The 121,896-nt window shown below is 35.6% G+C and overlaps 12 protein-coding genes across 17 annotated transcripts; 4 read left to right on the top strand and 8 right to left on the bottom strand.

Annotated features, from left to right (window-relative positions):
- The first annotated feature begins 2,506 nt into the window (after positions 1–2,506).
- On the top strand, positions 2,507–6,464 carry LOC117787243. The gene is made up of 6 exons (XM_034625724.1): positions 2,507–2,875; positions 3,526–4,133; positions 5,059–5,272; positions 5,421–5,748; positions 5,816–5,940; positions 6,016–6,464. Exons 1-6 carry the CDS (start codon positions 2,635–2,637, stop codon positions 6,165–6,167), a joined length of 1,668 nt encoding a protein of 555 aa, XP_034481615.1. The 5' UTR covers positions 2,507–2,634; the 3' UTR covers positions 6,168–6,464.
- Positions 6,465–7,971: 1,507 nt separating this feature from the next.
- On the top strand, positions 7,972–10,265 carry LOC117793369 (protein NipSnap). The gene is made up of 6 exons (XM_034633676.1): positions 7,972–8,097; positions 8,572–8,668; positions 8,768–8,947; positions 9,286–9,579; positions 9,646–9,788; positions 9,858–10,265. Exons 2-6 carry the CDS (start codon positions 8,610–8,612, stop codon positions 10,004–10,006), a joined length of 825 nt encoding a protein of 274 aa, XP_034489567.1. The 5' UTR covers positions 7,972–8,097; positions 8,572–8,609; the 3' UTR covers positions 10,007–10,265.
- Positions 10,266–10,663: 398 nt separating this feature from the next.
- LOC117793367 (zinc finger RNA-binding protein) lies at positions 10,664–12,187 on the bottom strand. The gene has a single exon (XM_034633675.1). It carries the CDS (start codon positions 12,044–12,046, stop codon positions 10,889–10,891), a length of 1,158 nt encoding a protein of 385 aa, XP_034489566.1. The 5' UTR covers positions 12,047–12,187; the 3' UTR covers positions 10,664–10,888.
- Positions 12,188–12,629: 442 nt separating this feature from the next.
- On the bottom strand, positions 12,630–13,784 carry LOC117792526 (60S ribosomal protein L30). The gene is made up of 4 exons (XM_034632707.1): positions 13,713–13,784; positions 13,592–13,637; positions 13,370–13,515; positions 12,630–12,866 (listed from the first exon to the last, which is right to left on the bottom strand). Exons 2-4 carry the CDS (start codon positions 13,610–13,612, stop codon positions 12,698–12,700), a joined length of 336 nt encoding a protein of 111 aa, XP_034488598.1. The 5' UTR covers positions 13,613–13,637; positions 13,713–13,784; the 3' UTR covers positions 12,630–12,697.
- Positions 13,785–14,421: 637 nt separating this feature from the next.
- LOC117793765 (UPF0488 protein CG14286) lies at positions 14,422–15,457 on the top strand. The gene is made up of 3 exons (XM_034634154.1): positions 14,422–14,668; positions 14,738–14,872; positions 15,095–15,457. The coding sequence occupies exons 1-3, from the start codon at positions 14,497–14,499 to the stop codon at positions 15,397–15,399; spliced, it is 612 nt and encodes a 203-aa protein (XP_034490045.1). The 5' UTR covers positions 14,422–14,496; the 3' UTR covers positions 15,400–15,457.
- On the bottom strand, positions 15,456–16,580 carry LOC117793766 (small ubiquitin-related modifier 3-like). The gene is made up of 3 exons (XM_034634156.1): positions 16,427–16,580; positions 15,826–15,942; positions 15,456–15,762 (listed from the first exon to the last, which is right to left on the bottom strand). Exons 1-3 carry the CDS (start codon positions 16,442–16,444, stop codon positions 15,607–15,609), a joined length of 291 nt encoding a protein of 96 aa, XP_034490047.1. The 5' UTR covers positions 16,445–16,580; the 3' UTR covers positions 15,456–15,606.
- Positions 16,581–21,898: 5,318 nt separating this feature from the next.
- LOC117793350 (protein Tob1) lies at positions 21,899–39,861 on the bottom strand. 5 transcript variants are annotated; one of them, XM_034633652.1, is made up of 5 exons: positions 39,572–39,861; positions 27,946–28,900; positions 27,227–27,403; positions 26,707–27,137; positions 21,899–23,174 (listed from the first exon to the last, which is right to left on the bottom strand). In XM_034633652.1, the coding sequence occupies exons 2-5, from the start codon at positions 28,096–28,098 to the stop codon at positions 22,331–22,333; spliced, it is 1,605 nt and encodes a 534-aa protein (XP_034489543.1). In that variant the 5' UTR covers positions 28,099–28,900; positions 39,572–39,861; the 3' UTR covers positions 21,899–22,330. The 5 variants fall into 5 exon arrangements, with proteins under 5 accessions (XP_034489543.1, XP_034489542.1, XP_034489546.1 ...); XM_034633651.1 differs by having other exon boundaries at positions 39,461–39,860; XM_034633655.1 differs by having other exon boundaries at positions 21,899–23,171; positions 39,461–39,860.
- LOC117793349 lies at positions 28,984–32,314 on the top strand. Its single transcript, XM_034633650.1, has 9 exons — positions 28,984–29,374; positions 30,114–30,218; positions 30,275–30,418; positions 30,475–30,586; positions 30,642–30,775; positions 30,831–30,971; positions 31,030–31,242; positions 31,303–31,809; positions 31,875–32,314. Exons 1-9 carry the CDS (start codon positions 29,174–29,176, stop codon positions 32,241–32,243), a joined length of 1,926 nt encoding a protein of 641 aa, XP_034489541.1. The 5' UTR covers positions 28,984–29,173; the 3' UTR covers positions 32,244–32,314.
- A 1,675-nt stretch (positions 39,862–41,536) lies between the features above and the next one.
- On the bottom strand, positions 41,537–43,633 carry LOC117786372. The gene is made up of 2 exons (XM_034624588.1): positions 43,416–43,633; positions 41,537–42,965 (listed from the first exon to the last, which is right to left on the bottom strand). The coding sequence occupies exons 1-2, from the start codon at positions 43,631–43,633 to the stop codon at positions 41,537–41,539; spliced, it is 1,647 nt and encodes a 548-aa protein (XP_034480479.1).
- An 8-nt stretch (positions 43,634–43,641) lies between these two features.
- Positions 43,642–61,611, bottom strand: LOC117793347 (bromodomain-containing protein DDB_G0280777). 2 transcript variants are annotated; one of them, XM_034633648.1, is made up of 3 exons: positions 48,840–48,918; positions 45,187–48,760; positions 43,642–43,709 (listed from the first exon to the last, which is right to left on the bottom strand). In XM_034633648.1, the coding sequence occupies exon 2, from the start codon at positions 48,617–48,619 to the stop codon at positions 45,188–45,190; it is 3,432 nt and encodes a 1,143-aa protein (XP_034489539.1). In that variant the 5' UTR covers positions 48,620–48,760; positions 48,840–48,918; the 3' UTR covers positions 43,642–43,709; position 45,187. The 2 variants fall into 2 exon arrangements, with proteins under 2 accessions (XP_034489539.1, XP_034489540.1); XM_034633649.1 differs by lacking the exon at positions 43,642–43,709 and adding an exon at positions 61,195–61,611 and having other exon boundaries at positions 45,186–48,760.
- On the bottom strand, positions 57,525–89,983 carry LOC117786347 (fork head domain transcription factor slp1). The gene is made up of 2 exons (XM_034624551.1): positions 89,413–89,983; positions 57,525–57,661 (listed from the first exon to the last, which is right to left on the bottom strand). Exons 1-2 carry the CDS (start codon positions 89,981–89,983, stop codon positions 57,525–57,527), a joined length of 708 nt encoding a protein of 235 aa, XP_034480442.1.
- Positions 89,984–95,118: 5,135 nt separating this feature from the next.
- On the bottom strand, positions 95,119–105,805 carry LOC117786303. Its single transcript, XM_034624491.1, has 5 exons — positions 105,697–105,805; positions 100,022–100,161; positions 99,370–99,832; positions 96,137–99,087; positions 95,119–96,102 (listed from the first exon to the last, which is right to left on the bottom strand). Exons 1-4 carry the CDS (start codon positions 105,803–105,805, stop codon positions 96,209–96,211), a joined length of 3,591 nt encoding a protein of 1,196 aa, XP_034480382.1. The 3' UTR covers positions 95,119–96,102; positions 96,137–96,208.
- Between the last annotated feature and the right edge of the window lie 16,091 nt (positions 105,806–121,896).

The following is a 121,896-nucleotide window of genomic DNA, read 5'->3' as shown; positions in this document are numbered from 1 at the left end:
AATAAAGAACAAGCAAAATGACGATGATGATGATGATTATGATGAGTGGAAAGGGAACCAAGGGAAGGAACTTAGGGAAATGGGAAATACGAAATGATGGGGAATGGGTACTTGGGTAAATAAAAGAAAGCGCCACAAAAGACGTGACAGTCTGCAACTGGGAGTCAGTTGCTAATGCTCTTGTACCGTACCTTACTCCTGTAAAGGCCAACTTCATCATTATATCCACCATGATAATCACAATAAACATGATGATGACTGCAATAATAATGATTGTAGCGAGAGAGTTTCATAAAATGAAAATTTTTGCCATGGAGCTCATTTGACTTTTATTGCCGCTCAGTGTGTGCAAGTTTGCGAGTGTATGTGTGTATGTGTGTGTGTGTGTTATGATAAAATCCAGCTTGTTGTCCTTTAAGTGCAATTAGAATACGCAAAGGCTTTAAGCCTTCCGTTCGCATTGTTTTCATTGCATAGGAGTAAAGTAAATAGTTTCTCGGGTCAGCTTTAAATTCATCTTCTTTGGCTTCTTCTTCTTCTTTATGATGTGTTTTTTTTTTTTTGTTTCTTGCCATCATTTTGATTTGGCAAAAATCAAATGTCAACAAGGACGAAACAAAAGGGATGCGTTAAAATAACACAAAAACAGAAATCAAAATGAAACAAGCAAACGACACAGAAAACAAAAAAAAGGGCATCAGATGAGAAGATGATGAAAGAAACAAAAACAATAACAAGAAGAGGAAGAGAAAGAACAACAACAACTGCACTAATATAATATTTATTACGGTGATTATGTCGTGAGCCAAGGGCAAACAGCAACGCCCACCACAGCCCAAAACTCCCCACTCTCTGCCATCTCTCTCTCTCTCTCAATCACCACACCACACACAAACGCACCAAAGTCAGTGGCAAAGTGGAAATCAGTGTTGACAAGTTTTAAAAAGCAAAAATAGCTTTTCTTGGCGTGTTAAAATTTAAAAAAGAGCTAAATTTTCAAAAATAAAAGATATATAATCTGTTAGAGCTGATGCTAATTTCATGTTCTTTTATACATTTTTTTTTTTCAACAATTTTAGATATAATATAAAATATATTCAATCTATGAGGTCAAAATAGTTTCATGAAGTACAGTAGACTTAATCAGTAGTCGACAAAACGGCAGTGTTACCTTATTATTCAAATCAGCCTACTATATCTTTAAGTAATCCCTTAAAAATCAAACAGAATCTGATAGCACACTATTTGTGCGAAACAAAAATGTAATGTTTGTAATAGTTACAAATTTCCAGATCACATAACTTTTGATCAAAATTACCTTTTTAAATGCCGCCATCAATTGTGCAAATTTATGAACTCCCTTAAAATGCACATACATATAATTTCGATAGGATTAATCCCAAAACACATTAAAAATAATGATATAACTTGTGCTGCTCGATGTTTTCAAGATTTTCCAGCAATTGGACTATTAAAAAAGCCACATTTGACGGGAATAATGATGTTGTGCAACACTGGTGGAAATACAAAAAAAAGTGAGGTTTGGTAGAGCAAGGGAGAGCGGTAAAGAAATGTAATAAGCAAGTATATTGAGCGCAGAGAGTGTGGGGAGCACATAAACTATGATGGATAAAGACAAAGATGAAGACAAAACTCAAGATGAAGCGCTGGCTCAACATGAAATCACAGGAGTGGAAGAGACGGGAAGATGGGCTAAGGGAGGAAAGTAAAAGACAGCAAAGTTAGCAAAAGGCTAGATTATCGCCGCAGGAATCAACTTTAATTTCTTTTATTCAGCTGTATTACGCCAATAAAAGCTCGTTTTTAAATGGACTTTCTTGAATTTCGGACCAAGTTTCGAGTGTAGCTGAAGTAACTCTACTTGTATTCCTTCTCTTCTGCCTTTGTCTATGTCGTTTGTCCGTCTGTCTAGCACATTGTCATGTATTTTCTATAGCTATAAATTGACAATGTCCGGCAGTTCCAGAAAGTGGTTCACAATTTGTTGTTGTCAAGTGTCTGTCAAATATTGTTTGCTCTTGGCACCCAATTCCAAGGGAATTGATTAATATTTTAATATTTCATTTGATGTGAAATGTGTGGCACAACCTTACCTAACCTAGCTTTACCTAGCACAACGTATCGTAGCCTAACCTAACCTAACCTAACCTAACCTAACCTAACCTAACCTAACCTAACCTAACCTAACCTAACCTAACCTAACCTAACCTAACCTAACCTAACCTAACCTAACCTAACCTAACCTAACCTAACCTATCCTAACCTAACCTAACCTAACCTAACCTAACCTAATATAATCTAACCTAACCTTATTAATCTAAAACTAAACCCTATAAATATCATGTATATCTTAACTTAACCGTACCCAACTTTTGGACTGTAAAAATATAAAATAAACCTTATAAATATCAAGTATATTTTATTTTTTTATATTTTCTAGTTGATCTAAAAGTCAACTGCAATCAAATTAAGACCAGCAATCGAATCTATTGCAAATGCTGGTCGAATACTGCCTGGGAAAAATCAAAGGCAGTTCAGTTTATGGAATAAAATGAAGATTTCGGATTACCATACCAGACCAGAGTATCAAAGTCACGTCATCCCGTGCAAAGGATGAGGCGTTCAAGAGTTAATAGCGCATCATTAGCATCAGCATCAATCGCGGCCCACACGCTCTCACAGCTCCGTCATCATCCAGAGACTACGCAGAGCCTGAGACTGAGCCCCAGACGGAGCGAAACTTATTTGCAGAGTCGGAGACACACGCTGGGACAGAGACAGAGTCTGAGTCTCAATCTCATTCGATTGCTTGCCGTTGTCGCTGTGATAGCAACACCGTGTCGTTGTGCGTTGGGTAAGTAAATGACAATTACTACGAGCGCTAGATGGCGCCATTGCTGTTTTTTTTCCGTTTCGCAATTTGGAAAATAGTTTTTTTGCATAACTTTTAAGTATGAGATCGAGCTGAAACTGTTTGTCTTCATAGATACTATGGTAGGGTATATATATACTCAATTTCAGAACAAATAATAACATAAAAACATCTCCAAGTTGTTCCTAACCTTTAGTCCTACTAATAATATCTGAATTTTACTCTTGTGTCATTAAAAAATTAACGTATTGGAATGAATATTTTTTAATGACTTCTAAATTAGTGCCGTAATTTTTTCCTAAATTCAACTTTAGTATAATTTGTCTGAATCAAGTTTTAGCTGGTATTTCTATGACTAATAAAAATATGCTTTAATTTTCCACTATGAAATTGATAGGTATTCAAAGAATAAATCTAAAAATTCTAAAAATAAATCAAATTCTGTTGATTTCAATAAAATTTAGCTTTTGCACAATTGAAATGTGAGTAAAAAAGCGGACGTAGTCTGTTTATTCATTCAGTGTGAATTTATTTGAAAATGATTCCTAGAACAAATTGTTATGAGGGAGAAACTTCCTCGCTCTCTTTCTTTGACTCTCTGTCTCAATTCAACTCAACTGAACTTCCTTCAGGCACAACAACGACAACATCAACGTCTGTGAGCATCCAGAATAATAATAACAAGAACAATACGGAAAGTAATTTCTATTTTGATGAGAATAATACGACAAAAACAATAACGTTCATTCCTGGTGCGGACACGGTAGCCACAATTCCGGACATTGGCCAAATGCCAGATGCTGAGACATTGCCAACGACGACGATAACAATTCGATCCCATGTTGGACAGATTGGAGGACAACAGACAACGGGACGACCATTGATGAGAACCGAAACTATTGGAATTATCAATAATAGTACAACACTTAAAAGTTATAGCACTGGTTCAATTGATTTATTGGCCACATCGGCGGCAGCAACAACGACCAAAAGTGCCCGCAGTACCGTTAAACAACCCAACGACTCGACAAGGTCGCGAAATCATTGGACCTTTGGCGGGGCCGTCGATGCCGAGCGTTCACGCACCTTTCGCAGCAAATACCATCATGAGAACCACTATGGACCCTTCTTTGAGGAGCCATCGAATCTAATTGATCCCGGCAAGACATTGGTAGCCGCCGTACATCTCTTCACGGAAGCCGTGCTCAATTGTCGTGTCGGCATGCTGAAGGATAAAACCGTAAGTTTTCAAAATCGGATACGCTCTTATCTAATAAGACTTTTATTTATTTTATTTATAAACATTTTCCATTAATAACCTTTTGTTCGTTTGAAATCTTATTAATATTTATTTCCATCAGGGACTGTAATCATTATAAGTTTTATTATAAAAATCAAGAAATAATCATTATTCTATGAGTTTTATTATTTTACTTATGATTACTTTTGAGCAAAAAAATAAAAGTCAGGAATAATCACTATTTTTCAACAAAAAAAAAATAAAACTCATAGAATAATGATCATTTCTTGAGATTCATTTTTTTTAATCAAAAATTTAAATTATAATAAGGGTTTATTTTGACCAACCAACTTGAGATTTATTTTTTTATTCAAAATAATAAAACTCAAGAAATAATCATTATGCTATAAGTTTTATTTTTTTTTTTTTTTTTGCTCATAAATAATGATTATTTCTGAGTTTTATTTTTTCGCTCAAAAATAATGATAATTTCATGAGTAAAATAATAAAAACCATAAATCTTAAGATCATGGTGACATTGCGTAGATTACCCTTAAAGAAAAATGAATGATTTTTTCATTTGAATAACACAAAATAATCATTATTTACTGTCCCTGATTTTAATTTGTAAATTGTCAGAGGAAGAGTACAAATTCCATCAAAATCTTTGCAATATCCTTAGGCATTTTAACCGTTAAGTTTTATTATTAATTTTTTTTTATTTATTTTATTAATCTTTTCATTTGAAAATTTTTGTAAATGTTTTTTTTAATGTTTTCTTATATAAAAAAAATCACTTTTATCGGGTACTTTTAGTGTGCGTTAAATGAATAGATTCCTATCCGAATTCTTATATAAAAAAAATCACTTTTATCGGGTACTTTTAGTGTGCGTTAAATAAATAGATTCCTATCCGAATTTCTAGGTGATGTGGGTCAGACGCACCACCGAGAAGGTATCCCTTTTAACCGTCGGTAATGTCACGTATAGCGGTGATCCACGGATTCGTGTTAAATTTCAATATCCCAACAATTGGCGTCTGCTGATTAATCCGACCCAAAGGGAAGATGCTGGCATCTATATGTGTCAGGTTTCAACGCATCCTCCGCGGGTATTTACCACTAATCTCACCATATTAGGTAAGTCACGACAAAAATTATATTTCGAATAAATATTAGAAAGAACATGAGAGATGGAAAAGCTATTTAACCACAAGTTTAACTAAATGATAAACTTAAGCTGGCAATTTTAAAACTTCTCCCTTCCATCGTTTCTTCCTTCCTTCAGAGCCACCTTTAAGAATAATTGATGAGCACGAACGTGATGTCGGTGATCGGTATTACAAGTCTGGCAGCACTGTCGATTTACAATGCCAAATCTCTCGGAATTTCTTTCAAAAGGAACACTACAACATCTTCAAAACTACCGAATCGGGTAGCACTAGCACTAAACTGAATGATACGGAAAGCGGGCTGAATCTGAATTTAATCAGCGATGCTAATCAAACACATACAACAACATTTTCCAGCCAGGAGCTAGAGAAATACTTTAGTAACTTTATTACCTGGGCCAAGGACGAGGAGCCGCTTCAAGCACTGACCAATAGACGTTTTAGGTAGCGTATTGTTTGTTTTTAATACTATTCTATACTTATACAAATTTTACGGATTGTTTTTTGTTAGCGTATCCGATAAATGGCTTACTAGCCGCATTTCTATTCCCGATGCCAAACTCTCAGATAGCGGAAATTATTCATGTTCACTTGGTAGACTCTTTACGGTTATTGTGCAAGTTCAAGTACTTACAGGTAATGTTCTAAAAAAAAATATATCTTTACGTGTACATGTCAATCGATAAATATCGATAATTATTTGTATTTCAGGGGAACTACCGGCTGCTGTTCAACACAATTTGGCTCGTAGATCTGTCAGCTGTTTGCTTTTATCCTGGAGTCTCTTCATCATTGTGATTTGCTTTTACATTCTTAAGAATCATTCATCGCAGTTTCATTATATCAAAGTGTTGAGTGCTTGATAAGGAATTGCTATCCATAAAAATACATATATAACTTTCTAATTAAATGTCATTCCACGCTGTGTAACTGCGCAAACAGTTCAACATTGTCCAACAGATCAGATATTCGTATACATAAATCTATTAAAGAAAAAAAAAAACAAGAAAAACATATACATATATACATAGGATTTTCTATATCAATTTACACGACTTACATTCACATTCTTCCTAATAAAGTCTTGATTAAAGTCGCATATTATTTAATTATTTAGTAATTCAGTATATCAGTTAAAGTACAAGTACTCCAAAAACAAAGAAAAAAAAACAAATGAACTTGCCCAACTTTCTTATATACATACCATACGTTACTCTATTATAAACAAAAAGAGAAAATATTTAAAAAATTTGTATAAAAATAAGAAAAAGAATGGAACAAAAATGAATTAGAATTTGTTATTTGGAACTGTTCTAAATTCCACCTTTAAATTCTACAATTTCGGAATGTTTTTGAAATTAAAACAATTGCATTCCGGATGTTGGAAACTTGGAACAGCTCCGATTATATTTAATTTGTAGTGTAAGTAACAGTTAAACTATTACTTACATGAGGTTATTTTTGAACATTTAATTGTGTGGTTTGGCCAATTAGTATGTTTGTAAATATTGTAAAATGTCAGACGTTAAGGTGTTACCTTTTCGAAGAATGTGTAAGCCTATGTACTTTACATAATCCTAACATTTTAATCCACATTCCACTAGCCCAATTGTATTTACAACATATTATTATTATTATTGTATAGTTAAACAATTTAAAATTGATTTATATACATCACTTAGTTAATGGTAATCACTACTCGGGTGCATTAAATGTACTTTTTGGCATCCCCCCAAACAAGAATATTGTTAAATTACGATAATTGTGAATTGTCATGATTGTCGTCATGCTATATTACAAGTAAATCAAAATACATACTTTCAAATATAAGAACCATCCAAATTGTTTTACTTTGTCAATAAAATACTTTAGTTAATGAAATATGCAACAGCCTCTTGCTATCCTGAAATCATAAATATCCAAAAGTTTTTGTTTTGCAACTTTTGTGGTCTCCACTTTTTGTAGGTTGGTACGTTGTTGCTTGGACTAACTTTCAAGCGAGCGTACATTGGCGGCGTCCTGATGATTCCCAATAAATGCGCTGCGTACATTCTTTAGTGCTAGGGTGCGAGGAACGATTCATAGTGCGGAACAGAACTATTGTAGTGATTTAGCGGATGATTGGGATCGATGCCGCAATATACTTTATTAATTTTAAAATATTAAATAAATTAAACCCATTTCTAAAATGTCTGATTGATTGAATTCCTATAAAAAAAAAATGGTTATAGTTTTCATTGAACTTAATTTATTGGAATAATAACATTCGAACTAAGAAATTTTATTTATAACAGATCAAGCAAATTCTGCATACCAAACTCAACTGCTACTTAAAGGTTGCAAGCTTACTGTTGATTCTATCGACCGACCGCCACAATCTGTGAACCGTTTGGATCTAAAAATGGTCTTAGCGCGCAACTTAAATATAAAATTCTAATTTTAAACAATTATATTATTTTGCATTACGATTATAATTTGTATAACCATTTAAATTTTAAATGAGATAAAAGAGAGAAGATCATATAAATAAATGAATTTGCATTTATTTATACTAATTAGTATAAATTTCACTTGATCTGAATATGGAAACGGAACTTTTTCGGCAACCAATGCAGCCACATCTGGGAGCCAAGGCTGCCACATCGTGTGGCTCACTCTGATAATATTATCGATACAATTGATACAACTCTAATATAAACATATACATAACAACATTAACAATTAATATAAATAGCAAATAAATAAATATATACACTTTGGACCATTTTGATAAAAGACTGCAACGCATTAAAGGTGGGTAGAAAAAGAGGTCAACGCAGAGAGCGGTCAAACGGAGTATTCAATTTGTTGTTGTTTTTGCAACGCGCTATGTATAATGATAAGATTTAATATGTACAATATAATATATATATTGACATATTTGCATAGGTACATAATCCGTTGAGTTCAGCAAAACAAAATAATGATAATTCGAAAAAATAAAAACGTGAAGAAAAGATCAGTATAGTTGTGGGTGGAGTGTAAATTTAAAATATATATGTACAAATGTAGGAACATATGTATATGTTTTTGTGTACTTATATAGAGGATTATTTATCGATGGGGAGCAAAAGATTGTTATTCCGTCTGACTCTGACTTCACCTTGACTAAAGTACACACTCGGGCAATGCAAAATACACGCACACACACATGCAGCCGGTGATAACAGTAGCAAAAAAAACAAAAAAATTAACAACAAAAAATAACATGCAATTGATTTCCCACAGTTTTCATCCCACAAGCATCGTCAATCGTCAGTGTGAAAATGTTGAACCTACGTAACATTTGGTCTTTGGGCAATAATACCGGTCTAATCGCTATCAGGTAAACGAAGAATTCCATATCCAATCTCCAAGTGTGATAAGCACTTTTCATAATAATTGATATGGATTTTTAATTAATTTGAGTACTATCCCTCCGCAGATCCCTCTCAACGACAGCCAGCTGCAGGGAATCGGACTCATGGTTCTCCAAGTTGCTGGTGCGCAAGATCGAACCCACGAAGGAATCGCACAGTCGCATGCTGAGCGATAAGGAAATCATATATGCTCTGCACACGCATAATGTACGACCCGATTCCATGGGCGAATATCTGAATAACTAGTGAGTTTCCAGATGAATACCGTCCTTACACCCGTTACTCATAGAGCACAAGGATAATGCTATCAAGTATATAACGCTCAATCTCTTCAAGACTGTCAACACTTTGAAAAACACAATTTTTGAGTTAAAACAGCCTTTTCAATGATGAGAATTTACTTTTATTATTGCCAATCAACTTATTAAATTTAATCTACTTAGATCGCTTGAACATTAGGATAGCTAAGACTGTTTTAAGTTTGTATTTTTAATATTGTAGGAGTTTCAAGTATTTAAATTAAGTAACAGGTATCTAAAGCGTTTGTCTTATATTTACAATTCCAACTCTTTTTGTCTTACAGCAAAAATACTGTTGCTTTGATCAAGGAGAAAAAGTCGGGCTTGTCTTGCAACCTGGTTGCATCATGGACGGTGCAAGTTGGCGACATGGATCAGTGTCTGCATTTATGGAAGTACACGGGTGGCTTTGAAAAGATCGATCAGGCCAAAGAGGATCTATGGAATGATCCCGAGTATTTGAAGCTTATGAATCAACGTTCCAAATTTCTGCGATCACGTCACCTGCAATATCTGTTGGCCTTCAGCTATTGGCCACAAATCGAGAGTCGATCTGGCAAAAATATCTACGAAATGCGGTACGAACATTTAAACAAAAAAAAACAATAGATAACTTTATAATAAATTTAAATAATTGTTTATAGGTCGTACCGTCTAACACCTGGCACTATGATTGAATGGGGCAACAACTGGGCGCGTGCCATCAATTTCCGCAAGCATAACAACGAGGCTTTTGCCGGATTCTTCTCACAGATTGGCAGGCTCTATAATGTGCATCATATTTGGTGTAAGCTTCAACCCAAAAATATTGTAGTTCCTTAACAAGTTCATCATTTAATTAATGTTATCCTTGTAGGTTACAAATCGCTGCAGGATCGCAAGGAGACCAGAGAGGCTGCTTGGCGTTCGCCTGGCTGGGATGAGTGTGTGGCATACACTGTGCCCCTGATAAGAGAGATGCATTGTCGTGTCTTGGCTCCCACTGAGTTCTCGCCCTCACAGTAAACCAACCCAAAACTATGTACATGGAACTGTAGAACGGATCTGTGGCTAAACAACTTCTTTTTTTTTTCTTTTCGATTTCAAATGTTGCCCCGAAACATATGAGAGCCCCTACCACACCCAATTTTGTCCCTTTCAAAACTTTGTAAATAATGCCAGCATTTCAAAGATGCTTTTAAGCTACATGTAATATCGTAAGATAAAAGTGCATTTTTTTCTAAAGCTGTACATGTTTTGTTAAAAACAAGAAGTGAAATCAAACATAAAAAATTATAAATAATGCATATGTTAATGTTATTAAATACGAAAATAAAAATCGTAAATGAATTGCAATACGCAACTTTTCTTTCGTAAAATTTAGCTTTTTTAAAAGTTCAATCGCGGATAAATTTGCAGAATTATAATGATGATCATTATATTTCTATATCTTAAAAAACTATTAGACTCCGTGTTTTAATGATAAACTTTGTGAAGATATCGAATATTATTTAAAATTTATAAAAACAAAACATTTTTATACAGGTGTCTTTCACATATCTAGAGAGATTTTGATGGAAATTTCATTTGAAAAGATATTTTATACATATTATAGACTTGCGTATATCTTTAAGAAAATATATATTAAATTTCAACAAAATTAATAACTATTTGCATATTTTATACAGTAAATTAATTTAAAATCTAATTTAGAAAGAGGAACATCGACAGTTTATAGAATATTAGGAAACGCCTGATAAACAATAACATAATACTTCTTTTTGGAACTTCTTCCCAATTGAATTTGTATTGGAGACAGTAACTACATACATTTTTGGTTAATGTCAGCACATTTAAATAGTAGCTAATTGTATATTAATAGTTAATTATATAGTAGTCTAAGTTAATTTAATTTTTCTGAAAGTTTGTTGCTTTGCTTTCGTTCTGCATTCGTAGAATCTTCTGATGCTTCTTGCCCTGCAGATGCTGTTGCAAGATGGATATGTGATTCATGGCCTTGTTGCACAACTTGCAGTAATACGATCCCGATGGAGTGCGATACATAACGTAATCAGCATTATTGTCCACCGACATTGCTGACTCCACATTTGGAGTTTGAGTTGGAGTGGAAGTGGGAGTGGAAGTTGGAATTGGAATGGAATTGGTGGCGTCATCCTCATGGATGTTATGCTTAAGTAGATTCTTCTGATGCTTGATGCCATCCAAATGCATTTTGATCTGCGATGCGGATGTGACGCTAATTCCGCAGATTTTGCAGCTGAGACTATCATCGACAGCAGCTAAGGATGCGGAGAATGTGACTTCTCCTGCTCCTACCGCAGCTGCCTCCGACTGTTGGCCATTGCTGCCCAGCACCTCGATGGCCATCGGCCTGCTGCCACTTGTTGTTGTTGTTATTGGCTTGAGGAACAGCCCGCCAATGCCAAAGCGTCCGTCGTCGACAACAGTTGGCTCCGCCTTGGTGCCAGTTCTCACCCACTTGCCAGCCGCATCATAATACCCCGCTCCGGATGGCTTTAATCCCTTCTGTACGACCAACAGATGCTTGCGTCCATTATAATGCTGTCGAGCATGAGTCGAGGATGTCAATGCCAAATCGCAAACATCACAGTGGAATGCATTTGGTCCAGTTGGACCCTGTTTTAATAGCCGTTTGATTGGCGGCGTCTGTAGGCCAACATCGGTGTAGTTTTTGGCCAACCAGGCGCTTATATGACGATCGTGCGACTTGGACTCATAATGATCCTTGGCACTTTTCATCGAGGTCATCTGTGTCCTGCACAATTCACACGACAGGGGCAGTATCAGTTTGTTCAGCTCATCGGGATAGCTTTCATCGCGTCCTTGAAATATGACCAAATTGGGCATTTCCCCATTGGCGGGGGATTCATCTTCTGCATTCAATTTGCGTTTCAGTTTTCGCTGTGATGCAACTGCAGGAATTGTTTGTGCAACAAATTCCACCGTTTGCTGCCCATTGAGAAAATTGCGATTCCCACCCACGATTCCCAATGACGTTGATGGTGCAGCATTAATTTCATTCATTGGCCGTAATTTTTATTGCTGTTGTTCAGGTAACCACCTGGATACTCGGAGCTTATTATTCGACTGACAAAATGTGCAACGAAATCTTTGCATCTATTTAAAATATTGCTAGTGATGTGCACAATTCGACCGATTTCACTGTGCGCAGACTCCGAATGCAATCGCTATCAACCCATCCCTAAAGTTATGCACACTGAAACAAATCATTGCCACTTCCTAGTTAATCCTTATTGAATTAGCGAACCTATTGAAGTCGAGCTTAAATTTGTATATAAAAATTACTTTAACGCATGTCTTTTTATTGAACATATTAGTGCAAATAAAAATCGTCTTTTACTAGATTTTAAAAAAGTTGTGCTTATGAAAAAGCTTCAAATTATAATTGAAATTAATTTCAAATTTTTCTTTTGGCATTAAATAATTATAATGAAATCTCAATTGCTTTCAAGCCACTACATAGTTTATATCCTTTTTTTCCTGAGTTGTCCCCATTATTACCAAGTTAAATTAACTGGCAACAAACACACACTTTTTTAAACTGAAAAAAAGGCAAATTACAAAAAACAAATAACTCATTGCAACATACAATTATACAGAGCTTTTTTTTATTTAAAAATTGTTTGCAGTTTTCAAAAAAAAAAATGTACTCATTTAATTGTCGGGCAGAGAACGAATGATGTCCGAATCTCCAGGATCGGTAATGGACATCGTGCACACACGGAAGTACTTGCCGCAAGCGGTGCCCAACTCAATGTTGGTGCCACTGTAGTGCTGGACCTCAGTTTTGGCCAACATGGCGTAGTACTCAATCTCGGATTTCCTGTAATTGTAGAAATAAATTAATTAATTGTTGTTCCGAAATCGTCACAGCATCTTCGCTATATTTAACATATAACTTCAGAAAGAGTCTCTAGTAATGAAAATCGTCATGGCGATCGGAATTACAAAATATCATCATGAAAATAAAAAATTAAGTGTTGAAATTCAAGAAATAGATTTCCTTACCACAAGTATCCAGATTTTTTGCGAGTGTCGTTACTGGAACCATTTGGAGCCAGAGCGAGATAACTCGAGTTTGCACTCACTCGCTCGCTCTCTCTCTCTGGCTGGTGCTGCTTGAGATTTATACTACTCCATAGTTTCCATCAATACTATTTGATTGGAATCATATTTCTCAGTCAGCATTAAGCAAGACTCCATATGGTTCCAACAACAACAACAACAGCTACTTATCACTTGGATATAATGGAAATCTACTTCTCTGTAGTATTTAACACATTTCATTTGCTTTTCCAGAATACCAGACCAGCGTCGTGTTCTCACCTCAGGGCTGGCGTGTTGCTGGCAATGAGCACCAGTTTGGCCTTGCCTTGACGCAGGGTCTTCAGAGTCTGCTTGTAACCCAGGCAGTATTTGCCGGATTTCATCACCAGCGCCAGACGAGCATTGGTGCTCTCCAAAGCCTTTTTCTGCAAAACCACAAAAAACGCAACACCGAATGAGGTTAAGTCGAGTTTAGAAACTTTATAATTAGTTTGTATTTACCTGTTTCTTTACGGCAACCATATTGAACGTTTAAGCCACAAAACTTCTATAAAAAATAAATATTAAAGCACAATACTTTAGTTTATTCGTTCAAGTTGAGATCAAAATAAAACACACCCACCTCAGTCGGCTGACGGAATCAAAAAGAAAGAGCAGACCATGAAACGGAAGCACGCTGATATTACCAGGGTTGCCTGCATTGAAATTGCCATACAGCAGTCGTACGATTAAATGCATGACAGAGCTGCATTTGCTTATCGATTAGTAATCAGCAATTCCATGATATTTCTTTAAAAATTCTTAATAACCGATTACATAATGTTATCAGCTTATATGAATATCTTTTATTTACATACTTAAGCTCTATGAACTTTTACCAACATTTATCGAACGTAAATATGTAGAAAAGAATGCGTCCAAAAGTAGTAAAAAAAGAAATGTACTTTGTATTAATTGTATACAACCATAGTAACTAAAAATATATATATTTAAACACTGACTAAATTAATGACATAATATAATCGACTATCGAATAAAATTATCGTCATACAAATTGCGGCGCAAAGTAGCTAAAAATACTAGCCGCACTCAAAATTAAAAATTTAGTAAATGCAAATTTCTAAATACAATAACTTTGCAATAAATTAATAATTTGATGAAAATTTAAAATTTGAAAATAGATAAAATTAAGGAAAACATTTTAAAAATCGACAAAATTCTAACAAAATATGTAAAAAATTTTGTTGGGTGCATTTGCAATTTGATTAAAATGGGACATGCTGCCAGACTGGGACATTTTTGCAGGTTGGCAGCCTTCCACACCAGTGCTGCAGCCATATGATTTTTGTGTTTTTGTGTATGAAACTATTTTATTTAGATTAATCGCACATGCAGCGCAAATAAACATGCAACGAAGAAAGACTCCAAAATCTGTAAATAAACCACCACCAATACAGGCAATACCCAAGAAGACTGCATTCGATGGAGACAACGACATTCAGTTTGAGCTGGAACTTTGTTGGTGTGTTCAACAATTGCAGACCGCGTTGGACAGCGGCAAGTTAAACCAAAAAATTGGTAGGACTAAACAATGAATTAAAATTGATACATAATGCTAAAATAAATATATCACATTTGTATATACAGCCGAGGATACAGCCAAGAACTTGAAAACTTTGACAAGCCACACTGCACCTCTGATCAAAAAGCGGCAGGTTATGAAGCTGGCATTGGGCGATTACCGCTCGAAAATGCAACAGGAGGAAAAGAAAATGCTACTAGGTAAGAGTACAACTGATCCTGCAGGAGGCCTCAGCATAATGTGAGCCTGTCATGGAGGACATGCACGCCACATGTGTATTCCCTACACGACACAACAAATACAACTTCATTTGCTGTTGCTTCTTTTTTATCTCCTTCTAATCTGTGTGTTCCATGCGTATCCGTCTCATTTCGTGCTGCAGGCAGTAAATCAATTCATTAACTTGATTCTTTTCGTTTCAGCTTCCAAACAAATTAAATTCACACCAGCTGCGGATATGAATAAAAAATCGAGTTTTGTTAAGAAATCGGCCCTACTGACATCCGGTAATGATTTTCGCTTCAACTTTGCTGAGCCATCAAATAATAACGAAACAGATACAACGTCAGCAGTTGCTTCATCAGATTCTCAACCTATAGAATCAAAGGCATCTTCGACTCTGAGCAGCAATCTTTTAGCCGGCAATGGAACCCAGTTCAAGTTCAACTTTACAATTGATGATGCACCCGATGATATTAATATAGCAGGCTTAGCATTAAATAGTTAATAGAAAAAGTTTGCAATTCAAAAACAAACATAAATAATGAATTACAATGCAATAAGTACTTGCTTTTAGTTTTATTTTATACTTTTTGCTTAAATACGATTGGTTTTTTTTTTGTACAATTCAAGTAATGATAATGTACACTTGAAAATATATTTCGACGATTGCGTCTTCTATAATGTGTTTATAAGACTAAATGAAATATTTGTCTCACAATTGTACTTTTAATTCCCTAGCTTGACCGCCAGTTTGCTGTTGATATACTTCAATCGTATCGCCTTCTTCCATTTCCAGGGAGGTGGGTGTATCATTCTCATTGATGGGTTGTCCATCAAATCGGAATCGCACCACTTGCATAGAAAGGCCCTATAAATCAATATATGTTAACGGAAATTACCTTAGGAACATTGGTTCAAATAATAAACTTACAGCGCGATCACAGTATGCATTCATTAGCTTACGAAGTGGAGTGTGTTTCTTGATTTTGAATTGGACGACAGCATTATCCTGACCCAACACCTTCAAGTTGATATGCTCTGTTTCAGTCTGTGCAATGAAAAAAACATAAACAATATTATTTACAACTGATTATAACCAAAAAAAACCAAACTACACTTTATTAAAACGTCGGGACTATAGAAAATAAATATAGAAAGCCCTATAGATTAAAAAAAATGTTTTACCATTAAGTAAACCGTTCCCAAAAGTTAAAACAAATAAAGATTTTATTTAATTTAGTTAAAGCACTGTAAAAATGGACAAAAAATTCAATTTTAACCAATCTTATATATATATCCCTGACACTGGGTGTAAAAATTATTTTTTTTTATAGTAAAATTTCATTGTTAAGAAACAAGTTTCATTATTTTATTCATTTGCGAGCGTGCTTGTTTTTGTATCTGTGCGTGCGTCCGTGCGTGTGTGTGTGCGTGTATCTACACACAGTCAGCCGGCATTATTTTGCACTCTGTTCGCAAATAATAAGTATTCTACAAAACACAATACGAACTAAATGTTTTTTGGCACTTACCTTTTTTTCCTCCGACATATTAAATTAATTTTAAGTAATTTGTTTACAACTAGATTGTAAAAATCAAGAATGGAACTAATTATTACAACACTAGAGTTGTCGCACTATTGCCAAAATAGCTATTTTATTTTAGCTTGTTCTGGCTATATTCAGAGTTAGTTTGCTAGAAAAATTTCAAGATTGCTATTAGCTGGAAGTCTGGCAATTTAAATATATTTTCAGCTTAGTTTTGCTATTTAAATTTTTGGTAAGACTGTGCAAAAGGTCCACAAAAACAAATTTAGATGGTTTCTAGGCAGAAAAAGCTATTGTTCATTCCAAAACTTGCCAGAACTGGTGAGAAGACTGTCATCCGATTAAAAAGCTGCCACCCTGCAGAATTTACCGATCTGGCAATGTGAACCATTTTGGGAACGTACAAATTGGTAATAAAAAATTATTCCACCCAGTTTTGGCGAGGGGTGACGAACTTCAAACCTTCATTAAAATCTTTACCTTAATTTTATGTAATTTCGAATTTTAAATTTTCTTAAAATTGTTATTTAATTATAAAGTTATGTCATGTTGATATTTGCATCACCCAAATTTAAATTTATCGACTTGGCGCCAGCTCAATCAGTTCCCACTAAAAACTTGCCAGCACTGGTGTGGAAGGTGGCAGCCTGGTCCTTGGCCCTTGGGCTGCCACCCTGCAAGATTTTCCGTTCTGGCAGGTCGTACCATTTTAGCTTAAATGTCAAAAAGGTACTTGGAGAAAAACCGTTTTTTTAAACATTTTTTTTATGAGAAGTTATAAATTTAATTCTTTTAAGAATATCAAAAAATCTACAAAAACTCAAACAAATATTCTGCAAAAATTTTCGAAATACTAGTTTTAATAATAAATGTGTTTATCCCATCGAAAATGCCAAAATTGTTTGTGTATTTTTGAATAATACGATAATCTTTATTTCTATTAAAGGTAATATGAAAAATACTCAATATGGAAGTTATTACTTTTCTATACATAATACATACATATATGTATATCTATACATATATATCAATCTGTATTTTACATTTACAATATTAACTCTATGCTTATGTACACACAATTTGCTGTTGTTGTTTTCTATACTTTTGAATTGATTGATTATATTTATGTACTAATAATAATATGCATGCATACATACATACATCCGAACATTTCTTACTTTAAATTCAATGAATGTAGTGTATGTATGTGTGTACGCACCAATATTAATATATATATTTTTATTGTATTCATTGATATGCATTTATTTAATTATTAATTGTTACATACATATGTATGGAAGTTAAAAAAAAAACCATATTGATCATAAATATATAGAGCTGCATATATATGTATGTGTGTATACATATGTGCGTATGTATCTGAATGTGGCAAATATATAACATATGTATGATACTCTTTGAAATTTTAGCAGATTTTCGTTAGCTTTAAAGGACTAGAATACATACATATGGAAACTGTCAACGCTTATTAGATGGGAATTCCCTTTAGTGTCAAAAATTGCAATTCGAAATGATTTCACACTTAAATTAAATTAAACTAGAAATTGTTGTAGATGAACATCCTCAACCAGATTATCACACAGATCCACAAAAAACAACATATTGGGAATATAATACTTACACAATATGAATACATACATATTTTCACATTCAGTACATATTCACATATATATATATGTATGTATATATTATTCCTATGTTGTTTTTTTATCATTCTTTTTTTTTCGCATTTTTGAAAAGGACTTAAAACTTTGGGCCACATACGCAGATACATACATACATGTATGTATGTACTAAGTATAGTTAGTTGTAATGCACATTTAGATGTTTGAAAAAGCTTAGCAATTCAATTGAAGTTATTCTAAAAATATACAAAAATTACAATCATAAATGAATTGTTATCTAACTACTTAAACAATTACGTTTCACATACATATATAGATACATTCAAAATGTTGACTACACATATAAGGGATCTCAGATATATATGTTATATATACAGCACACACATACACACATATAAATATATTCGAGATGTAAAACAAATCAAACTGTCATCGTAGAATAATTAAGTTATCGGATAATACTTCGATATATACTTGAGAAAAGTATATATATATATATGTATGTATGCAGAATGTATACATATAGATATAAATTTATATATATATATAAGTATGTATTTGTAGAATCCGATTACCCGTACTAACTAGAGATGAGCAATTTTATGTGTCTTGTATAAAGTTTAGATTTACTATTTATCGTTTAACTTTAGAAATTCTTATGTACTCGTTTTATCGTAATAATATATATGCTTTGTTGTTGTTGTTATATTGTATATGTACATAACTTATTGTTGTTGTTGTTGTTGGTAGGTAGGCGGTATTAACCATGGGTTTTCTTTGGTTACATAGTTTTCATTATTAATTAATAATTATTTTTTTTCCCATTTTTTAGTTATCATTATTCTATTTTTTTTTGTGTGTGTTTTTTCTGTGGGTCTAACGTACATGCATATTATTTTTAGCTGTACTATGTACATTTAGTGGGTAGAACTTATAGTGGGGCATACAGAGGCATTTTTATTACTCGTTTCTCCATTTCTCAATCTATCATTTCATCGTCTCTCCTCCTCCAATAACATTATAATCTGTACAGAGTGGCATTATTCGCCTGACTGTCTTACATTGGTATCACAATTGGAGAATGCCTATCAAGCAATCGGTTCATATTTTTCTTTTGCTTTTTTTTCCCCCCATAATATATATATACTTAGTTAGTATGTATACTAACAACGCCGCACAATTCTCAATTCTCAATTAATCATACAAAAAAAGTTGTTTACTTGTTACTGGAACTGGAACTGGTACTGGAACGGGAACTGGTGGCAAAAAGTGTTTTTTCATCTTATTTATTTTGTTGAAATTTTTATGTATGTATATACTTATATAAAACTGACTTATCTAAATGAACTAAACGACACATTGAGAATCCAGTATAAGTAGTATATATATATGGAGGCATACATGTTTTTTTTTGTTTTATATATATATTCATACATATATATATATAAAAGTACAAAATTGTTTGTTTTGTTTGCTGTGTTTCATTTTTGTTGCTTATGCATTTTAATATTTACTAATATATCTAAAAGATTTCTTGCTTCTTGTGTTCCGTGTTTATATTGTGAATGCATATTTGTATTTTAGTAGGTACTTTTGTCCCACTGTGATCAACAACTGTACCCAAAAATCAATTTCGCTGACTGTGCTTACGAATACGGTACACTTTGAACTGCGATACGCCTTAAGAGTACCATGTACCGTACCATTATTTTTATTTGTTTAGCAGTACGGTACAATTTAAACTTTGGTACGCCTTAAGTGTACCGTGTACCGTATAATTACGGTTAAATCATTTTCATTGAATTTGATCACAGTAGTTTGAAGCTTTTTTAAGGTACTTAAATGTTTCTTTAAATTTCCATTTCAGTGGTAAGTTTAGATACACACACCACACCACATTGCATGTATGTTATGTATGTGTATGTGTAGGTACATATTCGAATACATTTTCAATATAATAACTCTTGAAATTATTCTTAGGATTTTGCAAAATGCAAAAAAAAAAAAAAAAAAAACTAAACATGAAAATATGAAAAGATTAAGCAAAAATTAATAGAGCACACACACATTCATATATTAATGTTATTATTATATTTACGTATATATATTTGCTATATATACTTAACATTTTTGCTATTTTGAAGGAATTGCTGACCGTAGTTATAATGTGATAATCTTAATGTAAGGAATATGTCTGTCGATCTTTTCATTTCGTTTGATCTCTTGAGGGACATTTAAAATTTTTTAAAATAATAAAAATGAAAGTCTTTTTAATCATATTTACAATGGTTCACATATATATATATATATATATTTATGTATATATATTTATTATAAATAAAAATGCTTATTTTGTTGATTTTTAGTTTTAGTTTTCTTTTTTTTTTTTTGATTTTTGTTGAAAATTAAAGTAAACATTTATATAGCACAAGGTATTTCACGTAAGCCCGTATAAAAAGTATAAAATTGTTTTTACTTTATTTGTTTGTTTATAAAAATTACAAATGTTCATATAAAAATAGATATACGTACACATATAAAAAAAAATGAAGTCAAATTGTAATACACACACATATTAGCACACAAAAAATATTATATGAATTATATTATTAACTTCTTCGGCACGCCGAAGTTTGCATACCCTTTAAAACAAAACAAAAAATACCAAATAAATCAAAAACTATGATAACATAAATACATTTGGAAATTAATTACGAAAACTAACCCGGTGTTTTTATTTTTATCTGTTTATTTTAAATTGGAGTTTCTAATTATATTCAAGGGTGTATCGGGCTTATCGGACGGGACCTTCTTTGTGTTTTTATATATATTTCCTCGTATAGAACTGTAACTGCGCCTAACAACTGTTAACTATTATTACATTGCTATTAGTTCGAATTTGAAAATGATTACACTATACTATATATTTAGACTTCTAACTATATTCCATACTGATCAGATCCAAGGGTATGCAAATCAATCCAATGTCATTTTTGTGGTACATTTCAGTGTTCAGTGTTTTGTTTGATATCAAAAAGAACTTATCTCTTAAGTTAGAACTAATTAAAAAACTTAATGTCAGGGATTATCTAATTTTGGATTGTTTTTTCCTCTATCTCTTAATATCTTTACCTTTTTTTTCAATAATATATATGTATAACAATTTTGAAAAACAATTAATTTAGAAATTCTAAAAAGTTATCCGTTCAACTTTTATATACTATAAATTTATTTTAATCTTGTTTTTGTCTTTATCTTTCTTCCAATTTTTTGTATGCATGTATGTATGTATTTATGCATGTATGTGTATGCCTAGGGCTACATATACATACATAGATAAACCACGTATATATCTAAATATGTACAATCCGTTAAATTTAAAGCGTTTATTTTATGTGTTTGTCTTCTGTTTTTTTTTTTTTTTTTTTTTGGTAAAGAACTGTATATATGTATACAACATATCTGTATATATACATACATACACATATAGATAGAGATAACAAAATAAATATGCATGCATACACATGTACATATACACATACATAGATATACATATATATCGTTCATTTTCTTCAAGATTTTCATAGCTTCAAAAACATGATTTTTTGAAAGAAAAAAAAAACAAAAAAATCCAAAGATTCCTTTATTTTTCTTCAAAGTGGTCTTGAAGTGAATGATCGATATGTACATATAAAGTATATAATGTAGTATATATTTGGTATATATATACCATGCATTCATTTTACAAATACTAACGTTTTTTTTTTTTTTTGTTGTTCTTATATTCTTTTTTTTTTGTGGTATATTTCTGTTGCTTGTTATTGCTGATTTTGTTTTTAGTTTGTTTTCATTGCTGTTGTCGATTGTTTGTTTGTTGGTTTTTGTTGTAGTTAATACATGAGTACGCTATTAAAAATGGCTACAGTTTACAGTTAGCTACATCTGTTTTGCGCTTCATTACATTCGCAGCTTTCGGCACTGTTCAAAACGTTCGCTCGATCGTTCTTCTGTTTGCTCTCTTTCTTGCTCTCTCTCTCTGTAAGTGTGTGTGTGTGGCAGCTGCGCGCGCTCTCTTCTGACTTAACGGAATTTGCTTTTGCACCAAATATTGAACTCTTTGATTTAATTTAAGTGATGCTTAAGCACGATGCTTTCTCATTTACTCTTGAGTTTTGTGTGTGGGAGCAAGGGGAGGGGAACTGTTGATGTTGCCGTTGTTGTTGCTGTTGTTTTTAATTAGCGTCTAATTGGCAACGAGCAGCTGCTGATAAGTCGAACCGCTGCCATAAAACGAGCTGAGACCATCGATAAGCTTATTATTGCTGGCAGCTGCAGTAGCCGAGTCCTGTTGTTGATTGTTAGCAGCTGTTGTTGCTGCTGTTGCTGCGGCAGCAGCTGTTGTTGCTGTTGCAGTTGCAGTTGCTGCTGTTGTTGCTGCTGCGGTTGCAGCTGCAGTGGAGCTGACAGCGGAACCGGCACCGGAGTTGGAACTAGCTGGCACTGGAGTCTCGGCAACAGCAGCTGTCACCGCATTTATTGCACTGACAACAACGCCAGCGGTGGGCGTGGCAATTGGACTGCTATCAGCTGATGATTCGCCTGGATTAATCGACTCCTCATTGATATTCACCATGCTGCATTCCGTGTCCAAGCCAAAGCAACTCTCACTGCTATTTGCATGCTCCAACTGCTGTTGTTGTTGTTGCCCATTTGTAAAATAACATGGCTCCAGATAAGTACTAAAGGTATTGCTGCCACCAGCAATCAAACCCAAATTGCCAGCATCCGCATTAAAATGCGGCTCATAGAGATTACGCTGTCCATTGTATTGTGGATACAGTCCCATTGCCATGTTGGGATAATAAAATGGATCAGCTCCATTATTGCCAGTCGATGCATTGCTTTGATTGCCCGCCGCGCCCAAGGCCAGCGGATTGGGAGAGAGTGAGCGAGCTGGCGACACGGCATCGAGGCCACCAAATGCAGCAGCTGCTGCTGCAGATCCATGTCCATGATGCAACTGCTGTTGCATCGCACGCTGCTTGATATAATTGGAGAACTCAGTGGGCGACATGCGATACGAACTGCTGTAGAAATAAAAAAAAACATTAAGAGTTATTCGAGCTATTTATTTGTAATTCGAGGATACAAGTCTTAACCCAATTTAAATTGGTAACCAAGGATTAAAGCGGTATTCGAAACTAGTTTACATCACCACATCGAAATGTACATATATCGAGTATACGCAAAACACTATTTTTACAAGTGTAACGGGGAAAGTATAAAAAAATGAACAGTGATGGAAAAAAATTGAGTTTCCCAATTTAAATGGCGAATGAATTTATAGACCAAATAATGATAAAATTGACATTCTAGAAGGAAATCGGTTCAGTTTTGACAAGGTTATGTCTGTTTGAAGTTCTGAAAAAGTGTCAACGGGGCAGTATGAAGAAAATGGACAGTGACCGAAAGCATGGAAAAAATAGACAGTGTGGGCAAAAAAATTATATTTTCAAATTTTGATGCAGAATCAAATTAAAGGTCAAAAGAAGATAAAAATGACATTCCGCAAGGAAATCGGTTCAGTTTTGACAAAGTTATGTCTGTTTGAAGTTTCGAAAGTGTCAACGGGAAAGTATGAAGAACATGGACAGTGACCGAAAGCATGAAAAAAATAGACAGTGGGGTCAAAAAAAGTGACTTTTCAAATTTCAATGCAGAATGAAATTAGACGTCAAAAGAAGATCAAAATGACATTCCGCAAGGAAATCGGTTCAGTTTTGACAAAGTTATGTCTGTTTGAAGTTTTGAAAAAGGGTCAACGGGAAAGTATGAAGAAAATGGACAGTGGCCGAAAGCATGGAAAAAAATAGACAGTGAGGGCAAAAAATTAAGTTTCAAGATTTTGGTACAGAATCAAATTAGAGGTCAAAAGAAGATAAAAATGACATTCCGGAATGAAATCGGTTCAGTTTTGACAAAGTTATGTCTGTTTGAAGTTTCGAAAGTGTCAACGGGGCTGTATGAAGAAAATGGACAGTGACCGAAAGCATGGAAAAAATAGAGTGAGGTCAAAAAAATTAGCTTTTAAAATTTTAATGCAGAATGAAATTAGAGGTCAAAAGATGATAAAAATGACATTCCGGAAGGAAATCGGTTCAGTTTTGACAAAGTTATGTCTGTTTGAAATTTTGAAAAAGGGTCAACGAGGATGTGAAGAAAGTGGACAGTGACCGAAAGCATGAAAAATATAGACAGTGGGGTCAAAAAATTAGCTTTTAAAATTTTAATGCAGAATAAAATTAGAGGTCAAAAGAAGATAAAAATGACATTCCGGAATGAAATCGGTTCAGTTTTGACAAAGTTATGTCTGTTTGAAGTTTCGAAAGTGTCAACGGGGCTGTATGAAGAAAATGGACAGTGACCGAAAGCATGGAAAAAATAGACAGTGAGGTCAAACAAAATTAGCTTTTAAAATTTTAATGCAGAATGAAATTAGAGGTCAAAAGAAGATAAAATGACATTCGGAAGGAAATCGATTTAGTTTTGACAAAGTTATGTCTGTTTGAAGTTTTGAAAAAGGGTCAACAGGAAAGTATGAAGAACATGGACAGTGACCGAAAGCATGAAAAAATAGACAGTGGGGTCAAAAAAATTCAGTTTCAAGATTTTGGTACAGAACCAAATTAGAGGTCAAAAGAAGATAAAAATGACATTCCGGAATGAAATCGGTTCAGTTTTGACAAAGTTATGTCTGTTAGAAGTTTCGAAAGTGTCAACGGGGCAGTATGAAGAAAATGAACAGTGACCGAAAGCATGGAAAAAATAGACAGTGAGGTCAAAAAAATTAGCTTTTAAAATTTTAATGCAGAATGAAATTAGAGGTCAAAAGATGATAAAAATGACATTCCGGAAGGAAATCGGTTCAGTTTTGACAAAGTTATGTCTGTTTGAAATTTTGAAAAAGGGTCAACGAGGATGTGTGAAGAAAGTGGACAGTGACCGAAAGCATAAAAAATATAGACAGTGGGGTCAAAAAAATTAGCTTTTAAAATTTTAATGCAGAATAAAATTAGAGGTCAAAAGAAGATAAAAATGACATTCCGGAATGAAATCGGTTCAGTTTTGACAAAGTTATGTCTGTTTGAAGTTTCGAAAGTGTCAACGGGGCTGTATGAAGAAAATGGACAGTGACCGAAAGCATGGAAAAAATAGACAGTGAGGTCAAAAAAATTAGCTTTTAAAATTTTAATGCAGAATGAAATTAGAGGTCAAAAGAAGATAAAAATGACATTCCGGAAGGAAATCGATTTAGTTTTGACAAAGTTATGTCTGTTTGAAGTTTTGAAAAAGGGTCAACGGGAAAGTATGAAGAACATGGACAGTGACCGAAAGCATGAAAAAAATAGACAGTGGGGTCAAAAAAATTCAGTTTCAAGATTTTGGTACAGAACCAAATTAGAGGTCAAAAGAAGATAAAAATGACATTCCGGAATGAAATCGGTTCAGTTTTGACAAAGTTATGTCTGTTAGAAGTTTCGAAAGTGTCAACGGGGCAGTATGAAGAAAATGAACAGTGACCGAAAGCATGGAAAAAATAGACAGTGAGGTCAAAAAATTAGCTTTTAAAATTTTAATGCAGAATGAAATTAGAGGTCAAAGATGATAAAATGACATTCCGGAAGGAAATCAGTTCAGTTTTGACAAAGTTATGTCTGTTTGAAATTTTGAAAAGGGTCAACGAGGATGTGTGAAGAAAGTGGACAGTGACCGAAAGCATGAAAAATATAGACAGTGGGGTCAAAAAAATTAGCTTTTAAAATTTTAATGCAGAATAAAATTAGAGGTCAAAAGAAGATAAAAATGACATTCCGGAATGAAATCGGTTCAGTTTTGACAAAGTTATGTCTGTTTGAAGTTTCGAAAGTGTCAACGGGGCTGTATGAAGAAAATGGACAGTGACCGAAAGCATGGAAAAAATAGACAGTGAGGTCAAAAAAATTAGCTTTTAAAATTTTAATGCAGAATGAAATTAGAGGTCAAAAGAAGATAAAAATGACATTCCGGAAGGAAATCGATTTAGTTTTGACAAAGTTATGTCTGTTTGAAGTTTTGAAAAAGGGTCAACGGGAAAGTATGAAGAACATGGACAGTGACCGAAAGCATGAAAAAAATAGACAGTGGGGTCAAAAAAATTAACTTTTCAAATTTCAATGCAGAATGAAATTAGACGTCAAAAGAAGATCAAAATGACATTCCGCAAGGAAATCGGTTCAGTTTTGACAAAGTTATGTTTGTTTGAAGTTTTGAAAAAGTGTCAACGGGGAAGTATGAAGAAGATGGACAGTGACCGAAAGCATGGAAAAAATAGACAGAGGGCAAAAAAAATATATTTTAAAATTTTGATGCAGAATCAAATTAGAGGTCAAAAGAAGATAAAAATGACATTCCGAAAGGAAATCGGTTCAGTTTTGACAAAGTTATGTCTAATTGAAGTTTTGAAAAAGTGTCAACGGGGAAGTATGAAGAAAATGGACAGTGACCGAAAGCATGAAAAAAAGGGGCAATGTTGTTGTGATTTCCAGATGAAAAGTATTATTATTTTGGGATTCCCCTTACCTGTTCGTACGCTTGGAGCTTGTCTTCAGTTTGGTGCTACCAAATTTGGTTTGGGCAAATGTGGCCGTTGTGAATGTTAGCGGAGCTTGAGCGGCACGCTGCACAAAGGCGGCGGCTGTAGCGGTGGCAGCCGCATTGTTGTTGCTACCAGCGAGGCTGCCGCCGCTAGAGCCGCTGCCATTGGGATTGGGGCTGCCCTTATATGTTGGCGAACTGGAGGCAGCTGAATGTGGGGATGAACCCGCCGGCGGCAATGATGTTCCTAATGATGGTAATGGCAATGCCTTTGGGCTTAAGCTCAAATTGTTCATGGTCGTGTTGACCGCATCGATGGGACGAAAGCATTGCGCTTCCGGGTTGAACGTTTTTGTTACCTCACGATCCGCCGAATGGCTATCCTCGTGATTCTCATTGTTCTCTGTATAGAGTATCTACAACAACAACAATTTATATATATATTAGTATCTAATGGCTTTCTTTTTTTTTATATATATATATAATATATTATTTATCTACTCACCTTCACTGCTCCCTTTTCGCCAATGCGATAGGACACCTCACCCGGGTCCACCCAAACGGAGAGCTCATTGGGCAGATTCTCAAGTATATCGCTAATGGGAACGCCACTTTCACGTGCTGCACGCGCCAATACCGCATCTATGGGATCTCCAGTTTTCAGACAGCGATACGCCGAACCCTAGAAAATATTTTAAAGTAAAATTAGATTTCCATAATTTTAGTTCATTTTAATACTTAAATTTAAAAAGAAGCTTTAGCATAGTAATAAAATAAAAATTTGTTTTTATTTTTGATTATTAAAATTGGTAATATAACATTTATTTTCAATTTTTTTAAAATAATTTTATAAAAAGAAATTGTATTTTTAATTTATATTGAACTAAAAATTCGAGCTATGATTTTTAAATACAAATTTCAATGTAATTATTGTATTATTAATATTTTTTAGATCAAAATAAGAGTCAAAATTAAAGTGCTTGATTAAAATGTAAAATAAAGTTTATCCCGTTTAACTCTTATTTGCACTGTCTGTCCTTAAGAGCTAGACCTACCACTTTTGGTACAAATAAAAAATAATTAACTGAGAAATTTTTTGCTTACATAATGTATATTGAAGAGCGCAATTTTTTTCAAACGAAAGGATGATTTAGAGCCCGTACTTATTTTTAATTGTTTTTTGATTAATATCCGAATTTGTTTATCGTTATCGCTTTTACTCACCTTGAAGGGTTTTTCGGGGTACCAGTGACCTTGAAATTTATCCCGTAATGCCTTCTCCAATTCCTCGCCAAATATGTTAACTCGACGGCGTGGCAATTTATTATACAGATACGAAATGACAAAGTTTAAAGCAACTTGTATTTCAATATGCATTTTGGCAGCACTCTATTGCTCACTCTCTATCTGCACCTCTCTCTTTCTCTGTCTCTCTCTCTTTCTGTGTCAATCAATTTTCTTGTCCGTACTCCTCCTTCTTTTGGGATAGATCTATTGGGTCCTATGGTAGCGTATTGCCTGTGGTTGAAAGAACGTTTCACTTGGACTTATCATCCGAACTATGATTGATAATTTGGAATACTTCGAGCTAAATCTTGGTTGTTATTTTATTTATTTTTTTTTTGGCTCGTTAACTTTTGTATTTTTTTTTTTTGGTGCTGTTAAGACTTTTTATTTATAAACTATTTGTTTTTATCTATTTTTATTGTTGTTTTTGTTGTTTAGTGTATGTTATGTGTGTGTGTGTGTTATTTGCACGTTGTTATTTGAATATGTTTATTGAACAGTTTCTCAGTGTTGAATGAGAAATGTATTCTTGATTTGACTTAGTGTTCCCCGTTTTGTTGACGTTGTAAGCGTAGTTATCTAGATTCTATATAGATGCATCATTCATCCAATGTAGTAGTATCTGTGTCTCTTCAGGCAATTACAATCCGTAAAGATACATCTTTAATCCTTTGCTAGACGGTAATGGCTTCGTTCTAATCGGTGTTATTTATTTATTGATCTATGTACTCGTAACTGTTTTTTCTAGTTTTGTGTCTTCTTCTTATCTATTTTTTGGTTTTGTCTTTTATCTATTTTTCTATTTTATATTTTTTTTGGCAAATGTTCGTTTTTTATTGGGTTTTCAAACTCAATGCCAAGCAGTGTGTAGCGACGATCATAAGAAAAATACCTGAAAATAAAATAAACAATATTTTTTAATATTATATTAAACATTATTATGCTTACTTATCAAATTCAAAAACGAGGCAATCCCTTTCAAAATATTCAAAAATTCAATACATTGTACACCTTAAACATGTTCACATCGTTACACTAAAAACTAATGTTTCAAAAACTAAAATACTAAAAAACTTAAAAAGTACATATACAAGAAAAGTAAAAAAAAAAAACATAATAAAAGTTCAAAAAAATTTGTTGGTCATTTACACATTAGATACAAATTATGGCTAAACGTTTTCGGGATACAGATCCGCGTAAGCGGGATATGAGATTAAAATTCAAGAGATTGGTACGCGCCGTCATGTTGAACACACAGTGGCTGGATGAAACCGATGAGCAGGGACAGGGCATCTCCATGAATGTGAAGAAGAATGTCGCCTTTCTAGTCAGACAAAAGCGAAAAACTGGCATACTAACAGTGGCAGTGAGTAATCGTCCACTAACAGGGGTACAATCGTGAAAGTTAGTCGGTACGTTCCGAAACAACTATTTCTGTATAAGGTTCGGTTGCAGTATTCTTCTTTCGGTTTCTTAACGGTACAACAAATCAAGTTTGAAACATTTTAAAATGATAAGGTGTCGCTTAATAATAATTATGACATCGAAGTAAATATCTTAATCCATAGGATTTTTAATGCAGAATGAAATAAGATGCCACACCATTATCAAAACGACATTCCGCTTGAAAATCCGTAAAGTTTTGCCAAAGTTATGACAGTTTGAAGTTGGTCGAACCTTTGACTTTGACACTTTGCAAGTCAAAATTTTTGTCCGATTTGACATGAATTTTTACAGAAAAATTAAAGGTCTCAGAATTAAATTTAAAGAGTTAATTTATACTAATTACGATATAAGGAGTCGATTAAAAGTGAAAACTTGAGATTTAAAATTTTCAATTTTCAAAATTCCAAAGGGGGGACCCTTAGCATCGAAACCATGATCTAAAGGAAAATGATTTTTTTTACAAAATTAATTAAATTTGAATGCAGAATGAATTTAGAGGCCAAAACAAGATCAAAATGACATTCCGCTTGAAAATTGGTCCATGTTTGACAAAGCTATGAATGTTTGAAGTTGGTAGAACCTTTGACCTAGCAACTTTACAAGTCAACATTTTTTTTTACCCCTAACGATTTAAAGCACTGTGCTAATATTTTATACAGGAGAAGGCGCTGCTTCGTTCACCTCACTATTTTCGCACCCTTGAGGAACGGAAAAAGCTGTGTCTCATTGTAGCAGGTTTATCATGTTTCAATCGAATACCGCCGGTAAGTGCTTGCCATATCGATATGCTTTCAAAGTAATCGATCGACCGATTTTACAGAAACTTCGAGCTCGATTGGTACCAATTTTAAGATTTTCAACAGTGGGTGCCGATCGTGTGGTTATCAAAGAAAATGATTACCCACTGTTTGTTTATTTTGTGGTTTCCGGCGAAATTGAAATGAAAAAGACTATATACGACAAGGTGAGTCTCTTACTTTTGTAGGCAAGAATTGCTCTGAGTCTTTATCGTTCTTACAGACCACAAAAAAGACCTGTATGATATCGGAGGCTATTGTTGGACCCGGCGATTGGGTCGGGGAGGTGGAGTTGCTGGAAAATTGTCCTAGACTTAACACTTATGTGACAACAAGTGAGTTAAAAGAGAGTTTCAATCAACTTCGGGTAAAAACTGGCAACTTTCGTAGCGACTTGTGAACTTTTGACCATAACCGATGATGATTTCAAAACGGTCCTGCGACCCTATATGAAAAAACAGTGGCTAGATAAGAAGAATGCCTTAAAGTCGTTAAGCTATTTTGATTTATGGACTGACGATCAGGTATTAACTAAAATATGTTTAACGATATATCGATTAATATATTGATTCTTTTTAGATTGTTCGAGCTTGTAATTACTGTCAGCTAACACAGTTTGATCCATTGCAGTTTATTTACTCCGAAAACAGAGGTCACGTGAGCTGTGTTCACTTTATTTTGAGCGGAGAGTGTGTCATACTACAGTGCCTCAAAATGAGAGTAAGTTCATGTACTGCCTGTGTGCTTTTAAGTTGTATCGACTTTAACACTCCTTCAGGTTATGAAAGCGAATGGTAAAACCACTTACGAACTAATCACAGTTGATAATGCTGATCTATTTGAGGTTCCATCAAAATCTGTAAAATCGATGAACAGTTCATTTCAAGTTTTCGGATCGAATCAAATGTTGTCTAATTCGATTTTCAATATCGATGACCTATTGGCCTCCACGGAATCGGACGATGAAGAAACATTGTTGCAGAAAAAAGCGGTATGAACAATTAATTTCTCTCTCATCATATATTTACTCAAAAAATTATGTTCAATTTAGAAACGTAAAATGGGATTGAAAGAAATTGAAGCCGCATGTTTTAAGGGTGCTCTTAAGCTAAAAACAAACAAGGTTGTAAACCCGAGGAAAACCATTTTCCAACGAAGAACGACAATTATTCCGAGACGAAGAACGACAAGTATTTGGAGAACTCGTTCCGTTTCATTTGGAGACGCTGGCACCATGGACGCGGAAGACGAGGATTTTATAGAAGAAGATGAATACGATTATTATGCTGAGGATTACTTTGTGGAAGAAGAAGTCGAAACGGAATCTGAAGAGGAGTCTCAGGAAAATGCCGTATCAAAGCGAACTACTCGAAGTACTTTTGGGTCACGATTAGGTACCCTTAAGCCATCTTTGTTGAGACCGAGCGATGCACCCAGACAATCCCAGGGACAGACAGTACGCATTGAAACTGAAGATTCGGTTCGTGAAAAAAGTATCTCAGATACATCTAGATCAACGAGTGTGGAATCACCCCGAATGTCGTCCCAAGAGTCAATCGTAAGAGAATCATTAAAATTTTTATTTTTTTTTAAGATTAGTGAAAGATTGTTTTACTTTTACAGCCTGTAACTGAAACCCATTTTGTGGATGTGGGCTCCCTCACATATGGCGGCATATTCGGCTTAGGTGAGAAAATTATTCATCGCGTTATAATGGCTCGCACTGTTGTCCAATGCCTTCTATTGCCACGTTATTGGCTAATGGAGGAAGAACAAAATCCCGGCCATATCTGGCAACGTCGTAGATTCTACTTGGAAGGTAGCATTCCCTCCCGGGAAGAGCTCTTTGGTAATTTCCTTAAGACTCGACGCTGGGAGAAATTTAAACGTGATTATGTTCAAAGTACTCTCAATCCAAATAGTGTTAATAGCACACAACCCGAAGATATACCCATCATCTGTCGCATTGTTGAGACCAGAGATGATATATAGTCCATTATTTAATTGTTTTACAAATGTGAACGAAATTCCATGTGTACAATAAAAAATAGTTGAGTAAAACAGATTGCCATTGTTATATCTCAAAGAATAACTTTAGAGCATAAAAGTCCTTTATGGATTATAATTATGGAATATACATTAAAAATTTAATGGAAGGTTAAAGCCGCTAAAATATAGACTTAAGCTAAGATAAAGATAAAAGGGAGTGTTTCCACTAATTGCACGCCTTAGCGAACTTAAACTCTAGTTCAAGAAATTATATAGTTTCAGAATACATACGAGTATAATGTGCGAGAAATCTAAATAGCTTATTGAAAACTCATTATTTCTCATATTGAAATGACTGGCTTGGTTCCCAGCTTATTAGGCACGACTTTTGCCGACACTTGAGCACATATGTACATTATAAATGCATACTCTATATATATATATAGAGTGTAGGTGTGGGTGTATACGTCATTCAGTTGCCAGTTGCTCCCATTGCAGTTGCAGACAAGTGCTCGACACGCCGTGCACCTAAATGTCATCCTTAAATATAGGTTAACATAGAGCACAAAAGAGCACGCATCATATTCGAAACTAGTACAGCGTATAATGGTATCCAAAGCACCCTCTATCTATCTCTATCTCTCTCTCTCCTTCTCTTTCACTCTCTCCCTCTACCTCTCGCACAAAATGCAATCGTAACTGGAGCAGCGAGACGAGCTTTTACGCAGGCAACACAAACAAAGAGCAAATAGCAAAGTCACTTTTGCCTTATGCTCAAAGAGCTGTTGCTGCTGCGTATGCGCGATGACATTTTGACGACTTCAAGTGCTCAGACACACACACACACGCACACAAACACACACACAAACACACACACAAACACACACACACATACACACGGCACTTTTGGTGCACTTGCTTTTATGTATGTTATTGCAAGTGTGTGAAATGCAAGCGTCAAAGCGTTGAAATGCACATAAGAACGTATACATATACATATATTTATATATATATATGTACATATGTATAAAGTACATACACATTTATAAAAGTATATATTTGAGTGTGTGCACATAATATATACATTTATTTTATAAGTATGTGTCTTAGCTTGTATGTATACAAATCCGTGTTGTAGACTCGCTTCGACTGAAGGCCGCAGATTTTAAAGCTCAACCCCATGGGAAGCTATATAACAACTAGACTACCCCAAGGCTCTAATCTATGGGAAACTTAGCTATACACATCTATGTATCTCTATATCTGTACTTCTGAGTATCCATAGAAAACCTGATATATCTATAAGCATTTGTTCTTCTCACTGTACATCTATCTTTATCTGTAATTTTTTACCTACACAACTATCAATTACACTTTCTACATTATCTATACTAGTATAAATATACTAGCATAAATATAATATTTATTTAAGACTTTTTTTTGTTAAAGCTTGTTACGAAATACAAAGTAGATTTATTTATTTAAATATTTAACGTCTACTATGAGCAAATAGTAATTTAAATAAAAATATTGCCTTATTAATACAAACAAAACAAAAATAGTAGAAAAATACTTAAGATATTTACTTTTAGGATTATTTATAAACGATGTGTTTATTAATATTTTTTTTAAATTTATTTAATTGTGTAAAACCTTGCAATCTAATTAAATCACCTTCTTAGAATTAACCTTCAGCAAATAAAATATATTTTTAATTTGTTTCAGCTTAAACTTTAAAGAAATAAAGCTGGAGTATTTATAATTTTGACTATTAATGAATCTATCTAACTATTACAGCCAGGAAATTGCTTTACTTGAGTGGGAAAATTTCTTATGCAAAGATAATACTTATTATTATAAAGTTGCAAGCAAACTTTCTGATAGAATGAATATCCTTCAACTTGAACTGAAGCTTTAAATATTCATATAATTTTCCCATTAATCAATACCAACAACAACCTCAAAGTGAGTCCCAAGCCCAAACCCTATCGAATCTACAGATCTATTATTATAGCACACTGAACCAACAATCGCATTGATAATTCCAGCTTTGACCTTCATCTAACGACGGACACAACCCGCTGTTGACAGGTCTCTCGAGTGATTAGATGCAGCAAGTTATTTTCAGCCCCCAAATTATTTTCCCTTAGCTGACAACTCGAAACAAGCTTCCTCCATTTACACGATAAGGTAGAGTATTATTTATTTATAAGCAACTACACAAGGGAATGCACAATGCATGTACGATTGTGTTTGTGTGTGTGTGTATGAACTTGAAAAAGCTCAGCTCAATTTTCACTTTTATGCATGTACCGTTGTACATTGTACAAACATGTACACATACATGTAAGATGAAGGCAGACACACATCTTGCCCACTGAGTTGCCAGATGCTCGTAATTAAAGAAACCCCTCTGGATAGGCAACATCCGCTGGAGGACGCTGAAGGTTGCTCTTCCATAATTGTTTATTTATATTTGAATATGTACACACTCACTGTGTATACGTGTGTACGTACATAGTGTGTGTGAGTATGTATGTATATGCTTCACAGTTAGGTCAAAGTGCCGTCGTCGTCATACCTTTTAAATCAACCTTTAAAACTGGTGGCCCAGATTTTATTGATTTTTGTTCTGTGCGTTGCAAAGAGCAAATGGCGAAAGAGCCGTTAAAACCATAAGAGAGCGCTCAGTCGAAAGTGTAAAGAGAGCGATAGACAGAGACAGAGAGAGAGCGAGATAGAGCGAGAGAGTGCTAGTCGCAGCTGTTGTTGTTGTGTTTACTTTTATAGCGTGCTTAATGCTGGCTGGAACGTAGCTCATTTTCATACCAAGTTAATGACGATTATCCTGCCATCATCATTATTGTCTTGTGCAACAAATTGTCAAAATGCCGTCCAAGAATACTTCTTTGCAAAGTTATTTATAGAACGGATGCGAGCCCCTCCAATAGGTCACTATAATATAATGCGCGATTATGAGATTGTATTTGGTAATACTTAATATTGTCACTGGGAATTACTTTTTACATTTAATATATCCAATGTACATTTGAGAAATAATGAATCATTTACAAGCTATTGTTTTAAAATACAAACAATATTGTTGAAAGTTTGATGAGAGTTACTTTTAGATTTTTATACATAGTCCAAAGACATTTCTAAATGGAGTTTACTTCTACTTGTTGTTGATGATGATATTAAATTGATATAATCAATAAAGTGTCAATCAGATAAACGCGAGTTACTTGATGCATAAAATACATACAAATATTAAATTGTATGATGTTTTAAATTTTTAAAGATGCTTTCGATCTTAAAAAACAAATCCACAACAATTTTTTTAAAGTGTCCCGATTGTGTTTTTGACTCGTGTTGATGATTTTCATACCTTCTGAGTCATTTCCAGCGATTTCGATTTTCATTTCAAAATTCATGGCTTAATGGGTTTCTGATTTATGGAATATGATAACACTCATATCAGTCGCAATTAAGTCAATTAACAGTGTTATATGTAGTAAAGTTGTTTTTATCTGCATTTTTTTCTTCAATTAATTGACTTTAATTTAATTAAGTTAAGTCGACGATTATGAATCCACTGTGATAATAGGCAGGTAAGGAAGGAAGGCCATTTAAGAGTGTGTATCAACATAATGATACCGATTCCTGAACTGTCTACGGTCAGAACAGCCTTCAATTTGCTTGTTTGTAGATAATTAGAATGTACGTACATATGTACGTAAACGTACAGTTCGTGAAGTACTTATTTTGACAAAGATATGTACATATTTCTACTTTGTTTTTAAACTAATTAACTTTGTTGAACTAACAATGTTAAATGTCGACTATAACAAATTATTATGTTAATAATAAAAGAAAAAACCTTTAAACGATTTCAGTTACTGACTGAAAATATAAAAAGGTAAGTAACTTTAAGGTTTAGGAACCATTAAAAAATAAAGTTTTTTTTGCAAAGTAAATTACGTCAATATATTTATCTGTCAAAACTAATACTTGACTCACTGTAAATGGAAAAACCTTTCAACTTGTTGTTTATCAGTTTGTTGGGATTTTTTCTTTCTTAATAATATATGTTTTTTTCTGTGATTTACATGTTACCAATAATTTAAGTGTATAATCCAGTTCACATGCGACTGTTAGAAAACTGTTATCGTTAATATTATTGTTGTTGTTACATCACACACATTTGTTGTGTGTGAATGTTCGTGTAAGTAAGTTTCACTGCCTGGAAGCGAAATTCCTTTTTGACTGCGACGCCAGCTGAGCGACAGCGACTGCGACGCGACTTTTGTTGTTGTGGAGAGAGGCGGGGGGTGGAGGGGCATGGCAGCAGCTCTCATAATCGAACAAGCATTGAACGATTACATAAATACGAAACAAACTGAGATATACATGCATATGTATGTAGTGCATATTTATGTGTGTAACTTTTCAGCTGATATTCGTTTTTGTTTGCTTGTGACGCCCATAATTAAATTGGCGTTTTTGTTTATTGTATTTGTCCCACGTTGTTATTGTTGTTGTTTTGCTGCATTGTGTTTGCATGCACATATATTTGTATACGTTTGCATATGTATGTATGTTTGTTTTTATGTATATGTATGTATGTATTTTCACTTACAAAAAGAAAACAGAAAAGCGCAAGCCTTTTTTCTATTGCATTGCATAATTCCTTTTAGGTTATTTGACGTTTAGCACATCTTTTAAAACTTAACGACACGAAAAAAAACACACACACACAAACACTCATAGACACTCACACTCACACAGAGGCATGCATATGTAAATGCATAGACACCTTTCAGTGTGTACACATGTACTTAAATATTACAAGATCGCAAAGACACTAAATTATATATCGACTCGATATGTCGACCAGACACAAATTTTCTTTGACAAGTCCAACAACAACGTTGAGCAGCGTTTGCCTCTACTCTCCTCTCATTTCCCATGTCCCACACCAAAAGAGTAAGTACCGAAAACACACAGTACAACGAAAGAGAGTGAGAGCGAAAAAGTCACCCACAATTCGAGTCGCTCTCACGCTCACGTACATAAAACGGCCGTCGGATATTTACGTTTTGTTGTATGAGCTTTAAGTGCTCCTCGCATTTTTGCTCAAGACAATTTGGCAAAACAACACAAAACAGCTGACAGCGTATGCAAGTGTTTGTATCTATGCAGCTATACAGCTGTGTGTGTGATTGTGTGTTATTGTTGTTCTCTTTGGCAAAGAGCTTACAACAAATTTATAACATTTCCATTGCATGCACAATTTGTTATAATTAAAAATGTTTTGCGTTTTGCTCGCACTCAAATTTCTTATCATTTTTAAAATGTTTTGCTTGTTATTGTCAATAACAAAACGCACGCACGAACAGCTGATGTGGTTTTTTTTTACTTTAATTTCCAATGTAAAGCACACAATGAAAATAATTCGTTGCTGCTAATTTGGTCTATTAGCTGCATACAAACAAATACATATATACATAACTACATATGTACAAACGGACGTGCGTGTGTGACAGCAAAACTAAAGCACATGATTTTTTATCTGTGCACACATGAAAATTGAAACAACAAATATACTGTACATATGTATGTATGTACGTACGATATTTAACAAGTGTATGTACACGTTTAGCGACACTCAACTCGCCCACGAATACGATAAATACCAAATGACGCTAATATATAGTACACATACCTGCACACATACATACATACACACATACGTATGTACATACAGACAGGTAGTCACGAAAGTGTTTTGATAAAAATCAAAATACACATAAATATCTACATACATACATATTTATTTGTTTCCTGTTTTGTTTTTAAATAGTTAAATTTTTTGAAAATTATTTTTAAAAATCTATAAAATATACATATATTTTTGTATATGTTCAGAACTCCAAGTAATTGTTTTGACAATATTTTTTTAATACTTTTAAATAATAATAAAAAGAAGTTTTTTTGTTTTTAAATTTGCTAAACTTTTTTATAGTACGCTATGGTAAGCTAAGAAGTAATGAGATCTACTGAGCTTAACTTTTTTTAAATATGGAAAAAATATTAATATATTTTTCTATGGCAAAACAGTTGCTTGACATACTGTATGTCAAAATTGTCGAATAGTAGTACAATATTCGTAGTAGATTATCGAATTCGTATTCAATACATAATAAATATGTATGTTTGTATGAATGTATGTAAGTATGCTGGTGCAAAAACATATGTACTGATATGTACGTATGTATGCATGTATCTATTTACGAAACAGCTCGTTGTGTCTCGTCGCTGCCATCAGCTGAGTGCAGACAATGACGAAATGAGAGCAGGCCAAACAACAGTAAAAGCGTGAGAGTATGAGAGGACGCACTTGTTCTATTGCCATTGTACATTCTGTATGTATGAGTGTACAATGTCTGTCGACGTCAAAAATGCTGCTGCGCACGGGTAACGGAATATGGACAGTGGCTCATGGCTTATTTGACCCACTACTCTAATATTATGCAAATTTAAAATTAATTTATCTTTTAATGGGAAGATTTAAATATTTAATTAAAAAGCAGATTTGTTTTTATTTGTATATATATACATATATATATATAGCTGAATTAAAGCATAAAAACAATATGTAGTTAAAAATGTAGTGGCTCAAATAAGCTGTAACCCACTGTATGTAAAAAAAAAATAAACAGAACTTGAATGATGGAGCATGTCCACGGCCATGCTGTTCGTTTGTGTGTGTGTATATGTGTATGTGTGTTAGTAGGCAGTCGAACAGCTGGGCGAATACACGAACACGAACACGAATGCGAGTACGAATTCAAGCCGAGCTCCACTGCCCTACTGAGCGATAACGAAAACGAAATGGAATCAAATCGGCAAACTTATTGCTGCTGCTTCTGCTGCTGCGACAGGGACAGAGACAGAGACAGGGACATTCGGGCTTGAAACTTTTCGTCGACCCCTATAGATACATATATATCTCAATGCGTTTTGTTATTGTACTAGTTTTCTAGTTATCATACAATGTGTACATACAAAAGCACATATTTATGTACATAATATATGCATTTTGTAATGCACATACAACAACAGAAAAAAAAGGATGAAAAATTATACATTCAACTTTACTATTTTTTAGAATGACTAAACACAGAATATTTTTTAAAAAAGTATTAATTTGCATGTACCAAGCGAATTATTATGTTGATTGACGTGGTAGTCGTTGTTGTTGTTGTTGTTTGTACGATGGGCGAGAGTTGGCGAGTTGTGTAATACGTTTTTAGTTTGATTACAATTACTTTTTGCTATTGTTCCTATGTCTATTTGTTTATTTTCTTATTGCTGTTGTTTATTTTGTTGTTGTTTGGTTTTTGCTTTGTTTTCTTTTCTTTTTTTTTTTGTATTTTCTTGTCCCGTTACTTAATTGCAGCGCGCGCTACCAACGCCGTGAGAAACGTCCGTAGGTCTTGAAATCGTTGTAGTAACTGAAATTAAAATGAATTGGACGCGCGAACGCGAAACTCACTCAGCCAGCAACAAAACAAATACGCGCTCACTCACACACAAACGTTCATACAGGCATAATTGCATTTGACACGATGTGCACACGAAGCTCGTTTTGGATACGAACTAACTTACGAACTTTTACAGTACTCTAAGCTTTTTTGTGTGTCGTTTTTGCGCTCTCACTCCCTTCGTCCCACTCTCTGTTTTTTGTTGCGCTCAGCGTGTGCTTTCTCTCTGACAGCTGTACGATAGTTAAATTTGTTTTATCATCAAAATATAGTGGGTAAGCTTTTATTGTACACACTGACACACACACACCATAACTATATTTAAAGCTTACGACCGTAGTAAAAAAAAGAGCATAGGACAACCCCAACACAAGGAAGGTTTTCGCCTAGTCGAGACGTTGGCATCTTTCGCACCGCCCCCTTTCCAACCTACTCACAATACACATAAAAAAGAGCTCAGAAACGACAGTACATACATAATACACAAAGCTTTATATACATACAAGAATGTCCTGAAAAGGGCAAACATATATACTCACAGACAGATACTGTATATATAGTATTTATAAATACCCCAATATTTTATATGCCAAGTGTAAGAAATGTCTAATAATAATACCCTCATAATTAATACTCTACATATATCTGGGGGGAAGTTTTATTTATTTATTTATTCATACCGTCATATAATAGTAGGTACATACATATAGATACATAGATATATAAGGAATTACATGCATACAAAAATATTTATATGAATTGTTGGCTTCCAAGGAAATATCTAATATGGTACAATAATTTAATGTTTTCTAATCTAGAAAAAAAAAAACAATAATATAGGTGTATATATCACAAATATGTATATAATATTATATTTTTAGCGAAAGCTTTTGAATTTATTCAAAAAGTTAAAAAGGACCTTTATGCTAGAGCTGCCAAATTATCGCAATTAATATCGTACAATTAAGTATATATCGGCTATCTAAATTATCTCGATATATTCCATCCATGATATAGTATATTTAAAACCCCTTTTAATCTGCATTTCCAAACTGAAACGGTAGAAATTATTTCTCTTTATTTGTAAGAAAATTTAGCAGCCCTAATTCATACCCATTGAAAGAAAGATTCCGATTCTACTGACAAAATTTGCACCAAGTGTTATAATATGATAGTTAACGTATAGTTCTATCCGAAACCAAATCGGAAACAAACGCACTTGGACATTTAGGTTTGTCTCTTAGGTTTAGCTTTAAATACACAATGAATAATATGGAGATGTTTCAAGGAGCATGTAATCTTCGACTAGCCGAAGTCTATTATATTTTCTCTTTTCTTTTTTGTCTATACTTTTTATATAGTTAAGGTACTTAAACAAAATAGCATTTCTTTGTTTTTTGTCGTAGGATAAAATACATTTATATATATATATATTTCAGGTATATATATATATATATGTATATATTTAAGCACGTAAATTTACAGTTATTTTCTTTTGTTTTCTCGTTGAGATGCGTGTCAAGCAATTACAATAGTAACAACAACAAGGACAATTGAAGTTAAGAACCAATAACAAACACACGAGAATCATAGTAATTCATAAACATTATTCTCTTTTTCTTTTCTTTTGGACTATTATATGTTATGTAAGTTAGCATGGATGAGCCCAACACCCCAAAACAGTCAACAGTTAAAATTCCAGTAAACCCTACAATTCTACTCGTCATCCATGATGAATTCGTTAATTTTTTAGCGTCGCGTCTCGCCGGAACGTTTCTGCTCTCGACTGCCGCCTCGTTCAATGTACCAATTGTTGTTGCGCTTCTGTTCGTGCCGTTGTCGTGCATGTTCTCGTTGTTGCATCATTCGTTCGTGCCACTCGCCGCTGCCGCTGTCATGGTTATGTCCACGATGCTGCTGCTTGTTCTTCTTCTCGTAACGCTCCTTGGACTTGTCAGCATATTTCTTATAATCACGCTCCTTTGAATCGTACTCGTTACTTTTGGAACGAGTGCGCTCTTTGGAGTGTTCGTCGGAATCGTTCTCATTGCTTTTAGAACGAATGCGCTCTTTGGAGTGTTCCTTAGAATCATTATCGTTGTTTTTTGAACGAGTTCGCTCCTTGGAGTATTCCTTAGAATCGTACTCGTTACATTTGGAACGAGTGTGCTCGTTAGAATGATGCTCCTTACACTTGTTATAATTGGTTTTCGTCTGGTAACGCTCCTTGGAGGAATCTGACCTCTGATTGTATTGAGGGAGACCTTGACGCTTGTCCATCTCGGCATGTGCATGGAAAGCTTTGGGTGTTTCGCTGGCCTGCTCCGGCTGATCATTACCAGCAAGTGTGCCTAGCCGCTCGGTGACCTTTTCAAAATTCTGAAAAGTTTGAGATTGCTGCAGCACATCGTTGACCACATTACCAATCTCATCTGCAAGAGATTCGGCATGCGGTTTGCTTTCCATGCACATGCCAGCGATTTCCACAAATTTGCCATCGGGACACTTATAGGGTCGCTTCAAATCCTGCTTCGTTATATCCACCGGATCCACAGAGTTGCCATTGCCTGGCCAGGCCTTAAATGTTTTCCCTTTGCGTCCTTGTGACTGAGATTGCGATTGGGAGTGCGATTGACCCTGACCACTGAGATAGTTCAATTGCTTGGCCATGATATCAATTTCTGCACGCATTAAATTATTCTGCAGCTCCAAATCAACCAATCTCTGCTCCAACTCCGCACTGGGTTTATTCCCGCCCAGCACTTGCCACTCGGGATTCTTCAGGCGTCCAATGAAGGCCAAAATGGCCAAAGTGGCGCCCACATAGAAGACGGCCGTCAAACCGTTTTGGACTAAAGCTGGCAATCGATAGCGCACAATGGAAGGTGGTTGTTCACTCAACTCGCTGTTGGGACGTGTGAGAGATGCTGCTTTCTCCTGTCCATCTGGGGCATCCTCCAGTTGCTCCATTTCTGCGTTGCGTCGTCGAGTTCGCAATTGCTGATGATTCCGTGGCGTTGACGGCAGCTCGCTGCTCAAATCAAGATTCAATTCGTTGAGTAGACCACGAAACATGGGATTTGGTGTCAGACGTCCTGTGCTCTCACAATCGCTTATTATGGAGATGCCATCCGAGAAGTCCTCCGCCTGGGGATCGGGATCTTCAACGGGCTTGCAGCTGAAATATAGAGAGAAAAAAAAGAATTAGCATTTGAGCACAACATTTTTTATTTTTTATGCTTTAAGCAGAGGGCTTCATAAGAACTTTACTTTATTAACTATTTAACTAACTTGACTGTATAATTAAAGAAATAAACAAACTGATCTCAGAGTTGGTAAGAGCTAGAAGTACAAAATTTGGTATATAAGCTCCATATATCGACGCACTTCATTCAGAATATTTTATGTTACAAAAATTGATTTTCTCGGCATTTTTATTGCGTTTTTGGCGAAAGCACTATTCTGATATAATCTTTAATATGATAATGATATAAATATATATATTTTGTTTAACATTTGCTCATTGAATTTCAATATGCCCTAAAATTTTCATCACAATCGGATAAAAAGTTTGGAAGTTATTCAAGAAACAAGAGAATAAAACAGGGTATCACGTAGTCGAGCATACCGTTCGTTTGCAGGCTCGCTGCTGGACTCCTGCTCCCCGGGAGCTTTTATGCCAATGGATGATTCGTCGCTGGTGCTGTCAAGGATTTCAATGCGTTCAGCTGGTAAAATGGTCCATGATGATGTTGCTGATGTTGTGAAATTCTTTAATGCTTCCTCATTCAATTCCTGCTGCTTTGCTTTGCTGCCGACGTCGCTGCTGCTGCTCTGCTCATCCATGCTGTGTATGTGTGTGTGTGCGTTTGTATGTGTCTGTGTCCGTTGGCTGCTGCGTCTGGGCTGGCGACCTCTTTGTCTGCAAGCAAAAAGAAATGCACATAAATTTCTGTCTCTATTTTCGCAGCGACCTTCGGGGTGTGTGGCGCCTACGCGTAAACACAGTGATGTCAAAAAGTAATGGCGCACAAATATTCTTCCTTGTGAAATTACTAAATAACAAACACTAAATTTTAACTTGACCAGTATACATATGGATATACAGCTGGTCAAGAAAATACTTTAACTTGTTTTAAGAGTGTCATCGACAAGTTTAATAAATAAATAAACATATTAATTTTGTAATGGAAATTGTGTAAATTTTGGATTTTGTCAAAAGACTTTTTGCATGCATTTCTAGCATAAAACACGCTCTTCACTTCTCTTTCCATTCTCATTTTGTTTTACGATGCACTCAGCTGTGCTCACATTTATACACACACACACACACACACATGCACGCTTTATCGTTGTCCCAGGGCCCGAACTGCAGTTTTGCACACACACATTATCTTTGTGAAAAAATCTATTTGTTAGCATGTTTCACCATATTTAGTTCATATTACTTAGCTTTCATATTATTAGAAACAAAAATAAATATATGTACATACATGAATGTTGACGCAAATTCATTCATACACATTCATACATGTATTTGTTTTGAAACCAACACGCACACACTTACCAAGTCAGTTTAAAAACAATGCACATCCGTGTGTGTGAATATTATTATACAGATTTATCAGTTAGTCGCTTGATAAGCAGCAGACCTTGAATCTTTTAGACAATTGTTCTTGTTAATGATAATAACGCTGTCGCTCTGCATTCGCCGCAGAAACAAGTGAACGTCGCAATTTACCAAGAAACACAACGACGGTTCAACCTTTGTGTAGACATACATACATACGTACAAACATAAGAGACCAGGGTGGCAGCCTTGAATCCAAAAACGGTGTGGCAGCCTTGCTTAGCGGATTTAAGCCATTTTCATATTTCGAACAATTTGCAAAATGTATAAAAATTTGTCATTTCTAAAGCTAGATTTTTTTTAAAATTCTAGCAAAAATGTTTTTGGAATTTTGTTGAATTTTCGTATTAAATGACATTATATAAAAATATACAACTTCTTTCACTGAGACACAACGTACTTCCAGCAATCATAAAAAATTTACCTTTACTTTATTTAATTTCGAATTATTATTATCATAAAACTATTAATTTATTGCTTAATAATTGCCAAATGAACTAAATAAAAATTCACATTTGAATTTTGCGCCCGGTAAATTGCTTGGATTTAGCTCATAAGTTCAGTTATCGATAGCTCGATATGATGTGGGTATTTTTTGGTATTTGGGATTTCTGGTCACACTTGTGTTTCATATCGAATGCAAAAATACCAAATATATTGAATTAAAAAAAAATACTGTACAAGAGAGTATGGTCACGCTTAGGCGCCTTAAATATTAAAACTTTAAAGTTAGCGGCAAATGTAAAAAGACGTATTTGTTTTGTCTTACCTTAGAAGGATTTCTCCATAATACGTCGCACCTCGCCCGCCTCGGAGCTGCAATCCCAATCGGATGTGTTGCGCACCAATTGCTGTCGATTGTTGTGTTGCTGTTGCTGTTGTTGCTGTTGCAAGAGACTCCGCGGGGCAGGAGCGACAACAGTGGCATAGGGCTGTCCATTGGCCATGACATAGTTGTGGGTGGTTGTGTGCAGCAATCTTGGCGCCGGAACTGGATGCATACGCTCAGCGGCACGTCTGCTGGGACTTTTGGGCAGACTCAATTGATGCAGACGTTGATGTTGTGGCGTCCAGTAGATTTGACTGGCATGCTGTGTGGAGCGATCCAGTATCAAAGGCGTGGCACGTCCGTGTTGCAGTTGCATTTGCTGTTGCAATAGCAGTTGCTGTTGTTGTTGTTGCTGCTGCTGCAGTTGTTGCTGTTGTTGTTGCTGCTGCTGCTGGGCCATTGCTAGCTCCTCCATGCGCACATATCCTTGTGGCGCGCGCAGCAACTGCGGTTGCATGTACAGACTGCTGTTGTTGTGGTAATCCACAAGCTTGGCCGCCTGCAGAGCACCATCCTCCGTCTGGATGAGCACATATTGATCAGGCACTGTGGCACGCTGTGGCAACTGTGGCAACTGTTGGCTGGACAAATACTGCTCGGAATCATTGGACATGAGACTGTTGCGTTTGTTGACATGCGCATAAATGGGCGACACGTTGTTGGGAGCGCCACCTATGGGCGCAAAGCTCGAACGTGGCAAGCTCTGGACACGCAATGGAACCTGCGGCCTGGCCTGGCTCAACTGTGAGGCAGGTCGCTTATGATTCGTCTCCACGGAGGCATACGAAACGGGTGAGATGTCGGCACAGATAATGTTGCCATTTCCGTTGCCGTTGCCGTTGCCGTTGCCGTTTGTGCCATTGTGCCGCTCGTAGATGGGCTGCATCTTGCTGGCAGCTGGCAACGGTGTGCGATTGATGGATTTACGACAAAACTCCTTGACCTTCTCCAGTATCTCATCGCGTGTCAACAGACCGCCAATGCGACGAGCTGATGATGATGCTGATGCCGATGCTGATGATTCCTTGCGTCTCAGTATCACCGGCGTTTCATTCTCGCTCTCGTAGCCACGACGGATTGTCGCCTGTTTATTGGGCGTCGTGATGAGCTCATCCAGCACGCTCTGGCAACGCGGCGGTGGCTGCTGTGGCAACGGCTGTGCCACCGCTTGTGGCTGCTTCACGGCATTACCATCGAGTATCATCACCTGACGATTGCGTCCACTGATGCCGGAGAATGTATTGCGCTGCAAGGAACCGCGCACAAAGTACGGAGTCACCAACTGATTCGGCTGCAGATGCTCATAAATGTTCTCCTCGCTCTGTGGCACCAGTTGCAACTGTGCCTGCCCCTGCTGCTGCCCCTGTCCCTGCTGCTGTTGCAACACCTTGTGGTACAGCTGTCTATCGGTCACCTCTTTGATGGCCCGCAGTTGCTCCCATTCATTTTGATGATGATTATTCACACCATTTGTCATCATCATCATCTTCTGTGGATTTTGATTTTGCGCCTCGAGCGCTTTTCTCACCGGCGTCGATGTGGCAATGGGATAATTAATCCGCTCATCGCTGGTCAGGCACGAGGATGCCAGGGAACGACGTTGTCCAACGCTCTCCAGCCGACTCGGCTGCGGTCGTTGACTGTTCAATTTGATTTGTTGGCGATCCATGGAGGCGGAGCGATTGAAACGACTCAATTGACCCTCGGGCGAGACGCGTCTTGGTATGAGACTCTGACGTTCGATGCTCCGTTGAAACGGCGTCGCATTCTCCGTGTTGTTGTCCGCCGGATTCAAGGATCTTGCATTGCCACGCAAGGTGCCATTCGTCTCCAAGCTGGCTGACTTTAATGGTCGTCCATTTGGCTGACTTTCGAGCAGAATGCGTCGCATCTCTGCGGTCGTATTGTATTTCCTGTGCTCATCTCCCACGCCATCGCCGTAGACTGTCCGGGGCATGGGGATTGCACCCTTGGGCGTCGTCTTGCGGCGTGTGGCAAACAAGCTGTTGGAGAGACGCTGCAGCACCGAGAGCTTCTTGGTGTTGCTTTTGCGCAAGGCTGCCAGAGATTCGGCCACCTGTTGACGACGCTCCTCGGCCGTTTGATAGCCACTGGAACGTGTCGGTGTGGGCGTGGGCGTGGCCGTGGTCGTCGTCGTCGTTGTGGTCATTGAAGTCGGACTATTGACATCCCTTTTGGGCATCAATGCAAGTCCCTTGCGCTCCAAATACGCCTGAAACTCATCGGAGCTAATGGTGTTGGTAAATGTGCCCATTGATGGATCCCCGGGCAATTGTTGCTCGGAGTTCGGCATTGCTTGAAGATCGTCGGGACTGGGTTGATTCAGTTCGTCGCTGGACTCGCTTTTCGTCAGCGGTCCGTCAATCTCATCTAAATCGTCGTCGGAGCTGATTTGCAGCTTTTTCACCCGTTCATCGAACTTTTTGGCATTTTTGGTCACCTCGGCGGGATTGAAGTAATCACCGTTGGAGTCGGTGCCGGTTCTAATCTTCAGATTTGCCAATTCCGGATAATTTGGTTTCGAGCACTTTTTAAATGTTAATGTCTTGGGTTTGTTAGCCTCTTGATTCTTCGCAATCTTCGCATGCGTTTTCAATTCTTTTGTCGACAGCGAGCTTAAAGTTTGTTGCTGTTGTTGTTGCTGTTGTTGTTGTTTTCTCTTGGGTATTTTGCCGGCAATGTCACGTAATTCCTCAAACTTGAGGCGAGCGAGCACCGTGGGATCGTATACAAAATAGGGATCGGGATTCTTAATATATGTCTTCACATATTTCGATTGTTTAAGTACTTCTTCAGTGGTTATATAGTCATCAGCACCAAGATTCACTTTACTGGCATTCTTCTTTCGTGTATTCACCTCGTTCTTCTGCTGTTCCCGCTCTTTATCCTTGAGCTTCTCTTCTTTTTCCCGTTCTTTCTCCTTTTCGCGTTCACGTTCTCGCAACTGTTGGGTAACCGTTTTACGTACACTCAATGTGGAACGCTTTGTGGGCACCGGAGGTGGCGTCTTCTTATCCTTGCCACCTACATGTCCATTCTTAAAGGGATTCTTTTGATCAACGATCGGCTCTCCAGTTGTAAACTTACGAATCTTCTCATCATTTGGATTAAATGTAACACTCTTTTTCGTTTTTATCACGTCCTTTTCCTGCAAGAGAGTCTTCTCTTGGGGTTCACTTGAATTCTCCGTCTGTGTTTCTTCAAAGGCTTCCACAATCTTCAAAGACTCGTCGTCTATATAATCCGTTATTACTTTACTTTTGGCAATATCTTCGTTGACCTCGTTGGCTTCGTTTAGATAGCCAATTGTTTGGTTGTTCCGTTGTTCGTTGTTGTCAATCGTCTCAGACATGTTTTTCTAAAGCTCAGCTCGGCAACGGGACTGGGGGACAGGGGGGAGTACAAAGGGATTTGGAATGGAAGAAAACTGGAAATCACTTTCGTATATCCGCCCACCATTGAGATTTATTCACTTCCAACCGCACAAAGAAATCTAAAACCATAACAAAAAAAAAAGAAAATGTTTTTTTTAAAAAAAACCACACTTAAGATTAAAGAGAATTTTTACCTACTTTGGAATTATTTTCTCTTTATGCCTCACGTCACGCGTTCAACGCTCGCTTCTTCCATAAATAAAACTTGACAATCGATCTGCAATGATAAAGAAAATTTAAACTTTGCATTCACATTTTCTATTACACATATGTACATATATATGTTATTTTCGTGTTAAGTATTTTGACCAGGTCAACACAGTGTGTGTTCATGCGAAAATTTCCCAATTGCGGGAAAATTTCTTGTTTCGCAATCAATTTGCCAGGCCTTTGAGCCATTTGACCTCAAATAAATATTGGGCTGGCACAGCTGTCGGGGTTTTTGCTCACATATGAGCTACAAATACCCTGTACTCATAAAATTAGGAAAAATATTTTCAATCTACCTGGACTGCTCAACTATCAATCGTACTATAGTTTGTGCGAAGAAAATAAATATATTAAAAAAATATCAGCTAAATTGGAACACAAGTTGAAACAAATTTCTTTTTTCAAGCTTAATTTATGTATAAAATACTTAATTTTTTTAAAATAAAATTAAGAACAATATATCAATATATTCAGGCCTGTTCCGGTTTTCACTTTCGGCAAGATTTGTCGAAAGTGAAAATCTTTAGCCTGTTCTTATATCAATTTGGAAATATTTTGCGTATTGAATTCACTTTGAGTTGGTGAATTTAAGTCCAATAAAATAATAAAATATAATTTCAAAATGTTAAGCCCAAATGCAACGTCAAAAATTACATTTTTTGAAATCCGATGAAATAGGAAGTGAAAACCGGAACAGGCCTGATTAAATATTACTTAGTTGTACTAGCTTTGAATTCTAAACATTTCAGTAACATTATTTACTTAAAAAGGCATCCAGCTAGCTCCCAATTCTAACATTTCGAAAATACATACATATTAAGTTTAATTGTCAGATTTATAGACTGAATATATATATATATATAAAATTGCTTGTATTTAAAATAAATTTCTCTTAATATAGCGTATCTGCTTATGTCGCAATTATTAGAAAAAAATACGTTTTGATTTCCTGCACCTAAATATCAGCTTTAAATTCTTAAAATTTCTAGCTTAGTAGCAATTTTATAAAAAATTAATTTTTTAATATTTTTCTTACTTTTATATTAACTTTATATTCGGAATCTTTTTATAGGGGAAATAGTTAACATAGGTTCCAATTTCAATAAGTTAAATTTCAAACGCATCTCGTTAAATTAACGGTTTTTGATATAACTATGTATTTTTTTTTGATAAAACTATGTATGTAGGTATATTGTAGCCTATGCAAGTTTTGTGTGGTCAACATTTCAGCAAGCTTGCAACAGGGTATCTTGTTGGGCGAACATTGCAGTCAAGCATAGAAATTTGCAAAAGTTTGCAAAATAAAATGAGAACTGTTGCAATATTTGTTGTGCAATAGGGCAATGCTAAGAAATTGATGATCGTTTCTTCCGGCTGTGTCACGCACACACACACACACACACACACACACTTATGTAGGTAAATGTGTGTGTATTTCTATAGTTATGAATTGTGTGCAATTTTTGTTATTTGGGTCATTTGATAACTAATCTTTCGCGCTACCTTTTGTGCGGTAATGAAATGCGCATATGGTTTGCAGAATATCGTATCTAGCTATCTAACTATCTATATATACATATGTGTCTGTAGCTGTAGCTGTCGATGTCTGCTTGTATCTTTGAGTTTAGTTACAAATTGAAATCAATATGTTTCACCCATATTTAGCTGCATTTGCTCAGACAACGCGTACTTGAGGTTTTCAATCTGTGTCACATCGTCAGATTGCCCTCCCTCGGTTTGCTTTTGTGGGCTGCGCAGGGGAGGGATGTCTCAGCAAGGTGGTGCTGTATTTTGCGGTGCGGATGGTGGTGATTTCGTTGATATATATATATTTTGTTTTGCAGCTGTTAACCGGTTAACAACATTTCTAAATGCTTTGCATCCAATTTGCATGCATATGCATCTGACCGACTTTGTATTTCATTTTTTTTTCTTCTACAATATACTTTTTTTTCTTTTTGTTTCATTTTTGTTTTCTAAGTGCGAGTATCTAGTGCACCTTGATATGACTAGCTGCGCATTTAGTGTATGCCTCATGAAATCACCATTCGATTGCAAATGAAAGGCGCAACAATTGCAGTGCATAAACATGCATAAAAAACACTTTTTTTTTGTTGCCGCTGTGCTAATCTGTTGTAAAGCCATATCTACAGTGGAATTTCTTTAAAGAACATTTTATTATTAGCTCCATCAAAGCACATTCTTTTGGCAGTACTACTCTATGAATTTATAAACTGAATCAATCACAAAGAACTTGGAACATCATAAGTTATATTATCATACTATCGACAATACTATCGTTAAAAAATATAGCCGTAGTATAACTACAATATAAGAATTTATAAATAAATATAACGGAAATTATGACATATTTTTTAGTATAAATTTTTGAAAATACAATTTTCACTTTCGATATTAAATATACAATACTATCGTCTAAAAATAACTTTAGTATTTAATATTTGAGGGCATAGAATTTATATGTAATGAGTAATTCAATCTTCTGTTACTAATAAGGAAAAATATTCAGAACTTTAAGACTTTTAAAAATTTAATCTTATTTTTATAATAATATAATAAATAAAATTGAAAATGATTATCTTAAGAGATATTAATTTCGATAGTTTTGTAGTTCTACAAGAATACAACAATCAAACACTCAGATATGGACAGGTGCTTTCAATATTTGCCCTTATACGTGCTTCTACTAGCAAATACAACATTTAACTAATGAAAGTCGAATGAAAACCTTGTGAAATCACATAAAAGTGCCACCCTTGAGTTAATTTTTTTGCCTTATTCGTAGAAATGGTACAAATATTAGCGGGGGGTCATAAAATACACCACCCTAACCACCAGAAATGCAATCCACCCCCGACTTTCACAAACATAACATCCCCCGAAATACCGAATTTATATATATATAAATAAAAATAACCTCACAAGCGTAACAAAAACAATTTGTGGATTAGAAATGCAATTGGAAATGTTCCCTGAATTTTGCTGTTTGCACTTTCTAACTCTGCAATATGGAAAAAAATTTATATATAGTAATATGTAAGGGAGAAATTGCTCACTTTAATAATTAAATTCTTAAAAAAAAGAACATATTGCTTGAGTAGAAAACAAGAAACTAAACGTAATGTTATTATTATAATAATAAATTTATTAATTTCTTAAAATGAATTTATAATTATAATAGAAATATATGTCAGGAAAAAAAATATAGAGACATCAATTTTAAATTCTTTAATTTCTTTTATAAATATTTCCATTTGTTTTTTAATTATTAAAAAACATATTATAGTATGATAAACGTTTTAATAATTGAAAATTGGTTTTTAAGATCTACAGACTTTAACAATTTAAAGAAAATCTTTTTCGTCATAAGAAGTTGAAGTTTTGAATAGTTACAAAAACATTTTTTCATGCATAACAAACAATTTCCTGCATAGTTTTAAAAACATAATTTCCGGAAATATCTTAATTTTATCCTCCCACCAGTTCCAAAGTATTTGGCTTCTCTTTCAACGAACAATAGCTTACATACTTAATGATATCATTTCCTACGCAGAAAACTGCGTAATTTCAAAAATATTCGAAAAAAAATATCATATGGTTTTCGATTATTTTCGAATGGAAATAGTAGAAAGCGCTTTCGGTCTGCTTTATACACAATTGATTGGGCCTTTTGCAATAATTATGAAAATATAAATCCGATTTTGGTTTTCTATTCCCCCCATTTTTTCGGAAGCTTTACTGCATTTTCATTTTGAATTGAAATGATTTAATGTTTTTTTTTTTTTTGTTAAAGATTATCTTTTTAATTTTTTTTTTGGGGCAGAAGATGGCGCCAGAAAGGCCAATGGCTTGGCTGGTTGAAGATTTATGCGACATCATTGCAGATAAGATACACACACACACACACACACACACACACACACACACACATAGATACATGCATGTGTGTATCTTTTAGTCGTTATGCAGTCACGTTTCAGGACAATGGCTCTGCCAAAAAGAAGAGACTAAAGATGACGATGCGAAAGATAAGTTTGTAAAGCCATTTCAAAGCAGACACAACTTATCGATTGCTCTGATAAATAGATCTATATACATGTGTGTGTGTGTGTCTGTGCATTTTTTCAACATATTTTTAAAGCTAATTGTTGTCTATGTTTACGATTAGTTTGTTAACGGCCAAAAACTCCAGCTGCTTTGAATTGTGAAATCATTCAAAATTTTGGAGTAGCTTCTCAGCTTTTTTTTATACTCCTCCCACTGTTTCGACTCTTGTAATGAACGATCCACGTATGTAAACAAAAAACACAAATGTGGAAGTACGAAAGGGGTGCGGGAGGGAAGGGGGAGGGGGAGGGTAAAGAAGGGAATGTGTAAAAACAACAAAACACGCGCCAATAGCAGCCCAACTGATGACTGACATTGACGATAAATGAACAATCGACCTCAATAAAAGGCAAACACATGCCCCAAGACACAACCGTATAAAACGTACAACTGGTAACACACATAAATATCGAGCTATATACGCATATATACTTGGTACAAATCGATAATAACTTCACATATACGTTGATCGTTTGCAAAATTTAAAAACAAAAACCTTGCGTGGGACATTGAGCTGCCCCGTTAAAGCCCAAACCTAGGCATAATGCCAGCCATTTGTAGCTCCCGATCAATAATAATGTGCGCAAATCCCGTTTCGGTCAAGCGATTATGCAGTTAGCTGCAATAGTAGTCGCCAGAGAGATACCCTAGAGCTAATAAGCTTGAAATACATTTATATCTCGAATTTCACAAATATAAAACTCTTTTTGAGATACTATTCGTCAAGTGTACTATATACTGTACTATACTCTGTGTCTGCATAAACTAATAAGTCTCTAGATGCTAAAGTAGTCGAATATGAGATACCCTTTATCTCTTTCTGATTGAATATTCTACTTGAAGCTAGTTCAAATAATAATTATTATTATAATGTAATGTAAAATGCATTGATCGACTAGTCGATTATAAAATATTCTCTTTCCATCTAGGAGATACTTAAAACTAATTTCGATTATAAGATATTCTCCTTCCATCTAGGAGATACTTAAAACTAAATTCGAGTATAAGTTACATAAAAAAAGCAAATGTTACAATGTTTATAGATTTTGATATTTGCAATTTACAGGGTATATTATGGCTATTTATTGTTGATTATAAGATATTCTCTTTTCAACTAGGCGATACTTAACACTAAATTCGAGGATAAAATACATTAAAAGAAAAGAAAATGTTACAATGTTTATAGATTTTGAAATTCGCAATTTACAGGGTATATTGTATTAAGACTATTTATTTTTAAATTAAATAATAATTTACCTACCCAAACTTTTCTCAGACTGTAACAAAGCTATATCTCACAACAATATACCCACATGCAGACACTTAAGTGAAACTGTTAATTTACAGGGTATAATAAGCTGTGTATATACAATCTAATGGCAAGATCGCAAGTCTTCTTTTGCAGCTTTTTTTGCTTTTTGAGAAATTGCTCAAGTGAACTTCAAAACTGGTTTTGTTCCACGTCAACCTCTTACTTCCCCGAAAAGAGAGAGAAGAAGAGAGTGTAAGAAAGAGAGAGAGAGAACTGAACGTGTTGCTGTTGATCCCATAATGTTACCCCGGGGATTAACGATAAGCAAAGGCAAGGCCAGATTTAAACTCAAAGGCAAAAATTAAGCGAAAAAACTATTTGAAAAAGAAAACACTTGGGTAATGAGAGTATCTCTCTGGCTGTGATTAAAACCCGACAACGAATTCGTATTGGAATGAGAATTCAAATTAAAATTCAGATTGGAATTGGAACTGGAATTCAAATTGAAGTTGGCTAACACACACACACACACACAGACACGCACACACACAGAAATCGAGGGTATAATAAAAACGAAGCACTTATTGTCTTCCAATGTGCGTGTGGAGTACGCACTACTCGTGCTGAGATACAAATCTATCTATGTATCTGCAAGTACGTAGTACGCACGCACAACAAATTGCGCAATTGTATCTGTATCTACTGTAGCTCTATATTTCTATCTGAGTCTCTGACTTTTTTTTTGGTTTTATTTGATCTCTCGGTTCACGTAGTAATCATTACTATAAGAGCGCCCAGCCGGCTCAAGTGTTTGTTTTGTTATTTACGAGCATGCGTACGAAATGTTATTCTTAATCATCATCTTCGTCATTATCATTCTCGTCGTCATTGTTTGCTTCTACTGCTTCGTCTTCCTCCTCTTGTTTTTAATGATATGCACATGTCTTTGCAATCTGTGCAATCGGTTTTCAATTGTATCTTTAATTGCTTTAAGGCTCATTTTTCATCTTCGCGATCTTACAGTCTTCTAGGCAACTTCTAATCAAAACACAACTTTAATTTGATTCTTCAATATGGAGTATCTTCTTCTATTTCTTTTATCTGTCTCTGGCTGTAGCATCAAAGTCAGTAACCATAGAACTTATTTACTTCAAATTCATTTCTGATCAAAACCCAATTAACAATTGAATTCTTCTTGTGCTGAGTATTTTCTTCCACGTTTTTTATCTTCACATACACCTTACAATCTTCAAGCTTATTTCCACTTGAGACTAAACTTAAGTTTTTCTTGTATCGAGTACTGAGTGGATTTGTCTTCTTTTTTTTTTTGAATATTACGCATTTGTCTTGATAATCTGTGAATTCTCTCTTTCGTTTACTTTCAATCCTTTAAGCGACCTCTAACTTGGAGGCTCCAATCAAATTCAATTCTACAAACACTCGAGAAGACTTAGTTTTTATCTGTGCAGTCAATAGATTGTCTTGTCAAATGTTTCAAGGCGAATACTTTAAAATTGCGACGTAACAATCTTTGAACTAACTTCTAATAAAAACTCAACTCAAATTCAATTCTTCTAGTTCGTTTACTAAGTACAAAGAAGATTCTTTTATTGCTGCCTTTATCTGTGCCAATGTTTCGATTGTTTGGAATATTTATTTGCTTTCAAATCCAATAATTGGTTACTGCATGCTTGCAATGCCTTTTTTTTAAATTAAAACTCAACTCAAGTACAATTTTTTAAGTATCGAGTACTGAGTTCTAAGCAGTTTTTTTTTTTTTTTGCTTACAAACTTTTCTACTAAATCTTGAGCGCAATGCAAAAATCTTAGCAATTTGTGCATTCATTCAATTGCCTTAAAATCAATAAATATTTTTTACGACCTCTAGCCAAATTCTGATCAAATACAATTCTACAAATATCGAGTACTCTCCATAGAGCAATTACATTGATTAATTATTAAAAGATGACGCCGTCGTTTGGGACATTACAATGTTTGCCCCCGCATATTTGACCCATAAAAGCGCTTTGTATTTGTCATATACAGTGGAGACTCGTCGGCGTCAACTATCGCCCAGACGTAATATGAACATGTAAACAACACGTTTGACTTACAAAAGAAATGCTAGTTATGAATGAATTATCAACATTATTGTTTAGGTAATTCGATTTTTCATTAAGCAACTCATTGAATGCATTCAAGAATGCAATTGGAAATTGTGAATTCAAAATTATTTTGAATGTACGTGTATGTATCCTAAAGATTGATCGGGGGGTAAATACCTTTAAAAATGGTAGATTGACCTTAAAAGTCAGTATGCTAGACAATCCACAAGCAATTGCATTCAATTTAAAACAATTTCAATCAGAGATGATTCTTTAAATTGACTCGCCCAATTTTCGTGGACTAGTCTAATTTTATTATTACGATGGCAAATCTATTCTATTCGCCTCTGATCCCAAATTTAACGACTAGAAATGGAAAAGTTCGAAGTAAAATGTGGAATGCTTTGATTTACAACGCTTAAGTGAGGTTAAATTGACAGTTAAGACGACGTTTATACCTCGATCTGCTGTTCTTCGTGTCGAGATTGGTGTGTAGAATCTCTGTAGATCTTTAGACGGCTCACACTATAATAAGAATCTTAACTTTGTGTAATTTTTAGACTTTTTCTTCCCAAGATGATTATTATTGAGACTGTTAATTTATGTAGTTTCTATGTAGACTTTAATGTATCTATTATATGAGAGACGTCTATATAAAATTATAGGAAATGAAATGTGTAAGGAAATGTGTAGACTTTTTGTAGACCGTAGACTTCATTTCTATATAATAACAACAAAAGGTCTAAGAATTTACACTATATACAAATCTAATAACCACAAATATATTCTCTTTTTTACCTTCGCTAAGGTGGAGTTTGGATTATTAGCTCAAATTTTCAAGACTTTCTGGAAGCTTATTATTATTTGTGTAGACTTTATGTAGACTGTAGATTTCTTTCTGGAAAAGCTGTTAAGCTCATTGGGCTAATATTTTAAAGCTTTTCTCACGCCATTAAGCTTCATTACAAATTGTTTTTAAGTTAGGGAAATATAAATAGTATTCAGTAAATTAAATTCATATGAAAACCACTTTATGCCACAGAAATTTTAATTTAGTTAATTTAGCCTGTGTTTTCTGGATAGTGTGTTTATATCAAACACTTAGTCATATACTAAGTTTTATCGCCTCTAATTGTGACTTTGAGCACTTCGTGACAATGTCAGCGGCGCATTTAAAGCCAAAGACGTCTCAATGATGCTCATGATGACTGTGATGATGATGATGATGATGATGATGTGATAGTGCGGAGTATTGATTGATTTAACTGTCGCACCATAAATGGAGCTTACGTTTTATTATTTTTGATAACTGAACATTAAACTTGGTCACGTCATCGTGCACACACTGTAAGTGTATATATATACATGTGTGTGTGTGTGTGTGTGTGCCACTTGTCTATGAAAATTACTTTTTGTGGTAGTATCTTCGCATGACGTCACTTGTCAATTAACTAACTTGGCTAAGACTGTTTTATGTGTGTGTGTGTGTGTGTGGGAAATGCAAACGCAGTCAAACTTTTTAGATTGTGCAATGCCAAGCTGATAAGTTGAGCTAAGTGTGTGTGTGTGTGTTTGTGTGAGTGTTGTGTGTATTAAATTTCACTTACTGTGCGGTCGCCAACTTTGAAACTATGCAATCAACAGGTGAACCACTAACCCAGCTTTTTATACCCAAGCCCAAAGGCTGCAGGAGAATTATAACTCACTGCCAATTTTTGTATTGTAAAGTATTGTTGATCAGCATCAACATTCAAATTTGTAACGGTACGGTTTCGGTAAATTTTTCCATATTAAAAAAATAACTTAAAATTTCAGTTAGTTTTTCCACATTTCGCTTTTAATTAACTGCTTATATATAGTACTAAGCATAAAACAAGACTTTAAACTTGATTCTGAGATCTTATCAACAATTTTGACTTGTAAAGTTACTAGATTCAAAGTCTGTTCAACTTCAAGCCGTCATAACTTTATCAAAACTCAGCCGATTTTTAAGTTGAATGTCATTTTAATTATGGTTTTATCTTTAAAAATATTATGCATTCCAATTTTATTAATTTTCTAAGAAAAATTTGATAATATATAGCGCAATTTATGACTATTTTAAGTTTTAAAAATATTATGTACACATTGTCATTATAAATGTATAATTCATATTTATTTTGCTACTAAGTATCTTACTGTCAAGCACACACGTTTGTAGCGTGCTCAAAAAATTATTCATAAATAATATGTAGAGCTTAAATGTGAGAGTGCACCCTGTATTACGTAGTGACTGATTGACTCTCCATGTGTGTGTTTGTATCTATGTCTATGGCATGCCGGCTCAAATGATTAAACACTGCTGATTACAGCAGCCGCCCATACAAGCTACAATTACACACAAGTACACTCACACACACACACACTCATACACACGCAAACAAAAGCCACGCCGTGTTACTATTTGATTTTGTAGTAATTTTGTTGTTGTTTTCAACTTATGCAAGATTTCAGAAGTAACAAAAACCTGAACAATGGAGGAATACAAAAAAAAAGCAGCAACACAAAAAAAAAAACCAAAAAACAAAAAAACACAAAAAAAGTTCATGAAAAAAAAAAATGCTGTGTGTGTGACTTTTCCCGGCATATTAGCTTTTTAGTCATAATTATGGTCTGTACACAACAAAAAAACAAAAAAAAAAACATTAAAAAAAAGAGTAAAGTAAATGTGCTTTGTACTCGTATGTGGTATTTAATATAATTTGATATTTTTTAGAGTTACTGAAAGAGGTTTTTCTATGCTCAAGGTCTGCTAATGCTCATATATCATAATTAAATATATATTCCAGATTACAGGCAGAGCACACAGAGAGATTCACCTTGACAGTGTGATAGCGATAACGTAACGTAACGATAACGATAACAAATACCGATAACGATCGTGGCCAAAAAATAAAGGCACACTTAGTACAGCTGTGTTCAACACAAAGCTCGTTTACTTCAAGTTGTATATGAACTTGCCAAAAAGAAGCGGTTGAGTAAGAAGCAGAAGAAGTGAAAGAAGACAGACAGACAGGCTGTCAGACAGTCAGACGGACAGTCAGACGGACAGTCAGACGGACAGTCAGACGGACAGACAGACCGACAGAGACCGTTGAGCGGCGCACCCCTTTCATAAAAGCGAATCAAGTTGCGAGAATCCTTAAGACCTTAAACCGGTATCTTGAGGCACGGCCATCGGATATGGCACACGCAGAAAGCTCTGAGTAATGCATGTAGCATGCAACTAAGTAAATAAGCTACACACACATACATGCATATAGTATGTTACATATACAGTTGAACTTGCCTAAGTGCATTCGTCGGGAGCAAAAAATCAATTTATTGCATGGCAAATTTATTATTCAGTTATAAGAATATCATTAAATCATTTAGGCAAATTATTCCAATTTTAAGACAGGATCTGCCATATCTTTGTCGTAAGAGGTATACAAATTAATCTCGAATTCAATTAAACTGAAATAAGCAAAATCGCTCCTGAATCATTTATTTTAAATTATTTCTTAATAACATGACTTTTATCTGAAATATTTTGATTTCAATTGGAAATGCTAATTCAATATATTTAAAGTTTAACTGTGTAAGTATAATAATGTTTAAAAGTCTGAAAAAAAAGTTTATATCAAGAGGAAATATTTGCATTATTAATTTGTTCTTAATTATTAAATATGGTTGCTATTCTATATGGTTGCTAAGCTTAGTCATAAATATTTTTAATATGGATTAAGTTTTTTGTTTTTATATTGTTTACGTGGTTTTAAATTAATAACTTTTTTTTGCAAATAATATTGACGACTAATTTTGTATATTCGATTTAATTTTTTTTTTTTAGAATTTAACTTTGTTACTGTGGTATTTTCTGTTATATTTAAGTTTTTATTTATAATAATTTTAAAGTTATTATTTAATTTTTTTTAGTTCGAACTTTTTAAGATGTTTGACTGTAGTTGGTTAATTATATATGCAGCTGTTTTGACTGCTTTCCAATGTGTTGATTGCAAAAGATTAAAGCTCTTTTGCTGATAAGATAACAGCCACTGTCTGTGTGTGCCAGTGTGTGAGTGTATGAGTTGTGTGTGTGTAAGAGAGAGAAGCAAAATGTTGTTAGACTTGCAACAAAAAGCAAACTATGAAAAAAAGACATTAAACAAAACGGCGGATGCTTTGGCTCGTTTGGCGTTTTCTTACATCCCCTTTTTTTTGTGTTGTTGTTGTTGCTAATGTTGTAGTTGTTGTGTTGTTATTGTAGCTTTATGCCGTTGTGCACAGTTGGGTTAATATTTCGAACTACAGCAACAACAATAACAACGGCAACAACAAATGTTTAATGCCTCTTTTAGCTGCTACCACCATTTTGTGGCTACACACACATGTAAACGTCGCATATGCATGTATGTATGTATGTATGTATGTTTGTTGTGCGTTTGGCGTTTTTCGGTTGGGTTCATTCACCGGCAACAACAAGCAACAACAACAGCGACAGCGACAACAATCCAATAAGAACAACCAACTTGGTCTCGTTCAAACTCTTGCTTAAGCACAGCCGCTGCTGCGGATGCAACACACACACACACACAGTTACTCACACACACACAAACACATACTTGGGCGCACGTACATGTGCTGTATTATTAATTTGCCGTGTCTTGTCGTCAATTTCTAATAACATTTTGCCATAACTACAAAACAACAATACAAAAAAAAAAAAATGTACTGAAAAAATTGTGAAAAAAAGTACAATTTTGTGTACGAATATTACCGTAACGAAGAGTACGTAGATACAGATACAGTTGCAGGCCAGTTGCAGATACAAAATATAAAAAAAAAACAAACACAGAACAGCAACAAAAACAACAACACAAACACAATCAAACACACGGGCGCGCGTTACGATTTCGATTCATGACTCTTCAACTGTCTCTCGGTCTTAGGTGTGTGTGTGTGTGTGTGTGCGTGTGTGTGTGATGGCAATTACCAAAACAACAACAACTGCAAAGAAAAGCGAGCAGTCACAACACAATAAATACAATCTACGACGCGCACACTAAGCGGTGTACTCAAGTCGAACTACGAGTACTTTTGAGGCAAGGAAATAACACAACAAATCCAACGGGCGCAACCGGGTAACGGGTTACGGAACAAAAAAAAACAAAAACACGTCCGCTCACCACGAAAGTCGCATGTATTTTGAATCTGTCTGTTCCGTTCGCCAACTGCCTGTAGAGCTCACTGTTGCCAACTTAGCTATTTTATAGCTAGCTCTGGCTATTTTCAAAGTTAGCTTGTTAGAAAATTTGAAAATACTTTTAGCCGGAAATGTGGCTATTCGAAATACATTTTCACCTTTGTTTTGCTCTAAATATTTGTTTCTAAAATCATGTAAAAAGTGTCCAGAAAAACACATTTTGATGCTTTTCCGCCAGGAACAGCAATTATTTTACTCTAAAAAGTTAGCAGCACTGATGTGTAGCACTGTCTTACCCCAAAAGGTTGCCACCCAGCAAAAAATTTTGATCTGGCAAGTCGTATAATTTTAGGTAAAATGTCAATAAAAGAAACTTGGAAGCTTGACACTATCAATCACAATTTTATCATCGTAAACAAAATCCACAGGAGGCGTATTTATAATGATAACCTTTTTTTAGTTTACTTTGTAACTAAATTTGTGTAATTGATTATTTTTTTTGTTCAAAATTTAATTTAAATTGTGCTCGTTTTATATCGATGGTATCGAATTATGAGTAACATTCGTTCAATGGTGTTACTGATTTCTCATTTTGCCTTGGCTATGGTGTGTGTCTTTGCTGCAAATAGTTGTTTGAATGATGCAGTAGGTGGCGTGTCTGTGCTGCACGCAGTTGTTGGAGTTTTGTTATAGAGGGCGTGCGCCAGTGCGCTGTGCTGCTTTTGAAATCTTGCAATAGCTGGAGCCAGTTGGGTGTGTGTATTAACTAAGTTGTGAAATTTGAAGTTTAACGGATTTTTGATGCAAATAAGGCAACTAAAGAAGTTGTGGAAAGAGGTTTCTAATACAAAATATATACTACTAAATTTAAATTGAAAATTGTCTATCAGAAACTTACCAAAATAAATAATAAAATAATATTCATTACAGCTGGGTATCGATTAGCTTTAGACTTGATTTTTGCTTTGGTAAATAAGATTAAACATATTATATTTTAGTTAAATTTTAATGTTCGATCTAGAAACGGGTTATATCAATTTCCTGTGAATTGTCCATATTGTGCTGAAAGACCGAAAGCAACTGCAACATTTAATTGAAGCCAATGAAAAATTATGGACAAGCACATTTTCCCACAGATTGCCAAAGCCTTAACGATACTTTTTTCTCAATTTGGTGTTGTTTTTGATGTATTTTTTTTAGTTGTGTGTTGTTTTTGTTTTTGATGGTAATGAGCCTTTAAGTCAAACGTAGAACTGACAGCTACCAATGGCTTAAACGTAGCACAGAAGCTGGAACTAACCACAAATCACAATAACACCATGCCACACCACATGAACAACAACAACAACAGCAACAACAACAACATCGATATTCAGATTCACATCGACAAGAATATGGGAAGACGATGGAACGCATAATCATTATCACTCAAATTGGGGGCCCCCAATGCAATTGTGTGTGTGTGTGTGTGTGTGTGTGTGTGTGTATGAGACGATGGGACCAATTATATATCGAAAAGCCACAGACGAGACCAAACTTCTTGACTCCTGAAAAATTGATCAGCATACGAAGTACAAAGTACGAATATATGTATGTGCATATATATATGCATATGAAGAAGCTAAAGCCAGCATTGAGTTAAACGGTCTACTACCATGAAAATGGGCAGATCCCAACTTTGAAAATCCCAATTCGAGTACCGTAACTTAAGCCCATGAATTAAGCATACACATCAGTCCAAAGCCAAAGAACTTGATGTGATGTTGATGTGAACAAAAGTCCAATGAAGTCCAGCGTTGACCACCAAGTTTTCAACTGATGGGATTCAAATTTCGCACGGTCAAATGAGATGTGTCTTCTGGTGTGAGTGTCTGTGCATGTGTGTGTGTGTGTGTGTGTGTGTGAAGCCTTAAGATTACCTCTGTTTTTAACTTGGATGATAAGTGAGGCACAAGTGAGCCAAGATTAATACGTTGATCATCGATGCATCTAGGATTATCAGCTGCATGTCTAGTCTCAAATTATAGACCATGGTCAAAATGTTGCTGTTTCTTTGACCACAAGTTCACGCAGCTCACATTCAATATCAAATTAAAGAGTTGAAGTTTTCTCTACTAAATTTCCCATTTTGTAAACAACTCTCAAAATACTTCAAAGAGACTAAAAATGCATCTTTCAAAAACATGGTTATTATGGGAAAAAAAATTAATTAAATGATTTCCATATTTTGCAATAATATTATTATTGAAAAATTTGATTTCTAACAAAAGTCATAATTCATGTTAAGAAATTATTTTCTTAATTTTGTTTAAAATTCGTTTCGGCTTTAAATAAGATCTTCCTTTATAAAATTGTCGATAGTTTTTTACCAACTTCGAAATTGTCTGCAAATAAACGTGTCTTTTTTTAAAGGATGTCTTTGAATTCCTAAATACGTCTTTGAATTCCTAAATGCAACTATGGGAATATTCCCACACTTCACCATGATAAATCGATAAATCAACAAACCAATTAATAATGCAATTTCTAACTTTCTAGCCATAAAATGTCTTTACAATCGAACAATTCCTCAAAACCAGCTTGTTTCCCAGCATGAAGACAATTGCTTAGAGTATCTACATGTCGATCATTTATAGCTTTATTCGACTTTGAATAGCTTTGATATTTGCAGAGACATTGATTAGCGATAAATTTCGAGTTTATTGAGTTATTGAAATGCTTTATCGAATTAAAATTATAATTTATTATTATTCGTGTAATTTTTTAAAGTATTAAAATGTTTTGTTGTGCATTCAAATACTAAAATTTTAATATTTACTAAAAAAAATAATTAAAAGATTTTATTACAGCATTTTTGCAAGACGAAATTGAAAAATATAATAAATACATTTAACTTAAGCACATTCATTTTCATGACTTTTTCACTTTATGCAGATAAAATACTAAAAGCAATATGTTTTGAAATTGAATCGTAGAAGTTAATACAGTCAACTATTAATCAGCGTATTCCAATACGGATTTAGGACACTTCAAATATTCATGCTAAATTCGTATAGTTTGATGTGGTTTCTAAGAAATTCACTATTAAATATTAGGTAATATAAAAAAATAATTTATTTTCTAAAATTTATTAAGATTTAAGGTTTAATAGTTGCTTATCATTTAATTTTTAAAAGATTTTCATAAGCTTTGGCAAAATTAAAACATTAAAACATTTTAAAAGGCTCAATATCACACTGAATATAAGTTTTAGCATTTTAGATCAGTGTTTTTTAAAATTAGGATAAAGTAGGCTTTAAAATATTTGTAGAAATCTTTTGGGCTGTGTTTAAAAAAAGCTGAATTTTTTTTAAGAAATTTCTGTAATTTGTCGAATTATGAAATATTTTTAAATATATTAAGAATATGAAAAGTATTAATTTGCTTTTTAGAAAACTCAGTAATCCCTTAAAAACATGTGCAATTCTTACTTAATTCTTCCCTTGCTACAGTTCTAATCATTCATTCATTTATTTCAAGTCCAAGTTAAAGGGCTATAAGTCGTTTAGCTTTTGACTCCACTGCAGGCGTTCTCACCTAGAGCCTTGATCTGTGGATCTGTGGATCTGCGATCCGTGTGGCATGCCACAGACACTCGGCAAATCCAAACTAATTAGCATAAAATTGAAAATACGCTCATTGCATCCCTCCATCTCTTTTCATCTCTCTCCACACCACTCTCTTTCTGTCTTGCGGCTTGTGAGTCAAGTGCAAGTTGCAAGTTGCAAGTTGCATTCGGCTGCCGCTTATTGTGGCAGCAGCGGTGGCAGCTAGGTAGGCGGTACGTTCGGCCAATTTAAAAGGCATGCTGCTTCTGAAACGATGCCAAGCCCAAAGTCAAAGTCAGTCGCAGTCTCAGTCGCAGTTGCAGTTGCAGTCTCAGCGTTTTGATATTGCAACGGCAACGGCAACGGCAGCTTACAACATGCAGCTTGTGCTTCAGTTCCAGCTACACTGAAAAAAAGATCAACTTATAAAATCAAGAACATTCATCTTATATATTTTGTTCTTAAAATAAGACCATTTTCAGATCATATTACTAATAGTAAGAATATTAATCTAAAAAATCGAAGTTCTCAAATAAAAGAATACAAATCTTAAATTGTTATGAAAGTATAAAAATGTTTTATTTCATACGAGGCAAATAGTTGATTCGTGGCGCTCTGGTTAAAGGCGCCGCTTCAGTTGTGAAGCAGTAGGCGGCGGTTCGAGTCCCACACGTAACAAGGTGGTGTGTTTTAAAAATCTCTAGAGATTTTGAAGAGAAATGCTATTGAAAATAAACGTTCGAAATGTAAGTGTTCCTAAAATGTTAAAGATTTAATATTTTCAAACATATGTTTTGCATTTTTATTCTATTTAAAGATATTTTAATTTAATTTAAAGGTATCTTAATTCAATTTAATAAATATTTCATTTTGTTAAATCTCTCAAAATATTATTAAACATTTAAGAGCAGTGATTTCTTTTTTTAGGAACATTGCTTTTTAAGTTGCTTTTGTGTTGCTTTAGCGCCGTTATAAATTTGTAGAACACACCTGTATAATATGACCAAGACAGAATAAAATGTATATAAATAAAAATTAAAACAACAATACAATATAAAAAAATTTAAAATAAATTTTCTTATAATAAGAATGCTTATTCTTTTAATAAGAACTGTTCTGAAATGTTGAAATGTTCTGAAACCAAAATGTCTTCTCTTACTTTAAAAATTTTATGTTTTCGACGCATTTTTTAAAACAAAACTCGAAGTTTTGAGACCAAAATCTTGATTTTGGAACATTTTTTTTTTTGAGTGTACAATTTCAGCTCCAGCTTCAGTTTCAGCTCCAACTCCAGCTCCAGCTGCGCCTTGCCCCGTCTGTTGCAGCTGCGTAGCGAAGCGCGCAACATAAAACAATTACGCCTACACTTGCTTTTTGTTTTTATTATTATGTTTTTTTTTCATTTTTTTTTTTTAGGTTTGCGCTGCAGTTGCAACTGTGGCATGGTGTATGGTGCATGGTGCATGAAAGACGGCGGCGCTACATAGGCGTAAGTGTGTCGTGGTTGATCTCAGTTGATGCCGTGCACGACCTTCCATTTGGGGCGAGTTGCAACGAGGCAATGGCAGCATGTTGCAAGCTCCTCAGCTCAATCGACTTACATATTTGTTGTTGTTGTTGTTGCACTGAAAAAACGGATTCCAGTCGGAAGCTGTAAAGTCGACTCCACAAGCCTTCTGTGGCAAGGCTATGAAACACAATATTCATTAACTTGCAGCGCATTAATGTTGAAGTTTCAACTGCTTTATGCGGCTCCCGATGCTGCCACAGTTGATGCCACAGTCGCTGCATTTGGGAGGCAACAGCTAAGGAGTTGCAGCGAGCTTCAACTTTGAGCGTGCTCTTTGCTGTTGTTGCAACGTTGATCTCTTCTTGTTGTTGCTGTTGTTGTTGTTGCTGTTGTTGCGCCTTCATTTCGTTGCAAGTTCAGTTTTTTGCTTGTTGCATATTGTTTTTGGTTTTTGGCTTTTGTTTTTTTTGCTTTTATGGCTTTTCCATGCATCTGTTTGGTTGTAATAATGCGGCTATTAAACTCTGCAATCACTAACTTGAACCAATCCATTGGTTACCTGAGAAACTCTACACTCCCTCTTTGGCTTTACGACTCTCCGTACAAATGCACATATATATATATATGTGTATATGTGTGTGCTTGTGTGTATTGTTGTTGCTTTTGTCATTTGATGTTGCTGCTGCTGTCAATTTGGCATTACGCAAGGCCATTTGCTGGCAACTGTTGACGAGGACCTCACAAATGGCTGGAATAGAAATGACAGTGGAGAAACTAATTGGTAGAACGGACAGCAATGAGTAGAGAGAGAGAGAGAGAGAGAGAGAGAGCGCAGAGGGTAGAGGGTAGAGGACAGTGGGATACAGTGGTAGAGGCGTGGACAGGACTAAGTAGATACTAATAGAGTACATGATGAAGCAGAATACACGGTTAAGATATTCATAATATTGAATGCAATTTAGTATGTACAATATATCAATTTTTAATACGATATATCGCATTGTCACTTCATACCAATACTCTTTTATAAGGCTAAACTATGCATTTCCATTATGTTTTACAAAATAACAACTTGATTTTTATATTTAAACTAAAAAAATCTAAACTTAATATTTTAGATTATTAAAATAATCTAAAATTAATATTTTAAAGAAATATTATTACTCAATAAGTTAGACTCTTCTGATAAAAAATAATGATTAGTTTTCTAGTTTTTAAGTATAGGTCATAATTAATCTTTGCGTTATAGGTATATCCAAAAATTTTACAATTTAATTGTAATTTTTATAATGAAACTTATAATATAATAATAATATAATGTAACTTATAAAATAATCACTATATTTAAAAGAAAAATTATTACCTAATAAGTTAGATATTTCTGCTAAAAAATAATTATTAGTTTTCTAGTTGTTAATTAATCTTTGTGTTGTAGGTATAACCAAAAATTTTAGAATTTAATTATAATTTTTATATTGTAACTTATAATGATTACAGTTCCGATAAAAGTTATAGTTACAGGTTTTAATAAAATTTTTCGAAAAATATCATATTTTTAACTCTCTCATTTTAGTACTTTAGAGAATATTGGGTATATAATTTAAATTTTGACCAAGTCAGCTTATTTTAAGCCTATTTGTTCAGACTTTAAAAAGCACTAATCCTATCCTAGGATCCTAACTGAGACACATTTTGAGTATGACGTTAAAAAATTGCGCACGAAAATTATTTAAAACTATTTTATTATTTTATTTATTTTACAAGAATTTTTTCTTTATTATTATCTGCTTTTTAAAATTGTTAGCTTAATTTTTGCTTATATCGTAGGACTAATATTTATTTGCAGAAAATTAATCCATTGAGCTGCTTAAAAAATTTAATTGATTAACATAAGTCTTAACGAAATGTCAAAGAAATTGCATAATAATTATTATATTTTAAATTTGTTCAAGACATGAAGACTTAGAATTTTTTTTTTTTAATAAAAAACTTTGTTTCTTATGTTGAAATTAAAGTAAAATTTGATTTCTGCGATGTGAGTGAAAGACAGATGAGTTGAGTGAGATCTGAAGTGATCTGAGAAGTTGAGTAATGAAGAAAGCTAAAGACAACTATCTCTCTGATCCTGCTGGGAAAGTGATGTGCAGTTATCTTACGGCTTATTGAAGCACCAAATAAGAAAGAATCCCATTTTCGGTGGGAATTATTATGGTAACCACCAGAAGGTAAGGGGGAATCCAGGGAGTGGTAAGAAAAGAAATTGTAGTTGGAACTGGAGCTTGTTATTAAGCGCCTTGATTGCGGGTTTCGCATTGCCGTCCACTTTATCTGCATCTGGATAAGCAGGCTGTCACACACACACACACACACACACAACAAATATAACAACATATGCACACACACATAAATACGAGGTTAATTTAAGCAAGTGAGGATCAACCCACTACTAAAATCACCCATAGCATATTAAATTCCATAATTGAACATTTACAATTTTCTTGCGAAACAAAGAAAATTTGATGTAGAAATGAAGCAGCTTCTTATGAGTATTTTTGTGTTACTACTGCAAATTTAATAATAATTTTCAATTTTGTTTTACAAATAATAAATTGTTTTCTCAATAATAAACTATAAATTTGGCATTACCTCTTATGGATAAAAAGATATGAGCAGTAAATCTTTGGTTTGAAATGCAGTGTATCTTTCAATAGACTCTTACAGAAACTGCAATATTTGGCAATGATATATTTATAATTTGTTAAAGTTCATTAGCTTTGGTTTGTCAACGTGTGTGTGAGTGTTGTGTCTTAATGGAAATTTGAATGAATGAAATAGGTTTATACATACATAGACATATGCGTTATGTGGGTTTTACTTGATGAGCGACCTCCTCACCGGTTTGTCACAATATCCACTACTGTGCCTCCTCTGCCCTAAGTCACAACTAATTTTGATTGATTACATGGAGTTAGCTCAGTCCATTGTCCAATTGTCCGATTGGTGGAAGCATTTTCGGGGAGTAGGGTCATCTGGTTTACGAGCAGTCTGTCAACCAAAAGGCCAACGCATTTCTTGACATAGTTATGAGCCGAGTATTTATACCCTGTAATCGTAAAATGCTCGCAGAGGGTAGAATTCATTGTAACAGACATTATATAACAAGAAAATGAGTAATGATGTCACTAATGCATGCGAGTTGCTTTAAAATGGCTATCGGCTATCGATAAGAAATTTCGATTAATAGTAAAAAGTGAATACTTTGTGGAAAAACACTTTAATAAAAGAGTTATAGAAGAATATAAATACTTGTGCTGCAAAACTATCGATATACATATCGATAACATTGTTTGCGTACAACGAGATCGACTCTTCTACTTTATTTACATATCTTTCAGCTTAAAAGAATGTTAAAGTATCGATTACTATATCGATAGCCTAATTAAATCTATGGATCGTTTACTAAATGCATATATTTTACCAAAGAAGACTTGTAGTTAAAATCAATCAAATTTTGTGGTAGGATTATTACTATGTATAAGATATGTAACTTCTCTTATTAATCTCATCTACTTTAAGAACTGAAGTATTATTTAACTTAATTTTTAACTGTTCACAGGGCATGTGCCCGTCGATCATTATAAAAATTGCTAACAGTCTTGGACGAGTTTTTCTGTGACAATAGCAACATCGGCAGCATCGGCAGCTCGGGCTTAGCACTACACTGACTCTAAGCCGATTATGTTGCTCAGTTTGTTGAATCGATTTTGATTCACATTTTGTCTTATTTTTTTTTTGGGTTCCCTCCGGAGGTCGCGACAGATAATTACCACATAAGACCTTTGACACATTTATTTAATATTTCTTTTTTTTTTGTTTTTTTTTTCGCTTTTTTTTTTTTTTGTATAAGGACGCGTCTCGATTTTTTTTGGAGTGGCAGTTGGGTCACTTGATTAGGTCGTTTCGGCTTTTCACACATTTGCCGACAGAATAGACAGATAGACAGAATTCGAGATTAGCTTGGAATTCAGTGACGTTTGTCAACAAAAAATCGGTGATTTTATATTGTTAACTTATCGTTTTTATTTAGGCATTTAAGTTTGTCAATTATAAATGCATGCTGTATTTTTTAAAAATTAAATAAAATTACTTTCGCTTGGATAGATAGTTATATGTCCAACTAATCCAGGTTGTGCTGTAAATTTAAGTGCTACTTAAGTCAAGTTTACTTTCGATTTACTTGGCTTATTTTTATTTAAACGCATTTAAAGCAATTATTTAAAGATTTATCTAACTATATTGCAAAAGATACATTATTATTATTAATTATTTTTCTATGTTATTACATGTCAAATGACACAAGCGTCAACAATCAAAGTCTCAGTTTGCATTTAAGTTTCAGTTTCAGTTCACAGTCTCATTCGCAACTCAATCTCGAGTTTTAAATCTGATTCAGAATCAGAATCAGAATCCAAATCCGAATCAGAATCTCAGTCACAGCACACGCAGTCAAGAGATGAATTTGACATGCGTCTCTGATGATGATTTATTTTCATTTTTGTATTTTTAATTCACTCTGCGCCATTGTCGCTCACATGGACACACGACGACGACGACGACGATGATGATGATAATGACGAGAAGAGAGAAGAGGAGTGGAAAGAGTAGATAAAGTGGACAGTGGACTGAGATCAGGGGACAGGGGACAGGGAATAGGCACACACACACACACACACACGTTCATAATCTTCGATGGCAAAAAGTTAATGATAAAGATGATGACCATCAGAATTGGAATAATGTATGTATGTGGCTTTAACTCTGCCTCGATGGATAGATGGATGGACAGGGCCAAAACTGCCAGCCTGCCAGCCTGCCAGCTTGCCAGCCTGCCTGACTGCCGACCTGACTGTCGGCCTGGTAGATTGTCTGGTTGGTTGGCAGACAGACCAACTAACTAACTGACTGACTGACTGTGCACAGTCTCGACGAGATGAGCTGTCCAAAAGGCTGAGGCCATTTTTATCGAACGCACCAACCATTGTTCAGTTCTAGTTTTCGGGTTTCTTCCTCACATGTTTATACTCTTGCAGAGGGTATAATAATATTTTCACGAAATGTGTTACAATAAATTAATTATTATATAAATATGTCTGATAGATATTCCTTATTCCATTTATTTTTATGACATCTAGTTTTTTAGTTTTAAAGATTCATCAAAACTTGGAACTGGCTGTACATATGTCAAAACCGGACAGATCGGATAACTAAATCATATATGTATGTAGCTTAGGGTGGGTCAATTTTTTTTTTTGCTACAAAGCGGTTATGAAAATTGTAATCTACGATGAATTCTAAAATGAATTCTTGCCCAAGAAACCAAGGGTTTAAAATCTATATCATCCTTCCACTTTTTACGGCGAAGTTATTCGTGTTTTTTGTATGGGAATTAAAAACCCCAGTTTTTTTTAACTTGAACTTTAAGCATAAGCACTTTTTTCAAGTTTCTTAAAATTTTCAATAAAAAAGTTCACTTTGCTTTAATTTTAAAATTCAATTGAAAAGACACCGCCAATTTATTTTTACCTCTTAACTAATCATAAATCTCCCTCTATTTGGGTTTTTTTTGTTTGTTTTAGAGTTAAGTTAAAAAGTCAAGTTAGAATGTATCGTAGATGACGATTTTCATAACCGCTTTGTGCATTTTTTTTAACTCCATACAAATTGACCCACTCTAATGTACTATAGCTATCATACGAACAATCGATTGAAAATGCACCTAAAATATGTAAGTCTTTGTTGTATTTTGATATATCTCAACTGTTCTCACAGATTTTTGCATTTGACATTGTTTTGTAAATCCTAGAGGAATTTTTTAATGCTGTTACAGAAACAATCCGTTGAAAAAGGGTATTTAATTTTTCGGCGTGCTTAATATAACCTATCTTTCTGAGTTTTTTTTTTTTGTATTTTTTTGGTTGACTCCTTGTGGACAACGCCTGTCGCCCTCAGCTTCAGCTACAGATTCAGCTTCAGCTCCAGCTTCAGCTATAGCTCAGAACTTGAGCTTGATCTTGGAGTTGAGTTTAGCTCCTTTAGCCATTAACCTGCTAAATTACGAATGGGGCAAAGTGGATTTAACTTGTCCTCTTCACTCCGCATTGTAGCCCTGATCCTGGCAATGATTGCAGTCAGCAACAAAATTGTTTCAGTCTCTGTCGCCCTTTTGGATCTGTCTGTCTGTCTGTCTGTCCGTCTGTTTGTCGGACAACGCGTCGTCACAAATACGAAGGCAACAAAATCTGAACAGATAATGACCACTGTTCTCGCACTCAACTACAAGATGAGCGGCTGATATGACGATGACGAATGCGACGATTTTGAAGACGTTGCCCGTGCTGCCTCCCGGTACTGCAGCCGTCATGTATCGTCATGGAGAAGGAGAAGCAGACGGACAAGGAAATGGAAATGGAGGTGGAGTAGGAGGTGGAGGCGGTGATGATGTTCAACTCAACCCAGACAAAACAGACAAACAGACAGACATACAGACGGACAGACATTGGTATGGCCGATGATGGTTATGTTGATGTCCGATTGTCCGATGGCCGATTGCCCGGTACAGCCATAGGGTGCTGACCGTACCGGACTCTCGGCTTGTGTCGCTTGCTGTGTCCTGTTATTGGAATAATGAGTTTTTAGTGATGCGCATCGATTTGTCAATTGATGATTTGTTGTTTTCAGTTTTCATTTTGTACACAGAGAGAAAAATTAATCAGACCTTAAATTACATTTATTATGTTACAATACAAATGAAGATATTTAAATCTAAACTCTTTTTCGACTTTAATAATTTCAGTCTTAGTAATTCAGTTTAATTAATTTTAAAATTTGCGGCTTGAAGTTCATGATTTTTTCGTTCCGTGTATTTTCATCTTTTTGTTCTCCTCGCTCACACTCTTTTATCTCTACAAGTGGTTTTCGATTCAGAATTGCGTAAATCATTAATTCCACTTTTGTCATATTGAGAGCTTTACAAAATTTGATTAATTGCATAGTTTGCTACATGGGGAGTGAGAAATTGTCACAATTGTAAATGTCCCTACGTGAGATTCGACAATACTCATCCACGCATCTCAAGTAAATGATAATTGTATCGTTCGTTTCAAAGGACTTGCTGTCAATGATCTGGCTTGTTTCTGATGCCTGTATTATTGATGATACGTTATCGTCCTGGCCGGTTGGTAATTTTTCCTTTTTTTTTCCATCTCTTTTTGGGACTCTCAATTAACGCTCGACATGAGAAATTTATAGACGAGCATCGACGAACAGTCAATTAAGTGTTAAATTCAGAAACATGACCTGCATATGAATGCTCAAATTAAAGAGAGTTTAGCACAGGTCGCTGCATATGAGACGTAAATTCGATAACTTTTATACATATATGTGTTTGGTTCAAAGTGGAGACTTCACTTTTAAAAATGATATATGGAAATAAATGTTTAAGGGTTTGACCAACTTCAAACATTCATAACTTTGTCAAAACTGGACAGTTTTTCAAGCGTAATGTCATTTTGATCATGATTCGGTCTCTTAATTCATAGTGCATTTAAATTTTTTGCATTTAGAAAATTTAATTATTTTTCGACCATCATAGCCATGGTTCCACGTTAATGGTAAGGGTCCCCCCTTTGAAATTTTGAAAATTCAAAATTTTAAATCTCAAGTTTTCACTTATAATCAACTCCTTATAGCGTAATTAGTATAAAACAACACTTTAAATTTGATTCTGTGGCCTTTCATTTTCTTGTAAAAAATCATGTCAAATCGGACAAAAATTTTGACTTGTAAAGTTGCTAGGTCAAAGGTTCGACCAAATTCAAACTCTCATAACTTTGTCAAACCTAGACCGATTTTCAATCGGAATGTCATTTTGAAATTTAATTAATTTTGTAAAAAAAATTATTTTTCTCTAGATCATGGGTTCAATGCTAAGGGTCCCCCCTTTGGAATTTTGAAAATTGAAAATTTTAAATCTCAAGTTTTCACTTTTAATCGACTCCTTATATCGTAATTAGTATAAAACAACACTTTAAATTTGATTATGAGACCTTTCATTTTTCTGTAAAAAATCATGTCAAATCGGACCAAAATTTGGACTTGTAAACTGTCAACTCCAAGGAACAACTTCAAACATTCATAATTTTTTTTAAACTGAACCGATTTTCAAGCGTAATGTCTTTTTGATCATAATTAATTAATTTTGCATTCAAATTTAATTAATTTAGTTTAAAAAAATGTTTTCCTTTGGCTTTTGCTTTTGACCCTTGAGCTTAAAACTTAAAAAATAGACAAGGTAAAAATATTTCATAAATCAGAATTTAGTGGAACTAAATAGATAAGACAATTTATAAATCTATCTGTATTTTCCTTTTCAATACAGTATGACGCCAAGAAATCTGAACAGTTGTGCACTGAGTATGTGCTGAAAGAATTAAAATATAAATACCCGATATGTGTATGTTAAAGGGTAGATTCTTAAACATGCATTTATATGCAGTAAAAGTCGACTTTGCTGATCCATCATTGAGCATATTGTGTAAAAGTGTTTCTTTATTTATTACGCAATAGCAAAACAATCTAAAATATTGAAGCAGCCACTTAAGAAATCAGCAACAATAACTTGCAATGCGGATAAGCATAAATGTTGCACACCCTCTTCTCGTACTCCCCGACCCCAAACAACAAAACCCCCTTTTCTAAAACCATATGTGTATCTTACCCTTTTGTCTTTTCAGTGACTGGTGGAAAAACTTTATATAGCTACCAGTCAGTTCAATCGCCCACTTGCCAAACAGCTTTGTGAATCCGTCCATCCATCCATTCATCCATCCATCCATTTATTCATCTATCTCGAAACGCGACCTGAAACGCTCCGTCCTTATCGTCCGAATTCCAGAGGCATAGAACGAATTAAATGCTTACATCAACAAAAAGGACCACACAAAGCTCGTCCAGCCAATGTCAAAGACTTTCAAAGTGCTCACATTCGTAAGTATTTGCAAATCCAATGAATTTTGCATGCTCTTACGTGATTTTTAAGATATACCATTTTTTAAAATAATTTGCCGAATTCTTCTCATTTTTTTTCTTTTTTAATATAAACTCTGGAGAAGATAATAGTTTACCTAAAAAAATTTAGAAGTTTCAGATGCTGTAAACCTTATGATTATTTTTAGATTTTAATATACTTTTCTAGAACTAAATTACAAAGGAGTTCTCGAAGATAACTTTTTGTTATAATCATGGTAATAGATATTCATAGAATTTCATACCGATCGGTAAATAATTTCAGAAGTTATTTATGAAATTTATAATCAGCAAAGGGTGAATGAAGAAAAGCAACAGTATCTCTTTTTAAAAGTCAAGTTATTTAAGGATTTTTAAATTTAGGAAACCTTTAAGGAATTCTTGGCTCAGTTTCACATTGAAATATTTTTTGGGACAGTGAATTAAACTTAAAAAAAATATTGTGAAATAAAAAAATGTAGGAAACCTTTAAGGATTTCTTGGCTCAGTTTCATATTGAAATAATTTTTGGGACAGTGAATTAGGCTTAAAAAAAATATTGTGAAAAAAAAAAAAATAAAATTTAGGAAACTTTTAAGGATTTCTTGGCTCAGTTTTATATTGAAATAATTTTTGGGACAGTGAAATAGGCTTAAAAAAAATATTGTGAAATAAAAAAAATTTTAAAGTAAAAAGTTGTCTATTTCATCAAATCAATTGTAAATCTTTTTTTGCACTAACGATTTTTATAAAAGATTGAAAAATAAGTATTAAGAACCCAATTAAAGATAGAGTATTGAAATACAAGTATTAAATAAAAATAAAAATATAATACAAAAGAATAGAATGTGTTTTTGGGGATGGGGTTAAGTCTGGGTTTGGTTGGTTTGGTTTTGGTTTTGGAGTCGGACAGATGGACGGACGGATGGCACACTTTGCCCTTGTACACTTTGAGCATACTTATAAGCCGGGGCCAGGTGTGTGAGCCTTAGCGGTTCAAATCGCATTGACGTGTGTGCCAAGAGAGCGTAAAACCTCAAACACGTTGTGTAACTTTCATGCGTTCACAGTTGAACCGGAAACGGAAATCTAATAGACCAAAGCATGCATAAGTGATGAAGCGAGAAAATGTACCCTACTTTCCTCCCGCAAACAAAAAAAACCCTTTTCAAAATGTTTGACCAAAAAGAAAAAAAAAAAAAAAAAATAGCAGCTCGTCGAATCTTATCAGAAGGCTTCAAGTTGTTCGCCCATCACGTTTGCCTTTATTGTTACCACCAACTTCACTTTGTTTTCTCTTGCTCTCTCCCCTTTTTATGTGCAGCATTTTCATTCTGTTGCCCGCGGGGGAAGAGAAGTTTTCCTTTGGAAAAACTTTTACAGCCACAACCTTTGTCCAGCTTTTTGCAGTCGCGTCAAGCGGATGTGTGTGTGTGTGTGTGTGTGTGTGTGTTGAAGGGAAGGGGCAGTAAGGTGGGGTGTGTGTGAGTGTGTGTGGCATGGCCTTGATATTGTGGACACATGTTTTCGGGAAGATTACCTTGTCAATCGGTTCGTTGAACGATTACTTTTCAAATGTTTTCGAAAACTAAAAACCAAAAGCCAGCATCAAGAAGAAACAAACCCCCCCCCTCTTCTACGCCTTCCAGCTTCTTCTTCTTCTCTTCGAAAAAAAAATAAATACAATCTTTGGTTTACCAAAAGCTGTCAGACGTTGCCCCCGAAAAGATTCACAACTTCCTTCCTGCACGGCAAATAGAAAGCAACACACGCACACACACACACACACACACACAACACACACACACATTCGCATATCAACACCAGGCAACACCATCATCAGGGGCATTTCGCAGATGGAGCTGAGCGACAACATTGTTTTATTTCTCATTTCACAGTCAATGCAATAAAATCGCCTAAATATGCTACTCAGAAGGTAAATCGTTTCTTTTGCCTTGCAATAAAAAAAAAAAAAAAAAAAAAAAAAAAAAAAAAATTGGAAAAAAACAGACAGAAAAACGGAAAACAAAATTCGCTTCATCTGCATCGAAAATGCACCCCGCGGTGCAAACATTGGCGCCTTTTGCTAACCCCTTAAGCCAAAACCGTTCGAGTTTAACCGACCAACTGGTTAACGGCCAATACGAAATTGGCTGTAACCTACACCAGCATATTGAACATACAGAAGATTCATGTGGATCCTATCTACAAGTTTCGACTATTCATTTACAGCCGGAACTCCGAAAGGAACTTTAAGCTAGGTTTGAAAATGGAAAGACAAGTTAAAACCAAATTATGTTAAATTTGAAATTTTCTATATAAAGATATTTTGATGACATAAAAAAATCTCTCCATCAATCAAATTTCGCTACAGAAGAATAAAATATTTACAATATGATATAGATAAATTTGTTACAGAAAAGTCTTAATAAAGATGTTAGACTATATTAAGATCGATCTAATTGCCAACATTTTATGTCTAACAAACATTAATAGAGGCGTTCGAAATAATTATAAGATATTTGATAATTTGAGATTTTGTTTACAAATATCGGTTTTAACCTAACTAAGTTTATAAGAACTTCAAACTTATTTTTGCTTTATCATTTCTCTATCTATGTAACAAACTACTCATTTTTTTTTACATAATTTGCAATAGCTTAAATAAGAATAAAAACTATTGTCACAAATATTTATATATTTAGATATTTGTTTATTCATCTATCTTTCTATATATTTATCTTTTATAACACATTTAGTTTCAATTCATTTCTCCCACTTTAAATTAACTAATCTAACTGTTCCTTAACATTTCCATTCCCTTTCTTAAGTTAGCTCATTAAGAATTTCGTTATGCCCAGCTATGTTGCATGTGGCGACATGGTTTATCCAGGACCCAGATCAGATCATTTGACTCGCCGCAGTGCTTCCCGCATTATATCGTTTAAATGAATGTGACGACAGGATGCCAATGATCATGGTCAAGAGAGAGAGAGAGAAAGAGAGAGAAGAGTACTTGCTCCTCTCTGTCATATATATATATGTTATGTGTGTATATTGCGGAAGTCAATTATAAGATATGATATGATGGTAAATGAAATGCAAATACTATGGATATTTTCTGGAGTAATTTGTAAGTTTGTAACAATTTATCGTATACTAATTAAATTGAATGTGATTGTTTCATATCACTTGTCAAAAGTATTGAAAGTTAAGGGTCACAACATTTCTCTGTTGTCGTGTTAATAATTTATTTATTTTAAAACTGACTTTGCGGCATTTTATGGTCTGCATTTACCTTTACTCTCCTATTCTTTCTCACTCTCTCACTCTCTCTCTATCTTGTTATACCTGTTACTTTTGGAGTAAAAGGGTGTATTTTATGTGTAACAATTGCTTCGATTAAATCATGTCCGTCTGTATTGGCACAAAAATTTAAGAGGCAAATTATACAACAGCCAATATCTCCCCCGAACTACAATAAAATTGTCTAATATCTGCACTATAAGAGCTTTAGTTTTCAAATTTGGTATGCAGACTTTTATTATTCCTACAGATCTTAGAGTGTTTTTTTAATTCTTTTCCGCCCCGCAAAAAAAACTCCAAAACACCCAAAGCTCATCAAGTTAAGATATATATATTGATAGTTACGTTTTAAATTTTTAAATAAGAATTTTTGATGTATTTTTTAATAACAATGCGGTGTCAGGAGTAATACTGGATTCTCTTAAACCAAGTACAAAATTTTATAATCAAGCATGATTTTTTTCAGCAATATTTGTAATTTCGGGGTTCTATAAGATTTGTTTTCAGCTGGATCATAAATTGTTGTCTTCTTTGACTTTATAATGTTGAGTTTTTAATATCGTTTAATATTTTATGTACGTGATTTCTTAATTTAACAATAATATCCTGAATAAATATTAAAACAAAATGCGTGCTAAAATCATGGATTTTAAACTTGAATTTTAGAATGATTTTTTTTTTCTTTGTAGAGTTATAAATTCATAGATGCAGTTATAATACAGACGTGTGCGAAATAATAAGAACAGCATATGTGAAAATTTAATTCGACCAAAAAAAATGGACAATTATAGCAAGAAAAAGCAAATATAATATTTGGTAGAATATTAAAAAATATGCCACGCTTTAATAGGATCTATAGACCCCAGATGTGTCAAAATGATTCTAAAAACTGGTGGGGCTTCATTATATTAAATGTACGGACAAAAGTGTATATCCATAAATTGTTAAAACTGACGTAGGAATCGGCGATCCATTTTTTCGCACAGTTAAATTTCAACTTAACACAACAAAGTTGTTATTATAAAGGATAAGGACATATCAGGATAAGCCTGCTTTTTGGATATAAATAGCTTAATATGTGTACTATTCAAATAAAATAAAGACTTATTGTTAAAATATTATTATAGCAATTTTTTGATCGCTTTAAGTTCTTATTATTTCGCACACGTCTGTATGTATATTTAAAGTGACTAACGGGTATCTCATAGTCGGGCAGTCGACTATATAATTTTAAAATTTTTGTTTTGTTTTGTTGTTGTTGCTGTCTCTTTTGCGCTGTACGCCGACAAGTGACCATAACGATATAGACGATTGACAGCTGCGAAGTGGGTGTCCATTGGGTACCTTTTAGCCACGTCCTCTCTATAACCAAATGCCGACAGTTCTTTAGCAGTTGTTGTTGAAGTAACTCTTGCTGTTGTTGTTGTTGTTACTGTTGTTGTTGTAGCTGTTGTCTTTGCTGTTATCCAGTCCGTGCTGTTGTTAAGTTTGTCATATTTTATGGGCCGCTTACGTCCGGCTACAGCAACAGCAACAGCTCCAACTCCCCTCTTCTTCTTCTTCTTCTGCTGCTGCTGGTGCTGCTGTCAACCTACCTTCATCCCTCCCTGCCTTCTTGGACATTTTGGCCCAGACTGTAGGCCCCCTCTGTGGAGTGATATATATGACAGGCGGATTTTGTTTTTAGTGGCATGGGTGACAATCCCTTTAGAAACTTTTATTTATTCACGCATATTGGCAAAATGTGCCCCGTACACGCAATTTGCAGAAGAGAGAAGGGGAGGAACGGAAAGAACGTTAACTGAAGAGTCCGACTAGAAGGACAACAAAAAGACAATGAGACAACAACGACAACGACAACATGAACTGAACCTGCTGTCCAACTGTCCAACTGTCTCTGTCTCCCTTCCTCTTTACCCCTGTCTCACTTTTTCGCTCTGTGTCTGTGCATTTGTTGCCAGTTATTGCATTATTAATTATTGTTAATTAGCCACATGCATTTGTTTTTTTTTTTTTTTTTTTTTTTTTTTGCAGCCTAACAATAAGTTGTGCCTGACTTGGGGAAGGGGGTGTGGAAAAGGGAGGGGCAATGAATTGGTAACCAGCCTCGTTGTCATGACACCTTGAACAACAAATCGACTTGTAATTGTCGCAATTAATAAGGACAAAAATAATAGACAATGGCAAATATACTCGATTGCATACATACGTATTTATTACGCACATGCTGCGGGCACACAATTAAAGTGAACATGGAGGACATGTCCAAGTGTAGAAAACTACATAGTTCACAATTATTTAAGTCTAAATGGATATTGCCGTAGCTTTAGCTTAATACTTTTAAATAAAGTTTAGTCTTATACTTTCCACTTTTTTATTTTCATACTACACATCAAAAATAATCTTTCAAATTCTTGATGATTTTTTTTAAGAGTATATTTGGGTTATTATTTTGGAACATCGACAAATTTGATCTAGCTCAAAGAAATCTTACAGAACACCCTAAATCCGAATATTGCTTGGAAAAATCCTACTTTAATTTAGTATTTTGCACTTGGTTTGATTTTATCTTGAAATTCCGTACACTTTTTATTCTGTGTAGTAAAAAATGGCTTTCCTTAAATTCCCTTTATCTTCTTATTTGTATCTTATTGTTTTCTCATTTACTTTAAGACTGTCATAACTCAAGATTGATTTAGTTTTCAATATGCAGATAATGCTTTGAATTTTTCAACAATTCATTAAGGATCCTTGAATAAAATGAGGCAGCTAATGTTAAAATTAGCAGATCATTAATGGAAACTTGAAGTTTTCTTGCGAACTTTGATTTAGTTTGCAATTAAAGTGACCATGGAGGATACATAAAGGTGTTGCATGGAAGTGTAATTAGATTTTCTGAAAATCATTAACTTAAATGCCTGCGATGTTGTGAGAACTGTGAGAGAGACAAAATAGCTGCAGGGTAAGGCTTTGGCAAGGTAAAACAAAACCGTACTACAGAAGAAAGCGAAAGGAATAAAAGGCAAATGAAGAAAACGCTCAGAGTTGAGATACAGATACAGATACAGCTGCAGATACAGCTACAACTGAAGCTACAGGTAGTTAAAGGCCAAAGATTGGCCTAAGGAACTGGGGGAAGAGCTCAAGAAATTGCCAAATGCGCCAAGAAGTGTGGTAAAAGATGATTTTTGGTTCTCTGCTTTTGGGCAAAGTATCTTGTATCTTGCGGATACACATGTATTTTTGTGGATTTGTGTGTCGAGCGGAGGCGGCGCCAGAGATCGTAACAGTAACAAGGGCAGCGATAAAAAAATATATGAAAATAACCTCAAACCACAATTGCAAAAACGAGCCAAGGCAATCAAATGAGCTTCATTTCTTAAGATTTGCTAAAAGACAAAATCGATATATGTAGAAGACTAAGAAGAAGCGCATAACATCTGGATGACTTTAGAAAAATCTTATCACAATAAAATGTAACTGGGTAAAAAACATGTTGACATTACCTTAAGTGCACTTTACGATTAAGCCAAGTAAAAACAATCAAATTGTGTTGAAATTTTAAGCTCAGCTCGGACTTAATTGCAATTTAAGTTTAATTTGAACGTAAACAGTTTCAACCGCTTTAAATCAAATTGAAAACCATGGCAATGTGATTTGTCAATCATTGCGACAACCTGTGAGATTAAGACGTTAATTTTAACTCAACTGAACTGTGACAACTTCTCACTTTTTCTTTTTCGAATCATGAGCTGGGACTGTAACTTTATAATGTTTCAAAGGGTCGAGAAAAATTGCTAAAATATTTAAATATTTAGATCTACTTAGTGAGTTTCACAATAGTTGTGTTAAGGTTAATTTAAAGCTTTCAAAACTCAAAATCTAGAGGGAAAACACTTAATAAGGAAAAGTATAATCACTACGGACGGCAGTCCGCACTAGTGACGAAAGCAGCACGAAGGGTGCGAAAGGCGACTAGCAATATTTACAGCTAATAAGGAAAACTTGCTATGACTATCAGATTGAGTTATATACTGATTGAAAGTCTTAGTCCTAACTAACAAAATGGCTTACTTAAACTTTTGATAACTCACCTGGTTCATTAGATAAGGGGGTGTACGTGGGAGGGGCAAAAATTTAAATGTTTGCAGCTAATTGTGCCGTTTGGGCCTTTTAGTAAAATTTTTTCTTTTAATTTTTATAAAAAATACGCGTCGATTGATACTAGTTCAAAAGATAATTAATTTTAAAATTTCCAAAATGAAATTAAACGTCAGTTTGTTTGTTTTGTATGATGGGGATTTATTCCTTTTCTAAAATATATAAATGCTTGTCTTACGACTTTTTGAAAAAACCGCTAGTCTAGCGGGAAAACGCTAAATCCCGCTAAAATTTAAGCCCCAACAGCTTCCAAGCCATAGAAGCTGCATGAAAGCGAATAAGTATTTTAAAACTAAATTGTTTAGCTTCATTTTGAAATGAGTAAGCTATTTTGCTGAAGCCGAATTCAAGCTTAAAAAATTTTACACAATTTACTTAGCTCATCTAAAAGCTTTAATCACCTTGCTGCTCTAATTTGAGCCCGAAAACCACAAGTTCTGCCCAAAGCAAAACTATGGATGAGAATTCATTGTATAGTAGTTGTAGACATACGTATGCATATGGATGAGTCTGCTGTCCGAGCATGTCCTCGTTGAGAAGGATATACCTGCTTAGACTTTATTCCTGGCTGGGTCAGCATCTTTATCATATACAAGTAGACACTTACAACAATGTCGGTGATGTACTCTGACTTTTCTCTGTGTGTATGTGTGTGTAAGTGTGTGTATGTGTGTGTTGTAATGTGTGACATGTACGTTGTTCTTAATTGGCTGCATTATTTATGAGAGTCTTGTGGAATGAACTTTGGGGGTCAAGACTGGCATTGACCTAACGGCACAATGGGTAACGGACAAAAAAGGGTTGACATATGGTTACGCATGTATGCCTCTTCAATCACAGCCTCAAGACAGCTCACAGAGCGGTCAGTGGAGGATTCTCAATATTGGATACAGGATACGGAATACAGGATTTCGACAACAACTATTGTACCGCTTGAGTGCATGAAATATTCACGAACTCAATTTAGCATAACGAAATCTTTCTTACTCTTTATTAGCTGGGGGTATATAGTATATTCAGCCGGACATTGATTGCACAGACTGTCGGACGTTTGAGTTATGTGGCTGGCATAGAGAAAACCATTAATTAAATGGCCCTTAATCAAGTGAACTAACGTATTTTTTCCCAATGCCATTTTTCAGCTCATTTCCATCATTTGTCCCCGAATATCGAATAACATTTGTACTCAGTTCATCCCAAGGGTTTCTCTCTCTCTCTCTTTAGGGAATTATGCTTTTGTATATGAATTAATGAAGTAAAACAATGAAATATTGATTTGTTTTTAGGAAAATTTATAGATTTGATGCTTATTGAAATCAAGTGTGCTTGGATGTATGATTGCTTGTGATCATACACATATTTCCGATTAATATGAAATTCTAATCTATTTCTCAAAAAGAACACAATAGTAATTATGATTGTTTCACAATCCTTGAATAAATAAACAGAATTTCCCTCTCGTTGCTTAGAAATATTTTTGTATGTCTGAATTAATAAAAAATGGACTTGTTGGTGTGCATATATTGATGAGTAGCACTGTGAAGCGACTCTATACTCTTAAAGCTGGCCCAGACATCCGGCCCAAAAGAGCTGACCAAACCAAGCGACAAAGAGACGAAGATGGAGACAAGCATGCTATACATATAACTTATATACTGTATTATATAGATTTATATACAAATACATGTGTATTCATATGGTTGTGTATGGCAAAGAAGTCGCGGATCGCGTCCTCGGGAAGGGAAAAAATAAATTACTTTAAACGGTTTCGAATAGCAAATTGCAGATTGTCATTTCAAAAGACATACCTTGCCACACATATCAGTGTCAATGACTAGGGACAGTCCCGGGACAGAGGTGTGCGTCTGTCTCACTCTCTCTATCTCTCTCTCACTCTATGTGTGTGTATGTGAACTTAAAATGACGAATGACCACAAAACAACACACACAAAGGGTTCTGAAATCGGGATCACAGTAAAGCCAGAACGGCAATAATAAAATACAAAAAACAAAACTAAAAAAAAAAAATAAAGAAAAAACTTAAAAACACCAGTTTCGCGGGAATTGAGATTGGGTTGAATTTTTATAATTGAGTTTGAGCAGATTTTGCTCTTTTTTTTTTTTTTTGCTCCGCTTTATTTCTCTTGTTGTTGCTGTTGTTGTATTTAATCTCTTCTTTTGTTCACTCGGTAGTAGTTTGTGGGGATCTGAGTCGTCTCTCTAACATCAGGAAGGAAATTAAAACGAACCGAAATGGAACATGGCACATAAAACTGAGAGGTACTTACATGCATACACTCGCAGAAAAGCGTCAAAAGAAGTCAAAAGAGCGATCTATTGACTTTGATTATAAGAAGAACCTATCTGAATTCTCCACAATAAATTTAATTGGTTTATTTTAAGTTCTGATCGGCTGAATTTAAGCACATTGACATTAGAATAATGCAAGCTTTTTTTAAGTGTGCCTAAAGACTTAAAGAAAAACTTTAGTTTTCAATTAAATTAATTTAGTTTCTAAATACTAAGAACATTCTAATACTTTTAAATAAGGCGTACTTTTTAAGAGCCGAAAATCTAGAATATTTACACAGTTTGTTGCTAAATTGAGTAAAATGCTTTTAATTTTATTGTGTAAATTATTAAAAAAATATAAATGACTTAATCATGTACTAAAACTGAAGCAATATAAATAGCTAAATAGTAAAAAGATGTTAGAAATAGAAGCTTTGTTCTAACTCATAGTTAAGTCAGATGATCCTTAGCTCTAGATAGATTTATGTAAAGTTGAAGAGAATTCTTAGAAACTGAAATTAAGATCTATTTTTTGTTGCCTCCTTTCTCCAAGTGCATGCACATACAAGAGTTAAAGACATAGCGATACTCTACTACTAAACAACCGCTATTGGCTCTGAATTATTGACATCTGTTGCTCAGACGCCAATCTGCAACAGATTACGAGCAACAGTCGCTGCTGCAGCAAGCAGCAGCAGAAGGAGCAGCAGCAACAACAAGCCTGCCGCATGTGGCAAACAGCGGCTCCTCGTCATTATGCATGTTCGAGGCATGTACTCGTACTCGGGAGTGTGCACTGTGCACTTTACCGGGCTAACATTATGGGTATGTAGCCTGGCAATAATAAGTACGAGTGCAGCAGCAACAACAGCAACAACAGCAACAACAGCAACAACGGCAACAACAATTGCAACAACAGCTCCACAGACAAATGCAATTTCGCTGTCCGATCAAGCGATCGATCCCTTCTGTTTATACCCGCTAACCAAAAGGTGTAGAAGTAATAGTGTAATAGCTTTGTAAAAGTTAATGTAACACACAGAATTAAATATTTCTGAATTATAAAATAATTATTAATATATAGATATTCTTAATCAACATCAAGAACAGAATCAATGTTGTCATTGATTTTAAAAAATATTAAATATATTTAAAATTTAATAGTGATCGATTTCAGTGGTTGCAGCGAAAGTCATTGATATTGTCCTTTTTTATTCATAATGTAAATATCTTATATTTGAATCTTATCAATATTATGACTAGTCATGTCTAGTCGAATAGCTACAAAAATGTATATTAAAGCTAGGACTATCAAATGTGCTGATAATGTTAAAAATTATTGAATAATAATATTAAGTAATACTATTAAATAGTCGCATAAAATGCACGGAGATATAGATTATTTTATAAATCAAGAATTATGTTATAGTAAAAAATTTATTTATATTTTAAATTATTACATTTTACGTTTAATTAATTTATTTTTAATAACAATATATGCATTAGGATGCATCGATTTTTTGTCGAAAAAAATGGTTACCTAAATTCATAATCTACTGTCAATTCTACAATGTTTTCACCAGGAAACCATAGTTTTAAATTCCATTCCTTGTCCCGCTTTTTGGGTTAAGAAATGTTGTGTTTTTTGTGCTTGCATGAACGAAAATTATGTTTAATGGACAATTGATCTTTGATTTTGAAAGTTCTGTTCCTAGCACGAGTTTTCATACCAATCTTGACCAGGATCGGACTAAAAATACTAAATTTATAGTAATAATGCATGCAAAAAATTTCAAAAACAAATATATTTTTAAAAAATTGATTTTAGAACTATGGTTTCTTGGTGAAAACAACTTGGAATCGATCGTAGATTACAAATTTGGGTTAGCATTTTTAGTTTTTTTTTTCCCATACAAATCGATGCACTCTAATATATAGAATTCGTTTGGCTGGCGAGTATTTCTCTGTCGAGCATGCTCGGGTGTAGCAGTCTTACTTGTTTTATGCTCGCATGAGGTGCACTATACCAATATGATGATGATGAAGATGATGATGCTGGTGCTGTGCTGTGGTGTGCTGTGGTGCAGTGTGGTGCAGTTGACGTCGTTGTTGCCATCGCCATCGTCATCGTCATCGTCAATCGTCGCAGCCATGTCTCTCAGGTCCAGGCACAGGTTCACCTCTGTTTCTTACTCCTCCCGTCTTCCCCGTCTCCCATCTGCCGTCTCTCTCCCCTCTCCAATGTCCACCATTTCGCTTTTGGTACTAAGCTGTTGCCATAGTATCAAGAGCGTGTAGCAAAAATTCGTGCCGTGACCGCCCCTTTCAATTCTGTATTATCAGATTAGCTCTTTTCATAAGCCATTTGTTGTTGTTACCATTTGTTGTTGTTGTTGTCGTTGTTGTTGTGATGCTATTGACCGCTAGCATTAAGTTACGAGCCAAAGTTGCTAAGCCAAGATGCTCTATGTTGCTTGCTGCTCATAATTATGATTATAACAACAATAATAATGATCATCATCATGATGATGACACTCTGTGTATGGCTTTTTGTCCTCGTCTTTTGGGGCTGGACACATGCGACAGGTGTAGCTAAGAGGCAATGCTAAATCATAAAAGCCAGGCTAAGCCTTTGAATTGGTCATAATTACGCCTAACAGAAGCTTAGCCTCATCCAATATCAGGAGAAGCGAACAGATGAAACTGGTCAACAGCTTATAATAAAATAGAGACAAACTTCTTAAAATCCAGCTTGGTTTTAACCATCAAATTGTAACTCAATGTTAAATTTTAGCTCTCTGATTTCAGTTTTTATTTAATAGTTTTTAAATCTGGGATTGCTTCTAAATTATTTCAATTATGTATCCAATCTGATTAATATTAGTAAGATACTTTTCTAAATACTTTTATACTTTGCTGGCTCTTAAATAGATTTTAAATAATTTTTTTTATAGATACCTTTAAGATTTAAGATTTTCAATACTAAAATCAAAAACTATTTATATTTTTGCGCTCTGTTTTTGTAGATTTATTCAATTTAAAAACAATACAAAGAGAAAGTAATATTAAATTATGTTAAAGACACTTAAATTACTTTTAGATCTATAGTATTAAGTTATATTAGTGTTAGTGACTGTACTTAAAAATGTAATTTGGTTGCAGTTGAACTTGTGATGTGTTGACTTGATTTAAATTGACTTGAATGCACTTAAGTTGAACTTAATTGAAACGCGTTCTACGCCTTAAAAGTAAATAAAGTTGAACTATATATGACGAAAGTTAATTCAAAAGACATTCGTGACATTCGAGACATTTGAATGTGAAATGAATGTTAACGCCACATACATTCAATTGGTTGTTGTGGCCATTTGGCGGCATAAGAAGAAGCATAAGGTTCATGTTGTTGCTGGTGTTGTTGCTGGTGTTGTTGCTGTTGTTGCTGTTGTAGATAATAATTGTGTTGGTGTTGATATTGGTGTTGTTGCTGTTGTCTCTGGTAGTAATTGTTGTGGTTGCTGCTGTGTTGAGGTTGAAGCAGAGGTTGCTGCTGCTGCTGTTGCTGCTGCTGTTGCAATTGCTGCTGTTGCTGATGGTACTGCAGCGATAAGTTGCCCTGATGCTGCTGCTGATGCTGGTAGCGATATGTTGCTGCCGTTGTCATAGCCAATGAGTCCTTAGCCAACGCTGTGGCAGCTGCAGTTGCATGTTGATTGCCCTGCAACATCATTGGATGCTGCTGTTGCTGTTGTTGCTGCTGCTGTTGTGCTGCCTCTGGCATGATGGGAAAGTAGGTGGCATGTGGCTTAAATAACTGTGCATAGAATGCAGCTGCAGCTGCAGTGTTGAGCTGCTGATAAGGATGCATCCCATAACCTTTGACATGTCCCTGCAAAGCTGCCGCTGCCTTTGAGCGTCCGATAAGTGTGTTGCTGTGGTTGTTGCTGCTGCGTCTCAAGCGTCCCGTTGTCTCGCCAATTGTTAAATCCTCCGCATACGGATCCAATGCCCAATAGTGGCCACGTCCTGGATCATCCAAAGCACGTGGAACACGCACAAAACACGGATTCAAACTAAGATTGTGACGTATGGAATTTTGCCAAACACTTTTGTGATTCTGATAATAAGCAAAATTATCAGCTATCCATTTGCAGATGCCACTCAACGTTAGACGCTTCTCTGGACTTCTCCTAATGGCCATCACAATTAGAGCACTGTACGTAAAAGCTGGCTTGGCATCCGACTTGTCATTGTTATTGTTGTTGTTGCCAGAAGTTGATGGATTCGTGGTATTTGTAGTGCCATCATCGGAGGAGGCATCCTCGGAGCTGTTGCACGAATCACTCGGACTCGAGCTGAGATAATACTCATGTCCCTTCTCACGTTTGTCCTTCGAGAGTAACGATCTGATCGAGAAACTTGACTGAAAAACAGGTGATGTATCCATCGTTTTATCGATTTCTAGAACTTTTCTTCAACTTTGATCTGTTCACTTCAAGTGTCTGCAATGAACTGTGACAATTTATTGTTTTGTCTGTCGTATTTATTCTAACCAACCTCATCCAGCTGTGGGGATTACGTATATATCCCGATTTGCGCCATAGATTAGTTTTGGCTGCCCTTCGACTAATTCCATCGTTTTTGGCTAAATGCACAGATCAATGAAATCCAAAGCCGTCGGATTCCATTCAGTGATCCCACAGCACGCACAAGCAATGGGATTAGTCAATCGCTTTTTAAATTGGATTATTTCTACCTGCCCACCCCAGCAGTTACTCCCAACAATCCCTAACCCTATCTAGGCCTGGCTTACATCCATTCCGTTTTCTCAAATCGCGAAATGTTTGTAAATGTTCACGGTTTTTCGTCTTTTGCAATTTTCCATAATTTCAGCTTATGATTCAGGTATTCTTCCCTTTAGATACTTTAAATATCTATACTTTTCCCCAATTTTCGTATTTTTTTAAAGCCTCTTAACTATTGACCTTTCGCTCAATCGATTAAGACACATATAGGTCAAAAGATACTTATATTTTTTATCAACCCATTGAGATATTCCAAAATCGAAATAATATTCTCCGTCAAGAACCGAATACCGAAACGTTTGTACCGGTACGGATGTGGTAAAGTTGCTAGGTCAAAGAATTGTCCAACTTTCAACTGTCATTACTTGATTAAAACTGAATAGATTTTCAAACGGAATGTCGTTTTGATCATGATTTGGCCTCTAAATTCATTCTGTATTCAATTTTTGTTAATTTAGAAAGTTTTATTATTTTTGACCCAGATTCGATTTTGATGCTAAGGGTCCCCCCTTTGAAATTTTGAAAATTCAAAATTTTAAATCTCAAGTTTTCACTTTTAATCAACTCCTTATATCGTAATTAGTATAAAACAACACTTTAAACTTGATTCTGAGACCTTTCATTTTTTTTGTAAAAAATCATGTGAAATTGAACAAAAATTTTGACTTGTAAAGTGGTTAAATCCAAAGTACGACCAACTTCAAACTGTCATAACTTGATCAAAACTGAACCGATTTTCAAGCGAAATGTCATTTTAATCATTACTTAGCATTTTAATTCATTCTGCATTTAAATTTTATGAAATTCATAAAAAAAATATTTTCTTCTAGATTCTACTAGATATTGATATCGATGCTATTTTTGTTTCTGTTTGATTCCCTGCTTTTAAGTGTTCTAAAAATTTATGTTCGATTCGGAAACGAAAAAGGATATATACAGAAAAATGATATATACTTGTATATATAAAAGAATTCCCAGAAAAATCCAGCTGCAAGTGGGTAAAATTAAACATTTCGGATTATAGTTCACATTTCTATCTTGCATAAATGATATCTTACGTATTATTCTACAAGTTTAAGAGAGTTTCTTTACTGTTAAAACAGATACTATCTGTAGATTTTATATCGATTCATATGGAGGATAACTTTCTCGACGAGATATCTACAATGTGTGTATGTCTGTATCTTTAAATCAACGGCTGACTGACTGCAAGGTCCTCGCTAACAAATTAGTTGCAGTTGGCTGGCGTACATTATCAGTATTTTTGGCCCAAACACATCTGCTGTATGCAACCCGTTAGTGTTGTGCTCTGTTCTGTTCTGTTGTGTTGTGTTGTGTTGAGCAAAATACATTGCCGGAACCCGTAAAGAGGCCCAAACCCCAGGGTTGTCACACCTCCCACCATATTCTCCACCCATTTTGCCGGAGGCCGAAACAAAACTTAACAATTGCACGTTAGGGGCTAGACACAGACTGCACTATCCGTGGCATCCAAGGTGTCTACATACACACACATATGTATTCACATATCGGTTATATATTGTACATATATGTACTTACAGCGACCGATATTTACCTGTCGACTCTACTTGGCAATTGTCTGTGCACACTACTTACATATACTTATTATGTAATACACATATCGCACTCGTCGCTTACATGTCCTGAAAGACACATACATACTCTCACACTCACATGCACATTAGCAAAAGTTTGTACTTTCATATACCCTGTACAGTAGCTTGACGGTCACGTATACTGCTAGTGTATCTAGATAAACTCTATTTAAAAAATATCTATTTTTAATATTAGTGGCATCGATCTATTAACGTTCAGAAATATTCAATCAGTTGGAGATCTTTAAGGTCTTAATATATGTGAGGTTATGTTACACAAAGTGAGGCTATGTGTAGTGCGGCTTTTTAATGTAAAATAAAACCGACTGTAAAACTGATTAAGTCCAGCTTAGAGATCTGATTTGAAGACCCACAACGAGCTATCATTCTCACGCAGAAATAAAGTCCGACAACCCGCCTGAGATTAAAGAAAAGTCGTAAAAGTGCAAAGAATTTGGTAGAACGGGGTATTTTAGTTTCTAATAAATGGAACCACTTACAGAAACTTTACAGAAGATGTTAAATAGATTTAAAAAAAAAATTTTTTTTTTATTTTTTACTAATATTTGTAAAAAAAAAAAATTCTCAAATTTCATCTTTAAGAACCACAAAATATATTATTTGTAAGTTTGTTCCTTTTAAATATAGTTATACTACAATCAAGTTTAAATCATTATACAACACTATTTAACAAAATAATACATTTTTTCATAATTTACAGGGTATGTCTGAGGCAAGGCATCAATGCTTTGGCCATTTGCAGTTACAGTTGTTTGTATAGAAAGCGTTGCGAGGAGTCCCATAAAATACCAAACACGCTCATTAGTTTTTGCACTGTGTGAGTGTGTAAATCCGTATGTGTGTGCATACATATATGTGAGAGTGTAGTTTGGTTACTTTTTTGAAGGCATTAAAAAAGTGCAGAATTGCGTTGCTCTATAAAGCAGGCTGTAAACAAAAGCCAAATTGCATTTGGAACAAGATTATCCATGTCATAATGTCATAGCTCTCTGCACTGTACAAAAATATATGGTGATTAAGTTTTTTGTCTCAAGAATTCTACAAATTTTTCAATGTGTGCAAATAAATATCTTAATGTGTGCGAGTATTTTTTAGATCTTTTTTAAAGTTGTCTTCTTAAAAAGCTAAAATATTTAAGGCGAATATTGTTGATTTAGAGAACGGTCTTTTTTTTATCAGTGTAGGCTGATATAATATACAGGTGTACGTGTATAACTGTCGCCACCAACTGTAACTGATCCATACAGATAGATAGAAACATTTGTTTTTTTTTCTGTTTTTTTTTTTGCTTGCGATAAAGTAGCTAATGAAATGCAGTCGACAGCAAGTACAGTATATAACACTATGTGTGTACAAGTGTGGAGAGTGCATATGTGTGCATAGGTCGCCATATGGTGTATGTAAGCTGAGTGTAAGGATATGTAAGCGGCAGAGACGTGCCCTGTATGCGGATACCAAGTTGTTGTCGTTGTTGTTGTTGTTGGTGGTGTTGTTGTCAGTGTTGCTGCGTGTCCTGCAGGCTTAACGATAACATTGTGGCAATTTTATTTGCCCACAATCTGTTGTTATTCGTACGAGGCAAGAGACTTTTGCCAACAGGAAGGAAGAGAACGAATTTCAGCGGAAGGAAACACTAAAATGTTACTTTAAATAAATTGCACTACTCGTAACACCACACACACAGACACACACACACATGTATAAATACAGTGAGGTGTGTGTGTGTGTGTGTGTCTGTGTTATTTTCTCCTAAGGGAGGCCATTGCATTGGCAATGGCGTCGTCCTCGTCGGCCCAGGGGTGACATGGACAACCACAAAAGCCATCCAACACAGAGAGATACCTACTCCTTACATTGTATTGTTATTCTATATAGATACTAAGTCGTATATGTAACCTACCCACATATGAGTATGTATGTCCAATGTTACAACCCATTCGATGCAGTTTATTTATTTGGACACTGACTGACGCCCCCGCTTAGAGGGAGGGAACCAAAAGAAAACCCCGGACAAAATTTACGAGCCCTTTTAATCGATCTAAAATTAAAATCGCATGCCTAGCAACCCCCCTTGTCTAAAATAAAAAAACCCCCTAAAAAACTGCAAATGGCAACTAAAATGCAACCACAATTTTGCATTTCAAGAATGGCATCCTAATAAGCAGGTTTGTATCTAGCCTAGACTATTCTTCAATTATTCAAACAATTTACAACCCGAAAGGCCAAAGGTAAATTTATTTGTTATTTCGTTTATCTAATCTAATTGAGCTCCATTTGATTTATCAGATTGTTATACAATTTTCTAACCAATTTTTAGACCAGTATCCAAAGGGTGCACTGGAAAATACTCCAGAATTGTGTACGACCTATTGAATCTACGGACTTAGATTTATTACATATAAGGTGGTCTATTTAGCGGACGTTTGCTGAAGATTTCATTTCGATTGTTTAATAAACAGATATGATAGCTAAGATATATTTTGCTGTTTACAAACAATTTCTTTGAATGTCAACGCATTTGACGGTTCGAGTGCCACTGGTATCAATCATAACTTAAGGGATCCTATTTCTATTTCCTATAAATATTTCTGCATTAATTTTTTTTTTAATCAACAATAAGCTTAAGAAAACACTCTAAAGGAATTTTTGTACGAAATCTGGTCCCTCTAGCTCTTACATTTTTTGAACTCATTGAAATATTTACGCTGTCTAGACATTTAGAATCTATTCTTTACCTAATGCGATACAAATATTTTGAAAATTCTTTAATATATCTTCTATAGATCTTTCCGTTGATTTTTTCTAAGTGAAAATAGAATATAATGTAATTCACCTAACTATATACTTAAAGCAAGTGAATAATCCACTGCCTGGTTATAAAAAGATCATAAGTTTATATTCTAGCACAATTTTTCCTTGTCGAGGTTTCCTTTCGAACTAAAATATAGTTACTGCAACACCGACTATTGAGTTTATTATACAAAGCTTTGACTGCATTCCTACTAAAATTTTAAAATTTAATGTCAATTGCAATTTTGTGTACATATTTAATACTCACAAGTATTTTTGCCTTACCCACCTTTTAAATCAAAGCACTAGTTACCCCTTTAGCCAAGCAATAAAAAGAAAACAGTTGATTGTTTTTATATTTTTCATGATATTTTTATTGCAAACATATATAGCTTAAATATGAGTTGAAGGTATTTGCCTGGTTACTGCTTCAGAACTATCCCACTATTATATTATACTCTTAAGGATTTTCTCATAAAAGAAAACAGTTAGAATAATAATAATAATAATAAAAAAAAAGTATCAGATCAGATCAATTGTTGAGTTTTGTGAAAGCATTTTGTTTGTTTGTTCGTTGACTCGTAATTCTTTATTAAATATTTAAATACTTTTTTTTATCATACAATATTAGGTTTACGTGAGGGGGACTTAGGGCCTTCTGTAGCAGTACAATTCTTCCACAAAAAAAAAAAAAAAAAAAAAAAAACAAGTATATAGTACACACACACAGATGTGAAGTATACGCTTAGAGGCTAATTGCTTACATAATCGAGTATCACTAACAATATATATCGTTGTTTATCATATATTAGTGCAATTTTATTAATCATTTATTATATCATCATCAATATTAAATATGTATTATTATAATTATAATATTTTTTTTTTATCAATTCTCTACAAAATTTTATGCTTGTACACAAAACAACAGGTTTTTATAAATACAAGTTCAAAAAAAAAAAAGGTTTCTGGGAGGCGGGGCTAGGAGGGGTATTTTCATCGTTATTTATATAAATCGATATATATATCGATACATCTATTTTTTTAAATATATATTTAATGTATATATAAAAAAAAAATGCTAGTTGATCCATCTAATATTTGATATTAGCCTAGTAAAAGTATTGTTATTATTATAATAATTATTATTATTATTTATTATGAGCGCTGCGAATTAGCTGATCGATAAGTTATCGATTTATCGATAAGTTATCGATTTATCGATAAATACTTTTAATGATTATGAGCAATGCTGTAGTCCTAAGTGTTTCTTTTTTTTTCTTCTTCTATTATTTTTAGCCTGATATTGCATGAATGAACTTGTTGTGATTTTCACGACGATCCTTTCTTACTTCCCACTGTTCTCGGTTCCATTCGTTCCATCCGCTCCATCCTTTAATGATAAAATGCCAGCGCCTTGGCATAGTACGAGGTACATGGTCATGATATGCGATCTGGAGATTGCCGCTGATTCTGGCCTCCCTCCTCGCCTCCTCCCGCTGCCTGCATATGCAGATGATGGGAGTGCGTGTGTCCATCATATACGGGTGAACCAGATGCCGAGCCACCAGAGCGTGGTCGTAATCCCATCAAAGTGTTGACACCCACACCAAGATTACCAGCAGCAGCTCCAACCACTGGCGGTGTTATCGAATGCTGGGAATTCGAATCGGAAGATGTGCGTCGGCAGAAGGGACTCAGCGCACTGGCGCCGGCGGCGAGCATGTGGGGCGTCAAGTGTGGGAAGCGCGGCAGACGGGAGAGGCCGGGGAAGAGCAGTGGATTGCCGGCGTGATTGAGCAGCGGATTGAGACGCGGATCGGTGGCAGCAATAAAGGCATTCGCATTTGCATTGGCATCCGCGAAGCCAGCTGGCAACTGGCCATGTCCACCATGTCCATGTCCATGCCCATGTCCATGTCCATGTCCATGTGCAAAACGATGTTGCAGTGCCTCAAAGCAGAGTGGCATGCTCAAGCCGTGAGCATGTGCACCCGCACAGATTCTCGCCAGGATCTCTGCCTGTATTCCCGCCGCACCAAGTGAGGCGCCAGCAGCTGCCACACCACCTGCACCTGCACCACCTGCACCTGGTCCAACTGCTCCACCTGCAGCAAATGCTTTATTATTATTGATATTCATCAATTCCAGCAATGAATCGGGTGGCATTAACATATTATGCTCATCGCTGGTGGAGAGCAGCTTGCGATGCAAGTTGAGATTGGAGCTGTGACGATCGCGACTGCGTTTGGAGGGGAATGCGGCGTTGCAGCCATCGATGTTGCACTTGTGGTGCAGCTTGAGGTGCACGCTTTGGTAGTGGGTCTTCAAGTGGAAGTGATTCTGAAAAATGTCACCGCAGGCGGTGCACTTTAATGGATTCTCCTTATCGATGGGCACCTCTGGTTCCGGTTCCGGTTCCGGCTCTGGTTCCGGTTCTGGTTCCGGCTCTGGTTCCGGTTCTGGTTCCGGTTCCAGCTCCGGCTCGTTAACTGCAGCGTTTATCGATTTCGTTATCGCTTTCAAGTTGCCATTGGCATCGCCGCTTTTCTCAGTCATTATGATGTTGTTGTTGTTCTTGGTAAGACAGTCGGCTGCAGTGCGTCCATAGATGGCATCATCATCGCCCAGCAGCTCCTGCTTGATGCGCAAGTAACGATTCTCATCCGCATCGGCGCCGTAGCTCAAGGCCAGCTCATCCAGCGGCTCCTGCTTGATCATCGATCCTCCAGCTGTGCTCAGTGATAGATCCAAAGTGCCAGTTTGCGTCTGCTCCCGTTCCCCTTCCTGCTCCTGCTCCCGCCCGTGTTCGTGTTCGTTTTCGTGTTCGTGCTCATCGTCCAGCTCCGTTTTGATCAGCGATTTGCCATCGATCGTGTAGGGCGTTAGGGGTGGTGAGGGTATCGCCTTGGTGGATTCACTGGAGGAGCTGTTTAGCACCTCGGCTTCTTTGGCTGCTGCCGCTGTGGTCTCTGTCGCCGTCTCCGTCGCCGTCTCCGTCTGCGTCTCCGTCGCATCCAACTCATCGTTGAGCTTGATCTTCTTGATGGACAAATCGGCGGCAACATCATAATTATCCAATGAATTGTCACAGGAATTCTCATCGGATTGCACTGTACATCTGACTGGATTTTGACTCTTGCGCTTTCTCTTGCTCGCTGGAGTCTGGCCGTGAGCATGCGCCGAATCCGTTAGACTCTGCGAATCCTCATGCTGACCATCATCCACATCCGGACACGGTTCCGGTTCCGGTTCCGTTTTACTCAAGCATGGACTGTGCGGTTGTTGTTGTTGTTCTTTGGTTTGACTGTGACTGTGACTGTGACTGTGACTCAGACTGTGACTGTGACTGTGACTGGAGATGGCCGATGTGGAGCGCTCATCGCTCTCATTGTCATGGTCGAGCATATAATCATCGTGGCATTGTTTATCCTTATCCGGTATACTCTCGAGCTCATCGCCAACAACAACAATGCCATCGCCATCCGGATCGTCATCGTCATCATCGCCATCGGGATCATCATCGTCATCATCATCATCGTCGGGCATACGTATCACCTCGAGTATCTCATCATCGTCATCATCAACATCATCATCCTCCATGTCCTCGCCCGCTTCCAATCTCGCCTTACGTCGCTGTCCCTCAAATCTGCCCAGCATGCCGTTATTATTATCCATATATGAACGTTGCAGATACTCCTGGCCATGCTTCAGCTCCATGCCACCGAGCGCATGATGCCGCAAATCCGGCGGTGGCGTCAACAGCGGAAAACTGCCAAACGCACCCAATCCGGCCATAATACCATTTGGTGCCTGCAACAACAATGGATGCGGCTGCGCACTGCGTCCATCGTGCGGCGAGATCTTGCGTCGCAGATGCGGTGAATGCAACTTGGGATTGGGATTCGCACTGTGGCGATTCCGCGAACGCCGCGAGCTAAACATCATGCTGCAACCGTCCACCGTACACTTGTGCATCTCGCGCAAGTGCACCGCCGAAAAGTGGATCTTGAGGGCGCCCTTGTCGCAGAATGTCTTCAGGCACACATTGCACTGCACCCGCTTCTTCCCGGTCACGGGATTGATGAACTGTGTACCGAGATTAGCGGGCATTGTGCCCCATTGCCGCTTGCTGCCGCCGGGTGAGTGTCCGGATTTGCGACTTGCCCGTAGATTCGAGCCCGTGGCGAGCGCCAGTCGTGTCATGCGCTGTGAATTGCTGGAGGATGAAGCTGCTCCTGCTGCTGTTGTGGAGGAGGATTTGTCGGCGCTCAAGTGACGAGATTTGTTGTTGTCCTCCGGGCATGTGGTTGGCGCTGCTTTCGGTTGATGATGATGATGCGTATGATGATGATATTGGTTATGACTGTGACTGTGAGCGTGACTGTGAGCGTGACTGTGACTGTGATTTATTTGCGTTGGCGAGTGACTCCGACTGTGACTGTGTTCGGTGGCGCCTCCGCTGTTCGCTTGTTGCTGCTGCTGTTGCTGTTGTTGCTGCTGCTGCTGCTGTTGCTGCTGTGATGTTGCTGTTGGTGGCGGTGGCGGCGGCGGTGGTGGCAAGTGATAAGGCAGCGTATGTCCCGCCATTGCCATTGCACTGAAGAACTGATTGCTTTGTGCCGCTGCCGCCGCTGCAGCCGCTGCCGCTGCAACCGCAGCGCTTTTCTCTCCCGGCGTTGTTGCCTCATTGATGCGTCGCCGCGCTTGGGCCAACACGGCCGCCTGTTGCACCGCCTGCTGTTGCAAGTGCACCGCCTGCTGATGATGATTGTGATGCTGCTGCTGATGATGATGTTGCACATAGTCGACGGCGGTGGTGTTGCTGGCATTTGGCGGTGGCGCCGCAAATGCATTGATTTTGCGAAAATCAAATGGTTGCATATTCTGCAAATCGCTCAACGGATTCAATTGCACTGTGCTCATGCTCGTCGTTGTCGCTGCTGGCGGCGTTACTCTATCCCGTTCCCGTTCCCGCTCGGTGGGCGTGGCCGTCGGCGAGGAGGCGGAGGCGGTGGGCGGGTTGCGAAAATAGCTGGCTGACAGTTTTTGATGCAGCTGCGACTGCAAATGCAAAAAGTGCGCGTTCATGCAATGCGAAGGTGATTGAGATTGAGATTGCGACTGAGATTGAGACTGAGACTGAGATTGAGTTGTTGCATGCCGCGTGGATAGCGGCAGCGGCAGCGTTAGCGACAGCGGCAACGGCAACGTCGACGGCGGCGGCGAGCTGCGTCGACTCGGTGTCATAACCATGGAGCTGCTGCCGCTGCTGGGACTGCTCACACGTTGTTGTTGTTGTTGCTGCTCAATCTGTTCCGACTGCGGCAATCGATGGTGCTCATGTCCAAGCGGCAGCGGCAGCGTATATCGATAACCGCTCAGCAGCAAGCCTGAATAATCGGAATAATCGATTGCACTCGTTGTATACTCTATGCTGCGATTACGCGTTGTCTGCTGCGGATGCGAATGCGAATGCGGATGCGAATGTTGATGCGAATGCGAATGCGAATGCTTCTCCTGGCCAATATTCATCAAGAAGAGGAAGAAGCGCGCCTTTTTTTTTTGGGGGTTTTCAAAAAAAAAAAAAAAAACACTACTAGACGTAAGCTATAAGATAGTTGTTGTGACGTTTCGGTAGACTAGATATAGAGTATCTATATATATATATATATTTAGATATATCTATTCAGATATTCAGTTTTGTAATTGCTAATTGATTCGTTGTCCGTGTTTCCAATTGATCTGGATGCTGTAATGATAAAGAAAATAAAGCTAAATTAGAAATGAAAGCACTTTAAATATATTGTTATCAAGATAACGATAAATATAAAATGAAAATAGACAGACTTTTGTGAAACTTAAGAACAACACAGTGCTTTTAAAATTTGTACACTACTCTTTCCATATTGAAACAAAAAAAAAAAAAAATCCATCACAGCCACCAATTTTAAGATACAATATTCTCTTTGATGTTTAACAGTTCCTTTTATTATCATAAATCATTCCAGCTAATTTCATTCAGATCGGTTAAATATAACAGCTTGAATAGCTGTTTAAGTTTTAATAGAATGAGAGTTTAAAACTTCTAGATACATTAAATAAGCATATATTTAAATTAAGTAATTTACAGAATATGCAGAATATATATAAACATGTTAGATAATGACAATTGTGCTGAAGATCGAAAATATTTTTGTAATTTCCTTTACACGCTATTTATAACCAGTGAAATCCAGTACGAGATTTGCAGGGTATATACAAGTAATAAGAACTGAGCTGTTAAACATAACAAGTCAATAAGAAACGCAAAGTTAATTCTAGTCATAGAATCAAATCGAAACCAATAAAGTTTACGGTTTCGGTACCGGTACGTTCCGAAATAACTATTTCGGTAAAAGGTTCTAATTCAGTCTTCTTCTTTCGGTAAGGAGTTGATTAAAAGCAAAAACTTGAGATATATAATGTTGAATTTTCAAAATTTCAAAGGGGGGACCCTTACCATAAAAGTGGAAGAATGGCTATGATGGTCGAAAAAATATAAAAAAAAAATTTAAATGCAAAAAATTTAAATGCAGTATGAATTAAGAGATAGAATCATGACCAAAATGGCAATCCGATTGAAAATCGGGTCAGTTTTCTTTAAGTTATGACAGTTGGAAATTTGTCAACTTTTTGACCTAGCAACTTTACCACAACCGTACCGGTACAAGCGTTTCGGTTTTCAATTCTTAAAAGAGAATTAATATCGGTTACGATTTCAGTTTCGGTACTAAAAATTAAATGGTTCCGATTCCGGTTCCAATGTTATTCCCTGATTCTAGTTTAAGAAGACTTTCTTTCACATGTTGCTAAGTCTGACATACACTTTCGCTATGCAATGCTTACAGGGTATACCAATAATGCTAATAACCGCCTTGTTATGAACTAGACTAACCCCATTATTAATGCCATTAGTAACAAAAATAAATGAATGTTTATCATGGTCAATGCTGTAGGTAAGTTAGGTGAGTTCTCTCTCTCTCTCTCTCTCTCTCTCTCTGTCACCTCCTAACTGCCTCTCTTTCGCACGGCGACTCTCTGATGAGCTGAGAAGCAGTCGCTGTCACTGTTGCTTGTCTCCACGTGAAACATTGTCCACTGGGCCGATGCTCAAGGAGTTCCACCGAAAACGCCTAACGAAGTGGCCAAAAGACCTCCCAGGCGTGTGTGCGTGTGTGTGTGTGTGTAAATATGATTATTGAAAAGAAAAATAAGAATAATGATGTGACAAATTCGGAGTGGACACTTCAACAATTTCGAGAGCGCGTCCAAGATCGGACGTTGGCTTTGCCACACGGCACACGGACACACAGAGTGGACATTTGGTTGCGTTACGAGCGGCGTGACAAGACAATGTACACACACACGCACACACGCACACATATATCCAATACTTATTTGAGTGCCCAGAGCATAAGAAGAGAAAGAGCAAGAGGAAGAGAGCAACGCTCTGACGATCTTCGTGCTTGTCGACCATGGCCACTTCCACTTCAAATTCTCATGTCACATTCTTGTGCGCCGGCACAAGAGTCGATCTCGATGTCTCGATGTCTAGCCAAAGACCGCCATGGTACCAGATCCCCTACCCCTACCCCTATCGCTACCTTCCCCCTTCTTCCCCTATACAACACAAGCAAACTCAGCTCGTGATCGAGATCGCGATCGCGATCGCGTTGTGCGTTGCGCGTTCGCTTCTGACGATCGTCGATCGTTGGATACGCAAATTATGATTGGGATCGGCAGCGTCATCGTCATCGACATCGACATCGACATCGTTGTCGTCGTCGTCAATCGGACAACTCTAAATGGTAAGCTGTATTAGCTGATCATTAAGTAACGATGCGTGAGAAAATTTTGACTAATATTATTTAAATAGATATACGGAATCTCCGACTTAAGCCTGTTTATAGCAGTTGTCGATCTTGTCTATCGTATGCACATTAAAAACGGCTTAAACAGCTTGCGAATTATAGACGTAGACAAGTAGAAAACAGGTAAATACCGCAACACTATTTAAAAAAGGCTGAAAATTAAGTAATTGGTCTCAAAACTAAGAATTATTGTCTGACAAATAAGCCAAAATATAGAGAAAACATGTTGATTTGAAGATGAAGAATAACCGATCTTTTTTTAATATATTAATATATCACTTTAAATTAAGTTATTGGTCTCAAAACTAAGAATTATTGTCTGAGAAATAAGCCAAAAATATAGGGAAAACATATTGATTTGAAGATGAATAATAACCGATCTTTTCTTAATATATTAATATTTCACTTTTGATTTACTCTCAACTTTTTCTAAAAATACTTCAATAAAAATATATGAATTAAATGTTCTTTTGATAAGTATTTAGTCAATTTAGCACTGTCTGTTTTTTTTTTTTTTTTTTTTGTACACTTCTATGTTGATCTTAGTAACTTTAGAAGTTAGTGATCTTAAATTTTGTATGTAACATTCAGAAAATGTATTCATACTGAAAATGTTGTCACTTGGCGTAATAAACTAAAAATATATTATAAAACTAAGGATCAGAGTGTAAAACGAAAAGTGGAATTTATTGCTCATTGACTAAAAGGTGTTAAATTGGTTTGAATTTATATTTTTGTGTAATTAATTCACATTGATTATGATAAAAAGAATAATAATTAATTCTATTGTTGCAAAAAAAGTCTATAAATTGTTAGGTCTAATTTAAAGGGTATTCTACTAGTTAAAAATGCTGCTACAATTGCCATTGCCAAAAGAAAAAAAAAACAACAGAAATCTACACAGAGTTGTCAAGTGCTCACGAATGTCACATTCAGTAAAGTAAATGACTTTGTTATTGACAAACTTCGAGTAAAGAAACATGAACGTGTTATGGATGTGTACAAATACTTAATAAATATATATATATATATACAAGATATGTCATACATATGTATGCAGCTATAAACTCGTATTGTTTCGATTACTACAATTGCCAGTTATCGTTGTTGTTGTTGTTGTGGTTGTTGTTGTTGTCTGTGGGCAGTTTGCATGACATATGTCATCTCGGCAAGTAATTTAAATACTGCACAAATTGTATTTTAATTGCCACCTGTTTGTAATGTTGTTGTTGTCATTGCTATTGCTCTTGTTGTTGCTGTTATTGCAATGACATTTATTTCGATTACACCAAGCTCAGAGCACAGTTTACAGTCCTCAGTTCTCAGTTCTCAGTTCTCAGTTCTCAGTCCCCAGTCTCAAGTCGCAACCAGAACCCAAAGAGATGCTGACCAAGTTTTAATTGCTTTTGGTTAATATTTTTGCTTTATTTCTATCCCACTCTTTTACACGTTCTCTTCTCTCTCTTTCTTCCCCGCTCTAACTGTGTCGATTTTTATTTAAAACTCTTGCCAAACGAGTTCTCAGTTCCTCGTTTATCTCTGTGTATCTATATAATCATATTTATGTAATTATTTCTGTCATTGTCAATACTCGAGCTAAGGTGACATTTTAGTGCTATTATTTTCGATCAACTAGTAATCGTTAACCCTGTATTGACTGCGGGGCTTTGAATGGACTTGAATTTAATTTTAATTTATAGCTAATATATTTAATATTTTTTTTTTTCTTACAAACAAAACTATTTATCATTATTCCTATTAGCAAAAATTTGTAATTTATTTTAATTTAAGATTGAAATATTATTTACAATATTTATCCAGACTTATTAATTTAAAGTTGAATTGGAACAATCTTTAATTGGCGCTCGAATATAATTAATTGAAAAAAAAAAAAAAAAAAAAAAATATTTTGTTAAGGCTTAATACCCTTTCTTCAAAACGCCCTGCAATCTTCTTTCAAATTGTCAATGTCAACATTTTGGCTTTTCCCATGCTGAAACCATTCAAAGCTTCATTCCACAATTAATTAATAATTTGATACAGAGTTTCTTGACGGAATTTTAAATTGCTTTAGGTAAGATGACATATGTTAATCTATTTGATTTTGAATTTGGTTCATTCTAATGAAAGTCCTGCCTTCACTTTCCATGGAAATTCATTAAAATTTCATAATTTTGTGTGACCACAAAATTAAAAAAAAAAAAGAAACCTTCAGCGAATTCGTGAGAGGCAGAAAGAAGAAGCGTTACCATGGCCAAGACACCAATCATCTTTATTGGGCTTTGGAACATATATTCTGTTTTTGTTTTTTTTTTTTTTTGTTTTAACGCATTCCGAAGGCCATAAAGCAGAAGCCATAAATGCGTGTTAAAGTCGACCAACAAAATAATATTATTTTGTTGTTGTTGTTGCTGTTGTTGCTGTTTTTGTTTATTTCATTTTTGTTGGTCGAAATGTCACCCATTAAACGAACCGAAATGTGCCAAGATCCCAAAGATTCCAAAAGATCCCAGAAGCGACAGCGTGTCTGATTCTCACACGCTCTCTCTCTCGCTCTCTCGCTTTGTGTCTTGCTCTGTCTCTCTATTTTGTAAAACTTAATTTATTAAACACATAAAAAGTGTCAACACGGCTTGCTGCATATAAAATATGTTGGTCAAGCCAGCCGACCCAGCTAACGTTTAAGCCACATTGTGGCTGTCGAGAGTCGCAGTGGTTTTGTGTGGCAGAAAGGGGTGAGGTGGGGAGTCGCCACACCGCACCGCATCGCATCGCATCACTTCAGTTTTGATTATGAACGCCTCCGATCGCCTCTGATCGCCTCCGACTGCCGCCGAACAAAGCTTAACAAAGTGATTTCAAAAAAAAAAAAAAAAAAAAAAAAAATTGTATTTTTTTTAATATGCAAATCGCTTTAGGATCGTTGACGGACGCCGCTGTTGCAACCACAACCATAATAATAATAATAATAACAACAACAGAGCGCCAATACAGCGACTGAGCTGGAACTGAGACCATGTGAATGCTCAATGGAAAAGGACACGAACACGAACATGAACATGCTCAGGGAGTTGGAGTTCAAGTCGGAGTTGAAGTTAAAGCTGAACACGGCGACAAAATACATATTCATATACACAATCATATTTTGCCTTAGCTTTGAGTTTCGACTCTGGCGCTACTCGAGTCCTCCTTATCCGGACCCAATGTCTCAGCGGATCAGTTGTGATCTTCCTGAAGGGGACACAACAGCAAGAAGACGACGACAAAATAAAAATATAAAACAGGCACAGCAGGAGTCGAAACATTGTACGCATTGTTCACAGCTTTGTCCAGTCAACTCCTTGGATCACTGATCGCAATTTGGACCTAAAGGTTGTGTAATTGAATCAAGTCTGGATCAACAGATTCGAGTGTCGAAATAAAAGCAGAAGGAACAGTATGAGAGCGGAGTAGAGGGATAGACAGAGATAAAGTGTGATTTTGGCACTATAGTTGAAGTAGATGAATGATGTGTTAGAATGCAAATTATTTGACAGTAAAAGAAATCATTGAGTAGAGCATGATTATAGTAATTATTAACTGTAGTAGTGTGGGAGTAGGTTACTTATTTTAAAACCTTAGAAAGGTTTTCTACAGACGAGAATTGTATTTTTGATTAATGAAAAATATATATTAAAACGGATAAAATCATTGTAGAGATAATAAGAAATTAGTTAAATATTTTTGGAAATGTTTTTCATATATCAGCTATAGATTTTCTGCAGAGAGGATTTTTTATTTGTCCAAAAAGAGAATCATAATTCAATTTATTTTTTTTTACTGATCAGTTTATTTAACATATCTATTTTCTTAATGTTGTCTTTTTAGAATTCTACCAATGTATTGGCTTAATCAAGGCATTGCAATTAACTTTTTCATTTCAAATGTGTCTCAAACTCAAAGCAAACAGAAAATAGAGAAACCAATTTAAAGCCAAGAGCTAAACCTGCTACACATTGTACACGCCCCTTTTGCTTGTGGCATCAACAACTTGACGACAAATTTATGAGTTATGATACGTTCACTCGAAACACTGTCTATACGCAGAGAGACCCTATAGAGACTGAGAGACAAACAGAGAGACAAAACTCGTAAATACTTACGAGCCAATATAAAAAATCATTTGTGTTGAAGGAAGAAGTTCAAAGCGAATGAAACAAAATAAAAACGAGACGAGACGAGACGAACTTAACCTAACTGAACTAAACCGAACTGAACTGAACTGAACAGAAGAGCCATTCTTATTTCATATTTCTTATATCTTCAATCTTATGTCTTATATCTTATATTGTAGCCGGGAGCGAAACAAACGATTGATTGAAGGCAAAATGCGGCGGCTTTGTTCATGTGCTACAACCATCGCATTTAATGAGATTTATATCAGTTTTTAATAGCTTTGTGACTCTATTGTGTTTGCTTTTACCTCTCTTCTTCCCCTCACTTCTTACAATTCTCTCTCTGTCGCTCTTCACTTAAATTAAGCGAATCTCAGACTTATATTAAAAGCCATCAAAATAAGTCTGTTGTAACATTGTCAAAATGTGATCGGCAATCGATTGAAGCATAGATCCACAATGATAACAGATCTATCAAAAATATTTGGCAATCGATACTTACATATAGAGTAAGCTGCATCAACATCGAATTCAACATCTGCAATAAGAAGAAAAAACCAAATTAAGTTAGTTTTCTTATATTAGTTTATTTCTATCCGATTATTATCATTCAATGACAATCGGCTGACCGTGTTTATGGTGAATTCGACACAAATCGAATGCCTCGAAATGGTGTTAATTTAAATCAAATGACAAAATATAATAAACGACCATAAAATTTAATCCGAGTGTTCTCTAAAACGATACGAGAAATGTGCTAAATGCCTCGACAAACATAAGATTCCACGACATCAGTCAACTGAGAATAGCAATTTTTACAAGATGTTGAATTTTGTACACCCTTTATCAAAATCTTGATGAATATTTTATTTTTTTTTTAAATTTTTTGTTATTTCATAACTTTAGTTGAATATAAATTAAATTGATTTTTGTATTTTAGATATTTTAGCCTTTATTGAACCTTTCTCAAAAATTGAAATTTAATTCTTTATTCATTGAATATATACAGGCCTGTTCCGGTTTTCACTTCCACTTTTGGTGAATTTCTAAAAATGTGTTTTCTGACATTGCACTTATTCTAAGTACTTTAAAGATATATTTTTTTTACATTATCAGACCTAAATTCACCAACTCAAGGGGAATTCAATACGCAAAATATTTCCAAAAGGAAATTATAACAGGTTAAAGAATTTCACTTCCGATAATTCTTGCCGAAATTGGAAACCGGAACAGGCCCGATAGATTATTAATTGTGTTTGCCAAACTATAAATTTTGTAGATCTTCTTTCATTTTCAGATGTTTATTAACTATCGTTTTTTCAGTTATTACTTCCAAATTAGTCTCATAATTTTCTATCATAATCTTCTATAGCTATAATCGATATAAAATGAGCATACCCGATAGACAAACTCGAAAACGATTACAAATTCGTAGCTGAGTTGACAGCGTATGACACAAAGTAGAAAATGAAAACCAATCAAACTAGCTAATCAAATATTATTGTCATTAGCACCAAAAATTTAAACGGCTTATTAGCAGTACCATTTAGGTGTTTTTGTCAGTTTTCGGGGCATTGTTGTGTGAATGCATTTCAGCAAGAGTTTGCACGACTATAGCTATACCCTCTAATCAAAGGAAATAAAGTAAGCTCAGACATGCTTGTTATCAGTTTTAATATAATTGGAGATTCAACAAAGTTGATTTGAAGTAAGTAACAGGGTATATTATAGTCATGACTAAATCATATTGATGTATCGTTTTTCTCAACTTTGTTTGCCTTCAAGAACTGGACAGTTAGCAGCTTAAATTCGTTTTTAACTATGCAAATATTGTAACAATCAATTAGCAATATTATCAAATGTGTATTATATTTCTAAATAAGCACATGTCAACTTTGAAGAATCATCATGCATGAAGCTACTGCTCCTAACGGCTTACGAAGACGATGCCAAAATTGCTGACGATCTGTTGATCCCACGACTTTTCTTCGCCGAGGTGTGCTCAAAAAGTATTGGGAGAGAGTAGAGAATGGTAAAAGTCTATTGTTGATTAGACTTAATTTTGACAGATATTACATTTTTTTTTTTTTTTTAAATTTACATTGCCTTTATTATTGAATCTTCTCCAAGGGAGACTAACAATAAGTTTATCAAATCAATCAGATATAACAATTAAACTCTAGAAATTATAATTATTTTTAAAAAAATAATTTATTACAATCAGAGAAGCAATCGAAATATATATTGTCAATAATTTTAAATTCCAGTTATAGCATGTCTTAACGCGACAGATTGTTTAAATTAAATTGAACTACTACAATTTGCAAAAATGTTATGCTTTGTCAGATTTAGCAATACATTTTAATAAACCCCAATTTTTATAAAATTCTTAATTCAAATTCGACAAAAACAATCGAATCTTGCAGAAAAAACTTGTATTTCTATACATTTAATTTCTGGTTAAAACTTGCAGTTACTTCTCAAACCAACCTGCAGTTGAGTACGACATGAAATGGACTTGTCAGTTGATAAGTTAATGGCAATGCGACTGCTTGACAAAATGTCCTGCCGACCATATGCGACTCAACGTTCAACTTGAGCCGGAGTTGAAAGTGCTTTTGCCATTGACGTTGTAATTGAATCAATAATAAAATCAAAAGGTGCCACAGTGCACACTCCCCTCCCCCTCCCCATTGTACCCCTAACAATGGGTGCAAGAGTGTTGCCAACCGTGTCCGTGACGATGACGATGACGATGACGACGATGATGGTGTCGTAGTCGGAGTCGATGTCCGTGTCATCGTTGCTAGCAAACAGAGCTGAAATGAAATGGGTAGAGGCTACACCCTGATTTGGCTATGGAAATGAGAAGGGGTAGGGTAGGGAGCAAGAAGTATGAAGGGGCCGCCTTTTTATCCTGGGCTTCTCTGGGATCTTAGATGGGGCTGAATGATCCAAGTGCCAAGTTAAACAATGACTTCGATAGTCGACGGACTGACTGAATGAATGAATGCATAACTGACTGACTGACTGACTGACTGACGGAGTGACTGACTGACTGACGGACTGACTGACTGACTGACGTACTATGTGTCTGTATAAGTGAGTGTCTCTTTTGCGTTTTAGAATTTGTTATAATGCAAGTGTGTGTGTGTGTGTGTGTGTGTATATATATTTCATTTTTGAACTGTCTCCCTGACAGCCTACGAACATTTTGAGTGACGTACAAAATGATGTCGTGTTGTCGTTGTGTGTCGTGCCACGGGTAACAGCAACAACAACAACAACAGCAACAACAACAACAACAACAAGAGCGACAGCAACGTCCACATATCCACATATCCACCAGGTTGACTTTTTACAGTCCGTACCGCCGGCATTCGTGAGTATAAAAAAAAAAACGACTGAGGGCCCCCGTCCGTCAGTTGTTGGGTCCAACATGGCAGTAGTGACTTTTCGACTTGAATGTGCGCGATTTTTCGAGTGCGCGACGTCAAATCAACTAAACTTCTTTTTCCTCCTCTTTCCTCTGAAATATTACAAAAAAAAAAAAAAAAAAAAAAAAAAAAAAACCGTCGCTTTTTTCGACCTTAACCCTTTGGCGTGCCCCGATTTCAGCTCGAGTTTTGTCAGCCTCGTGACAATTTCTTATTTATCATATTCCATTGCACAGTGGTAAAATACGACAGACGCAAGGGTTAATGAGAGTGTTCAACTCAACTTTCTTTGTCGCTTATTCTTCATTATTGTCATTCGATCTTAACCCTTTGATGGTCTTCGATTTCAATATGAAGTTTCTTGTTTAAGATAAGCGAAAGCGCGGGTTATATGGTAGTGATGTAAAAATATATCGAAATGTCAACAATTCGATTTTCACGGAAGCAATTATCGAGTACTTTAACTCGATGCTTTTTTGACTATCTATCGAGTTGAATAAATCGATTTCCTTGAAAAATCGACAACTCTCAGGAAATTGTTCATCGTAGCCAATTTGTAGAATTGAGTTTGGTCGCCCAATTTTTGTTGAACGACCGTAATGAATAACTTACCAAATTGCCAAAGTTTGAATAAAACATGAAAACGATGCAAGAAAAATAAGATTTCTAATAAATGTGCGCGTGTATTTTGTGATTACAATTGCGTTTTCAAATAAACAATTTTTTTTTTGAATGCTCGATATTTGCAACTCGATCTACTATTTTCCAATATATCGACAACTCAATACTTATTTTTGGCGATTTTCTATTTCGATATAAAACTCTATCTAAAGTTTAGATTTACATCACTAGTATATGGATACAGTGGTAATATATTTGCTTATCGTACTTTCTGTCTCTTCATTGCTTTTCTTATAATTTAAGTATTTAAATAATTCGAAACTTAACCCTTTGGTATGCACCTTTTTTATCCCAAAATTTTCAACTTGAAATTTAGTTAGTTCATAAAAATTAGACTAACTCGTATTCATGATTCAATACTATAAGGAATATTGAATCATGTTCTGATCAATCGCACAGTGGCGCAGAAAGTTAGACACAGGTAAATTGTTATATTTTGAGTATCAACAAAAAGTTCTACTTATCAACATAAGACCTTAAATTAATAATTAATCATAATTTAATTATTAATCATAATTCACTGCACAGTGGTACAAAACAGACAGACACAAGGGTTAAGAAGAACATTCTCCTCAAGTTGTTTGGGCATTATAATCTTTGCTTTTCACGCTCGCAACGAGGCTGACACTGCAACTGAGAACTGAGAACTGAGACTTCAAATTGAGAACTGAGAAATGTGAGCAAAAGTAGGCAGGCAGGAAAAAGGGGGTGAGGAGGGTAGAGGAGAAGGAGGAGGAGGAGGAGCTGGGCTTGAGGACTGTTAGCCGGTTCGCGTTTGCGTTGCGTTTTCTTTGAAAGGCACACGTCATGGCTGTGTCAGTGTTTATGCCGACCGAGCGTCCGACCATGCATTATATATATATGTATATGTACGTAGACAGGCGCTCAGTCAGTCAGAGTCACAGTCACAGTCAGAGTCAGAGTCACCCAGTCAGTCAGTCATTCAGTCAGTCATTCAGTCAGTCAGTCAGTCACAAAAGGAAGCACTTGAAAAAGTGAACACGTTAACGGGGCAAAAATAGTTCGTCGCCTCCTCCAAAATGCCATTCTCCAGACCAGACCAACTTGCCGCCGCTGCGGGGCATGCAACGCGCTGCAAGAGACGAGTTTGGGACGTTGCATTGTGTCGCCCCAAAACACTTGCGAAAGACTCTCGAGTCTGTCAATCCCACAAAAAAAAAAAAAAAAAAAAAAAAAAAAAATCAACCAAATAAATAAATAAATGTTAGTGTAAACAAATAGGGTGGTGAAGCGGCGCAATAAAGTCAAAATCGATGAATGCAAAGTCGTCATGTATAGAAGATAGGTCTCTGACTTCATGTGTCTTGATATATAGAGGTGTTTTGTTGATGGTATTCAATAATATTGATTACTCTTCATATGAGTGCTACTTTGTATAAATGTAACCTGTTTTTACAAGATATTAATAGAAACCAACTGGAAGTCTCCCAAATCTGCATACATTTTGTGATCTGTGGTGTTTTTTAAATATGTTCATATCAGCAAAATTAATTTAAGCCAAATGTATTATGCCCTTTATATCGATCAAATTGTCTATATTTCAAAACATACAAATTTTTTAAATATATTAATATTGTACATTAAAATAAATATCAATTTCATGGCATAAACATATTGTGTGTATTTCCCTAAAGCAAAAATATATGAACACGTGTATAATAATTTTCAATTTCTGATGTTGGGAAACCCCTTTTAGTATACTTTTTAAATACATTCAATTGAACCGTATAATGATGGATCATGTGCTAATATTTTCGGTTTTTCCCCTACTAATTGTCTATATTTGAGTTAGGGTCTGTAGAATTTTTTGAACTATTTTCTGTAAATATTCATGAGATAATAATGAATTTAGGCGCGTAAATTAAATGCGATAGAATTTGATTTTAAATATATCAGATCAAATTGTTTACTAAAGTATTCTTTGATTGCATTGATTGCATTCGATAGTTTCAATTTCACAAAATGATTTAATCATGAATTTCACGGCATAACCAACATAATAATTATGCATAAAAATGCATTTGTTAGATGAATATTATAACGTTTTTAGTATTGATTATTTTTGAATATACCCTGTGATCATTGTGAGTTCAATAAACTCTGCACACTCACACAGTTGCATTCACATGCATTTATTATATATGTATCAATATATTGACCTAAAGCATTTCGATGAGTGATTGGTTATTGCAGCAGCAATCCATTCAGAGATGAATGGATTCAGCTTGGGCCTGACTGTGAATACTTTATGAATACACACACACACACACACACACACACACCGCACCACTCATACTATGTGTTGTTGTTGTAGTTGTTGTCTTATTTTTTATCGGTGTTGGCGATCATGGCGGGTCGGCAATATCAAAACAAAGAGTCCTGCCGTGCCGTCGATAGGATGAGAAAATAAGATAACAACAAATTGCCATGGATATGGGTGTCTGTAATCGTCAGATTGGGTAACATTTGCTCGTAAAAGTATCACCGTGAATCGACAACAACCAGCAACAACAACCAGCAACCAGCAACAACAACAACAACAACATCACAAACAGTTGCCCATATCGTTCAAGACAACGATATCGATACACAGTTGGCTGCTGCTGCCTGGGAATGTGTGATCTGATGGCCAAAAGCGACGCCGACGCGGACAGTTTCAACACCAGCAACAACAACAGCAGCAACAACAACAGCAACAAGAACAACACCATTGAGTATTGGCAACCGCAGGCAGAACCATGGCCTATTTCGATATTTCGAGTGCGTTGCTTGCAAATCGAAAAGTGCCAGAAGATTTCAAACAGAGACGGGAACTTCTTTGCAGCTGAAATGTTCAATCTGAAACTTGCAACGCAGCAACTTGCAACGCAGCGAGCTGGCTTTTTAGCCCTGAAGCCTCTGCTTTTATGCAGACGCAGCATGGTCAAGACGACGACCACATACGGTGCCAAGGCCCACCTGCCCGCCATTCAGCATCACTCCCCTGTCCACCTTCCACCTTTCTGCACCCATCTGCTCCATCTGCTGCACTCTGGTGACCCTCTTGTGCCCCTTCTCCTCTAAGTTACGCAGACACCAGCATGAATATATGTAAAATCTGCCTGATATCCAGCATAAGGCTTGATCAACTTTATCTGCTTTAGTTACGGCCTAAATGTTCCAGCCAAACCGCTGAACTTCAAACACTCCAGCACCATTGCACCACCGCAGACATTATGACCCGGAGATGTAGAATCATATGTGGAGCATGTTTAGCTCACAGATTGAACCTTGACCTTCGGCTGACCTCTCTTTCTCCACCTCTCTCTCTCTCTCTCTTCCACTCTATCTTTTGCATATTTCGAGTAGCTTTAGATTACGACCTGGTATAATTACATCTTTAAATTTCGTTTATAGTTCGTCATCAGTTTAGTTTTACATAAATTGTAAGCTTAAAAAAATTGCTGCATACTTTAAGGCGCTTGTATTTCCTACAAACTTAAAACAGCATTAAATACCGTTCGAATTAGCCGATCTTGCTGCGTTTAAGTTGTATAATATATACAAATACAAGATGAGGTTAATCATCAAGAAGAGAGTTCTATATGCAAAAATGATGGCGTGATTCTAATCGGCTGTTGATGCTCATGAGAAATATACACGTATATATGTACTTTACATACATTTCAGTAAATGCTTTTAAATAATTATTTTTTAATTAACGAATCAAATCAAATAAAATCAAATCATAATATATCGAATAATCTAAAATATTTTCCCTATTGATAACCTCTGATATTTTCCTAATAAGTGACTTAAATTCAAGCTGAGAATCGGGTTGACAATCGAAATATAAAAATCGACAAAAAAAAAAAGAATCGAGTTGTCGATCAAACAGCAAATAACAAATCGAGTTACAAATAGCGAGTTTCCATCAAGGGAACAAATTAAATTTTCCAATTTTGCTGCAGAGTCAAATTCGGACCTAATAATGATAAAAATTGACATTCTGGAAGTTTATCGTCTAAAATTTGACCAAGTTATAACGGTTGAAAGTTTTCTATAAAGTTCCGGGAAAATCGAATTGTCAATTTTTCGATGTATATTTTTATGACTATTTTCGATACGTTAACTATATATTATAATTAAATGAAATAAATTAAATGATATAATTAAATGAAGTACCCGAAAGTAAGTAAGATGTAAATGTGACCGTGGATGACAAGTAGAATAGAGTTAATAGAGTATGTCCTTCAATGTCATTAAGGACTATCCTCCATGTTTACTTTATTATTTTGCAAGTTAAATATTGACAATCGATGCGCATTGCGAGTTCCATAAAATAAGCAGAAATATCGAAAAACTGATCGAATAATATGCAGTATTTATAGTTAAAAACCAGCATACACGGCAAGTAAAAAAGGGTGTAAAATTAATTTATGTGAATGTAAAGCTCATTGTTTAGTCTGATCTATTAGTTGGTTTGTGTTCTACCGCAGATTCTCACGTTTTTGCCAAACGACAGGACACATTGAGAACCATCCTCAGTTGCGAACAGTCATCAATCAGTCAATCTACTGACTGACTGACTGACTGCGTGTGTGTGTGTGTGTGTGTGTGTGTGTTGTGGTTGTACTCTTGTTACCAAGTTCAGCTTGTCGTGTGTGTTGGTGTTGTGAATTCTCACTCCTTCAATATGATGTCTGAAAGGTTTTTATTTATTTATTTTTATGCGGCATTACATTTATTTTGCTTTTTATTCTCATGCCTGGTGAGAGATGTGAGCCAAGTTGCCGATGTCCATACTTCATCCCTTCCCATTTCTCAGTTTGCTCAGTTTGCTCCGTTTGCTTATTGAGCTTGAGACGAGATAAGTGGCTTTTTTTTTTTTTTTTCTTGATCTACGACACTCTGGACACAAGGCGAATGGGGAATGGGAATGCGACTTGCAACTTGCGGCAGTTGCAAGCGCGGCAAATGGCGTTCGAAGTATTCTCGTTCGCACATTTTATGATGGCTGAGATTGCCATACTTTTTAAGCCAACTTCTTCTACTGCCTGTGTGTGTGTGTGTGTGTGTGTGTGTGTGCTGTTGACTGATTGGATTGGCTTGACTTGGATTGAGCTGAAACTGAACTCAGTTGAGTCGAGTTGAGTTGAGTTAAAGTCTCCCCTCTTTTCTCACCTTTTTGGCCCAGGCAGGTGTCTTGTCTAACTGTTTTCGGCGTTTTTTTTGGTTTTTTATTATTTTAGAGTTCGATTCGTCGTTGAGTTGCTTGCCATTGTTTCACTCAACGTTCATTTTGTGGCAACAACATTATCATCATCATCACCCCAACAACATCGTCATCATCTTGCGCCATTGTGTGGCAGCTTCAGCTTCAGCTACAGCCTCAACTTAAGCGGCAACTGGTTTTCTGGACATTCATCGTTGTCGTTGCCGTTGTCGTTCTCTCCCCTCCCCTTCTTTGCGCCGCCTCCCACTCCTTTTGGCCATTGCCTGCGTTTTGTCTTTTAGCCAGAATTGCCAATCATTCGCAGCCGCAATAAAATTACATGAGTAAAATGTGTCCGCGAGCATTCGTGGTACTTGATCGTTTTCAAGAGTGCGGTAATCGGTTTCAATTTCATCTTTATAGTGTTATGAAACTTAGGGGTCCGCAAAAAGAGCTTTCGGCCTGAGCACCGACGCCGACAACGACAACAACAACGACAACAACAACGACAACAACAACAACGACGCCGACGCCTCCAACACAAGACAAAGACAAAGATAGAGACAGTGAAAGAGACAGAGACAAGACACATTCAAGCCCAGCAAATGTCCAAAGGCGTCGCTACAAAACACTCAGTGGGGATTAGAATCCCCTTTGAAAGGAATTAATAATGGTAGAGGAGGAGAATAAATGTATCTTAAGAAACTAACAAATACTTTACATAACAGATTATTTTTTACAGTTAAGTAGAAAAGTTGCAAAGATAAGTACTATAAAGTAGAGAAAACTGAGTTATCAAAAATTGTTCATAGGAAAGTTTACATGCAAATAAGTTATTAATAAAGCATCTACTTAAAAATTAGTTATGTAGAACACAGATATTTAAAGATCAATTTATTCGAATGAAAAATTCCTAGTTTAATTATAAATAGATATAAATTTGTTATAGAGCTGCTCCTTAGACTGAAATTCCTTCATAAAAAGTTGCTTATTAAGTATGTTAGTTTTTGAAAAGTAAATTCACATAAGAGAATTTTTTATACAGAATTATCCTTGAGTTTCTCAAATAGATGAACCGAAAAGAGCAGCTCCTAGGAACTTCTTTTAACATAAAGTCAATAATAGAAAAGTTCCAAGTAGTGACGTTTCTTTGGGTTTCTTAAAGTTCTCTTAAAGTATTTAAACGAAATATTACTCTGAGAAAGTTTGTACTTAAAATACATACAAGTCTATTTGTTTTTAATTGAGAGCAGGCTGAATATCTTAAATTTGGAGAACATAACAGTAACACATATAAAAAATTGGAACTCTCTCGATAGTTTTAAAATCGATAGTGTTGTTAAAACATCGAACTAACGAGTTTTTTCCTTTTTTGCATCATTTTGAAGCCAGTGATTAAATAAATTTTTTTGTTTGAATTTACATAACCACTGTCGATAGCTTGCCACCACTGTAAGTCTACACTGACAAAAACAATGAATGAAAACTAAGATTTCTGTCTTAAAAATAAGAGTTTTTGTAATTTATAAGATTGATTATAAGTTTACTAAATTATGTATGTTTTTCTTTTGAAAGTTGTACAACTTAAAAAATGAAATATAGCAGGCAAATATGCTTAGTAATCGATAATTTTTATCAGTGTATAATTTTGTGTCTGGCACAAATCTCAGTTACGTTAAATGATGTATCAGCCGCCAATTGCTGTGGGTATTTATGCATATATTCAAGCGTGTCTAATGCTCCATAACTGACCCCTCAACCGAACTGTGTGTTTGGGATGGAGCTGAGGAAGGAGCTGAAGATGCAGCTGAAGTTGCAGCTTGGCGTCGACGCCACTGGTTGCTCCAGGTGCGATGCAGCTGCCGCTTCAACGTTGTTGTTGTTGTTGTCGACGCTCTCACACCCAACGCTTTGTGCCTTCTGCAACATCCGCTGGTGAAAAAGCTGAACGTTGTTGCATGCCGCCAGGCGCTGTTGGTCCACACAGCTCCTGCCAGTTCCAGCATTTATGGCGGATAATTCCCGCGACTCCCTCTGCTGCCTGACTGCCTGACTGCTACCCCCCCCTGCTTACACTACCCACTCCCCAAGCCAGCCATCAATGAGGCTGTTGCCTGTAGAAAGCAATTCACTGTAATTGCTTTGTGACTTATGGCCCGGCCCAACTTGTGCGCTCACCGATCGTCAGTCAGTCGGATCGGGCAGGTAGCCCAGTCGCAGTCCAGGTTCAGGTTCAGGTTCAGTTCCAGGCCAGTTCCAGTCGCAGTTCTCAGTTGCCAATCCGCGTACCAGTTGAGGTTGCAGCTAGAGTTGTTTTGGGCTGCTTGAAATGGTAGTGGCGTCTTGACCTTGTCATGCCATTAAATAAATTCAAACAGAAACTAAACTCGCTCTGTGTCTACGCCTAGGTGTATGTGTGTGTGTGTGTGTGTGTGTTGTGCCTTGTGCTTCTGCTTCATCCATGTCGGCAACGTTGTCGAGTCTCGAGTCGTGCGACATGACAAGTGTCCGCCTTGGTTGCCTCCCCCCTCCCCTTCCCACCCGCTCCCATTCAACCTGACCCAGGCAACAATTTCAGCAATAAGCTTAAGCTTTAACTTTGCAACGTCCAATAGCCCCACCCCCTTTGCGTGCCACATTATGAGGCGCAGACGCGGGGCATCAATGAGCGCTGCCGTTCAACAAGCCACAATCGTGATCCACAACTGGCCACTGCTGCTGCCCTCCTCCTCCTCCCCCCCTCTCGCTCTCTCTCTCGTCTAGCCAGCCTTGCCTTGGCATTAGCCATATAACGAGTTGCCATATTTTGATGGATTCGTCTCTCAAAGGTGTAAATATTAACCAAAGGGCAGTGCGAAAACGTGCAGTCTCCCCTCCCTCCCTCCTCCCTTTCCACCTCTCCAACTCTCACTCTCTTCTACCTGCTTCAATGCCACATTCCCAGAGTCAGTGTTCAGTTCTCCCCCCCTCAAAAAAGTCGCATCATCTTCTGCGTTTTCTGTTGTGCGTGCCTCATGTTGTTGTTGTTGTTGCTGCTGTTGTAATTGGTTATTGCTGCCGCTGCTGCTGCCGTTCTTCTACTCCCTCTATTCTTCAACTCCTCCATTCTTCCACCTTCTTCTTTTGTTCTTTTAGTCGGCAATAGAGCAAATTAGGCAGCCATTCCATGTGAAAACATATCGAATTGAACAAGTTTCCCAGCAAATGCTTGAAATTGTGTTATCGATACATTTGCTAGAGATGACACAAATAAACCCACATATCACAACGATATTACCATGAAATATTTATAAAACATTAATTTTAACATTGCTTTTAAGTGAACATCATTTGATACTCTTTGGTTTCATCGATAAATATCGTTTTGTGCTCATTAAGCTTTCACACATATTTAAATACGTGCATTTATTGCATAATATCTATAATCAAAAATTTTTGTTAATTTACCCCACAAAAAAGGCAATAAAAATATGTGTTATTATACGAAATATAGCTTGTATCAATAAATTTAACTTTAAATACCTTAAAAGATATAAATATTATTATCATCCGTAACCTGTAAATTTTTCATAATGTGTGCTTTCTAAGTAGTATAAGCACATGTAAAATACGTATAAATTTCTTCCAATCTCTTAACATTTGAATATCACATACTATGTGTATTGTAGAATTCAACAAATAAAATGAATCTATAAACACATATCGATAATTTACTACACAAATATCCAAAGTAAGTCATATGATATATTAAATTTAATAATTCTCTTCTATATCGTTTCAAACAAGTCGCCTTAAAAATGTTCGCGCATTTTCTAATTATTTCAATTCATATAAAAATATGAAAATCTAATCGATTTATTATTAAATTCATTGAATTTCTGTAAATATTTGATAATATATTCTCTTTGTAGCAATACACATTTCACACTTAATTGCCTTGCTAGTTTTATCGACAATTAATCGATTACTTAAATCAAAACTTTTATTAGCTTTCTCAAAAATCAATATTATTCTCCACAAATAATATTTATGTGGCTTTATCGATATCGCTCACTTAATCGATAACTCGCAAACTCAACTAGCAGTCTTGTTTTGATTACAATCTCAAGAGAAAACTAGAGACTAGTTAGAGCTAATTCTTTAATAAGTATAATATGATATGATAATGAAGCACTCCATTAAGTTGCACAAGTGCCCAAAGTGGGCGTGGCCAAGAGGCTTGTTAAGTAGACGAAAGTACAGCCCATTTTTGAGAGAATCACTGATCCATTAAAGAAAAGAGTTTGTTCAGATTGTGGAAGAAAAAATTGGAACAGATTTTTTGTCTTTTTTTTTTTTTTGTTTTTTGTTGTGGAATGAATCATTAACATAAATACTTGTATTTCGATATTTCGATTGCAATGAGTCGCATGCGAGACAGAAAAAGTTGCATGCAACAGGCCAAAATAATGAACGAAAGAGGAGAGAGGGATAGAGAGAGAGGGGGGGTAGGGGTAGGGGGAATGCATTGTCATCCCGTTGTTAATGTTGTCTTCGACTCTGGCGGCGCACAGCGCCAACTGTTGTCCAGTTATGACGAGTGCCCCCCCACACCGAGCTGCGAGTGTGGTGCGGTGGTGCGGTGGTGCAGTGGTGCGGTGGTGCAGCAAGAACATTGACTAATCAACATATCAGCACGCTGCAAGTGAGACTAAGAAAAGATGAGTGGAAAGTAGAGGCGAGGAGAGCAGAGATCCGGGTAGGGGGGGGGAGGGAAACTGGCTTTGCGTGTTTGCGACCAACCCATGCGGCGTGGCAATTGCAACAGATAATGGTGCAAAGTGCCGGCCAAGTTGCAGCATCGAAACGAAACGAATTGAATCGATGCAACACAACGCAACGCGACGTGGCTGCAACATGGAGTCCAAGCTGGAGTCTCAGCTGATGATGCCGTGCTTGGACTGTGGCTTGTCATTAGCTCACAGCTGCCAGCGTGAGCTCAATTACAGGCGCTGCCCCCAAAACCTGCAACGTGCAACGTCCACTCCATTCCCTTGCCCCCTTACCCACTGGCATCCCTTTTGCCCAAAACTCATCAGAACTGGCGCAGGAAATCGCATGCAATTACAAAAGTGTCCCACATCATCAATAAAAATACATTGCTTTAATTGTGCGACACTCGAATGTCAATCGAGACCTGCCTCATTATGAGGCAGTCAGCGTCTGAGGACACGGACACGGACACGGACGCGACCTTGAACGTTGCCTCCTCCCAAAAAAAAACTGGCTTCACTTTTCCGCCAGCTAATTGCAGACCGGCTACAACAAAACCAATCGCAGCTTTGCGAGCCACAAACAACAAATGTTGCAAGTTATCTCGCTTGTTATACCCAGCATTGAAAACGGGCAAGAAACGGGTATTTAAGTTCTCTTCACATTATTTCATACATTTATCAGTATCAAAAGTTGCGTAAGAAAATGTAGAAAAAACAATGTATTGTATTTTTATTTTTATATTTATTTTTTTTTTTTTAACACGAATATTTTGCATTTTTGACTGCAATATTTATATCAGAGTAATTAGCAGAGATTTAATAAAAATAAAAATTAATTAAATGAAAATAGATTGCTTTTTAAAATTGCGTCAAACTATTTAGCAGGCGTTTTAAATTAATTTATTAACTCTACAAAATAAACAAATGAATCATAGTTTGTTGAAATTTGAAAAATAAAATGCAAGTGATTTTTG

Source organism: Drosophila innubila, chromosome X (assembly GCF_004354385.1).
Source record: "Drosophila innubila isolate TH190305 chromosome X, UK_Dinn_1.0, whole genome shotgun sequence".
NCBI lineage: Eukaryota > Metazoa > Arthropoda > Insecta > Diptera > Drosophilidae > Drosophila > Drosophila innubila.
The sequence above is the reverse complement of the archived record's forward strand: the minus strand, read 5'-3'. Positions and strand labels throughout refer to the sequence as shown.

Excerpts from the sequence above, each read along its gene's own strand:
- LOC117787243 (XM_034625724.1), top strand. The coding sequence starts at position 2,635 with ATGAGGCGTTCAAGAGTTAATAGCGCATCATTAGCATCAGCATCAATC. Across the intron at positions 4,134-5,058 it reads GCATGCTGAAGGATAAAACC|GTGATGTGGGTCAGACGCAC; the intron begins GTAAGTTTTCAA and ends CCGAATTTCTAG. Across the intron at positions 5,273-5,420 it reads CACTAATCTCACCATATTAG|AGCCACCTTTAAGAATAATT; the intron begins GTAAGTCACGAC and ends TCCTTCCTTCAG.
- LOC117793369 (XM_034633676.1), top strand. The coding sequence starts at position 8,610 with ATGTTGAACCTACGTAACATTTGGTCTTTGGGCAATAATACCGGTCTA. Across the intron at positions 9,580-9,645 it reads AAAAATATCTACGAAATGCG|GTCGTACCGTCTAACACCTG; the intron begins GTACGAACATTT and ends AATTGTTTATAG. Across the intron at positions 9,789-9,857 it reads TAATGTGCATCATATTTGGT|GTTACAAATCGCTGCAGGAT; the intron begins GTAAGCTTCAAC and ends TTATCCTTGTAG.
- LOC117793367 (XM_034633675.1), bottom strand. The coding sequence starts at position 12,046 with ATGAATGAAATTAATGCTGCACCATCAACGTCATTGGGAATCGTGGGT.
- LOC117792526 (XM_034632707.1), bottom strand. The coding sequence starts at position 13,612 with ATGGTTGCCGTAAAGAAACAG. Across the intron at positions 13,516-13,591 it reads TGGTTGCCGTAAAGAAACAG|AAAAAGGCTTTGGAGAGCAC; the intron begins GTAAATACAAAC and ends GTGGTTTTGCAG. Across the intron at positions 12,867-13,369 it reads AGCAACACGCCAGCCCTGAG|GAAATCCGAGATTGAGTACT; the intron begins GTGAGAACACGA and ends CTACAATTACAG.
- LOC117793765 (XM_034634154.1), top strand. The coding sequence starts at position 14,497 with ATGCAACGAAGAAAGACTCCAAAATCTGTAAATAAACCACCACCAATA. Across the intron at positions 14,669-14,737 it reads CAAGTTAAACCAAAAAATTG|CCGAGGATACAGCCAAGAAC; the intron begins GTAGGACTAAAC and ends TTGTATATACAG. Across the intron at positions 14,873-15,094 it reads GGAAAAGAAAATGCTACTAG|CTTCCAAACAAATTAAATTC; the intron begins GTAAGAGTACAA and ends TTTTCGTTTCAG.
- LOC117793766 (XM_034634156.1), bottom strand. Across the intron at positions 15,763-15,825 it reads ATGCATACTGTGATCGCGCT|GGCCTTTCTATGCAAGTGGT; the intron begins GTAAGTTTATTA and ends ATTGATTTATAG.
- LOC117793350 (XM_034633652.1), bottom strand. The coding sequence starts at position 28,098 with ATGCATATTGAAATACAAGTTGCTTTAAACTTTGTCATTTCGTATCTG. Across the intron at positions 27,138-27,226 it reads GCGAAAAGGGAGCAGTGAAG|ATACTCTATACAGAGAACAA; the intron begins GTGAGTAGATAA and ends TTGTTGTTGTAG. Across the intron at positions 23,175-26,706 it reads AGCTCCAAGCGTACGAACAG|CAGTTCGTATCGCATGTCGC; the intron begins GTAAGGGGAATC and ends TTATTTCTACAG.
- LOC117793349 (XM_034633650.1), top strand. The coding sequence starts at position 29,174 with ATGGCTAAACGTTTTCGGGATACAGATCCGCGTAAGCGGGATATGAGA. Across the intron at positions 29,375-30,113 it reads CTGGCATACTAACAGTGGCA|GAGAAGGCGCTGCTTCGTTC; the intron begins GTGAGTAATCGT and ends TATTTTATACAG. Across the intron at positions 30,419-30,474 it reads AAAAGACTATATACGACAAG|ACCACAAAAAAGACCTGTAT; the intron begins GTGAGTCTCTTA and ends TCGTTCTTACAG.
- LOC117786372 (XM_034624588.1), bottom strand. The coding sequence starts at position 43,633 with ATGGATGAGCAGAGCAGCAGCAGCGACGTCGGCAGCAAAGCAAAGCAG. Across the intron at positions 42,966-43,415 it reads AGCGAGCCTGCAAACGAACG|CTGCAAGCCCGTTGAAGATC; the intron begins GTATGCTCGACT and ends TCTATATTTCAG.
- LOC117793347 (XM_034633649.1), bottom strand. The coding sequence starts at position 48,619 with ATGTCTGAGACGATTGACAACAACGAACAACGGAACAACCAAACAATT.
- LOC117786347 (XM_034624551.1), bottom strand. The coding sequence starts at position 89,983 with ATGGATACATCACCTGTTTTTCAGTCAAGTTTCTCGATCAGATCGTTA. Across the intron at positions 57,662-89,412 it reads TTTGCAGGGACATGTCAAAG|TTAAATCAATCAATACTCCG; the intron begins GTTATGGGATGC and ends ATGGTGCGACAG.
- LOC117786303 (XM_034624491.1), bottom strand. The coding sequence starts at position 105,805 with ATGTATTTTGTCGCCGTGTTCAGCTTTAACTTCAACTCCGACTTGAAC. Across the intron at positions 99,833-100,021 it reads GCAGCGGCAGCAGCTCCATG|TCGCAGCTGCATCAAAAACT; the intron begins GTTATGACACCG and ends TTGCATTTGCAG. Across the intron at positions 99,088-99,369 it reads ACAAAGCAATCAGTTCTTCA|CAGCGCCAACCACATGCCCG; the intron begins GTGCAATGGCAA and ends ATCAACCGAAAG.